The sequence below is a fragment of the Schistosoma haematobium genome, chromosome 1 (genome assembly GCF_000699445.3).
Source record: "Schistosoma haematobium chromosome 1, whole genome shotgun sequence".
Classification (NCBI taxonomy): domain Eukaryota; kingdom Metazoa; phylum Platyhelminthes; class Trematoda; order Strigeidida; family Schistosomatidae; genus Schistosoma; species Schistosoma haematobium.
Genome location: NC_067196.1, coordinates 70449044 through 70593222, shown reverse-complemented (window position 1 = coordinate 70593222; position 144179 = coordinate 70449044). Strand labels below are relative to the sequence as shown.

Sequence of the window (144179 nt, the reverse complement as noted above, 5' to 3'; positions counted from 1 at the left end):
TAAAAACCAAATGAAATGCGAATTAGTTTTACGCTACCTTGATTTGCTCTTTTTTAGATCATAAAGAAGTGCATTCAGGCTAATGACAAAGCAGATAGTTTTATCAGCCGCTTAGCCATTGCATTACTTAAATTACTTACTTTAGATAAACTTCTTATATTCTTTATTAAAGCAAACAAAAAAATGAAATATTGTTAAATCAAGTGGTGAAATCAGTTTCGGATCTAAAATAATGAAAATTCAAGACAATTACACTTATATACCGAAGGCAATGAACACTGGACTAACTGGCATACATAGTCACCCCCAGTTTGATCCACCAGTTAACGTTTACAGCCTAAAGCATTTTTTAGTGACATATACCCTTTACACTTGCTCATTAGTCGACATGACGTTGGTTACTCAGACTAATTTGTTTGAAACACAGTTTATATTTGTGGCATCTTAATGAAATCATCACTGATAAAATATTTTAAATAACTCCGTTTGTACACAAGAATGCTGTTATCAGTTATAAACATCTCTGATTACATCTCGTCAAATAACCTCCTTTTATTTCCTATCTCCTCTTAAATATTAATATACCTAACTGATAAATAATCAACCTTATAAACTGTTTCTAGAGTTCTTCCTCATTTCTCGTTTCATACTAATTTGCATCAATGTCAACTTCAAATTTGACCAAAGCATTCCTGTAAAGGTGTTATAAATCAAGTAAATACTTTCAAGTAATTAAAGCTATCTTCATAGTTGAATTCACGAGTCGATCTAAGCCAGATCATCGTTGAAAACCTGGAGACAATGAATGACCGTTTCGTCTGAGTATGGGACTCCTCAACAGTGCACATCCACGATCCAGCACACGAGATTCAAATCCAGGACCTCCAGTCTCGAGTGTGAGCACTTAACTTCTAGACCACTAACCGGGCATCCAACGATGTTAATGTCTAACTTCAGTCAATCCATCATCTTGAGCAACCTATCGTCCATTGTCTGAAGTGGATAACAGTCTCACACCCAACAAAGACTGGACTCCACTGGTCATAGTTCTTCATTAAGACTAGTATATACATGATTATTATTAGCATGGGACAAGTTGAGTCCGCGTTCTCAACGGTGATCTAGCTTAGATCAATTCATGAATTCAATTATTTAAATTACTACAATATACATAAATTCTTATTTTAAAAATTAAACCTACTTTTCTTCTGATTTAGCAATTATTAAAAAGAAAGAACTTTATGAATATAGTTTCTCAACATGCAATTCGTTTATCATCCAGTTAAGTAGATTTAACTAATATCCAAAATTACTAACTGAAAATCACCAAACATTATTAATCTTCCATTGTTTCATAAAAAACCGATTAATATTATACAGTTAGTTAGCACAAAAATTCATATGTAAGTCTTGGGCTTGTAACAGGTTCGAATATAAAATGAAACAGTGTTTCCTAAAAGAATGATAATATTTCTTTGAAATAAATGATTACAGGATACAAATCTAATGTTTATGACACTGCTTCAGATTACTTTCAGTCTCATAGCATCCAATATTATTAACTGTATAACAATAAATTATTGAAAAATAGACCATGCAATCATTTATTGAATTCTAAATTCATACAACGTGAATTATATAAACAGATAAAGAATTATTTTGTTCCTATGAAAAATCTAATCAATACTATGTTTCCGACATAAGGTACATCTGTAATGTATGACTATAAAGTCGGAATGTAATTTATCAGTATGATTACCATGATTTTTATTTTCATTAATTTACACTATCTTACCTGTGTAAAACACGAGACACCTAGCATTACATAATAGTGAACTATTTAAAGTTTACTTTAGAATACAAATAATTTCTGTATACAGGAAAAAGTTCTTTTATCAAGAAACTTAAACATGATTTGGGTATTCAAAAGGGATTATCACCAAAACTTCGAAAAGATCTGATTCTAGTATTGTTACATACTTTGTCTACATAACATATGAAACATAAATGAAACCCAGGTTAATCTTTATAATCATCAATTTATTACTGATGAAAATGCTATTTCACTAATAAATCAATCAATTTATAATGTCCACCTTCAATCGTCACAATTCATAAATAAAAGTATTAGTTTGTTAGTTATATTAACATTAAGTATCTTTATGTTAATCTATAATGAAATATAAGCTATTTCCTATACCGTATAAATCAAGACCAAAAATGATTCAGAATGGACTGCATTACTTTAAATAATGTTTATGAGATTATGTTAAGTGTTCCAAAGGTTAATTTTATAGTTGTAAATTAATGTCTCAATTTATATGAACAATGACTTGGCGGTAATTTAAAAAGAAAGTAGTTAATTATATATTGATCAATTTGTAATAGTTAGAAAGTTATATAAGTTATTATCAATAATTTATTAAAATATATTTCACTGGCACAATTCAAGGCTACAATTTTCTGTATTCATTGTTTTATGATAATGTTAAGTTAGTTACTAGATAGTACAAAATAACCCATTTGTATTTGTAATTTCTCGTTGTTGGTGTTGTTGTATTTGTATAGCCTCTCTGACATATCGGAGTCTAGAACGCATTATCTTTATATTGATATTTAGTTGAAGACATTAATTATATTGGATCCTGAGTAATAATAAAACCTATCACAAAGGTTTCTTCTTAATCCGGATCTTTAAAATGGATATACATGTACCATAAGTGTAATGTTCACACCGAATTTTAAACCATATCCTGATGATACAAATTCCTCCATATTATTAATATGGTGAGATGAAAAGGCAAAATTATATTTTTAACTCATTGTGGTCTTTGCTCAACATTACTTCCGCTTTTAATTGAATGCGATGGTCGTTATTTTTTTTAATTTTTCGGTGTGTCATTTTACTCAGTATAACATTGATTTACTTTAGTGTAATGTTTATTCAAGATATGGTATTCGTATGTCGGACTAATGTGGAATATGTTCAGCATAACATGCAACGTGAAATTTTGCTATGATTTTATATATGTGACTTTTTATGAATTAATAATCTAATGTGTATACAAATCAATAGAAAAAGAAATGCATTTTCGACTAGAGTCGTCATGTTTTCAAGTTAATAAATCTTCATTTGTACCAGTCTTATTATTCTTACTTCTTGTCGCGGGAATCGCAGACGTTCCTGGGTTTTTTTCAAGTAAAAGAAATAAGCGACACCGATACGACAGTTATCCACTTAGTTAGTTAGTGCAGTTTGCTACTAGTTTGTTAACTAGGTAAAAAAATATATATAACGGTCTATATTTATTTATTTTCCTCAATATTAACAACGGAGTAACATCACACTTACAACTAAATTCATACCAATCTGTTTATCTGTATACACTTTACTATTAGTTAAGTGTGACTGCTCATTCATCTTATTAACACCTATAAAGCAGAACAATATAATGTCAAAAATAATTAAGAGTAAATTTTGGATAAGTTGTTTAAATTACTCATAAGTATTGTCTATCGCAAAAGTGTAATTTCATTATCAACTGTATTATATAGTGTTTCATTAATTACAGATATTTCTGAACCGAGTTTAAAACTATATTTATTCAGACAAAATCTTGGTTTTGATCAAGGGATAGCACAATAATCTGTTCATTTTAGTTGTCATTCATACATACTAATTAGTAACGTTACCAAAATTTAAAGATCCCACAAAACTCACCTGTTTTTATATCTTTTGATTTAGCTATTAATATCTAGTAAACAAAGTGAGATTTTTCTTACAAGAATATTTGAATGTTTAAATTTCTGTTTTATTATGTAATAAGTTGCCCATCAAGTCTACGTCTATGAAGTTTGTGCTTTGTAATTTGCAATTTACCGCCATCTGAATGCATTAACAAAATTATAAAAATTGCGGTTGGATATTACTTGAATTATCATTTTTCAGCAAAAAAATTGTTTATCTGCATAATTTGTATACAAATATAAAAATTTGTAAAGAGGTATTACAATAGTTGAAATCATGAGTCAATTGAAGCTAGACCACCATGTAAAACCTGGAAGCACTGGATGGTCGCTTTGCCATAGTTTGGGACTCCTCAACAGTGTGCATCCATGATACGGCCCCCGTCGAGATTCGAGCGCAGGACCTGTCAGTCTCGCGCGCGAGCGCTTAGCCACTGAGCCGGCATCCAACGGTGTTATTGTCTAACTTCAACCAGTCTATGGTCTAGCTTCAAGTGACTCATGATTTCAACTATTGAAATTACTAAAATCTTCACACAACTCCTGAAAATAAGTATTAAGTCAAATTAATATTTTGAATAGTAATGTCCACACCTATTAGTTAGTGAGTAATAAGTAATACCATATTATATAATACTTAGCCCCTAGCAGATTATAAGACTCGCCGTTTTAGTTCATTATTTTTGGCTTATGGTGATCATAGCCATCTAAAACTATCTGATTATTTGTATTAATACAGTGCTGATTAATGACATTGGTAAAAACTTACGAATGATGTATGAAAACAGTGTATTAAAAGTATACACATTTCTTTTACCTTTGATTTTATTTAATTCTGTTTTTGGTGAAAAATTTTGTTTTTTATCCCGAAAATATTTTTCGGACCCAAAAATGGTGGATTTTAAGAGCTTCTTCATAGTGAATAAGCAGAAATTTTCCATGATTTCCAGAAAGCAGTCATTTGTGTTAGTTAGCAATTACTATGTAACTGTAATCTCAACTTTAAGTTAGAAAACATGCCTTCTCAAAATTTCTGCACTTTATGAATTCTTAATCAGTGTCAGCAACTAATCACCTGCTAGTTTAATTATATACATTAAGAATTACATTCAAATTTGTACTTCACTAGAAAATATAGTTTTCTTGATCTCTCTGGTACTCTTAAGTATGGAGACAACACTTAAGTGTTTTACTACATTCACGTTTATTAGCTATTTACCTCTTTTTCATCCAAAAACATCCTGAGATTTATATAGCATATCAGCCCTATCACTAACATGTAGGTTAGTACTGCCATCTTTTTGTTACGTAATTATGTTTTAAATAAAAACAAAAATAATATATTTTTAATATCCCAATGAGTAGGAGATTTAAATTAACCCAAGTTTAATTTGGTTATTTATTCTCTGTAGAAGTGGATTACACTGAATCACGAAACGTCAGAAAATTTGATTTTTCTACTCATTGGGATACTACAAATATGGTAGTTATATTTATGACAAGCTATCCAATGATCAATTTATTTGAAATTATCAAATCAAAACTTCGTAATGATATCTACATAATCATCATGTTTGCTCACTAATCATACTTCCCTTCACAACTAAAATGTAATGTTATATACACATATATGATGGAATAACATAGCATAAGCAACCTTCACCCTGTGTTTTTTTACGTAGTATGTTCGGATGAACTACAGTCATATGTCTGTGTCAGACAGATATGAACAACTTTTTATGCTTGAAGTGAATCCTCCAGTTTAGATTACACTCCTACATGCAGCAACAACCTGATAAATGAACGAAAAAAATGTCTGAAAATACTGGGTACGACATACTTTCTAAATACCAAAAATAAATGAATGGCCTCATACGAGTTATCAAGTTTCCTTATGTGCTGAGTACTTCCAATGGCTTTCGGTTTATTCCGTTGCGTTCAATTGGATCGTTGACTGCATTTACTCACTTAAATACTATTTTTGCAGATGTTTATACTTCTCTTTACGAAAATGAATAATAAGTTGAATCAGTTACCATTTTAAAAATATCAACAAATATGGGTCTTTGTTTGATGACTGATGATTGTAACCGAAAAGCCGAAACATAAAACGCTATTTTTACTTGGTCCAATAAACACTTTTTGGGCTGAAAGGTCAAATAAAGTGACATTCCACTAGAAAGAGCGGATCCTTGGAATAAAATATCGTAATTATTACCAATTGTCAGCCTAACAGATTTATACTGTTGTATAAATGAAAATTTTTCATAACAGAACTTCAAGTCCCGGTATATATTATTTTGGAAAGTATTCAGTTTTAATTGTCAACTAGGTAAATTATCAGTGTTGTAGATTGAGTGATAAATAAATACAGGTTATTATCTTAAGGAAATAATTGAATACATATACATAAGCATTTCAATCTAAACTATATAAAGAAACCATTAAAAGCTTTTTGTGCCTAATATAGAAAGGAAACTATCAGGAATCTTGACTTTCTAGTCCAGTTACTATAGTAATACTTTTTCATGTCAGACATTCAATCACAGTATGTAAGAAACACTTGCGATGAGATTAAGTAGTTTTGGACTGAAAAAAAGTTAATCTTAATAGCAATTTTTGTTCTTTAATACTTTTTAAATGTGAAATGAAAGTGGTATGTTGATGAATTAGGTATTTCTAAATGCATGTATATATATATATATATATATATATATATATATCTTAATCTAAATGGAATACTTTTGTGCATCAATCAAAAAGTAAATATCAAGTTTTAATGCCTTACTAGAATATACTTATACCCCATCAATAATTATACAGTTATGTGAGATTTAATGATATCAATGTTTATTATCACAATGGAATTCTGTGGGAACTTGAGGAGTCCCATACTAGGACAATACGACCGTCCAGTGCTTCTAGGTTTTTTAATGGACTCATGAATCTGTAGCGCCGGTTACTGTATTAAGCCCATCTACCTTATTCTAGCTTACGGACAGGTCAATTTATCCATTCTTCTTCAGTCACGTTTTGACCTTGTTAATTATTCACCTATCAACCCTGACTGTTTTTATATGAGCATATGTGTGTACATCTTATCCTACTCATCACATGTCTGTAACTTTTTTTTATCTGGCTATAAATATCGATTAACGCTTGATTAAATCGAGTTGGCTTACACGCCTTGTCCACCGCGCGTTCTTTCGCTTCTCTCTATTCTATCCGCTTCATCCGTCTCATTTCCTGTCCAAACCAATGAGTGTACAAAATATATATATTCAAAAATGCATTTTCGTATCCGACTTATTTAAAACCGTTATTCACCAACGAGGATAGCCGACAGATGTATTTCGATGACAATCAGCATACAATACGATCGGTGTCAGATTTCGGGTCACGAAAAATTAAACTGTTACAATATTAGTGTTTGTCAGCACCTGAGTAATAAATACATCCATGTTTACTGACAAGGTTTTAGGTTGGCATTCTTTTAAAGTCAACATGATAAATTGTTCACTTCTTTTTTAAAATTTTAATTACATTCTAGATAACAGATTAAGAACGAGTCATCTTATTTTTGACTGAATGACAGAATAAATAAGACAAATTTAAAATATTCACTAGTTGAAAAATACATGTCACATTATGAAACATTTTTAAGTAATTGTAACTTATGTATGAATAGCTTAACTTAATGGTATAAAATTGCTTCTCTTCAAATAACTATCAAGATATTAACTTAACTAAAATGAGAGTCAGAATATTCAAAAATATTGATAAAAGGTACAAAAAACGAAGTTCTCAGCTTTGTTTTATTGATAATATTGATATATCTGGTCCTTAATAATAAATTAATTTCTTTCGGAGAACTCCTTAGCATTTCAGCTATAGGTGTACTTTGTCAGCTTAACGATTTTTAGTTATAAAGCTATAAATATCATTCTGCAGTCAGAATGTCTTACGGCATAACCAAAATCCTTTTTAAAACATAAAATCACACATCATTAAGGTCATGTGAAGTAATAAAATAAACACTTATAAATATCAATGGTTGAAATCATGAACCAGTTGAAGTTAGACTACTATGGAAAACCTGGAAACACTGAACGGCCGTTTCATTCTATTATGAGACTCCTTATAAATATCATTAAAAGTTCTTGAATAACTGAATTATTCAAAAACTTCAAAATGAAAACAAAAATTAAATCAATTCTATTTAAAAGAACCAAATTTTACTAAAGAAGTCCTTGATCTCCTCTAATCACTAATCTCCTACTCAATCAACAATGTAAACTATTTATTATTTTTTTTAAAGGAAATATTTAATTTCAATGAAATGTATCAATCGATTTAATCAATAAATCAATTACTTATTTGAGATCGAAACATACTTTGTTTCTATCCAATCAAATGAACCAAAAGTTTTAATAAACAGATAGTAGAGAAAAGAAAATGCTTCATTTCACATTTACTTGTTAAATTGAAAAGACAAAAAAACACACAACAAAAACAAAAAAAAATAGGGATACTAATCCGATACCATTTTAGTTTTATGTGTTTTATTGGATTACTACGAGTTTTATTATAACTTTTACTAAACATTTTCATGAGTCTACTATACTTTTTAATATATTCCATTTACTACATTACACAGCTGAAAAGAATTTAATTGTATTAGTCTGTGCATTGAAATTCATCATCAGAAATTAGAATAGAGAGAAAAGTATAACAAAGAAAGGTTTAATAAAAGAATAAAAAAGAAAAGAAAATTTTTGTTTTCCTTTAGCTTATATGTTTTATTTCTTTTTATCGTGTGTATTTATCATTTCAAAACAACAAGAAATGCATGTATACTTAACTTTGGTTCTGTGAATGAAACTATAAAAGAAAATTAGTTTCAGCAGTAATGCAAAAAGAAAAGAAAACAAACCAGTGATCATCATCTCAAATAATAAAGACTTGAATAACAAACAAAAAAACACTGTTCTAGTAGTATGAGCTATGTGTGTATGAGAGAGAGAGAGAGAAATATTCTGAAAGTTTTATGTAACACGGAAACAATTAAACCGGAAATTATGATGGCAATAATAAATAAAGAAAAGAAATGAAATATTGTTTGCGTGTTTATATTTTTACACACAAGTGGGGGTTAAACAGCAATTTGTCTGTTGTGTATGTAGGTGTGTATAGTTGAATAAACTTACCAGTGATAATAAAAGTTAATAAAGCATAGGAATTATAGTATAATAAAAAAAACATTTACTTACTTGTTTACATACGCCTTTAATGCTATTTAACCCTATAATAAAAATTTTTTATCCTTACTTCATATAGTACACTAGGCTATAGACTATTTATAGTTTACAATTTTTTAACAATTTCCTCTTACCGTGTTTATATACCAAATGGATAACTGCTGAGTTAAATAATATTTGATTACTGAACATTATATATAAAAAATATGTACACTCGAATATAAAATGGTATTTACTTACTTACTTACGCCCGTTACCCCTCATGGAGGAGTATAGACAGCCCGTTAGCAATTTCCGTCCAACTCTGTACTGAGCAATCCTTCACAGTTCTTCCCAGTTGCTAGTCATTCTTTTCATGTCTGCTCCCAATTCTCGAAGTGTTGTGTACTTTGGTCTTCCACTCTTCCATTTTCCTTCATAATTCCAAGTAAGCACTCGCCTGATGATGCAGTTTATTGATTTCCTCAATATATGTCCTATCCACCTACAGCGTCTTTCCCTGATTTCCTCTCCATCTGGAACCTGGTTTGTTCTCTTCTATAGTAGGGTGTTGCTTATGGTATCCGGCCAACAAACATTAAGTATCTTGCGTATACACAACTGTTCATAAATACTTGTACAATTTTGATGATGGTAGTAGCAGTTTTCCAAGTTTCAGCTCCGTACAGTAGGACTGTCTTGACGTTCGTACTGAACATTCTTTGATATTGGTTGACAGACAGTTGTTTTGATTTCCAGAATAAACAAATAAAATGATAACCTTATATTATTTTACAGAAAATTCAAACGATAAGATGTAGAACTATGAGGATATTACCATGCAAAAATCTACAAAATCTTTAATTTTTAAACTTCACTGATGTAAATGACTATTTGAATGAACTCAATCTGTACTGAATTTAAGAGTAAGCAACATACTACACGTACAGTACAATAAACTTTGGTTGTCGAAATGATTTTGTGGATTTTTATAGGAATAAATTAGTCGAACTTAAAACCCAAATGTATCTAAAACCGTGGAACACTGAGTGAATTCTTAATTATCATCTTATTTATCACCTACGCATGTTATGAATCACAGAAATTCATAGTTCTTCAGCATAAAATATCAGAATCATTATTAAGTACTTCCGAATCCTATCAGTAGCTAAATGGTAAATCAGTTTCCTTTTAAAGAGATGTTTCTGGGGTATATATATATATATATATATATATATATATATATATCAATTTTGAACTAAATGTTATCTAATGTCGTGTCCACATAAAATATAATCTTTAACCCATTAAGTTTCCTCTCTTTATTATTTGATAAAAGGTGTACTACACAAAATTAGACGTTATTTTACTCTTCATTTTGATATTTCAGATCTCTATCGTGATTTTCTGATCTTTAGTTATAATAATATGATGTGTCGAATAATAACAGGAAGATTATCGATTAAGGATTTGTGAACCAAAAATTTATGAATAGTTATTTTAATTTTACTAGTTGAGATCATGAGTCAATTGAAGCTAGACCACCATGGAGAACCTAGGAGCATTGGACGGCCATTTCATCCTATTGTGCGACTCCTCAGCAGTGCGCATCCGCGATGTTTACTGTTGATTTTGTTGATTATTCACCAATCAAAAATAATTTCAACTTTCTGAAATAACAATACCATTTGTAAAACTTTTGATCTCGGTGAAATTGACTTTATCAACAACAATTAATGATTAGAAAGAAGCAAAACTAATATGACGGTTTTCCATACTGGTCTAGCTTCAATTGACTCATGAATTCAACTATTAAAATAACATACGTTTACACATTGTGATTTTTTATTCAACATTACATCAACTTTTAATTTAATGTGATAATTACTCAGCGTAGTACTTGTGTTTGTCTTCCAGTGTGATATTTTATTCGGTAAAACAATAAGTTATTAGAGTGTGATGCCTTATTCAAGGTACGATATTTTTATATAAAATGAACTATGCCCAGTATGACATGCAGCATGTGATTTTGTTATAACTCTTGGTATAAACCACATATGTGACTTTATTTTAATTAGTATTCAAAATGGATGTACAATCAATAGAAAGCCGGCGTTTTTCTCGACTAGTGATGTCGTCATGTTTTCGATTTAATAAATCTTCACTTGTACCAGTCTTGGTGTTCTTACTTCACGTCGTAGGAGTTTTATTGGTTCCTCGTTTTACAAATATATTAGTAATAAGTGATTCTGACATAAAAAATTAGCCACGACTAGATTTAACAAAAACCTGGTAAAAATTATTTTATGTTCTGAGGTTATTAGTGTTTTAGTAATGAAGTTTCATTTGTACTGCTCCTAATCCTTCAGTATAAATATTAATAAGAGCGTTAACATATGTAGCTAAGTAAAATATTTATAAGATATTCATATTAACAGGTTGTGAATATTATTTTTTTCATTTCATTATAATATCATCAAAAGAGAACCGGTTTCATATTATGAAACTATGCACTGATTTAAAGGATGCATTTAAATTTAGGAATAACTTTAAAAGAAAAAAAAGATATAGAAACTATCTAATAAAACAAATTAAATCATATACAGTTACAGAAAGATTTAACACCAAGTTATTTTAAACAGTTACACAATAGTTCAGTCAGTCAGCTACAACGTAGGACTAGGCACATATATGCATCGGTCCAAGTTGCTATACCTCATTAACACAACAATATGAACACCGGATTCATAAAAGTAGTTAATTCATTGGTGGTAATATATAAAAGAAAGATTGCATATGAGGATATAGTACAGTAAGAAAGAATTAGTTCGTAGAAAGAAAGATATGAAGCTATTTTAATCTTTTAGTTTAAGGGAAGACAGGTCGATTGAAGAGCGGTAAGACTAAAAGCAACAAACCCAAGGTCCAAAAGCGAAGTCATACTGGTGACTGTACAGAGGTGTGACAGCAATAAGGCGTTTCCTTCAGACAACCAGAATAACAGCGATTCTGCCTTCTCACAAGGAGGGGTGTGGTTAGAAAAGGTCGACCCTAAAAATTCACACCTCGCCTTATCCCACGGATATCCGTCTCCGGCGGTAAGGTCTCAACAAGTACGGAGCTAACATAAAAATCACCCATGGTCGTGTGTGACCGACCTCAAGCAGTTGTCCCTTGGGCACTGCGGTCACGCTCCCAGGTCACTAAGACCACCTCTAATCCAATTTCCTTTTCAGGTACCTCCAGAAGAACCCTTCCACGGTGTGGGCAACCGGGAATCGATAACCGCCCTCATACCTCTAACAGCACTCAAGACCACTGTATTCATAATCAACATAATAGTTCATCATAATACAACAACACTTATCAAAGATATATCGAATATACGCATTGATAATATCACTTATGGAATAAATGTCACTTCAATTTTATCAAATATAAAAAATATTCCAGTTAAATATCTAAAAACAAAATTCAGTTAACATGTATGTGAAAGAATTTTACAGTGTTTATTAAATTTGGACTATTTACATTTGAATATGATTGTGTGCTTTTTATATTTAGTCTGATAAAAAGACTGATTACATAACTTTATCAAATATGATAGATTACATTGAAAATTATTTTTGAATTAACCACAAAAAGAAATAGGTTCCAATCTTAGATTTGTATATTGTAGAAGTGCATCACTTTTCTATTTCAAATTTATTAAAACTATATCTATTTTGATTGAATGTTATTATGAAATATATGCATACATTTATGTTAACAACATAAGGCAATACTTTGTTTCAAAGTTTAATAATATCACATTTAAATATCTTATTGTGATACCTTCATTTATCATAACAATTATCGTATGGACGCGATTGATGATGATGATGATGATGATGATGATGATGATGATGATGATGATGATGATGATGATGATGATGATGATGATGATGATGATAATGATCATTTCAACACTATGGTTCCGAATAGTATCCTTGTTTTTGAGCAAAGATGGATAGCGGCTAGCAGTGGAATCCATGACGCGCGTTTCGTCCTATTTGGGACTCGTCAGCTGAATGAACCTGCATCCCAGAGTTGGTGTTTAAAAAGCTTGTGACCTAAGGCTAAATCGAGCCAATCCGCACAGGATGCACATATACCAACATGAGACTGATCAATTGCAGTCCTAAATACCAAGGGAATATACAAGTGAAACAACACCAAGTGGTATCCTTGTTTGTTTTAAGTGACTTATATTCTGAAAAAAAGGATAAAGTCAACTTCATTCGGATTTCGTTGAGAGGACGTATAAAATGTAATGATCATTCTATTTTTAAACATTTTATCAACTGCAAACAGCCTAAGCTACTATAAATACAGTTTTATATCAACTAATAACATTGAGATTCATATACAAAACGACACAGAAAATCGTAAAATATCCCATTAAACTTAGTATAAAAGATCAGTAATTATGTTTAATTTAAAAATAAATTCATTGATACTAGTTAAGAGACAGAATAAAATATATAGTGATTACATATTCACCCCACATAGTTGAGGAAAAATAAGCATCATGAGTTAATGTTAGTGAATAGTTAACAAAGTGATTGTGTTAGGCTATGTTGTTAAAATTGCTTTAACAGGGAGACAAGAGGTTTGTCACACTTTCTTAATGTGCAAATAGATCAGGCTGTACATGTGAATACTTTAGTTAAATTCAAGTATATGTTTCCAGAACTATGTCTACAAAGCATCGCGTATACCATTTTGTTCGTCTTTCGTAAGTACTTCATATCACATGTGAATGTATGAAAGTTATTCAGACTGACGCATTTGCTATAGTTCGATTATATCGTTTGTATTTGATTCAATAAAATACTAAATTTACATTCTAATAAAATTCAAATCAATGTTTTTCTTATAGAAGATAAGATTATTCGTACCAGTGGCAATTATGAAAACGTATTCATTTGAAAACCCAAACATTTTGTCTGTCACTATCGTAGATGATCTCTATCGAATGATTGAGGATCTACTCGAGTTAGACGGGAATGGCATGACCAATAACTAACTTCAAAGTCACACCTAGTGCTCAGCGCCTAACGTTGATTACACGTTCATTGTATCAACGTACTATGGCTGCTTTGAAGACCGTATAACACAAAGGATGTTATTACAGAGATATATTAGTAAGAATGAGTACATAGAAGATAGTGCGACCACCACCGCATGGGCCAGTCCATGGAGTGCCATTAACTGATGAGCGTTGGTTGTCCTTGATCATGACTGGGTATCGACGAACTGTTCCAACTGCTGGATGATTTGGCTAGGGTTGACTGACACTTCCTTGGCCCTACAATTTCTTAATAAAATAGTGTTTAGAAAAAGTAGTTAACCTATAAAGAAACGAAAAAGTTTACATTCTACACTAGTCACTAAACTATTTATTAAGATGAAAAATGAACTAATGATTGACGTATACATCTAGTTCTCTTTTTTGAATACTTTTCTTTAGGTATTCAGAGAAATTGGTTCATATATTATGATAATATAAAACGTATCTTTAGTAAAATAGGACTGTTAATACTGACAAAATGTAATTTGGTATAGTTCATGTTTTCTAGCGAAACAATAACAGCCATCAATTTAAATCAAATCGCTGAAAATAATCTACATAGTTACTTGTCAAAATAACACTATATACAGAATCAATATATCCTATTGTGTTTATTGCCAGCTTAATAAATAACTTTGAAATACCTAAATGACCTATTTTACGAAATAAAAATTGTATTCACCAGAAGATTATTGTTTTTATTTTTAAATTAACAGATTCTTACAAATACCTTAATTGTATTGTAACAAAATTATGCATAAACAATAATTTATGACAAGATGTACCGGCTTAAAAATAAGTAACTATCATAAGGTCAAAATAATAACAGTTTATGATTAGATTGCCATTAGATTTTGTTGTTGTTGGTATACTGTCCATCAACAAGAACGGGGTAATATTATATGATTCGTCAAAAAGAAAACTGTAACAGTTAACCTTGACAACAATATTAGCATAACAAGAAGGTTTAAATATCTATGTTTATTGCTTGGAGACATATTTAGATGATAATTTATACCAATAAAACCATAAAATCTTATGTGTCAAAGCATTACCATTAACTTATATTTATGAAATAATAAAATTCCAATCAAAATTGTTTGTTATCTAAAACAAACTACTATTAAATAATCAAATGTCAGTGGTGTTAAGTGAAGTTTACATAACAGAAAAGGTATAATATCTCATAAGGCTTTAAAATTAGTTTCATATGTAGTCCCAAAAGTTATAGGACCATATGAATCAACTTCTACATGGTTAAATTGGGAAAAAAAGATCTCAAAAAGTGTAACCATTCAATCTGTTTTACAAACAATAGCTTTTTGTTACAAAGAAAAACAAGTATGGATTATAGATTTCCGTAGAATAGCTTTAATTTTCTACTTTTTCTTGGTTTTTCTACTATCTTGGTGTGTGTCGTAATTTAAATGAATGAAAAAGTAATAATAAGTTACATTCTAATACAGTATTAAGTTAATTAGATTGACTAGATTCTACGATATATACCTCATTTTGATGTGATCAAATGGTGCTAATTTATCACCTTATAAAAAGTTACATCTTATGAAAACGTAAGTAGATTTTTATGATTTTTTTCTCAAAGTAATTTTGTTCTAAGGTCATATTATAGAACTGCAAATTTCAAAAAACTTTAGTTAATCAAACTGTAGTGAACAAGAAGACCAGTGGGGACAATCGAATATATTTAGTACAATATTACAGGACTTGTCAATGAAATCTAACAATCATAAAGTAAATTCTTAATTTGCAAAATGTTCACCAACTGTCTCAAAATGACTCAGACTTCATTGTTCTTGCATTTTCGTAGAAAATTGCATTTCGTTTCCATTCTTTACTGTTTGATCCCCTTGTTTCTCTGCTGCCAGACCTTCTGTTCACGACTAACATCATATACTACTTATATCAATATAAGTAGCACACACCACAGAATGAGCTCCTAGGCATTCACAATTCTATTTTCTTTTTTAAATAATATTCCTAATTATCATAGAATCGAAAAGATGATCCCAATTGTTTCATAGTCAAATATAAACCTATTGATTTATGTCTGAGGTTTCCATTGATATATAACTAAACATTATTGTTGTATTGTATATTATGTGTCACTTCGCTGAACAAATGAATGAATGAAGCACTAAGTACAAATAAACCGCTAAATATAAATTTTTTTCATTATTCAAAAATCCTTTCACAGATTGATTTTTTTATCGAACAACTCAATTTAACTTTTTTCTTTCAAACAGTTTCTCATTTTATCATAATGATAATAATTCTACCAATACTGTAGTGAACGAAAACATAAGTGTGGACAATCGAATGTATTTAAATATAAAATTACAGAACATCTCAGTAAAATCTGAGAATCATACAGTAAATACATCAGTTGCAAAAAGCCAATCAATCGTCTCAAACTTCATTGTTCTTTCGTTTCCACACCAACCATTCTCTGTTCTCGTTCTCTTTCTTTCGATCTTCTCAACCATCTGCCGCCAGATATTTCACTTTCAATTGATGAGACATACTACTTATATCGGTTGACATCAGCAGCATACACCATAATACAACCATATTATAAAATTACATTCTTATAGAATCGAGACAATGAATTTATTTTATCTGGTATTAAAAATTAATTTTAAAAAAACTTTTTTTAATGAATTAAAAGTTATTATCAGATCATAAATATTGTCTCCTTGCGTGTGCACAACAGAAACTATCTTTGATAAAAAGTAACATCTAACAATGTATTTTTCTCTAGTATTTAGCCTTCGGAATGTATATATACTTAAACAGATGTAGATAAAGCTATATTTATATCCCATTATAATAGAACATCATGTGATCACAACAAAATATTATTAGAAATAAGGTGGGATATCTATATTCGTCTGATACATCGAATATACATAAAAGAAAAAAGAGATAAGAAAAGTGAATAACAGAAATTAACATTGGAATAAAATTACACAATTGAAATCAATGTTGTAGTGTTATGATATTTATTCATTTCACCAAACTTCTGTAACCTGTTTTTAAATTACATTTTCACAGTAGGCAAGACAATGAAATTTCATTAGTTTATAATAAAAGATTTTTGAAATTGGCAGTTGTTAAGATGAGACTATAATTTTATGAACAAACTTTGAGTGACGCCTAAGTGACCTTGAGAGTGTCCATGTATAAAACGTAAGAAAAATGAAAAACATTCATCCTATTCAAATTATTTGATGTATAGGATTTAGGAATATATACCTAAAATATCTATTCTTATCATAACTACTTTAGTGCGTTAAACTCAGCAAGTGAATAACCAATTTTTGGTTGAAATCATGAGTCAATTGAAGCTAGACCACCATGGAAAACCTGGAAGCACTGGACGGCCGTTTCAATCAAAAACTTAACAATCTTGACAACCCCTAAACTGATAATTACCATGTGCTCACTAGTGACTAGCTTCGTGAGAAAATTATCGGAGTTCTGGTAAGAAGCCATGACCAGTGGAGCTAATCAGTGTCGGGTAGAACCGGTGTCTACCTCAGTACAATCGAAGATAGTCGCTCAATTTCGTGCCGGCTCAGTGGTCTAGTTGGTTAAACGCCCGGCGTGAGACTGATATGTCCTAGGTTTCAATCTCTCAAGGTGCGGGATCTTGGATGCGCTCTGCTGAGGAGTCCAATACTAGGACGAAACGGCCGTCCAGTGCTTCCAGGTTTTCCATGATGGTCTAGCTTCAATTGACTCACGATTTCAATCAAAACTTAACAATCTCCACAACCCCTTAGGTGAATACTCATTGTCGGAATGAGAATTTGTGGAAATTGAAGTAATTTAATTATTTCATTCATTAGTCCATTTGCGCGACCGTCCATCATTGTCACCAGTGACTAACTGTCTCGCAACAGACACGGTTTGACTCTACTGGTCATGTCATCCCAAAGACTAATAAAATGCCGATACTTTAATAAAGACTGACTTTCAAGGTGAGACTATAATTTACGGACGATCGTTGAGAGTTTCCACATAATAACTATGACAAAATGATGTTTATAAACCAGTATGAGGAATTAGAATTGTGATTTAAAGTTGATGGTTAAGATTAGGAACTAGGTTTACGGTTTTCATCACGAACTGACATCGGTTATAATACCAAAACTCTATTTAACGAAATGGAAGGGTGAATTTCGCACCAAAATCCGAGATCTGTTATCTTATACCTGATTGGTTCGTCCATAAGTTATAATGCTGCCGTTATTAAATGGGAATAAGAAATGCATTTTATACAAATACCTTCTACGTTTTCATGATTTAGAGTCATCGATAAATCGAAACGTCAAGCTTTGATCCCCAATTGAATTCTTAATATATAGTGTTGAAGATTACCTTGAAACAAAGAGAAAGTTTCTGACTGCTACTTAGTTCACAAATATTTCTCGGTGTATGACGAAAAATGAATAGATGATCAAATTTCTACCTATCTCTCAATCAAAATATTAGATGATCAATTTATTTAGCAACAACAATTTTCGGTCACTCAATGATCTAAAAAAAAATTTTTTTAATGGTAGTTTTTTAAAAATTCATGTAGAGCGTTTATTTTATACTGTATGATGTAACATAAATAAAATTAATTATAGATTTTAAATCTTATTAATGAACCAGAAGTAGTTACTATGGTTTTATATGTACATAAATAAAAGTTATATTGGTGTAATGTGTCAATTTTTATAAACTTCTCCTCCCTTTTTTTAGCTTATGAGACAATGAATACTCATGTATTTAAAGTAGCAAACACTAGGTAGTACCATTTAGTTGTTTTGTCCTAAATCAGGAACATGCAGATTGAACTTAGTTGGTGATGAAAACTATCCACTAAGTTGAAACATCCCCACGATTCTCTAAGTTCCCTTATTTATATGTTTGTTAGTTTTAAAGAAACTTAGATCACCACCACATACTGATGGAAAGTACATGATTGTTGAGGTATATATAATATAATTGGAAGCCCTTTTACATTATACTATGTTAATTATGCTCATATCATTTGCTTTATCTTTCCTAAGAGTTAAAAATTGGTTTCGAAATTGTAAATGAAACAAACATATTATAATTTAACAACAAATGTGGGGAAAAATTAAGTCTGTCCAATGGAGATAGATGTAGCACAAGAAAATATAAGTCCAATTCTGTTATCCATGCCAATCTGTTGTAACTTGAGTGAAGAAAGTGATTTCTTTTACAAAAAAACAATAGATGTAAAATATGACCACTCTAATTACACACTAAATTCTATTGTAAGAAACGTTGAACAAAGCAACATAATCTGTCAAATTATTAAAATATTCTTCAAGAAGTATTTATCAGGATTTAAGCTTTTTATTAAACTATAATGTGAACTATGTTGTGAAATAGTACAACTAAATCATAACTATACATAAACTAGACATTTCAAACTTTAGTACGTAAAACCAAGATACTTAGTTGCATGACTGGGTCAAGCAGGTTGATATGAGTGCGTACACAAAGTAAAGCTACCTCTCTGTCTGACACTGAGGTGTATGCTACTTATGTTTGCAGATTTAAGCAGTATGTAACACCAGTCGGAAGTATAAGGTTAGGAAGATTGACATGAGAAAACAGAGAAGGAAACTGAAAGCAATCCATATAACGACAAGAATGAAGGAACAATGAAGCTTGTGAGAGACAATTCGAAGATGTGCAAATTATGTATTTGATGTATGATTTTAACAATTTGCTAACCGACTGTGTGATTAGGCACTAAACAATAGATTGGTCTTCCTCATCAAGTCATTGTTCACTGCATTCCTACTAACTATATTCGACTGTTATTGCAGAATGAGTTTCCACTGTATCATCAGGAATGGAATCCTTATAGCGACTCACGTGCAAATGGGTTTATTCTCATTTAACTCAGTTAAGCCCTTTTGCTAACTTATTTAGCGGACAAAGCCATCCGTACTATAACAATTTATTGTACCCTTATTGTTTTGTGCTCGCATGAAATACGCATGCTTGAATATTGATTACTGCCTACGCATTTATTCACTCTGCTAGTCTTACTACTAACCGCTTATTCGATTCGATTACCCATTCATTTCACATGGTATATATATGTCCATGTTATTCATATTGAACACTCACTCACTCACTCGCTTACTCACTCATTCGCTCACACGCTCTCATCTCGCTCTTGCTCTGGCCATCGCTCGCTTGCTTGCCTTTCGGCACAACTCGTCTATGCTTATTTAACGCATTTGTACATTTGGATATATGTGTGTGGTCTCGCAATAAACGTAATCAACACTTCGTATTTGCCTTCTGATTATTATACCGTTGGGGCGTTATACAGAACGGTTAGCAAGACGAATTGTATACGAAGTTAAAGATTATATCGGATACCGACTACCACATCCTCATAATCTACGAAGTAATTCACAAACCTTAACGAATCTTTACACCCACAACTTTATCTCAGTTTATTGGTTTTATGGGTTCCTTGTACACTGATTAAGCGCTAAATTTTGAATGAATTTAACTGGGTAATGATCATCACTGATCAACAAATTACTTATTATGATTGCAAAATTCACAAATACCTTAAATCGAAAAGACGGTAAGTAGCATACATAAATGACCAACTTCGCAACACGCTACCTCACTCTTGATATCTCTAAATAATATCGGGTCTTAGCTTATTTATTAATGTGTAATTATTGATTAAGTTCATAAAGATATTTGGCTTTATGAAATAATAGAAAAGGATGAATAATTCTTAAACATTTTTTGACCTTTTCAATTTCTGATAAACAATGATTTGGCTTGAAAGTTTCGAAATATTTCAACAGATATTCTTTACAAAAATCAATTTGCATTATACTCTATGTAGTGATGTCTAAAATTGTACAGCAATATTAACCTTTTCATTTCATTTTTTTCCTTCAGGATAATCTGTGAGTAAAAGTATTAACATTTATCTTGACAGTAATTCAGTATGTATATAAGATGTTTCATAAGTGAGTAATGTATGTTCGAACCACATGCAGCATACTGTACTTATTTCCTCTTCAACTGAAACCTGGTTTGTTCTCTCTTACAGTAGGCTGCTACTGATGGTATCCGGTCAACGGACAATAATTATCCTGCGTATACAACTGTTTGTAAATACTTATACAATTTTGATGATGGTCGTAGTAGTTCTCCAAGTTTCAGCTCCGTACAGTAGAACAGTCTCGGCGTTTGTATTGAACATTCTGATTTTCATGTTGTTTGACATATAGTTGTCTTTAGCTCTATGTGTTCTTCAATTATAGGAAGGCTGTCCTTGCTTTGCCAATCCGAGCCTTTACGTCTGCATTTGAACCTCCTTGTTCATCGATGGTGCTGAACAGTTACGTGAAAGTTTCCACCGTTTTCAACACTTCTCTATCAAGTGTGTCTGAGATGGTGTACTCAATGTTGTATTTGAGGGTCCCACTTTTTCCGTTGTGTATATTAAGACCTACTGCTCAAGAAGCTGTTTCTAAGATTCTTAGAAAATCACGAAACCGACTCCCTTACTGACAACCACATCAAAAAAAGATCTAGGTACATACAATATCCGGACAATGTTGAAAACCGGGAGGACTAACCAAACGGCTACGGAAATAAGGAGATTCAAAGTAGAAATCAGAATATTTAACGCGTACTCATAATAAGCAATTGCACTCAGTTTAAAACAGTAGATTCAGTGACATACTGTGATGAATATTATTACTTCAAAATTGTCTAAAATACATGACTGAAATTATCTAGTGCTCATTTCGCAGGGTCTAATTAAGTCACTTTCAAGTTATACTTATAAACGTTTAATAATACATTGATATATCTTTACTCAATCAGAAACAAATAATTTTTTTCATGTTTCCATTCATGGTTTATTTACTACTCAACTATACAAGATCATTCATATGATACGGATAAAATTCAAAAGATGGTATTATACTCATTTGCAAGAGAATAAATTTTCCAGAACATTCTACTCCCGTAACATTGAAGCACAAATTAACCTTTATAACCTGATTGTATTGTTGTTGTTTTTTATTCCAGTAATAACAGTTAGTAAAGTTAATTTTCAGTCATTTTAACGAACAATTGAAGACTATATTAATAGATTATTTAAAATAAGACTATGAATAATCTAGATATATAAAACTAATCAGAGAGGGGTTTTGTGGATATTATAGTAATTTAATAGTTAAATTCACGAGTCAATTGAAGCTAGATCACCATGAAAAATCTGGAAGCACCGGACAGCCGTTTCTTTCTACTGTGGAACTCCTCAGCAATGCGTATCCACGATCCCCCCTCGTTAGATGCCGGCTCAATGTTCTAGATGTTAGGCATTCACGCGCGAGACCGATAGGTCCTGTGTCCGAATCTCGAGAGGGGGGATCGTCGATGCGTATTCCTGAGGAGTCCCATATTAAGATATATATATATATATATCTTTGTAATAGATATTGTTGGAATGCAATAATATTGTAAATCAGTAATCTCTTTAACCTATAAGAATATAAATCTTTTTGAGACTAAAAACAAAATTATAGGTTACTGATTGTTGACTTTTATAAAAGAAATAAATCAACAGGCTATACATTGAAATTTACATATATATTTTGTATTATTTTATCATTAGGACAAATCATTTTGAAGATGACATTTATTATCCGTTAAAGTTAATTCATCAAACTATCTATTAACTTTACTAGTTCATTTGTTTGTTTGTTTGTATGTTTTGGTTTTTCTCTATAAAATTTATATAAATTGAATAATCTAGATAATGACAAATATATCTTGTCAACAAGTGAATAGTAATGATTAGTGAAGGATAATTTGTTTTTTGTTTTTCTATCATTTACAAAACTAAATTCGATCAGTTGATCAAATGTTAGGCTAATCTTCAATAATAAATGACTTTCAATAATAATAATAATAATAATAATAATAATAATAATAATAATAATGGAGCATTCAACTGTTTATGAATTCATTAGTTAATCATTTATTTAAACAAAATTTAATTTATCATTGATAATATAGAAACTCGATTAGTTTATTTGATGTAATACATTTTGTTAATTCATTTATTAAATAAATAAACATTTTACATTCTCTTTAACTAAAATATCCGAAGAGATATTTGTATTTAACACTTTTATATGAATCACTACGATCGATTGGATTATTTTCAGAGCATAGCTGTAGTGACTAGTTCTATGTGGAGTATACATATAGGTTATTCTAGACTCTCGACAGATATCAATCTATTAATTCTTCTTAAATCACATTTTAACCTTATAACCTATTTGCTTAACGAAGCAAGCCCTAACTTGGAATCCTGAAGGGAAGCGGAAAAGAGGAAGGCCTAAGAACACGTTACGTTGAGAAATAGAAGCAGAAATAAAAAGGATAAATAATAACCGGAAGGAGCTGGAAAGGATTTCCAAGGACAGGGTTGGATGGAGAATGCTGGTGAGTGGCCTATGCTCCTTCACGAGGAGTAACAGGTGTAAGTAAGTAAGTAACTTAGTCGCTTATTAGCCTTGACTGTTTTTATGTAATAGTATGTGTGTACATTTCTTATCTCATTCATCACATGTCTGTAACTTATTTTTGTTTAACTATAAATATCGATTAACGCTTGATTAAATGGAGTTGGCTCACACGCCTTCTCCAGCGTGTATTATCTGGTTTCGCTCTTTTCCTCTCGCATTGTTTCTACGATCTTCTGCCTGGATCAATGATTGTATGATATATACGTATTCAAAATCCATTCTGGTATTTGACTTATTTAATTCCTTTATTTACTAACGCGATTGAAGTCGATAATTATATACGAGGGTAGCTGGGATGTATATTTCGAGATCACTCATTCGATAACGAGTATTCGTTCGATCTAACTGGAGTTAGATATAAGGCCAATAAAATCTAATTTTTCCAAAAAGACTTCTGTAACATGATTCTAATGAACAATTTAAACAAAGTATGTATTTCTATTAACTGAAACAAAGTATAAGTGTTCTAAATTTAACATTCATCACTATCGAATATAGAAGTTAATAGTTTTCAAAGCCTTTGAAAATGTAGTCGTCACTTTGCAACTTTTTCAAATGACTCTTTCACCGAAAATTAAATTTTCATTAGAACTTCATAACATTTACGCTGGTATTCAACTATTTGATCATTATTTCTTTTGCCTGTCTATTAATTTTCCATTAGAAAATACTGAGCATTTTTACATAAATCTCCAATAAAAGTGTTCTTTCTGATGACTTTTACTTCTTCTTAGAAATATTAGTCTTTCCATACAAATATTCCTACTACGTAAAGGCTACTTAGTTAGCCATATTACCTCTGGTTTTATACATGAAATATCTTTCTTTCTGAGAATAGATGTGAAATGGTGATGATTATTGATGTATGTAGAACACATATTAACATTCTTTCGACTACGAACTCAAAAACATCACGCATTAGCTATTTGTTGCATGGACTGTCATCGTTTGAGTAAAGATATTTTAAGACTGGCGTTATCTAGTAGAAACATCATCTAAATAAACTTGTTCAGTCGCGATAAAAAAGTTACCCAATTTATTTGTAGCTGTCTTTACGAATGAATGGTATTATAGACTAAGATTTTGGAAGCGACCGATAAATACATATTTCTTATGTTAGTGTTGTATAAGGCTAAAGATAAATGAAAAATGCTTCATCCTATTCAAATTATTTGATGTATAGGATTTAGGAATATTCACTTAAAATATCTATTCTTATTATAACTACTCTAGTGGGTTAAACCCCACAAGTGAATAATCATTGTCAGAATGAGAGTTTGTGGAAATGAAGTAATTTAATGGCTTTATTCATTAGTCGATTTGAGATAGACAATCATCAAAAATCCGGAAGCAGTGGACGGCTGTTTTGTCCTAATGTGGGTCTCCTCATCAGTACACATCCACGATCCGGCACAGATTCTTCGGTCTCGCGTATGAACTTTTAACATCTAGACCACTGAGTCGGTATCGAACGGTGTTAATGTCTGACCTCAACCAATCCACGATATTGCGCGACCGTCCATCATTGCCATCAGTGACTAATTGTCTCACAACAGACATGGTTTGACTCTATTGATCACGTCATCTAAAAAACTAATAAAATGTCAAAACTCTAAAAGTGAATGACTTCCAAAATAGAAACAGAAACTTATTTTCTTACAAGACTGATCTTTAACAACATTTTTAGCATATTTTATAGTACCATATCAAAGTTAACGCATGAGATATCGATTTTCTTGATTATTGTTTTTATTATTATTATCGAAATAGGCTTCTAATAAACATGACCAAACGTCATCAGTTATGAATAAACTATCACTATCACATACAATAGTAAGTTGTAAATTTAATCTCAAATTTCTTTATTAAAGTCACTTGGTATTACTTAATTGAATCTTCTCATCGATAATTAGGACGGCAATTTATCAATCTCTTATTAGCTTATGTACATACTGTGTGTATTGCCTCGATATTATCTTAATTCACAAGCATTATAAGCAAACATAAATAATGGCTAACAATTTTGATGGAGTTTTGTTCTCTGAGCTGGATGGTTTGGTCGTGGAGCTTTCATCGTTCTTCTGAACGACATCATCAGCACAAACTTCAGATAGAAGTGAAGTGTTCGAATTTCTCCATATGTGTTTCACAGCTTGTTCTGTGCACCTCGATGTTGATTGGTTCTTGTTGACCTTAAATTTATCATTGTTTACTTCTTTGTTTTGGTTGTGTCTCCCATTGGTTTGATTTTTGTTCCCATATTTATGCATGGTTTTCCTGATTGCTTGATAAATTGGATTGATTTCAATATGTTTGTTGATTGCTGATTGACCTGAGTGCCAGGCTTCTAGAAATTCTCTGGTGTTTTTAGAGTTTCCTCTGTCTAAGATTTCTACATTTTCCCAATCGAATGAATGTCCGTAGTTATCCACGTGTATTGATATAAGTGAAGAGATATCATGGCGTTTGACTGCTAATTGATGTTCATGTAGGCGTAGGTGGAGGGGACGTCCGCTTTGTCCGATGTAGTGTTTGTCGCAGTTGGTACAGTTTATTTTGTAGATAATGTTTGATTTGTTCTCCTTTGTTATTTCATCTTTTGGTTTGCATAAGATTGATTGTAGTGATTTTGTTGGTTTGTATGCCACACCTATCCCGAAGGTTTTCAGCAGTCTCGTTGCAGTTTCTGATATTCCTTGTATGTACGGTAGGGTGATCCTTTTACTGATTTTTGTGCCTGACTTGGGTTCTGATGCTGTGTGCCGTTGGTGCTTTTTGATAAATCAGTAAAAGGATCACCCTACCGTACATACAAGGAATATCAGAAACTGCAACGAGACTGCTGAAAACCTTCGGGATAGGTGTGGCATACAAACCAACAAAATCACTACAATCAATCTTATGCAAACCAAAAGATGAAATAACAAAGGAGAACAAATCAAACATTATCTACAAAATAAACTGTACCAACTGCGACAAACACTACATCGGACAAAGCGGACGTCCCTCCACCTACGCCTACATGAACATCAATTAGCAGTCAAACGCCATGATATCTCTTCACTTATTTCAATACACGCAGATAACTACGGACACTCATTCGATTGGGAAAATGTAGAAATCTTAGACAGAGGAAACTCCAAAAACACCAGAGAATTTCTAGAAGCCTGGCACTCAGGTCAATCAGCAATCAACAAACATATTGAAATCAATCCAATTTATCAAGCAATCAGGAAAACCATGCATAAATATGGGAACAAAAATCAAACCAATGGGAGACACAACCAAAACAAAGAAGTAAACAATGATAAATTTAAGGTCAACAAGAACCAATCAACATCGAGGTGCACAGAACAAGCTGTGAAACACATATGGAGAAATTCGAACACTTCACTTCTATCTGAAGTTTGTGCTGATGATGTCGTTCAGAAGAACGATGAAAGCTCCACGACCAAACCATCCAGCTCAGAGAACAAAACTCCATCAAAATCATCCACCTGAGCTACAAATCTTCTCCACCATCTCAATGGCTAACAATGAAACCGAGGACGCGTGTTTTGTCCTATTTGAGACTCGTCAGCCGAATCTATTTTCATCTTTACCTATATTCTTTTACTAAGTTTAATTTTTTAAAGAATTTTTATACTTATTATCTGATGAATCAGTAGATATCATTCATATAACTATGATTTCATGAGTTTTATTTTATTAAGTTAATGAAATCTAACCTTGTACTAAACTTATCTTCTTAGTAGTTCATTTAATTCTCTAAGATTTTTATCCTTAATTTAATGTCAATATGATTTTATTCACATGAAAATATCAAATAATTTATATTGAAATAAACTATAATTTATGCTCTTTTTTTTTGTTTTAATCAAAACTATCTTACTACTAAACTTGTTTCATTAGAATGTTAACTTGTCGTTCTAGTTTAATCATTCAAAAAAATATATAAGAAACGAAATAGAAAAGAGAAAGTATGACATGGAAGTCTAGACGACAAAGAAATTTTTTATATAAATAAGAAGTTTCATCTACATTTGATCGAAGAGTTTCACAATATTTGGGCATCGAGTTAATGTGAGACAATAAAGAGGAAAAAAATGTATTTGTAATATTTCAGCGAAAGAATTTGAAGTAAATTCAATGTTTCACTTAGCAATCTGGTTCAAGTTTTTTTTCTAAGGAAATATAATCAAACATCAAAATTATCAAATATAAATAGGTACGTGGTTCTCCAGTTTACTGTATACTGAATAATTTATCCAATCAACGTTAACAATGTTTAAAGTAAGTATTTACATTAGCGTGTAAGAGACATGTGGTGTGAAAACAAAAAGTGTTAAGATAACAGATTGTGTGTATACGTAAGTAAGAAGAAAAAATTTCATTCACTGTATATTGTCTTCGGTTGGTGAATATTAAGAAAACATATGACATGAAACAAAAGTGTCACAGCATGCATAAAATGAAGATAAATAAACAAGATAAAATAATGAATTCAAAGAGGAAGAATGTATTTGTAACTGAAAGTTTATGTTATTTTTAATGTTCCAGTCAATTGTTTAACCATATTCAGATAAGATAACTGATTTGAATCGTCGAATGTAATATCTGTTAATTAGTTAATACGATATAGATAGAATGGAATAAGGAGTTCAGGTTTACTTAATTACTGTTAGTTGCCATGGCGAAGCTAGTTGTATTCCATATCTCGTATAAATACTGTTTGGATTAGCTATTAGTCTTTGTGAGAATTAAAGCCTTTTTGAAGGTTTCTTGTGCCATTGAAATCAATTGTATAACCTGATTCTATCGAGTGTAATGCTATCGCTGATTTATTCTCAAGTTTTCTTACCTCAACTGAAGATTTAGGAATGTGCTTTAGGCATAGTTTGTGTTCCTTCACCCTCACATTATGTTACCTTGATGTTTCACCCACATACGTTGCATTACAGTCACTACATTTGATCTCATAAACACAATTCTGTTGTTCTTCCTTGTGTATTGGATCTGTAGTGTCTGTTATTATGTTAAACCCATATATCTTATTCTAGCTTTGGGACAGCTCTATCTATTAATTCTACTCGAGTCACATTCTGACCTTGTTAATTATTCGCTTATCAACCTTGATTGTTTTTTATATGAGCGCGTAGGTGTGTGTACATTTCTTATACCATTACTCATCACATGTCTGTAGCCTATTCTTGTGTAACTATAATTATTGGTTAACGCTTGGTTAAATGGGAGTTGGCTTACCCGCCATCTCCACTCTGTGTCGTTTTTCTTCTCTCTATTCCATTCGCTTTATATACAAAATATATGTATTCAAAAACCCATTCTCATTTGATTTATTTAACTCCGTTATCGACTAACGCGATTCAAGTCGATGATTATATACAAGGATAGGCAACATATATAATTCCATAATAAACGTTCATACGATCTAATTGGAGTCACATCCACTAGCCACTAAAGTGGAGAGCCCGTCAACAAACATAGTCCGATCTAAATGAGGACAAAATTACGAGCCCCACAGATCCTTGATTCTTACTAGTTTTGATCATAGAGTATTGTGTGTTTGAAAGAATACTCTTATATTTTGAAGAGTTAGAATCCTTCTGATCTCTTCGGAAATACCTTTACGATGTGGGATCACCACTGTGTTAATCCATTCTTTTTGCTTAACTCTATTTTTAATAATATCGTTTTGTTCTTCATTCTTAATTATTCTCTTAATAAAATACTTCAGTGCATCCACACTCTACCAAAGTGACAGTAGTGTCATAATTCTTCTAAATGAAGACCTTACAACTCCCAGGGCAGAGTTTAAGTGGTTTGAATTATTTTTTCTGGTTAGCGCTTTTTTTAGCGAGTTAATTTTCTACGGGATGGGTTCACTAACCCAATGCCCAACCCTCCTCCTTTATCCGGGCTTGGGACCGACAGTAACTCTAGAAGAGCTACAGGCGGAGTTAATTTTGATTAGAACCAAGTTTAATGATTGTGGCTTTACTGTTCACTATGAATGTTGGTGTAATAACTTTATTATTAATATATTTAAGGTGGATAATTTGATCCAAGTAAAAACTTTTCAAGTGCATATATGAATAAAATATACCTGAACTATTATAGATAACTTACTAATTCAGTTGACTATTACTATACACTAAAGGAAATTTTAAACTTTGTAAATCACACCACATTCAAATAAAATGTCTAGTTTACTTTTAGCCGTTGACAAAATGATAGGAATAATTATGATTTACCATTTCATTTATTGTTTACAGAATACTTAAACACTAATAAATCTTCATCAGGGAAACAAACAATCAAATTATTTAATTGCTCAATTCCAGGTAAACAATACGATACTTTATTGATCTTAACACATACACTTACGATAAGTTTATAATATGAAAAGGGAATAAATGACAATAAAAGGAGAATGATTGGAATCATTAAACTGTCCGGCAAAAAAGCCGACTTAAACACATATGGCACTTTATTCCTCTTGATTAATTTAAATAATATTTTCCACTAGTGAAGATATAAAGTCAGAACAAAAATTATTGAAATGACTACTAAATAGAAAGTATAAACTCTGTCAAATCGACAAAGAAAGAAATGTGAAACAAGCAGAAATGCAATTTGTCTTTTTGTGTAAAAGGACGTCCAAAGAGTAATACTATAGTGAATGTTTTGTTCATAGTCTAGCTTATGATGGAAACAGGTTATCACTTTGAAAAAACACATTAGGACCCAGAACAACATTACTATTATATATCAATATCCCCAATGGTATATTACCTCAGCTCGTAAAAGGAAACAGTTAGTCGTAAAAAAGATAATATTACAAAAAAATAATATGTTTATGAATAGTTTATTATTTACATCCAGAAGTTCATTCCTTGCAACTGAATTAATAAAAAAGATTAGTCGTCAAATCGAATCCTTTAAAAATATATTTAAATGATGAGTAGTGTGAGGAGAAATAATGACTTTCATTAGCAACAACTTCGAAGGCAAATAAAGTCTGTTTCTTGTCATCTTTATATAGAAATTAAATTAACGTATCATTGGTTAACAGAAATTCCAACCTCCAGTCAATTAGTTTACTTTCCATCTTGTACAATATAAAAGATTTAGATGACACATTTAAAGCATAAAATACTACTTATTAACATGTACTGTTAATCAATAGAGAGCAAAATACTGATAGTTAACCATTAAATTAAGTAACACAAATATCATAGGATTACCGTATTTTCCACCACAAATAATCTGATGAAATCAGGGTACATTTGCAAAAGAGTCAAATATTTTGGAAGATATCATCTAAATCAAAACCTGTATGTAACTATTGTTTATTTTAAACAAATTATGATATTCAACAACAAAAAATAGTAGTGCTCTACTGGATATTAATGAAAATCAATTCAGAAGACTGGAAAAATATAAAAATATCTTGAAAATACCAGATTGTTTATACATTTTGTTTTAAAGATGGTAATGTGATACTATGAAGTGAAGCTCTGATCATTAAAATTTTTTATTAAACATGTAAATTATTATCAGAAGGGATTTTGTGGAAATTGTAGCAACTTCACTAGTTTAGATCATGAGTCGACTGAAGTTAGACCACCATGGAAAACCTGGAAGCACTGGGCGGCTGTCTTGTCCTAGTATGGGACTCCTTGGCAGTGCGCATCCACAATCTCGCTGCAGGGATTCGATCCCAGGGCCTACCAGTCTCGCGTGCGAGCGCTTAACCGCTAGACCACTGAGTCGGCCATCCAGTGCTTCCAGGTTTTCCATGGTGGTCCAGGTTCAACTGACACATAATCTCAACTAGTGAAATGTAAATTATTATTTGTTACTAATGAATTTCATAGATCAACGTTAAGATTCCAAAAGTTAAAACATCTTAAACAAATAATTAGCCAGTAATCATGGTTGTTCTCTGGTTCAAACTTTACAGTCGTCATGCTATTATTACAAATAATAAAACACGTAAAATATTAAAAGCTCCATGAATTTTAGAACATCTGCCCATAACTTAAAGCTGCTTCATTGACAAAATATTTTTTCAAAGAAAAATGTAGATGGAATTCAGTCATTTAGATTTATTTTTTAATGTATTGTTTGAAATGCAAAGATGGATATTGGCTTGAAGTGGAATCAGAACTCAGTAGCTAAGTGGACAATGCTATGACGTTTGAAACGAATTCTAATTCGTTTCAAACTGGGTTTCAGTCCCAGAGTGAACATTAATTCTGAGATGCAGGTATATCCAGCTGACGAGTCTCAAATAGGACGAAACGCGCGTCCTGAATTCCATTGTTAGCCATTATTCATCTTTGCTTATAATGCTTGTGAATTAAGATAATATCGAGGCAATACACACAGTATGTACATATATCAATAAGAGACTGATCAATTACAGTCCTAAACATTAATGGGAAGATTCAAGTAAACAATATCAAGTGGATTTATTGCTTCAAAAGTTTTATATTTTCTCTATAGTATAAAATGAAACTATGAATATTGAATCATTAAAGTAATATTGTTTACAATACTGTCAGTCGTTAGATCTTGTCTGTCATAGATAAAATAGTTTAAGAAGTAAACCAAGAATTCAATTAATATTTCAAGAAATAATAAACATACTATAAGAACTAAATATTCACAGTGAAAAAGATTGTCAGATGATGATTTACATCAAACTACAAAATGTTTAAAAAAAGATTAATTCTGTAAATGAGATTAGTCTCAAAGTGGAACAGAAAATATTCTTTAAAATGAAAACTATTTAACAATCAACTTATCATAAATTATATAATTTGACAAATATTAATTGTTACAGTTGAATTCACGAGTTGATTTAAGCTAGATCATCATTAAAAACCTGGAAACAATCAATGACCGTTTCCTCTGAGTATGGGACTCCTCAACAATGCACATCCACGATCCAGCACACGAGATTCAAATCCAGGACCTCCAGTCTCGATTGTGAGCGCTTAACCTCTAGACCACTAACCCGACATCTAACGATTTTAATGTCTAACTTCAGTCAATCCATCATCTTGAGCAACCCATCTTCCATTGTTTGAAGTGGATAACTGTCTCACACCTAACAAGGAATGGACTCCACTGGTTACTAGAACTCCAAGGAATCCATCTCGAAGCTAGTCACTAGTGGGTACATGATTATTATCAGTATGGAACCAGTGGAGTCCAGGTTTTCAATGGTGGCTTAGCTTAAATAGACTCGTGAATTCAATTGTGAAAATCTACAACTGCCAGATATTCAGTTAGAATATCAAAGAGCTCGATATGTGATTCAGTAGATCACTTTAAATTGTTCTGCTTTGTACATACTCATGTAAGCATGTAAAACACAAAACTACAGCTTACAGTAATTTATAAATAAATCATCGTAAATTATAGAATGAATCATGAAATAAACTATGTGGTTTGGCAAAGAGATCTTCACTAGAGATATCATTCTCATAGCTGTATAATATAACGTTTTTTGTAAAATAAAATGTCTGTAAATATGAAATTTCGTTTCAGAATGATAACTTATCTAAACTGATATCATCCAGAATAAAATGAAGTCACTCCCTTCCGCAACTAGTATTATGTAATATTAAATATAACATTGTTGATACTGTGATAAATAATAATCTGAGAAACGTTTTGAAATTCTTTTCCTTTATAATATATAATCATTAGTTTAGCAGGCTTTGTATGCTATTTAATATATAAAGTAAATGGTAATTTTGTTCACCAATTTTATTTCCTGATGACTTTATCAGTTAATTTTAACTTACTTACTTACTTACGTCTGTTACTCCTCGTGGAGGAGCTTAGGCTGCCCAAGTTAATTTTAACACTAAAAATTATTTGTAAAGATGATTGTAGCTTTCTAAATGCTATTTTTGTTCTAGTCAGAAGTTATTCAGTAATTTATCTTACATCCGTTTCTCAAAGAGTTATTTATCTATTATAAAGTTTTTTGTTTGTTTACTATGACGCAATGTTGTGTTAATGAGAAATCATCGAACTATTAACAAATCATTTCGTCACGCTCCAGTAATCAAATATTGAACCATTCACCCGAATTTGTCAAGTTCGAAAACGAACAACAGAGAGCAGCGTGTATGATAGCTTGGTTGCTATTTGTTTACAATACTCATCATTTCTTATGCTTCATGCAATACAGATTTGTTATTCATTTGCGAATAAGTACTTCTATCAGCTAAAGAACATCTGTCACATAGATCCCTGAAGAAAGGCTTGCGACTGAACTTTTAAAAAGCTTTGCCAACAATAATGTCAAGGTAAATCAAGTTCATAACTCCATCCCAATTTATCAGTAAAATTCATTTGTACAAATCAAACAAAAAGCTACAGTTTTTGTCCTTGTTTTAAAATCAATTTACAACTATACATCTAGGTTACTACATTTGTTTGTTCGTTATCTACAACCATATTACAATCGGTTACAAAAAAAATGAACTCAATCTAGTTTATCTTCAAGACTTATCATAAGAAATAAACATTATGTGCAATGTTTTACTAACACAGATTTAAGCTCTGATACTGATCTTTTTACCAAACAAATATAATTACTTCACCTACCAACTAGTTAGCTGAATGAAAAACTAAGAAATGGTTATTGTTAGTTCAATAAAATCTGAACATTATTTCTGTGCTTTTCTCTATTGAATGTTGATTACTATATGAATTATTTGTATTTTTCAACCAAGAATATTCAGGAAACCAAACTGATATTTATCTGAAAACTTTACCGGATTGAAGTAACTTTATCCTGTAAATACAAATCACTTGGAAATAAATAAACAAAATAAAAGTTGTTAATAGAATATGGAGATATTTTGATCAAGGTTCTTAAGTGTAATAATTATTTCTCTGTTTCTGTAGACTAAATTGTATGTCTTGTAAATCAAATCCAACTGAAATAACATATAATTATGAGCAAGTTAATATAAAATACAAAACAACTGCCAACCAAAACCAAGGTTAGGATTTGCAATACAAAAGTCAAGACAGTTCTACTGTATGGGGTGGAAACTCAGAGAACTAAGAAAGCCATCATCCAGATGATACAAGTATTTATTAACAGCTGTCTACGCAAAATACTTCGAATCAGTTGACCAGACATTATCAGCAACAACCTACTACGAGAGAGAACAAACCAGATCCCAGCGGAAGAAGAAATCAGGAAGAAGCGCTAAAAGTGAATAGGACATACACACATTGAAGAAAGCACCCAACTGTATCACAAGACAAGCCCTCACATGGAATCCTGAAGACCAAAGAACATATTACGACGAGAAATAGAGACAGACATGAGAAGAATGAGCAACAATCGGATAGAATTAGAAAGAAAAGCCGAGGACAGGGTGGGTTGGAAAATGCTGGTCGGCGGCCTATGCTCAATTCGGAGTAAAAGACGTACGTAAGTAAGTAAGTAAAAAAATCCTTTCACCTTTATAAGCAATAGAGAGAGATCTTACAATGTATTTTTACCAATTTCAAGGCTTTCTCTTAGAGTGTCATTGTGTATAACGTATGGTCCTACTGAATCAACACTGAATGATTTGATTTATGTTTCTGTTATAAAAAGTCTGAGTTTTTAAGCTTCAATAAATGTAACAACCGTTTAGAACTAATCTTAGTGAACAAATTATTGTTTTTATGTGTATGACTGAGCATATCTTTCTAATGTATGTTAATTATATATATTATAACTGTCATTTCTAGGTTCATTGGTCTGATGATTAAACACTTGGTTATTAGCCATCAGGTTATGAGTTCAAATTCCACTACAAGTAATTCTATTTAGGGCGCCCGAATAGTATCATTTACCCTTAAAGGTAAATAAGTAAAATCGTATTTGGTTAAAAAATTACACCATCACTGACTAGTAATGAGATGTAAAACAAGAGAAAAAATCAAATATAGACTTATAAAAAAAATATTTGTATTAGAAAACAAAACATAGATCTGCTTTAAACCATTACCTATATTTCATATAATTAGGTATTCCATTCACAGTTTACCATAATCTGTAGAAACAACAGCTCAATAGTTATATAATCTTGTCTTTAATCATAACATCTATAGTTTCAGAATAACTTCAGCTTACTTGACTTGGACAACAAGGCATTTTATAAGTAGTAGAAGAAATTCTTCGTCATAAAACAAAAGATTTAAAAATCATTTTGATTGTACAAGTAAATATGGAGTATAAGACATGTTTTCGTGCAGATATACAGAATCACAGTCAAAATATCTTAATTAAAGAAGGAACAAAGAATAAAAAATAAATGATATAGAAGTTAACCGCCAAAAACAATTTGTCAAGTTTTCTGCTACTTAGAAATAGCTAGTAATAAACACAAGCTTTCCACTCCATTCAACTAAATTAATGTATCCTGATGACAATGGTGAATGCGCCGCTCAACTTCTTGGGTTAGTTGAAGTTAGACATTAACACCACTGGATACTGGCTCAGTGGTTTAGTGGTTAACGGCTCGAGCGCGAGACTGGTAGGTCCTGTGTTCGAATCCCGCTAGGCGGGGATGTGCATTGCTGGGGAGTTCAACAATGGGACGAAACGGCCGTCCAGTGCTTGACATGACAGTCTAGCTTCAATTGACTCATTATCTCAACTAGTGAAATTACTAAAATCTCCACAAAACCCCTACTGATACCAATGTATCCTCATTAAAATACTACTATGGTCTGAATATAATTGCCATTTTCTGTGAAGATTAAAATAGATGAAACAAGATTCCAACCTACAGCTTAATATTTAGAAACAGAATTATTACTTCCATGAGTTATGCACAACTATGCCTGTAATAAATTTCTCTGAATATCTGTTGTTTAATGTAAAAACATAACTCAATCTGTTAAGATTATTCTATTTTTTTTCGTTTATTATTTCCATGGTTTTTAACTTATTTTGAAATTTTATTACAAATTCTATTTTATTTATGTTGGCGCATCACGCATTTAAAGCACAGAAATATTTCACAATCTTTGATTTTAAATTTCTTATTTCTAAGACCAAATTTAAGCATCCTATTGAATTCTATTGACCAATTTACATATACATAGTATATATAGAGAGAAAGACTATAATAAACCGTCTTACTTATTCTTGTAAAGTTTTAATTTATGAATTTTGGCCAACAATTCTAGAAATTATTGTTACAACTGAACACTAACTTTAAACTTCTTTTTAAGACGAAATTCGATTTAATAAAACAAAAGTTAAATGAATGAAATTCTTTTCGAGTTACAAATTCAAGTTTTTCTTATTTAATACAGACTTACTTCAACCGATAGCATGGCATTAAAACGCTTAGATAAAAATCAACATATTCATTAGTTTGACATATTCTAAATAAGCAAATACTACGCTAGTCATGGTAGTAATCTTATTTTTTTTATTTTGAAATCTAAATCATTTGATTTTTAGTGACATTCATTCTACTCTTTTGACTGTCAGATCCTCTATGTTCATCAATGATCCTGCCCAGATATGTAAAGGTTTTTACATCTTCCTAAGCTTTTCCGTCAATTGTGATTCGATTGGTGCATGCTGTATTGTATCGGAGAATCTTCCTTCTGTCCTTGTGTATGTTGAGACCTACTGCTGCTATACTGTTTGTCTTCTCCACCATTTATGGTTGCGTGTGCGATAGAAGAGCCAGATCATCTGCGAAGTCTAGGTTGTCCAGCTACATCCTAGCTGTCCATTGTATCCCATGCTTCCCCTCAGATGTTGACGTCTTCATGATCCAGTCGATCACTAGGAGAAAGAGAGGATGAGAGTAAGCAACCTTGTCTGACACTGGTTTTTACTTCGAACGACTCTATGAGCTGTCCTCCATGCACGATTTTGCAGTTTAATCCATCATGGGAATTCCGTTGAAGTGTTATGGTTTGATTACTTCTAAAGAATGACCATATTTACACAAACATAATTGTATATACCATCTACTAACGTTATGTTAAAACGTTTGTATGCAGTTGTTTAGCTCAAGTAATCCCGTTTTCACTAATCGACTTTGAAGTGTCTTCGATTGATATGATCTCCGTCTCGTGACTAATCAAACAGAATCAGGACAGTATCGGAGTTCCTTTTGCAGCTCGACTAAAGCAATCACAATATATAATTTGAATTTTGTTTTTCACATTTATGATACTGGTTTGCAGTCTATGAAAAAAAATTATATTTCATCTTGCTATCGCAAAAATGAAGTAATAATTCAGTGATATCAGATAATGAACCTGTATAATCTGTCTTTTAGCTAATCCAACTACAGAAAGACTAACAAGTCTTATTTTACTAGTGTAAAAAGATTTATCACAAATCATATAAGGCTAGATACATATACATCAAAGAACGTTGTATCACTTTATTTCATTTCATTGTGGTGAGACGTTTCGCAGTTTCACTTGGTATTGTTTTGCTTGAATGTTCCCATTGAGGTTTAAGACTGCAATTGATCAGTCTGTTATTGGCATATGTGCACACTGTGCGTATGCCTCGATATTGCCTTAATTCACAAGCTTTTATAAGCAAAGATGGATAGTGGCTAGCAGTGGAATGCAGGACGAGCGTTTTGTTTTACTTGGGACTCGTCAGCTGGATGTACCTGTATCTCAGAATTGATGTTCACTCTGGGACTTGAACCCAGTACCACAGTATGTACATGTGCCAATAATAGACTGATCATTTGCGGTCCTAAATAACAATGGGAAGATACAAACAAAACAATACCAGGTGAATTTGAATTCACCCCATTGCACAATCAAGTGTCTAACAGGACTCAATAGCTAAGTGGATGACGCGATGGCGTTTGAGGCGAATGGTACTGGGTTCGAGTGTCAGAGTGTACATCAACTCTGAGATGCAGACACATGCGGCTGGTGAGTCCCAAATGGGACGAAACTCTCGTCCTGGATTCCACTGCTAGCCGCTATCTATCTTTGTTTCTCATTTTTATTATGACATATCGGTTGGATACTCGTATATCTTGTTTTTCATACTCTGTTACCTAGGGTGGTGAAATAAGTTTCAAAAATGGATATTAATTATCTCATTCTTTATCATTTGTAATTATACAAAAGACAAGAGTTTCTCATAACGTACATTTTCAGAACACTCTGATATAAGTTCAATAGTGTGACGTAAATAAGTATATAATTATTTCACTGATTGAAATCATGAGTCAATTGAAGCTAAACCACTATGGAAAACCTGAAAGCACTGGATGGTGTACGCCTCTCATTACTTTATGCGAAAATACGTTATTTAATAATGTAGTAGAGATGTTTAAATATCTTTTGTATGTTAATGTACTAATCGGTTGCTGATACCCAATCACTGGGAATACCCCATTTTAGTTACTGTCTGAGCTATACAGTAAAATAAATATTTTCAACTCGAAAATAAAAATTATACTTTATGTCAAAAGGCGTTATGGATAAAAGTTTTTCTTACTTACATATTTACGCCTGTAACTCCTCGTGGAGAAGCATAGGCTGCCCAACAGCACTCTCCATATAACCCTGTCCTGGGTAATCCTTTCCAGTTCTTTCCAGTTACTATTCATTCTTTTCACGTCTGCTTCCAATTCCCGGTTCAGTGTGTTCTTAAGACTTCCACTTTTCGCCTCCAAGATGGTTCTTGCCTTCTGATCCAGTTTGATGATTTCCGTAATGTATGTCCTATCCACTTCCAACGTCTTTTTTTAAGTTGTCTCCTCAGCTGGAAACTGGTTTGTCAACTCCAACGTTTAGCTCTTGCTGATTGTATCCGGTCAACGGACAGTGAGCATCTTATGTAGACAACTGTTTATAAATACTTGTAACTTACTGATGACGGTCTTAGTGATTCTTCACGTTTCAGCTCCGTACAGTGGGATTGTCTTGACGTTCGTATTGAACTTTCTAATTTTAATGTTGATTGACAGACAGTTGTTTAGTGTTTTATATGTTCTTCAACTGTAGGAATGCATCCCTTGCTTCGCTAATTCCCGCCTTCATTTCTGAGAGTAAACAGCATTACTCGACTCCGGTACTCACATGGAATGCATCTGTCAACTGTCATCCATTCAACACTTTGTACTGTAGTCCGTCGTATGAATTCTGTATGATATTTACAATTTTCTCAGCTACTCACACCATAGTGTCGAAGAAGTTTCCATGCAGAGATGGTAGAGAAGATTTGTAGCTCAGGTGGATGATTTTGGTGGAGTTTCGTTCTCTGAGCTCAGAGAACGAAACTCCACCAAAATCATCCACCTGAGCTACAAATCTTCTCTACCATCTCAAAATCATATGAGCGTAATACGCTTCTCGTTGTTCGAAAATGGGAGAATTTCGCCAAAAGGCAGGCTTCCACTCGAGAACAACTATATTTTCTCCATGAGTGTCTTCGCCAGCATGTTCTACCAACAAGTGTAAGATATAGACCTCCAATCAACTGCCCATTAGGATGGAAAATAGCTGAGCAAAGTGGAAGAAAAATGGTACACCTAATGATAACGGATGCACACTACAGAATCTGCAAATACCAACACGTCATAGAGGACCAAAAGATGAAGCTACACAGGACACTTACGTCAGAACACTTGGAAATCTTGACAACAGCCATCGAGATATCATGCAAACGACACAGAGAACAAAGAAGGAACGCCTTAAAGAAAAAACTGATCAAGATCTCAAAATCACCCATGGAAGAAAACACAAACAACTGCGTGATAAATTTGTCAAAACAACCATTAACAAATACGGAAGAGCACCTACTCCAAAAAGGATTAAACTAAAATACAAGCGACGCCTCAAAGCTGGAATTCTTCGCAGCACTGGAGTCATCACTCAAAACTTCGGGAATCAGTGAAGAAACACAACAAGAAATAAGGCAAACTGTAGTACCGCTAACTCAACGTGCGAAGGAAAACAACCAACTGACTCCACAAGGCACGACCAAACCATCCAGCTCAGAGAACGAAACTCCACCAAAAAGTTTCCATGCAGTTCTTCCATTCACAATGTCGAATGATTTCTCATAATTAAGGAAACTTAGTGAAATATAGTGATGCTTTCGATTCATCTGATTGCTCAACGATGGTCTGTATGTCACGAGTTGGTTTGTGAACAACCGATCCATACGGAATCCAATCTGTTGATCTCGAATTTGGACATCCACTGAATGTTTCATCCGGTTCAGCAACACCCTGTTGAAATGTTTTCCTAGCACTGATAGTAGTGTGATTACTGTGTACTTCTCACACTTACTCAGATCTCCTTCCTTTGATATCTTGATGGGGTGTACTTGTTTCCAGTCTGTCCGCACTTCTTCTTCTTCTCGGATCTTCCTGAAACTCCCTGAATAGAATGTGGAGCATGTTTGCAGTTGTTTGTATGTGTGACTTTATTGCTTCAGGTGATATGTTGTCAGGTCTCACTGCTTTCCCAGTGTTGATTTAGCCGATGTCCATCCTGATTCCGTCGATCGTTTGTGGAGTGACATATACAGGAAGGTGTGTGTGTTTGTGTGTGCTGTTTCGATATCTGGTGGATCCAGTGTAGCTGGTCTATTTAAGAGTTCCTCGAATTATTCTATCCATCTATTCATCCGTTCTTGAACCTCGTTAATTGTCTTGCCTTCTTTGTCTTTGACCGCTCTTTCTGGTTTACCAAATTTCCCTGTCGGTTTCTTCGTTGTGTCATTGCTATTTCATATTTCCTTATGTTGCAGCTTTTTCCATTGTTGTTGTTAGCCCTTCCACGTATTTTTGCTCGTCAGTCCTAATGCTCCTCTTCACTTGCTTGTTTCCTTCAGTGTATTCAACTTGTGCCTTGACTTTCTGTGTTCTTGTTGGGCTGTTTTTGATTGCTGTCTTCCTGTCCTTCCTTTCTTGAATCTTGTCCCTTTCCAGTTGTTCTCCGTAATTGCTTCCTCTTCTCTGAGTAGGTCATGTAAAGTTAGGAATCTTTTGTTGAAAACTATCTTAAATCTGTTGAATTTTTCAGTATCTCGAAGGAAGGCTGCATCGAACATTTGTAATGCTGTTTCATCAAGTGTCCAGTTTTTCTTTAGCCTCAGTTTGATCTTGGCAACCATCAGATGATAATCTGAAGCTATGTCAGCTCCTTATGTTTCACGCTTTAAGTGACAATTAATCATATCTAAATCTGGATTTCAACTACATTGAGATTTTCAACTTGATTAGATACACATCCATGTGAGTTTTCTTTATCAAACAATTAGTCTTAATAACAACACCATTAATAACACAAGTTCTAAGCTACTTTTTAACGTCATAGTTATATGAATAAATGAAAATTCAATGAAGTGAATTTGAAACTTCACAAATGTTGAATCATAACTAACCATTGACATATTTTCTATTAAATAACATTTCTTCTGAACTTACAGTAGAGTAAGGAGAAATGAGAAATAAAACTTGAAGTAAAAGTATAATATCAGAAGGGGTTTTGTGGAGATTTTAGAAATTTCACTGATTGAAATCATGAGTCAGTTGAAGCTAGACCATCATGGAAAATCTGGAAGCACTGGACGGCCGTTTCATCCTAGCATGGGACTCCTCAGCAGTGCGCATCCACGATCACGCAGCCCGCAAGGTTCGAATCCAGGACCCATCAGTCTCGCGCCAGGCGCTTGACCGACTAGACCACTGAGCCGGCATCCAATGGTGTTAATGTATAACTTCAACCAATCCACTGCTGAGAAGTCCCATACTAGGACGGAACAGCCGTCCAGTGCTTCCAGGTTTTTCATGGTGGTCTACTTTCAATTGACTCATGATTTCAATTAGTGAAAAGTATAATTAACAAGCAAAAGTAAGTATACACAACTTATATAAGCGAATAATATTGTTTTGAATAAGATCCCCATCAGGCTTTAGTCTAATATACAGTAATATTTATACGCATATATGAAACTATTAAACCAATCAAAACAGTTTATGAGTCACTGATAATAGTGGAACAGAATACAGAAATAAATGTGTAAAGTAAAAATTGATAGTGTGATGAGAGATGTGCCAATTGTGATAAGAATAATAAAGGCTTAAATCAATGTTTAATGATAAGAAGTAGGTTAGTGATTGGAAAAAAAACTCTGAGATAGCACTCATTAAAAATTATGAGATTGCATAATGAGTGTTCAGACAATTCAGACAATAAAACCTACATTATAAAAAATATTTAAAAAAGGTAAAGGAAAATATACGAACAAATAGTATGGAAAATAATAATAAAATCTTTTATTAAGGCTAATTTAGCCAAGGAAGGCATAAAAGTGTTACAAATCTTTTATGATCACAAAGACTTAGATTGTTAACTCGAACTCCTATAGTTTCTGCTATATGTAAAAGACGTGATCGAACCCCTTAAGAAAAACTGATAGTATTACGATAAATAACTTTAAGTGACTTATTTTTGTCTACTACATGACTGCTATAGATGAAGTGTGATAGAGCAGAACTGTATACCATTAAGGCGGAAGAATTTTTCACATCAACTCGGCATCCAAATACTGTGAAACTATTCGTTCAAATTTAGACAAAAGTTCCTATAGAACTGTGTATCATTTTGACGATAAACTAACCTAACAACAAAGGGGGGATACTCACTAACTTGTTTGCTCAGTTGTCTGGTTGTGCGCCCAGTATAGCTCTTTCCACTGCAGTAGCTGTGTTCGTAGATATATATAGGTATGACAAAACCATGTAGCCTATCCTTTAGTTAAGGAATAACCATAGGTCGGCTGAAGATCGACATTTTAATATATTAATATGGATCTAACTGAAAGCAATATTGTTCGCTTATATATGTTGTCCTAATTCACAATATGGGAATTTTTAAAATGTACACAACAGTAAAATAATTAACTTTTTTTTTCAGTCAATCATTGGATTCATTTACAGCTCAAGAATATTTGGTTATGTTTAGTTTTTTTTCCGAAGAATTTGATCTGTTTTACATTCTCTTCCACTCTGTCCTTTATAATCTTTATTTATGAGATATGTGCATGCAGAAATTTCTACATAACAACTGATAAAACCTCGACAGAGTGTTCGCTTTATTAGAAGATAAACTCGTATACTATGAAGGCGTTTATAAACAATTACGAATGACATTTTAGACTGCAGTAATCTAAATCTGATATTTAAATAACCAGAAATCACCAACTGGTTTGCACTGTAACACACACGTATATAAAAATACATATTTGAGATTGCATATACTTGTAAGTAGACATAGATGTTTGTGTGTGTGTGTGTAAGTGGGAGTAATGAATTTATGTTTATTCAATAAATAATGTTTGAATATTCGACATTCGTGTATGATCTTCAGTTTTTTACACATTACTTCGTACTTTTTCTAAATTAGTCTAGTTAATTAAACAAGAAGCAAACATTTAAACCTGAACATTTTTTAAAATCAGTAGAATGAATATTGTACTAGATCAATATTATGTCGTTAAAATAAAACGAATCCAGCGGGATATTTCTGAACCGAAAGTTAATAAAACAAAGCTCCAAGTGTAGTGAACGAGAACACTAATGAGGATAATCAAATGTATTGTGGTAGAAAAAATTACAGAATCTCCTAGTAAAATCTGAGAACCATATAGTAAATACTTCATTTACAAAATATCAATCAATTGTATTAGACTTTGTTGTTCCTTTGTTTCCATACCAATCGCTCTCTGTCCTCGTTCTCTTCTCTTCGATCTTTTCAACGTTCTGCCGTCAGACATTCCATTTTCGATTGGTGATACGGATTACTTATATCTGTCGACATCAGTAGCACACACAACATAGATAACTGTGAAAAAAACTCATTTCTTATTAAAATATATGCTAATGACGTTGTTGAGAAAGACAATGAAAGTTTTACAATTAAACTATCCAGCTCAAAGAACAAAGTACTTTCAGAATACTTTTAAACTAGACAATGATTATTTAGGACTATTAGTTATTAAAGTACAAATTTATTTTAGACTTAAGTTTTGCGTCTTATTAAAAAAAGTTATTTATCCACTAATCTAGTATATCTGATAGAAGTATGAAACCTATGGAATAAACCAAATTGCAAATGATGCGTTAAAGCATCAATAAAATCAAAAAGCGGCTATGTTTATCGAAAATTAAGTAAGGTTGAAAACATAGGCTGTTTGATCTGAAATATATGTTCCTTTTATATCAGTGGTACTCGCAGATAATGAATATCATTTTACTCATGGCAATAGGTGCATACTTCTGAGAAGTAACAAACTGATTTTTATAATTGTTATCATTATGTTGTAAAAATTACTTTCAAATCATTGAAAATTATTAAACCATATCACTATTAAATTCATTTGGTATTGTTTTGCTGCAATTGATCAGTCTGTTATTGGCATATGTTTATCCTGTGCGGATTGCCTCGATATTGTCTCAAGTCACAAGCTTTATAAGCAAAGATGAATTCCACTGCTAGCCACTATCCTTCTTTGCTTATAATGCTTGTGAATTAAGACAATATCGAGGCAATACGCCCAGTGTGCACACATGCCAATATGAGACTGATCAATTGCAGTCCTAAATAACAATGGGAAGATTTAAGCAAAACAATACCAAGTAAATAAAACTTCACCCCATTGCACGATCAAGAGTCTAACAGGACTCAATAGCTAAGTGGATAACGCGATGGCGTTTGAGGTGAACGGTACTGAGTTTGAGTGCCATAGTGAACATCGACTCTGAGATGCAGTTACATGGGACTGACGAGTCCCAAATAGAACGAAACGCGTGTCCTGAATTCCACTGCTAGCTATTATCCATCTTTGCTCATATCACTATTATTTTCATTCATCATAATCATGAAAATAACATTTTTTAACGATGTATTCAGAATCTAATAAACACTTAATCTTGTACATACACATTCATAATTCTCTTCTATTGATATTAAGAGGTAAATTAATAAAAGGGTGACTAGTTTCTGTTAAAAAAAGAGGAGTTTAACTTTTTTATCACATGAAGATCAAACATTGAAGATGAAATTCTTTTACCATTGAAACGATGTGGAAATTAATAGATTGGTCAACATTACCAAGTCAGTGAGATTTAATGGAAGTTGTAAAATTATCATCACACTTTAATATTAGTTCACTTTTTTACTAGGTGAATAATCTAGTACGAATTGAGTAAACTAAAAATTTCTTCTGACAGTGATTAGACATTAGACAGATCGAGGAACAGATAAAAAGTCTAGTTTGAATAATTTCAACTCAGTTGATTGTGAAGACTAACACGAGTTTCAGACAGTTTCCATTATGAAGTTATCTTAGCTGATAAAACATTTAAAACTAGGGAACACTGGATAGCAATATATCAGTAGGTTAGGACGACTTATCAATATGAACACACTGACCAGCCACAGATCTGAATGAATATCTTTAATGTTTACGGTGAGCGCGTTACTTTTGGGCCACTACAACAGAACCAAAACGCTACAGTTTTATGCTCCGGTCGGCGTCTAAGGAACGAAGATAAAAGAACGTCATTGATGAACAAATTTTATCATCAATGTGGTTTCAATATTTTTATAATACTTACCATACTGCTTTAAGTTCAAATCTTCATTCTGCAGTGACTTCTAATATTGTTTAAACTGACCACCAACAGTTAGGAAACAGGCTATTCGTTGGTCATATACCCCTTTCTGTTTTAGTGGTTTTAAGTATTTAATCGTCCAACAGTAACTGCTTTCATTTTTAAAGAAAGTATTTACCTTAAATGATAGGTTTAAACCTATTATGATTTTGTTATACCAGAAATATTCTGCATTGTTTCCTTTGTACTATCCAAACTTGTGTTAATTTAATTCGGTTATTTATTTACTCTGAAGAAGTGGCTCACACTAAATCACGAAACGCCAGAATCACAATTTTTCTACTCATTGGGATATAACAAAAAATATACTTATTATTAAATGATACGAAAGAATTTCAGTCCAAGTGATGGATATTGGTGTTTTCTCTGAGTTGGTTTACATTGACGTTCTGAACAAACCATCATTGCTTACTAAAAGTAGAGTTAACTCTCCAGTTGCTCCAGAGCTGTTAAATTAGTTCATTCACTTCTCTAACATTCCTACTGACTGTATTTTCGATTGTCCTCTAATATAGATTAGTAATGGGGCTGCATAATATAAAATACAATGTATATGATAATCATTACTGATATAAATCAACGTAAATAACAATGAATATGAATCTCACAGGAGAATTTCGGATAGGGGTGGTTATAAGAATGCTTGAGGAGCATGGCACTTAGATCAATAAACAAACAATAGAAACATCGGCATACATTCATTACATTAATCCATATGGAGGCGGTCACTCTTTTACATAACCAGAGATTAACCAAAAAAATTCAATCAACAGGAATGCAAGGATAAATGAAAACTAGGGAACTTACAAAGTGAACTGACAAACTGAAACAACACTTGTGGAGCCGATTACATTGTCTATAAAGATTTTGAAATCTCTGCGACTACAATATGTAGCTCAAAGAACATAATATCACCAAAAAGTTCATCTAATTGTAATCTTGATATCTTGAAGTTCATTCAAATAGAAGGTAATTTTAAAAAAAACTGACTTTAACTTAATAAACAATGAAACCCAAAAAGCATTGAACAACTTACATGTCTTAATTTGTGACTTTACAGAAAAGGAAGTACAATAATAAAACTGAATAATTAAACAGTTAGAGGAAAGCCAGTACTGTACTCAAAATCCTAGAAAATCAACCAGTTGAAAATCGAATTTTGATCATTTCTCCGGTACTAAAGTAAATAAAGAAAAGTTTAAAGTAATAGCACTAGGTCTAGAATTATGTGATACACGAAACTGCATAAATCATATAGATACAGACATTCATTTCGAAAACATAAGTCGTCAGACATCAGGTCTAGTTCCAACCTCTGATCAAGAACTTGAAAGTTTCGAATCAAATCTGGTTAACTGTTGTGATCAGTTTAAAAACAGTAGAAGGAACAACAGAAGCATTCTAACTAAAAAACACAAGGAACTTATTAACAACGAAAATTTGATTATTACGAAACCTGATAAAAAACAGGAACTATCGTACTTAACAAAAAAGACTATATTAACAAGATGAATAACATCTTGAATAATCATCTAAAATTCCAAAAACTGGATGATCAAATAAACGTTAGAAATAGATAGAGAATGAACTGACCAGATTTTCAAAAAAAGCTCAGAAATCAACAGGTAATTCCATCAGACTTATACAAAACAATTAAACCAATAGGTGCCTATTCACCAATGTTGTATGGACTACCGAGAGTGCATAAACCAGATATCCTATTGAGACCAATTTTGGACACGTACAACTCTTCGAATCATACTGTAGCAAAGCAGTCAGCAGCCATTTCAAAATCACTTCACGAACACTGAGTGAAGCATAGTATTAAGGATGTATTCCATTTCATCGCCAAGATAAAAAAAATAAACACTAAAAAAATTATGATGATCTTAGACGTAACGTCATTTTTTAAAAATGTCCCACTCAATGAGACTGTTGAATATATCCGTGAGCAACTTAACCAACAAGGAATAGGGACTGCAATCCCTGTGGACATCACTAAAGAATTAGTGCTAAGGTGTAATATGAACGTAAGCTTCAAATTCAACGGTGAAATATATAGATAAAGAGATGGCGTCGCGACGCATTCATAATTGGGTCTCATAGTGGCTGACATTTTTCTCACTAGACTACAAAGCAGTCCCTTGACACAGTATATTGACAAGTTTTAATTTTACTGCTGGTATATGGACGATACGTTCATCCTTTGTAACGACCACACAGGTAGAATAAAGACGCTCAAGTGGTTTGTTAAGTTCAGCCGTCTATTGAACTCACATGTGAGGAAGAAAAGCCTTCCTAGATGTGAGGCTTACAAGGAGAATAGATGGGTCACTAGGAAGAAGCTTAAACAAGAAGATTACTTGGACCGGCCATTTAAAAAAAATTTCCTAGCTTTGTTCCTCTACAGCATAAAAAGAACCTAATTAAGACACTTCATCACAGAATCAAAATTACATGCTCCCTAGATGCGGTTGAAGAAGAGACAAAGGCATTGAGTACTACCCTGAAATGAAATGGATATCCGGAGTAATTTACAAATGAACATCTAGACATGAAAAGAAAGCATAAAGAAGGCATAACTGTGAGCAAAATATCTCTATATATACGTTTACAATTTAGAGATGCAGCCAGAGAAATGCTAATACTAATGTTGCATAGCGCAATCCAAAAAACTTTAAATACTGATAAACTATAATTAGTGTTTTCCATACGTCCGATGGCCACTCCGAGAGTTTGGACTAACCACCTCTCTCTGTATCTATCAATTCAAATGCTCTTACGGAGCAAGTTATGCTGACAGCTGTTTTAAGAATTTGTATTTTCATCCACTCAAACACCTCCAAATGTGGTTAAGCGTATTACTGATTTGTAATTACATTATTATCTCTCTCACCCCATTGTTAACCATATTTATTCCAATCATTAATCTCATCTAACATATAAAGTTATTCAAGACAACACTTAATGTTAGTCATTGCCAAGATTGACGATTTTATTTTATTATACAACCCTAAATTCATATGCTGTAATTTTAAACAATGTACTTCCCTTTAGACCTGGCCACCTTTTGGATATGATAATGGTAGTCTTCAAGTGACCACGTTCATACAACTACTGCCAGGAAAGTCCTATTCATTGCCTTTTCGTAGCGAGTTGTTGTTTATGAAATTGAGAGGATGAAAAGCTAATGTCCGGCGCAATAACCGGGTCGGTGCATACGGAGGATCTACTAATGCAGTTGGAAAACCCTGATTCCAAACCAATAGTGCACATGGGCTCCAGGATCCTAAAGAAACAAATGACATATGAAACAATTGTTGGTCACCGGCTACCATGGGACTTCATCTCTTGACGTTGCTCCACTGCTTTGTGGATTAGACATTTAAGTCGAAGGCTCATGTTGTAGTCTCCCAAGAAAACCACCTGCTTCGGTTTGAACACCTGACAAGTATCCCAGCCCTCACACAAATCGAATGATTTATGTGACGCATATCTGTTTGGTGCATCCTTGTACTAATTTTTATGTGTTTAAATAGTGATATATATTCATATATGTTTTGTTCTTCATTCTTAATTATTCTTTTGATAAAAACCTTCGTACATTTATTCATCATTAGAGTGAATATAATTAAATTAATTTCCATTTCTATATCATTTGTTTCAGCGACAAGTTTTTTAACTCTTGTGATCAAATTTTGGGCTACTTTCACTTTGGTAGAGTGTGGATGCACTGAAGGATTTTATTAAAAGAATAACTAAGAATGAAAAACAAAACGATATTATTAAAAATAGAGTTAAGCAAAAAGAATGGATTAACACAGTGGTGATCCCACATCGTAAAGGTATTTCCGAAGAGATCAGAAGGATTCTAACTCTTCAAAATATAAGAGTATTCTTTCAAACACACAATACTCTATGATCAAAACTAGTAAGAATCAGAGATCTGTGGGGCTCGTAATTTTGTCCTCATTTAGATCGGACGATGTTTGTTGACGGGCTCTCCACTTTAATGGCCTGTGGATGTGACTCCAATTAGATCGTATGAACATTTATTATCGAAATATATATGTTGCCTATCCTTGTATATAATCATCGACTTGAATCGCGTTAGTCGATAACGGAATTAAATAAGTCAAATGAGAATGGGTTTTTGAATACATATATTTCGTAGATTATTTTGTGGATTAGACCTTTAAGTCAAAGGCTTGTGATGTAGTTCCCCAAGAAAACCACCTGCTTCGGTTTGGACACCTGGCCAGTATCCAAGCCCTCACATAAATCGAATGATTTATGTGACGCATATCTGTTTGAGGCATCCTTATACTAATGTTTATGTGTTTAAATAATAAATAATAATAATATTCTGGACAGAATCTATTGAGAGAAAAAAGAACAAACTATTTACATGATATTTTTTTTAGTGGTTCTTTGCAAATCCAGAAACATTTGTACAATATCTAATAATAACCAAACATTATTAAGACATTTAACTGTTAACTACAATTCATTATAATTACAATATTTCTATAGTCTTTTTCCTTAGAAAAAAATATATTTCTTAAATTCATTCAAAAAAAGGTAGTAGGATTCTATGCACAGTTATGATCTTACACATTCGAAAAAACTTCACTTGTGTATGTGCATTAACGCGTATAGACATGAATTTGTCTGTACATGATCTTTCGTATTTGAGTGTAATGAGTAGGCGTATCAATATATTCACTTGTTATATATATACAAACATTTATTGTAAAGATAGTTCACACTGTACACACATGTATACGCCTATACTTACCGTCAGTACGTATCATTGTCAGAAGTATTAAGTACAATCAATGTCATGATGTAATGTGATAGATAATACTTTAAATTTCGAAAATGAATTTTGATAAAACACAGTGTGACGATAGTAATAATCTTGAACATGAAATTATTTTTATATGATAATTTAAATGTAATAGGAACAATAATGATATAGTAAGCAGAAGTGCCACTTTACTGATCTTTTTGTAACAACTTTCATCTTTTTATCATCATTTATTGTGTGATAAGTTATTTACAAACACGTTATTGATATGCAGTTGATTTCTTTTTTAATCATTTCACCAGATAGACTAGTGGTTCTGTTCTCTGAAAATTGATTCGTGAGCAGTTTATCCATTTGATCACTTTCGTTATTCTAGTTAGTCAATTCTAGTAAACAAGCAGAGAAATATTGTGGATCACAACAACCAGCTAAGAAAAAGAAGTCAAGAAAATCAACGAGATTCAAGAACAGATGAATAGATGGATAGAATAATTCGAGGAACTCTTAAATAGACCAGCTACACTGGATCCACCAGATATCGAAACAGCACACACAAACACACACACCTTCCTGTATATGTCACTCCACAAACGATCGACGGAATCAGGATGGACATCGACTAAATCAACACTAGGAAAGCAGTGAGACCTGACAACATATCACCTGAAGCAATAAAGTCACACATACAAACAACTGCAAACATGCTCCACATTCTATTCAGGGAGTTTCAGGAAGATCCGAGAAGAAGAAGAAGAAGAAGAAGAAGTGCCGACAAACTGGAAACAAGCACACCCCATCAAGATATCAAAGAAAGGAGATCTGAGTAAGTGTGAGAAGTATACAGTCATCACACTACTATCAGTGCTAGGAAAACATTTCAACAGGGTGTTGCTGAACCGGATGAAACATTCAGTGGATGTCCAAATTCGAGATCAACAGACTGGATTCCGTATGGATCGGTTGTTCACAAACCAACTCGTGACATACAGACCATCGTTGAGCAATCAGATGAATCGAAAGCATCACTACATTTCACTAAGTTTCCTTAATTATGAGAAATCATTCGACATTGTGAATGGAAGAGCTGCATGGAAACTTCTTCGACACTATGGCGTGAGTAGCTGAGAAAATTGTCAACGTCATACAGAATTCATACGACGGACTACAGTACAAAGTGTTGAATGGATGACAGTTGACAGATGCATTCCATGTGAGTACCGGAGTCGAGTAATGCTGTTTACTCTCCTTCTTTCTCTTTGTTCTGGTGGCTGACTGGAGTCTGAAGACTTCGACATGAGAGGAGAAGCATAGAATACGACGGACAGTTTGGGATGAACCAAACGATTTGGACTTTGCAGATAACCTAACTGTTTTATCCCACACACATTTTCATAGGAATTTCTAAAAATGTTACAGATATAAATGTTAATATAAGACCGCAGTATGTTGTATCAAGAATACTGTCATTAACAGAAGATTATTTGTTGCCGTTCCGATATATTTTTATTACTTCAGACGTCATAGCAATAAAAAATTTATATTTGTGTTTTATATTTCAGATATATGTATATAAACAATTTTAGTAGTAAGAAACATATGCTTAGTCGTTTTATCGATCAGGTTTATTACAAAATACAAGGTCAAACCAAGTAATGAATAAATCAACCAAATTTATGTTATAAAGCTTATCCATAGTCTGGAATGAGCAAATATGCCTTCTCAATAAGTAATTTTATAGGATGCAACATAATAAAGTCATACATTGATCATCAAATTTAATATTATTGTTTTAAAATTGCTATCTAATGAACTGAGAAAAAATGACAATTTGATTTCGTTCAACGTTTATTAACATTTTTCTGTTCAAACTGGCTTCCAGCCGAAGAAGAAATTAGAATAAGATGTTGGAAGTGGATAGGATGTACATTACGAAAATCATCTAACTACATCACGAAGCAAGCTCTAACTTGGAGTCCTGAAGGGAAGCTGAAAAGAGGAAGGCCGAAGAACACATTACGTCGAGAATTGGAAGCAGATATGAAAATAATGAATAGCAACTGGAAAGAACTGGAAAGGATCACCCAGGACAGGGTCGGATGGAGAGTGCTGTTGGGCGGCCAACGCTCCACAACGTGGAGTAACAGGCGTAAGTGAGTAAGTAAGTAAGTAATAATAAGACGAAGTTTATCAGAACTATGTTATATACTTGTGCATTACATTTCGAACAATCTAATCATCTGATCATCATCTGATAATCTTCGTCTTCTTATTACACTATTGAAAGTTATCAAAGAGACTAACTGTTTTAAATTTTTTAAAAGAAAACTTCCTGAACATCCAATTTATAAATCGTTAATTAAATAAGAGAAATTTAATCTAAGTGAATAATAATATTTATGTACTTTTATTATTAAAATGCAAATAAATATACCCCTAAGAAACATATTACATTGAGATAGAAGCAAATTATAAGTTTTGCCTTAAATTCTTACCATGCTAACTCCTACTTGACAAATTACTTACTTTTAACTGGTAAATTCAATAAATTATAAGAATATGTTACAAAAGGGCCTATAAGTCCTACATAGTTTAGAATTTTACAATGACAAAAATGAGAAAAAGAGAATTCAGAGAAGAAATTTTTCTTTGCGACGAAATCATTTACTTAAGCTGTACATTCATATATATAGTTATCTAACCCATAAACTATTTTATTCCTTACCCCTTGATTAGTACGTAACTACATTTTTATTTATTTATTTATTTTAACACATAGATATTGGTACAAGGAGGCACCAAATACATATGCGCCACACAAATCTCATTCGATATGTGTAAGGGCTGTGATACTGCTCGGGTGCCCAAACCGAAGCAGGTGATTATCTTAGGGGGCCACACCCCGAGCCTTCGACCTAAAGGTCTAACCCACAAGGCAGTGGAGCATCGTAAGGAGATGCAGTCCCATGGAAGCCGGTGGCCAACAATTGGTTCGTACGCCATTTGTTTCCACAGGATACTGGAGCCCATGTGCACCACTGGTCTGGAATCCGGTTAAAGCGCCAGACATTCGCTTTTCGTCCTCTCATTTTTGTAAACAACACCCCCGCCACGAGAAGGCAGTGAGTAGGACTTTCCTGGCAGAGGCTATATACGCGGGGCCATGTGAGAGCATTTCGAGAGGGAGAGCGGACTCTCCCTACTCTCGGCCGTACCAGGGCATTTGGGGGCACATTTTTATTTAGTCTCGAATCTATTTTATGATGAAATCTTTTCTATCCTCTTATAGACATATATATTTTCCATATAACTATATATACGAATGTACAGTTTAAGTAAATGATTTCGTCAAAAAAGAAACATTTCTTCTTTAAATTCTCTTTTTTCTTATTCAATGACACTATGGGTTATTTTAATAATAAAAATGTTGACTTATAATAATGGAATGATATCTCAATTATAGATTTATGAATCAAAGTGATATTATGAGAGCCAGTGGCCGATCTTCACTGCTCACATAATATTAGCCGCCACTCTTAACCTAGTTTATTTAGTAACTAATGAATTCCCGGATAAGTATAAAACAATTTATATTTCTTACGCTACTGTAAATATACTGTTCCTACTCTATTTATTTCATTGACTAAAAATGTAACTTCAAAATATAACTCTTTTTCATGACATGTCAATTATGTTAAGGCCTTTGAACGTTGATAAATGTGACTAGGATATTTAAGTAATTTTTGAGAATCATAATACAAGCAGAAACTAACTAAAAACCTTTTTCACTTATCTACCGCACTCAGATCACATTATAAGAAAATTTACCTCTTTACATAGATATAAAGCACAATTAGACAATAATCCCTAATTATAAGGTAGGCGTCCTACAGATTTCTGAAAGTCGGATAATAAAACCTAAAATATTTTGATGCACTGATTTCATTCATACATTTTTTTTCAATTAAAGAAATATTCAGACATTGTTTATTTTAATGACCATCATTCATAGTTAATGTATTACAAAGTCTAAGAAGTAGTGCAAATTATCACACAACTATTATTAATCTGGTCCATCTATCACTTTGTAGGTGTACATTTTTTACTTTCAGTAAAAAAGTAAAAATTTAAAAGATTTCAGAAGATAAATTTTTTTCACACATTAAGAACTTTTGTTCAACTACAATAATAAATTGTGTCTTTTATTGAAAATGGTACGGTAGATTTATAATTTATGCTTATCAAATAATCAATGTGGATTTATTAAATCATCAAATGAAATCATATGAATGAAAAGAAAAAAATAAATCAAAGAGTACAATGTAAAGCAAAGGTGGATAGTAGCTAGCAATGAAATGCAGGACACGCGTTTCACCCTATTCGGGACTCGTCAGTCGCATGTATCTGCATCTCATAGTTGATGTTCACTCTGGCACTCGAACCAAGTACCGTTCGCCTCAAACGCCATCGCGTTATCCACTCAGCTACTGAGTCCTGATAGTCACTTGCTTGTGCAGTGTGGTGAATTTTAATTCACTAGATGTTGTTTTACTTGTATCTTCCCATTTTTATTTATGACTGCAATTGATCAGTCTCATATTGGCATATGTGCATCCTGTGCGTATTGCCTCGATATAACCTTAAGTCACAAGCTTTTTAAGCAAAGATGGATAGTGGCTAGCAGTGGAATGCAGGATGCAAGTTTCGCCCTATTCGGAACTTGTCAGTTTGATTCACTTGCATCTCAGAATTCATGTTCACTCTGATTTATTGCAGTCCTAAACAACAACCGGAAGATACAAGTTAAACAACACCTAGTGAGTACAATGTAAAGATTTTAACTTTTTAGATGATCTAAAAGTTATGGGTACTGAAAGCAGTGCAAAAACTGATATCAAACAGTTATTGCATCCTTTCAAGTTTTCAATGTTACTTAACTAATATCGATTCGTGACAAAAACTATTTTAATAAATAAGAATAAATACTCTCACTAAACTATAAATGTCAATAAATATTCTTAAATATCATTAGTATTTTTAGAACATTATAAATTGTAAAATTCCCCTGTTTGAATGCATTATGGAATATTTAAGAATAATACGGGTTATGGAATTCATTTGTCTTACAAAATGAACAGAAGATATTTTAGGATACAAAAATTAATCTAACTACAGTTTTTTTGTAAAAAAAAAAGTATCTAATCCGAATTATATTCATGATATAAGTAAAATGGTCTATAAAAATTAAGTTATAAACAGTGGAACTAATCAAGGTTTTAATAATGAAACACTAATAGAAGTAATTTCAACAGTTGAGGTCATGAGTCAATGGAAGATAAACCACCATAGAAAACCTGGAAGCACTGGACGGCCGTTTTGTCCTATTGTGGGACACCTCAGCAGTATAAAAATAATGATTATTTTTAGTATAGAATTAGGGAGATTGTTGTTTCATTGAGATTATGAACTGATCAATGTTAGGCCACTATTGAAAACTTAGAAGCAGTGGATGACTGTTTCGTCCTAGTATGGGGCTTCTCTGTATTGTACACTAACGATCCCGCATTCGGGATTCGAACCCGGGACTTTCGATCTAGGGTGAGAATGTTCAAATTATGGACCATTGAACGGGCATCCAAGGGTGTTAATGCCTAACTTGAATCAATCCACTATATTGCATGACCATCTCCCATTGTTTTCGGTTGATAACTGCCTTAAAGCAAACACGGTTGAACACCACTGGTCATGGCTTCTCATTAAAACTGGTCACAAGTGAGCAAATGATGACCAGAAGGGTGACCTGCGAAGCGTAAAATTTATCTTCATATATGAGAAAATATCATCTCATTCAACATAATTCATGAGTCAATGATAACAACGAAATAGTTTATGTAACTGATTATAATGAGTAGAAAAAAACAAACTGATGATAAGGTGACATGTTTAGTAGTAATTATAATGGTTATTAGAAGCCCGATAACATAAATAAACACTTCAGCAATCGAAGTAAATCAAAACGTTGAAAAAAAATAGACATTTAAGCTACTAGATATAATGTGATTAATCAGTTTAAATACTTAGATAGTCAAGAAGATATGCCTAAGGAATGAGCAGAAGAAAGCAAAAGCTAAAAACAATTTAGTGAACTTGCTCATATTCCAGTCAGGTTTTTAAGAGTGAGACATTTGAATATGTCGTAATGATGAGAGTCATTTAAATCCAACCGACAACATTGAAACTGGTAAAATAAAATGCGGTTTAAGAGTAGCATATTTCAAAGAAGTTCCACTATTAAATTTAATATGGATTAAACTGTATAAAGGAGATATAAGTCTCTTTAAATTATCTTTATGTGTTTTGTCCATGAATGACAGAAGGTATTAAACTAGGGCCAAATAGTTCTACTAGCCAAATGATGTTTAACCATATAAGTTTAAAATATTGAATCTGTAGCTAGAAAGTTAAACGTACACTTTAGTTATCATGTACAATGTTCATTTTTTAGTTATGCTAAAAAGATTTCACTACAGTAAAACATGACAAGAATCTAAGGTCAATGAAATGAACGAGAAAAATTATAGATTATTGTACACATGATTTTTCATCTGTATTCTTTAGTAAATATATAAATTGGTGACTAGTATTCCGTATGGAAATAATAATATAAAACTTAGTTTATAAACTAGGACTGCGTAGACGCCCAACTTCGTGACCAACAGGCAGGATTCCGTAAGGATAGATCGTGTACAGACCAAATCACAACTCTACGGATCATTGTGGAACAATCAATTGAATGGAATTCATCACTCTACATCAACTTCATTGACTACGAAAAGGCATTTAATAGCGTGGACAGAACAACACTATGGAAACTTCTTCGACACTACGGTGTGCCTCAGAAGATAGTCAATATCATACAGAGTTCATATGATGGATTACACTGCGAAATCGTGCATGGAGGACAGTTGACAAAGTCGTTCGAAGTGAAGGCCGGTGTCAGGCAAGGTTGCTTACTCTCACCCTTTCTCTTTCTCCTGGTGATCGACTGGATCATGAAGACGTCAACATCTGAAGGGAAGCACGGGATACAATGGACATCTAGGATGCAGTTGGACGATCTGGACTTCGCAGATGATCTGGCCCTTCTATCCCAAACGCAACAACAAATGCAGGAGAAGACGAACAGTGTGGCAGCAGCCTCAGCAGCAGTAGGTCTCAATATGCACAAAGGGAAAAGCAGGATTCTCCGATACAACACAGAATGCACCAATCCAATCACAATTGACGGAGAAGATTTGGAAGATGTAAAAACCTTTACATATTTGGGCAGCATCATTGATGGACACGGTGGATCTGATGCAGATGTGAAGGCGCGGATCGGCAAAGCAAGAGCAGCATATTTACAACTGAGGAACATCTGGAACTCAAAGCAACTGTCAACCAACATCAAGGTCAGAATTTTCAATACAAATGTCAAGACAGTTCTACTGTATGGGGCAGAAACCTGGATAACTACAAAAGCCATCATCTAGAAAATACAGGTGTTTATTAACAGTTGTCTACGCAAAATACTTCAGATCCATTGGCCGGACACTATTAGCAACAACGTACTGCGGAAGAGAACGAACCAGATCCCGGCGGATGAAGAAATCAGGAAGAAGCACTGGAAGTGGATAGGACACACATTGAGGAAAGCACCCAACTGCGTCACAAGACAAGCCCTCACATGGAATCCTGAAGGCCGAAGGAAAAGAGGAAGACCAAAGAACACATAACGCCGAGAAATGGAAATAGACATGAGAAAAATGAACAAGAATTGGATGGAACTAGAAAAGAAGGCCCAGGACAGAGTGTGTTGGAGAATGCTGGTCGGCGGCCTATGCTCCATTGGGAGTAACAGGCGTAAGTAAGTAGTTTATAAACTATGGTTGTTTGGTATAATACAGATGAACATTCACTGAACAATGACTGCGATAAATAATAAGACGTTAGCCATGGAAATAAAATGCGAACTGTAAATAAAAATAATAAAAAGCCTTAAAACACAAAAAACAAACAACCAAGTATCTACAAAATAATTGAAATGTGATATAATTATGGAATATCATATACGTAATTCCCTTGATGAATTCATTACAGCATATATTATGTGGTATTCCAGTTTACTATTTGAAGGTTTTGAATTTCAACTAACGAGTAACAGTTTCAAACACCGCTCTACTTATTTTGTTTATATCACCTGGTATTATTTTACTTGAATCTTCCCATTGTTATTTAGGATTGCAATTGATCAGTCTGTAATTGGCATATGTGCATACTGTGCGGATTGCCACGATATAACCTTAATTCAGAAACATTAGATTAACATATACCAATAATAGACTGATCAATTGCAGTCATAAATAGAAATGGGAAGATACAAGTAAAACAACATCTAGTGAATTAAAATTCACCACACTGCACAAGCAAGTGACTATCAGGACTCAGTAGCTGAGTGGATAACGCGATGGCGTTTGAGGCGAACGGTACTTGGTTCGAGTGCCAGAGTGAACATCAACTATGAGATGCAGATACATGCGACTGACGAGTCCCGAATAGGACGAAACGCAAACCCTGAATTCCACTGCTAGCCACTATCCATCTTTGCTTGTTATTTTGTTTATGTTACAAAAATCTCTAAATATACACAAAATAGTGAATGAAAGCTGACTGCATAAATTTTTATTTAATTATCTACAAATATCTACCAATTCTTTATTGTGAATATATATATGCAGCTCACTAGAATAACTCGCAATAATACTCTTTGGAACCGAAAACTTAGTTTCAAAATTGAAATGATTAAAAACTTTGCATAAAATATGATGAATTTCATGATCTACACACAAAGCACATCAATGGCGATAACCAATAATTAACATTTTATTGAAATCAAGCTTCGAAAGGTTAAAAATGATGAAATTAGTATATACATATAAGCAAACTAAAAATATTCAATAAAGTTTATACGAACATTCGTCAAGATTGGAACAAATAATTTGACAGGAATCGGGCGCCAAGTATAAAAAAATTTTATGTGAAAATTATATTTGAAATAATCTCAGCGAATAAAATTTAAGTAATTCCAACGTTTCGTCCAGCTAACTTGTCTAGACTTCTTCAGGGTAATAATCAAAATCAAAATCAATAAAGAAATATATAACGTTTTAACAATCAAATCAAATCTATACTGTGTTAATCCAATCATATTTGGATGTTGATTTTAGTAAATAGGATAACATGAGTCAGTTACATGGGAAACATGTGAAACCTTTACGATGTGAAAATAAATTTATTCACATCCCTTATAATCTGAATTAACTTGTTTCACTTGCAAATGTATGATCTTCAATTAAAATCATAAGTGTTCCCTCCACTTTACTAGAGTCATCATCAATTCCAGTCACACTTCACTGAATATATTACTCTCAAGTAAATGGTAATTTAAAACACTCAATATATAATATCAGATATCCTAATTAGGTACCGATAAATATTCAAAAATATAATGATTTATCATAATTACAATCAATTTTTCTGATTCCTTTCTGTTTTAGCATATTCAGTTATAGCTGATAGCAATAATCAGATAAATTAAATGTTAGAAATATTCGACTTCAAATAATCATATGTAAACATTTTTCTTAAGAAAATAAAAGGCCGTTCTAAGTTTTATAGTTCAAAAGTTTATACTAAACATATAATTATATGTACATATCAGCAAAGCAGTATTGTTTTCTATACTGATGATTGAATACTAGTTTTAATAATAATTTGACATATACAATAGACCACATACACTAACGAACCATTGCAACAAAAGAAAAACATGTTAATAATTATATAAAGAAAAATTAGTTGGACAGTTTCATAGAAATGAACTAGAGAAAAAGTGGTTTGTCAAAACCAAAAAAACAGCAATGTATCCTGTAACAACTGTCTATATTTGTCAAAATTCACACTAGGAATTTTTATTACCAAATAAGTTGAAATGAATTAATAATAGTTACTATGCATGTATATCTTAAGGTAGGGACAATTTTTTTTGTAATGAAACTTTCCATTTTTAGTAAGAAATTCACATTTAAACAATGTATCATTGTTTCGTCTCACTATCTATAGTTTCTTTAAATAAATGTTTGTAATCTTTGTTCAAAGCAAAAAAATGTACTGAGGAAGTTGATGAACATTGAATGTTAATTTATGTCATTTTAGAAGATGGCTGACATGATTGTAACTAGAAAATGTTGTTTTTTTAAAATGAAGTTGCAAAGTAATGAAAAATTAGTCAAAGGTTTTCTAAAGCTTTACATACATTGTGATTGTCATTAAAATTGTTTACAGAACTTTGAATTCTGATAATCTTAACTGTTTCAACTATTTTGACATGTTTAGTTACTAAATTAAAGTTTTGATAGAAAGAGATAAATAAATAATTAAAATTACATACTGTTTCCTTTGTAAATACAATACATTTTGATTAGAATATATTCTATAACATATATATTGTACATATCATCTAAGATTTTACTATTTTGACATTCACTATGTAAGGAGATACAAATCTATATAACATAAAACTATAATTATAAAAATACAATTTTTATTAGATGTGTCAATTTACAGAGTTATGATATCAGTTTTAAACATTAATAATAATAATGACTAGACTCTAATTTATGGACGAGCCAATCAGAGGCGTTTTAGAGATTTCAAGGTTATGGCGCCAACCTCAGTGCTTAATGCTAACGTACGATCGGTTCACAGGGAATTTTGTACAAAATGTGATAATTGAGCAGCTATAACAAATAAAACGGCGGGACTATAATTTGTAGACGAAACAATCAGGTATAAGATAATAGATCTCGGATTTTAACGCGAAAGCCTTTCATCCATTTGGCTAAATAAATTTCTGGCATTATATTTGATGTCAGTTCGTGATATGAACCCCATATATAATTCCTAGCTAAGGCAAATTATGACAATTACTGCGAACTGGATAATAAAAGCACCAGTAACACTGGCTGCAACCAGGTACTACAATATATACGGATGTTTGGAGAGCGTAGACTCCTACGTAGGCTTGGTTATGTGCATCGTGTCGTTATCCACAATTAGCATTTTGTGCACTCGACAACCGGAGTGCAAACAATATTGAAGCTATGTGGTCGAGGCTGAAAGAGTTTTTGAGACTTTATCATGACTCCAGAGGCCGACTATTCTGTAGCCGTATGGATGATTTCCTCTACTGCATGCCTTATGATTTTAGAACCTCTGAACCTCTTTCTAACCTTGACAAGTTTTTGAACCACGTATAAGAAGTGTATGCACTTTATTTCCTTGGTTTTGTATAACATATTTTTACTCTATACTGACTGTTTGCTGATTGGCTAATATTTCTCAAGGTCGCTTAAGATTCGTCCAAAGGTCACCCATAAATTAGTCTCGCCACAAAAATTACAACGAAAACGTGTTTACCTACTTCATTATTAAAATGGTAAAAATAATGTCGTAACATGATTGATTTTCATATAAAAGCTTTCGTTTAAATCTGATCGAACAGTTTCATAGTATTTGGGAGCTGAGTTGATGTGAGACATTAAGAAGGAAGAATGTATTTATAAAATCTCAATGAATGAATTTAAAGTAAGTCCAACATTTCACCTGGCTATCTAGTTCAAGACTTTTCAAGGAAATATAATCAAACATCAAAATTATGGAATATTTGATAATATTAGATTTACTTCAAATTCATTCGCTAAGATTTTACAAATACATTCTTCCTCTTTAATGACTGATTTTCATTTTAGGTATCATTTTTCAAATAACGAAGATTTACAGTTTCAATAAAGGAAAGTACTTTTTTATCTTCTATTTATATGAGTTGAACAAAATCAAAAGAAACTCATACTTCATGCACACAAAACTAAGCGATTAAAATATACACATTATTTAGTTACTCCTACTTACTGTAACCCACATAACTGAGTATAAAAGCATTAGATAGTTATCAAACCAAATTACAAGAATTTGACAAATGGAAAAGTATCGAGAATAAAAGTATTACGAGAATCATTAGAGTTATTAAATAGAAAAACTTTTTTGTATTATTCGAGACAAAAAGACAGTAAGCTAATTGACCTGTTAAATCTAAACCATTAAATCTCAAACTATCAATAGGAATCATTACCAAGTTATTAGTTAGCAATCTTTAAGAGAGCAATTTATTTAATGTTCCATAGTCTAAAATAAACAACCCTTGGAGATAAAGTAGTTCAGTAGCATTATTTAAGGGTTTTATAAATTCAAAACAATTAGGCTTTCTTGTATATATTATCAAGAGTAAAAATTTAGAAAAATATATCTTGTTGATCTGCTTATTTTATTAAAGGTTAAATTAAAACTTAAAAATAATGCCATTAATTTTGAAGGAATCCAAAATTGAAAAATGATAACTGAGTTGAAAATTAAAACATTATAAAAATAAAATCAACAAATTGAAACTTGTCAGTATGGGTTTGTGGAGTTTGTTAAATTTCTTTGAAATCACGAACCTATCAAATTAGAAAACGATTGAAAACCTTGAAGCATTGCACGACTATTTCGTCTTAATATTGGTGTCTTACTAAGAGCCAGAGTACAGCCGGTACTAATTAATTGGGCCCCCACTAACAGTCTTTCATGTACTATTTGATGAAGGTAAATTTGTTTGATGAATGATATTTTTTGTTGTCTACAGAAGCTCAAACAGATAGCAACCCGAATGAAACCAAGGGTGAGTTCTGCCAACAGTTACGTATTCTTCTATTAAAAAAATTCATTTGACAGATATTGTAGCACTAGCCGATATGTTGTCTGCCCTCTCTCTCTCTCTGCACCACAAGCCTAGATTCAGATTGATCACACTGTGATCAGCTACCGCTGGCGTAGTTGTATACAAGAATGTAGCTGCTTCTGAGGTATTGATCTAGACTATAATCATGCTCGCATCTGCACTGATTAGTGGCCAGCCAATTCGACGTCATAAACCAATCAATGTAAGCAGAGTGGTTGCATATTCCGTTGCAACTAAATATTAAAATGAGCTAGGTTCACGTCTAACTATCAGCCCACGGAAAAGTATAGATGAACAGTCACTACATTAACATGATGCCATGAAAATGGACATTAGAGTCACTCGCGGATTCGCGAACCGTATCGCTTATAAGCATTGGGTTTGTCCAGCCTCCTTACGACTAGTCAAGTTACGTCGGAGTGCTACGGATAACCGCATGTTTGACTATAAACATAGACCCAAACGTAATCAAATTATGTAAGAGCTCCGTAAGGACCGAAAAGTCAGAACGGAAGCAACAGCTACACCTGTCAACTGCCGGACGTTCTGTCAACTCATCCGAGTCACTGGCAGCAAGATGTATGGTGTGCTAAATAGTCTGCGAAGATAATAGCACCCCATTCAGTAACACTTGGAAGATGGACAATGTTCCTCGAGTAACATTTCAGCTGGTCTGCTGCACCGGCGACATCGACCAGACTGTTCTGTCCTCCATAGCTAGTGTCCACTGATCCACATGACGAAATGGAATTCCCCAAAGAACTCCAGTCCCAGAAAATCCATAAATTACTGAGCCCAGATGATCTGTCTCTATTCCATAGGATTGTTCTGTGGGTTTGTTTGTTAACTGAGGGGGTTCCTAAAAAAGCTCATTGATATTTTGAAGTTCCTATATACAAACACTGAAGGCATAATGAAGACGTAAAACAATCTATATTCATTGTTTTATTCAAGTAGTGGGGTCATCAATGACATTCTGAAAAAAAGGTGGTCAATTTATGACTTGGTGCCGGGGTTCTCTGTTGTGCTAGATTTTATGTGCTTAGATAAATATAACTTAACACCTTAAAACTCAGTTGGAAATAAATTTGGCATTTCCAGTCATAGCATACACTAGTATAACTGCTGTGACTGAAAAACTTCATGTTTAAGGATACTACTAAATCATATACAAATCAATCGCTAACTCCTACACTTGTCGATCACACTTGATATTATTATTATGCGACAGTAATTGCTTTCCAATGTCAAATTTCTCAAAACTGTCACAATATTAAAAAAAATTAAACAACTATTTCCATTTTAAATACTACATAAACACATTTGAATGAAACAACATCAGAGTAAAACTACTACACGCACAACAACAATAAACATAGTAGGAAAATGACAAGCTAAACTCTTGTATCTCTATGTTTTATTTTTCCTGTGCTATTCAAATAGGTAAAAGCATTTATTTCCAGTTAAACATACAACGGAAATTTTTAAACATCAATTTACAATTAAACCTTAAAACAATAAAAATGATAATAGTAGTGATGTACTAAATCGTTTGAAATTACAAATCTCAAGTGATTTTTATAGCTCGTAAATGAAACTAAAACGATAACGAGAATATTTACTTGAACAAAATACAAAAGTGTAGATATACGCAGGAATAACTAGAATGGTTGAATGTATGTTACCAACAATAACTGAATGTGGAATTCGATTTAAAAAGGGAACATGAAAACCATGAAACAGCCTTAAATCAAATGATGCTATCATTTGTACGACGAATATCGAAGGGAATAGACTTAGCGATGTAGTCGCCTTACCAATTGGCATTTAAATTCAGGAGCATTAAAACAGAATGGTAGGAAGATTATTGTGATGAATGTATCCTTATATAAATTAATGTTGATTTCCATGTGCGATTTCAATTATACACTAGATTGGGAGTTTAGGTAAATGAAATGAAATAAGCCTTTTACATCAACTCAGTATATTCATTGAGTTTGTATACTTTGAAGCAATCAAAAAGTTTACTAACACTTTGAACACAAACTAAATTTACAGAATCTCACATTTAATAAGCTGTTAGCAAAAAAATTCGACTTTTGGATGCAAAAGGAGAACATTATAAACAGAATATTTTCTAGACAACAGTACTCTAAGAGGCGTTACCGTGCTTCTACTCTTAAAATTATTTTATGCCATTTTTTTCTTACTCACTTATACAAACTGTTTGGCATTTATCCTATTTTACTTTCACGTGCTTCATATAGTTTCACAAACTAATATTTAGTCGAACATAAGGTTGACTAGTATTGACATTATTATTTATTCCGAATTTTGATTCGACAAATCTAATTGATCTACAAACAAATTAAGATATAAACATTACGTACGATTTCTTTTAACATGTACAAAATTTATCAAACTAATTTCCTCAATAACCTTAAACCCAGTTGTGTTTTGCTATTAGGGTTCGGAACGGCTTACGATGTTACGAATTTAGAAACGAAAACAAGTGAGTTTCTCTAATACGACAGGTTCTCTTCGTAACTGCCAACAGTCAATTATACTCAACACATCAAACTTCAACGGCTAAGACAGGAAAAAAAAACAAAATTGCAGGTAACTTCATATATGTGGTAGAACAAGCAACCCGAACGAAATTGGTACAAATGTTGTTACTATGGTAGCAGAATATGACCAAGCACGTAGCAATTTAGAGAACGAAAAAAACATGATAACCAATTAGAGGGCAATGGTCATACGGAAAATCGAATTGGTAGAAGGTATGCGAGCGATTATCGTTCGAGAAGAGATCTTAGCCCATCTAATAAGACCTGACAATTCTTGCGACCACCTTGGCAAACCTATAGTCGTTGTTATTAAAAATGTATTTACCTAAAATGTCATTATTAAATTTGAGTTTGTAGTTGTAGAGTATGATAAGAATTTACCTAAACAAATATTGGTCATTTAAATACCCATGTTTAGAAGTTTGGTTTTTTTATTAGGTGTTTCCATTGTTATATATTCTCCAACAATTACCATTATCAATGTATCATTTTCTTTACATTTGAATTTCCCGTTACAATATAACATCAGTTAAAGAGAGATGGACTATGAATAGTATGAAAAGAAATGAAATGTAAGACAGTCATTTTGCCCTAGTTTTCGACTTCACAGTGGTAACCAATGGAACAAAATGTCGGTTGATAGTTGGAAAATCTTTAGTTTCTTTTTAAGAAAAACCTTAATTGCTTAGAAATGCTGCCAGTTATTGACAATACCTTACATGAGTTTTTTTTCCAAATTCTGCAGTAAAAAGAAAACAAATTCCCTATGCATAGCAGGAGATTTAAAATAATAATGTAGAAAGCTGTTTTTTTATACTACCATAAATCATTTAAAATGTCGAATTTGTAGTGCATATAATAACACCATATAACATAATTCTATGTGTAAGACAAACAGGTAGATAGAATGAATGACAATAATTATTGATCACTAGTTGATGTGATCTTATAGAAGTTGATTAGCGTATTAAATGAAATACAAATACACACTCTTAGACAAAAGATATGATTTCAATGATAATGATAATCACTACGCTCTTACTCGTAAACAGTCAATCTTTCATACTATAAATCACTCATTGGAACTTTTTTTGCGAAAAGTCTGAATTCTTGCAAGTATTTTTCTGCTTATTAAGTTAAAATTGTGAAACACTCAAGATACACGTTTAACCATAGCATATCGTCAGCTTACTACTATCTTAAATATGGAAGATGGCTTTAGTAAAACTAACTAGTAATTCAAAAGTTTATTTATTACTTTGGTTTCTTTTCCTAATCTATGATATCTGCATCACACTCAAACCAGGAATCGTTTGGTTTCTATAAGCATAACAATTGTATAAAGTCATAAGTATACATTTCTGACGAGCCCTAGACGAAAAATAGACAGGTATTCAATGCTACACTGAGTCAAACTATACAAATCACTGAAAAGCGTAAGCAATACTGTTGAAACCGAATATGGATACATTTATTTGTTGACTTAATCGCTAAAATTTTGATTAAAAATAATTTGCACATTAAATCAATACTAACCTCACTTCTACTAAAACTAATATAACAAGGGACCACTAGTTGACCTGACATTTGATCCGTTATCGGCAAGTAACATGATAAAACAAATGGTTAGAAATGTCAAATAATTTTAGTGAAGTTTTATTCGCTAAGCTGGATGGTTTAGTCTTGGAGCTGTCGTCGTTCTTCCGGACATCATCAGCACAAACTTCAGGTAGGAGTGAAGTGTCTTGTAGACCTCGATCTTAGTTGATCATTACTGATCTTTAACTTATCACTTCCTTATTTTGGTTGTATCTCTCTTTCATTTGATTCTTGGTCCTATATTTGCCCATAGTTTTTTCGATTGATTGATAAATTGGATCGACTTCAGTGTGTTTGTTGACTGACCTGAGTGCCAAGCCTCTAAAAATTCCCTGGTGCTTTTGGTATGCCCTCGATCTAAGATCTCAACATTTCCCCAGTTCAACGTATGTCCACATCGATTGATATAAGCGAAAATGTCATGGCGTTTAACCGCTAATTGATGTTCATGCAGGCGTAGATGAAGAGGCTGTCCGCTTTGTCTGATGTAGAGATTTTCATAGTTAAAACAATTTATTTTGTAGATGTTCAACTTTCCTTAATTTGTCATTACGACCTTTAATTTGCATGGGATCGATTGAAGTGATTTTAATTTGTGTGTTAACCTATTTCAAAAAGCTTCAACAATCTCTTAATTTCTGATATGCCTTTTATATATGGTAAGATGATCCGTTTGTTGGTTTCTGTACCTGATTTTGTTTCTGCTAATGCTTTTGTTTGATTTTTTTGATGAACTTGATTGGGTAGCCGTTCTTTTGAAAGATAGTCTTTATATTTTTTCTTCATTTTTCCGCGGCAGCAACAACCCAAGAACATATAATAAAATCAACTTCGTACAATCTGTATTCGAGAGGGCGAGGACACAGTGCAGCACGGAACGGTCATTTGCAACTAGATCATATCAATATTGGCTCGATTAATAACGACTAATGGCAATCATGAATTTCCGATGAAAGAAACTTTTGTATGACGTGCTAACAGGTATAAAATTAATAATTATTACGACAGTCGAAATTCAGAAGTCTATTCATCCCCGATAGGTAGTGAGTCAGAGATAACTCATGGCCTGGCATAAGTGCATTACCGCCCAAGTTACCACACATTGCAAATAAATTGAAGCGATGAAAAGTAAGGAAACTAAAATAATAACTGTGGTGGAGTGCCAAACATAGAAGATATAATCCGGAAGATAAACATAATATTGAATTAAACGTATGGAATTACACTAAACTAGAAATTTAGAAAACGAAAGGTAAAACACTGACGCAAACCAGTCCTGAAGCAACATTTCTAACTTAGAGGAACAGAACTGAATCCCAAATAAACTTGCGTTGCTACTGAAGACCCAAAACAACCCGAATTATTTCAAAATCCTCGTCAAAAAGAACTACGTCATCTCAGCACTTAACGTTGATGGGATCACTCTCCAAAAAGCAGAGATTCTGACAAAACAACCATTTGACTACACCATTAGGAACTTGCTTGAATATCTAAACTGTTGCTGAAAATTTTAATTCTTATTTATTCTACAAACGTTCTCTGAATATGTTGATTTTAATCCCAAGGCTTTTTTTTCTCCACTCATGAACATTTTAATAGATCATCGTTTGAACACAAACTAAACAACTCACATCAATACAGTAGTATTCGATGGAATTTAGGGTTTTTTTTAAAAAAACAATCAGCTAAATGAATTTCATCACCGACCCATCAACTGATAATGATACAAAAAGTAATCCATATAACATAAACTGAAATTCACAGTTTTATCTACCTCCAAAGGTCATATACAGAAAAATTCTTAATTTGGTTGACAAAAAGAAAGCTAGTTAACTGAAATAGCAAATGTTATTAAGGAATTTAAACATTTAGAGAAGGATATTTATTGATTTAAAAACCACCTAGTAGGAATTAAACTTTTCATTCATTTCCAATATTGTTGAAAACAAATGACACGTCAATCATTTTCCATCAAAATGTTATGTACAAACCAATGTATATTTAGTTCAGATTTACCATAAAAATGCAATAATGTTATCCAGTTTAGAGTCTATCAGTACAAAAATTGTAGCATATATATATATATATATTTTAAAAACTAGACAATAAGGAAAAATTACATTCCTTTTAACAGAAAAGTAATAATAATAAAGATTTACAAAAATATCCGAAGCGTTTAAGTACACTTATACAAACAATAAGAGATGAGTGGAAAACAATCTATAGATATTATTAACGATGAACAAATGCACCCGGTGAAGGTAAGTAACGAAGAGGACGACTTCTTGTTGGATACCTATTAGAAGAAAAAAAGTTGTTTTTTTTTTTAATAGTTACAACACAGAAGAACATGTTATCTATGAAGCATTAAAACTGAATTCAATTCAATAAATAGAATATAGGTCATACATATACACAAATAAAACTGACATAGTAAACTATCAACCTAAAATGTGGAGAAAAAAAACTATTTGTTAAAAAGAGATTTCTGTCCATGTATGATTAATTTAAATAAAAGATTTTTTTAAATAAATAATTCTAAACCATAAAACCTACCATAGATAAAAAGGACATTAACTGGAAGAGTACACTATATAAGATTGTTTATTAAGATATAAATAGAGTAGGGTTTTTTTACACCCGATATACAATCATAAAAATAAGTTCACAACTTTAACGTTCAAACACTGAAACACAAAATATTTAGACAAAAGTATAGATTTAACCTCGTAGGTTGTTCTGTTGATCCTAGGCTTCTTACTGTCATTAGTTCATAAGAAAGGGAATATTGTTTAGCAGTAACTAGATGTTGTGTCTCTGCCTTCAACTCAAAAAGTGAATTCTGACTACTAGATTCTAAGGTATATTTACACTTAGTGAAATTTTGAAATCGTTTAAGGAACACTGAAGTAAAATTCTGAACTTAGATGTTAACACAGGGAAACTGATTGGTTAGAAGGAGAATACTCTGTGAATCAACGAGCGAATCTACTCGCTATTTTTAAAGCTGCTTGTAAATGTAACGAATATATACCAACTTTTTCCAACAGACTGATAACTGTCCTTGAAATTTGCTCCATTTAACATATTTTGGGAACGAATTTATTTGGAAAGTTACTAACAGCTGATTTTGATTTAATTAATACAGTATATATATTGTACAAATGAACAGTTAAATGAAATAAAATCAACTAATCATGTTCCATAAACGTGTTAGATTGTACCCAACAGATTAAAATACAAGATCCGAAGTTTGTATACAATTCTTTAGTGTGAGAACCAAGAGATTTCATGAAGAAAAATATTTATCACAACCTTTTACGATTGTACTTATTAGTATAGTTTTAAATCTAGTAAGCTACTGCTTTATTTTGTACAGAAAATGTTGACGAACATAATAAATGTTTAAGTGTATAACTTTCATCCAATAGGCTAAGGGTTCGAAATTAAAACTACCAATGAAATTTTGAATAACTGGACAGTATTATCAGTCCTAAGACAAAATGTAAGACTAATAATTTCATTATTTAATCATACTCAACATGATATATTTAAAGTAATCTCAGACTTGACCAATAAGTATTTAGGCTCGAGGAGTGATTAAACAATATGAAAATTTCAAAGTTTATTCCTATATCACCAAGAAGATATGCAAAAAACCAAACAGCATAGAAAAAATGTTTACTTACCTAACAGAACGAACACATGAACTGTTTGTTGATTTCAACGAATTTTTCCAAATTATTTGATCACGACATAATGCATCGATACAAGCAGCACATCTAGCTAACTGACAAGATAATATATTTCGATTCCATTTACTTAATCCGACACACTGATTACCATTATAAAACGACTTATCGGAATTTATAATATTATTAGAAGTAATATCATTAGTATTATCAACATCGTTTACAACCGTATGACTATTATTTTGATATATAGATGAAGTGAAAAATTCTTGCCAATAACAGTTGACTTCAGTTTCTAATTCCTGAGGTAGGGGGATTTTTTACAACAACAACAACAACAACAAAAAGTTAACTGAATTATTTTAACAACTTGAAAGTATTAACTGGTTTTCATAAAAGAAAATCACAGAATAAATTTACGATGTGAATTCGTTCATTTCTAAATATTTACAGATTATATGAAATCACTTAATAAAAGCATATAATCGGTAATAATTTCGTTGAATAATCATTGGTTACTTTATAAGTCTTACTTTAAACTATTCATTTTTTACGTGATAGATCATATTATCTTGACTGAATACTTCATACAAAAATGAAAACGCATATATGTGGATATATACAGAAATTATGTAATAATAATTTTCCCACAACTTTTAGACAAATCGATCTATACTACTTGGATATACATAACAAACATTTACTTAGATTTATGATAACATTTTTTGTAATGCATAATGTTATTACAAAGAGATTATTTATAAATGGTAATATTAATTTAATCATTGGGGTAGCGTGACTACTGACAAATGTCATCTAAAACCACACAAAAAATATAAACAATTAACTTTATGAAAAAAGTATGCAACTGTTATTTGTCATTAACTGGAACTTTGAGACTTTGTTAACAATCTTAAGTATGTTTAAAAACGTCGTGAATTTCTGTTTAACTCATATGTAATTAGTATGAAAGATTTGTGGACCAACATCAGCTCGTGATTTCAACTGTAAAAATACTACAATCTCCATAAATCCCTAATACTAATAATAGCCATGTGCTCACTAGTGACTACGTTCAAGATGTTATCCTTAGGGTTCTAGTGAGAAGCTGTGATCAGTTGAGTTCAATCCGTGTCGAGTGTGAGACAGTTATTCACCGAAGACAATGGATTAAGGGTTGTAAAAGATCATGGATTCGTTGGAATTAGATATGAACACCGTCGGATGCCGGCTCAGTGGTCTAGAGGTCGAGCGTTCGCATCCACGAGCACTGCTAAGGAGTCTCACATAATTTCTCAGATAGGTATTAATGTGATAAATATACAATCTTAGATTTCTTTTTGAGTATGGTAAGCCACATAAATAAGTAATACATGTACGATATTGATGTAACAACATAATAAAGCATGTGTCAAATACATAGGTAGGAATTATTTACCATCCCGGTGACTAAGTATATAGAAATACAAATTTTAGTGTTCTGTTGTTGGGTCGTTTTGTAAAACATATATTTTAAAAAATGGACCTCAACTGAAATGATAGTCAGTTAGATTTAACAATAATTAATAAATAACTAGAAATTACCTGTATATGAAGATCAGATAAGTCAGTGACAACATCCTCCGTATTATGTGTACCACTGGGACTGACAAAATTGATTAGACCGTCCATAATTAGTAATGGCGCTTTATGTGGATACTGAGGTGGGATACAGACCCATACAGTGACAAAATCTGAAAAAGTAAGCCAAAACATACATGAGCTATGAATTAAGAATAAATTCTACGAATAAATTGAAGAGTCATACAGGAGGATCAGTTAGAATGAAGTTCAATAACAACCATGTAATACTCAGCAACAAGACATACTTATGTGAGAAAAAAGCGGTAATACTTTGCTTAACCTAATCAAAGTTAGGTTTCAACCGAAAAGACGAGTGTTTAAAGTCTTACGTTATCTAGTCAGATGTTCAATGTATAATTCTATCCGTTTCAATTCAATTAGTGAACTACGAATGTTAGCAGACACACAGAACTGTGACCTACACACTAGCGCAGGATTTGGATTATATGATTAAAATTCCTTAGTAATGAAAAATTTAGAAAAATATCACAGAAAATATAAAGTAAAATCATGTTAACCTACAGTTTTCATCTCTTCCAATGTGACACTGGAATACTGAGTCTTCAGAACGAATTACATTTAAAGCTATCATAACCTGAGCACGAGGAACGGACTATAAACAAAAAAATAAAAATAGAGCCTTAAAAGACGATAAATGTAGATAGACATTAACAAGAATGACGAATAACAAGTTAAACACACTTAACATTTACATATTGGACAGTCAGTCCCATCAAAATAATTCATGACAATTAATGCTAGTATGTATGTATTTCAAGTTGCTAATCATATGAATGTGTTTAAAAGTATAACCAAGTGACCGTAAACTGTACTTTGAACAGTTAGTTGAAGTCACTTAACAATAATGAAAGTAACCGTTAGGATACTACTAAACATGATAATAAACGAAAATGTTTTAATTGTTGTAATTGGAGTTAAATATATGATCATCAATACTATCAAAACCAACACACAATACAATACTATAGATTGAAACAAAACATTTTTTCACATAAAGTAAACAATATTTGGTTAACAGGCGACTACTAAACCTAATATACAACAACTTCATAAAAATAAATCACCTGTAAAGTTTCGAAATCAGAATTCTTCCACCGAATAATGTGAAGTTCAACATCAGAGGGGATTAACTGTTGTTGCTCGGGTGATAACAACAAGTTGCAGCGTTCAATTTCTGAAAGCTAATTTTGCAAACAGTAAAAGCAGTAACAATAAAGGATTGAGGGAACACGACGAAAAAATTATTATTCGAGTGTAGTGAAAGTAATTACAAAAGTCTAGATTTATCAGGATTAGTTCCTATTTGAACTCGATTGTTAAGTTTACATTTATAATGTATTCTCAATACATAGATTCTGTCTCCTGGTTTAATACTTCGAACTACTTATGAAACCATCCTATTTTAATGAAAATTTACGAAAAGTATTATCCTGAACCTAGTGTATTTAAAATAACTCCACCCTTTAAAAAATGATGTTACAAAATTAATTTAACAAGCCCGATAATATGTCTCATTAAGTAAATTACTTTAATTCGTACATTCAATATGAAATACGATACTCCAACGTACTCAACGTACTTGAGGTCCTTTCTTACCGTTTTTTTATATTTTAATTACTACTGTTAATGATTCCCTGTTAGGTTTAAGAACACCTTTGGACAGATAGAAACTACGTCCTGACAGTTATAATAAACGTAAATTTTAGCCATTAGTGAATAAATGACTTCATAATGTACATAGTTTGATATGATACACTTCCGTACTACTTACCGCTTGACAGTAGTCTATACTTCATGACGAAAAATAGGTTTAGCAGACTAAGAAATCCCTGACTCCGTCTGTGGCTCTTCTAGGTTTACTGCCGATTCCAAGCCCGCGTAAAGGAGGAGGGTTAGGCATGGGGTCAGCAACCCCATCCCGTAGAAAAAAAATCCTTCTAGAAAAAGGCCAACCAGAAAAAACAATTTAAACCATTTAAACTCTGTCTTGGGAGTTGAAGGAAGAATTATGACGCCTCGGGAAAAAAGCCCAGATTTTTCAGAAGTCACGAGGCTGATGCCCCTTTTAACAACCACAGCAACAACTAGTATAGGTACATGAGATGTTCGAACAATGTGGGAGACCGGGAGGACTAATCAAACAGCTACGGAAATGAAGAGATACAACTTGACGGTGCTCGGAAAACGTGAAACCTGTTGGACACAAGCTAGACAGAAAAGGTTAGATGTGGCTGTACTCTGGTCACGAAGAGGAAGATGCTCCACACATTCAGGGAGTTTTTTCTGATGCTGTCCAACGAAACACGTAAAGCACTTGTAGGGTGGGAATCTCATGAATCCAGGAACATCAAAACATTCTTCAAAATAAAGGAGTCACGATGTTATCTAACGTTATGCACCCACCAATCATAGCAACGACGAGGATAAAGATCAGTTCTACTAGAGGCCACAATCAATCATAGCGAAGTGCCCAAGAAAGGATCTCACTATCCTAATGGGAGACCTAAACATCAAAGTCGGAATGGACAACACCGAGTATGAAGATATTATGGGAGATGGACTGGGAGAAAGAAACGAAAATGGGGAGAGATTCTCAAACCTATGTGCATTCAATAAAATGGTTAGAGGTAGCACAAAATCCCCACACAAACGCATACACAAAGTTACATGGGTCTTACTGGATCACACCACAGAGAACCATAAAGATCATATATGTATCAATATAAAATTCAGAAGAACGCCCGATTGTGATCAAGATGAAACTGAAGCTAAAGAGGCATTGAACAACTGGGGAAACAGCATTACAAAAGTTCAATACAGCCTTCCTATGAGGTACTAACAAACTCAACTAATTCAAGATAACTCTCAACAACAGGTTCCCAGACTTACAAGATCAACTCAAAGAAGAAACTACTATCAAGGACAGCTGGAAAGGGATCAAAGAAGCGTTCACTTTAATGTGTCAGGAGGTGCTGAGCCGCAAGTAACATCATCATGCGAAATGGATCTCTATCGAAACTCTGAACACGATTGAGGAAAGGAAGAACAAGAAGATGGCAATCAAAAACAGCCCAACAAGAACACAGAGTCAAGGCACAAGTTGAATACACTGAAGCAAACAAGCAAGTGGAGAGGAGCATTAGGACTGACGAGCAAAAATACGTGGAAGGGCTAACAACAACAATGGAAAAAGCTGCAACATAAGGAAATATGAAATAGCAATGACACAACGAAGAAACCGACAGGGAAATTCAGTAAACCAGAAAGAGCGGTCAAAGACAAAGAAGGCAAGACAATTAACGAGGTTCAAGAACGGATGAATAGATGGATAGAATAATTCGAGGAACTCTTAAATAGACCAGCTACACTGGATCCACCAGATATCGAAACAGCACACACAAACACACACACACACCTTCCTATACATGTCACTCCACAAATGATGGACATCGACTAAATCAACACTAGGAAAGCAGTGAGACCTGACAACATATCACCTGAAGCAATAAAGTCACACATACAAACAACTGCAAACATGCTCCACATTCTATTCAGGGAGTTTCAGGAAGATCCGAGAAGAAGAAGAAGTGCCGACAAACTGGAAACAAGCACACCCCATCAAGATATCAAAGGAAGGAGATCTGAGTAAGTGTGAGAAGTACACAGTAATCACACTACTATCAGTGCTAGGAAAACATTTCAACAGAGTGTTACTGAACCGGATGAAACATTCAGTGGATGTCCAAATTCAAGATCAACAGACTGGATTCCGTATGGATCGGTTGTTCACAGACCAAATCGTGACATACAGACCATCATTGAGCAATCAGATGAATCGAAAGTATCACTACATTTCACTAAGTTTCCTTAATTATGAGAAATCATTCGACATTGTGAATGGAAGAGCTGCATGGAAACTTCTTCGACACTATGGTGTGAGTAGCTGAGAAAATTGTCAACATCATACAGAATTCATATGACGGATTACAGTACAAAGTGTTGAATGGATGACAGTTGACAGATGCATTTCATGTGAGTACCGGAGTCGAGTAATGCTGTTTACTCTCCCTCTTTCTCTTTGTTCTGGTGGCTGACTGGAGTCTGAAAACTTCAACATGAGAGGAGAAGCATAGAATACGACGGACAGTTTGGAATGAACTAAATGATTTGGACTTCGCAGATGACCTATCCTTTCTATTTCATACAAACCAACAATGCAGATAAAGACAACTAGTGAAGCAGCAGCCTCGGTATCAGTAGGCCTCGATATATAAAAAAGAAGAAGCGAGATCCTCAAATACATCACAAAGAACACCAATCCAATCACCCATGATGGAGAAGCTCTGGAAGATGTGAAAACTTTCACGTAACTGGGATGCATCATCGATGAACAAGAAAGATCCAATGTGAAGGCGGGGATCGGGAAAGTAAGGATTGCATTCCTACAGTTGAAGAACATATGGAACTCAAAATAACCAATCAAATTGATAATCTTCAATACGAAAGTCGAAACAGTCCTACTATACGGAGCTGAAACTTCGAAAACTACCACAACCACCATCAAGAAGGTACAAGTATTTATAAACAATTGTCTACGCAAGATACTCAATATCCATTGACCGGGTACCATTATCAATAGCCTGCTGTAAGAGAAGATAAACCAGCTTTCAGCTGAGGAGGAAATTAAGAGAAGACGTTGAAAGTGGATAGGACATACATTACGGAAATCATCAAATTGTATCACAAGGCAAGCGCTAACTTGAAATTCTGCAGAAAAATGGAAAAGAGAAAGGCTGAAGAACACACTGAGTCGGGAATCGGAAGAAGACATAAAAAGAATGAATGGCAAGTGGAATCAACGGAAAGGTATTGTCCAGGAAAGATTTGGATGGAGAATGTTGGTGGGCGGCCTATGCTCCTCCACGAGGGGTAACAGGCGTAAATAAATAAATCCCAAAAAATAAGTTGGGATCCGTAGGAGTTATTTAGTACAATACATCTTTAGCAATTAATAAAAGAGTTAATTTTGCTCAAACCTTAACATGGTACTTGCTTCTTGGAATTCAAATCTAAAAATAACATAGCTCTTTAATGTGTTAATAAAAAGTTGGTTGTAGTACAAAGATAAGAACCCAAGTAGTTTGACATTATTTTTATTATTAATTCGTTGCTAAAGATAGCCTGTCAATGAACTTGTACACAGAAGCTAACATTCGTCTATCAAAAGATTAAATAGGATTTATGAGCTTTAGTGCCAATTTATACTTATTTCTCAAAAGTATCATTAAGATTGAATCAAGGTAATGTTAACTTGAATGCATCTTTCTGTTCGATTAACTTGTTTACACTGGATCATTGTCATGTACTGCATCTCGACAGTTATTTACAAAGCGAGTAATAAACTATTCCAAATGTGATACATAGAGTTTTCTACGTTTAATATTCACTTATGAAACAGCTCAATAAGATCGTTTCCCAGTAACAAAATAACTAGCTGATAACGTTAACGAGACAAATATAAGTTTACTGTTTGAATGGAGCAACTAGACTGGTTTGAATAATTTTATATTACTGAGAAACAAAATGCCAGTATCAAATATTCAAATTAGCTCTATAATAAACCCATAAATCGGAACGGATTAACGAAGCTTTCAATTCTAGACGAAATCATGTAAAAACTACATAATAATTAAAAGAAACAAGATTGTAAACAAAAATTCTTCATATAGTTAATGCTATGTTTGAAGCGATTAAGAGTTCACTTAGTCTGAGAACGGTACAAGATTTGTGACCAAAGACCAATAAACTAGCTATTGTGATAGGTCCCAGCCCCGCTAACTAGAGAGAGAAGTCGAAGTCCGTACGGGGAAGTATATTCCGCAAAAAGCCAGAAGTACAAGTGATAACAACAGACACAAATCAAAACGCATATATACAGCACAAAACCGTCCTTGAGAAGCGTTACAAAATAGCATACTAAAAGACACAACGGACCAATAGCGTTTAAGATTCTCCCAAGTGGGAAATATGGCATGAAGGTGAAAAGGGCGCTTTTGGCGAGAAAATAAAGAAATTCAAATTTTCAAAATAGACCCACAAAATTAGGACCTTTTGCAAGTGAGTTCTGGGGATCTAACGTCCCCAACAGTTAAACTATTGAGAAAAAGGTGATATCCATAAAATGAAGATGACAACAAAAACACCAGGGATGCAATTAAGTGTGAAAATATTTAAAATTTTATAGATTCACTTCAATTAATTACTGTTATACAAACGGTCTTAGTGAGAGTAATGAACTAAATAGACAACTTCCTGGTCCATATGACAATACTAAAGTAATCATTTGTGGGAACCAACTAATGTGGGCAGTGGACCATGATGAAAGTTAATAATTATGTTTTGAAAAGAGTTCCAGATTACATATATTTGACTTTCACCAATATTGTAATAAGGTTGAATTTCAGTCACTGATCAACCTGAATAGCATTATTAGTTATCACAAAAATCCAACTTATAGACAGTATATACAATCACTTAATACTTAAACCACTATCAAGACTAATATCATCGCTAAGTAGTTGCTGAAAGCCGATTCGAAGATCAGTACTTTCTTGCTTATAATGCTCAGATTTTTTCCGAAACCCCAACAGAAAGCAGTGACTCGTAATATAAATGAAATTGGGATGAATGAGAAGTGTTATGTGGTAGATCTGCAAAAGTGTACACTCACCTCTTCAATAAGATATAGTCTGTCAATAATTCGCGATTGAAGAGATTTTAACCAAGATTCAATTTCCCCAAAATGTTCTGAATCGGCAGATTTTGGTGATCGTTCACATAATTTATTATCAGATAACCTATCTGGAAAGCAGTTAATGCCTGATAGTTGTTGAGCCCACGAATATGGTCGTCCGACGAATTCGCATGCATTCCATGTAATCGATTTTTGTGAATTAGGAAGAAATAAAATAGGTATATCTGAACTACAACCACCGAAGCGAAGTTGATCACAAGACCATTGTAAACTGGACAAAAGCTGTTCAGAATTAAGCAAGCTACTATAAAAATACAATATAAAAAAGTGAATTTCAAAAAAGAATGGAACTAAATCTAACTTTACTTTAAATTAAACATACGAGGTACACATAAAAATCGTAACACTGTAGGCATGGTTAAAAGAGATCGGTTAAACGTTACAGTTCTTTCGAATTCATACCTGGACACTAATTGTTGAAGAGGGAACATTGTCAGAAGATTCTACCAATCTCAATTCATTTTTGAATTTCATCTGTGTAAGGAACAGGATGAGGGCTTCCCGGAAGTGACAAATACACTTAATTTTGATATGATCTAGAGTTAACACATGGAAAGCTCAGAAACATACACCCAATAATAAACCACGTTATCTCGTATCCAACAAACAATCTTAACTGGTTTCAGACGTGTTCGCAAAATTTTACTTAGACTTTGTTATCAACTTGATTTATATCGATTTCACATTAAGGGGTGATTTGGCCGAAAATTACAGTAAAGGATACAGCAGTGTTTCTAGTATTACTTAAAATGGAAAATGAAGAAATATTTGGGAAACATTAGTCTAATTTTTCTGTTAGTGTGAAAAAATATAAACTTTAAAAAATGCACTTTTAGTAAGGTTTTTCACTGTTTCGTTTACCCTTGCGAGTCTATCGATCCTAACTACTTTAGGGCTGTGAAACATGGCCGGTAAGAGTAGAGGATATTCGTAAATAATTAGTATTCGATCATAGGTATCTTCGAAGCATCGCTCGTATATCCTGGGACCACCAAGTAATACAGTTGTTAGGAAGCAGGTACTAGGTAAGGACGGCAAATCAATTGATGAAGTAGTGAAACCTCATCAGTTGAGATGGCTGGGACACGTGTTACGTATGCCTAACCACCAACTGCCCCGACGTGCGATGTTTTCTGGTGTAAGAGTGGGTTGGAAGAAAGCTAGGAGAGGCCAGACCAAAACATGATACAAATCCATGAAGTCACTGACAAGTGGACTGAGCTATGTTGGTAGGTGTAGACTATCTGGTTGGGGTCCGCGAGATGATAGCAACCGAAGGTTAGAGACCTTGGATGACATGGCTTAAAATCGTTTGCAATGGCGCAAGTGCATCCATTCTTTGTGTTCTCCCAAATTCTAATCTTCTGAATTCTTCGTGTCCCTTTTTTCTCTTTCCAAATTTATTTCACTGGAATATGCTCGTTGAATAACATCTTCAAAACCTAATCTTTCCGACCACTGCATACACTTTTACTACCTCTATCACTATGGGATTTGAATCGACAATTGTATCTCTGTGCTAATGTGGTATGGCAACTCGAACTGATGTATGTACGTACGAAGTTCTACGTTGTTACTGACTGACTGACTATCGACCCTAATATTTATTAAAATCTTGCAAACACAGAAGTTTCAACTAAGATTTGCCAGCCAACTCCTTAAATAACATTTATGGGATATTCAAGAGTACAGAACAACTGGGCACTGTGTTTTATCATACAACCATGAAACATGGACAAAGTTGATGATGTGTCAACTGATGTCACTGATAATAGCACAAACAATATTAACTGTGAGGTTTAGGTGGGTTCATGAAAACTTATGCATCGAGATATCTTGGAGTTTGCATTAAAAATGATAAATCAGTGAGTAATCAAACGCCCAATGGTGCTTAAGCAAGATAAACATGAAGGAAATCTCAAAATGACGATATCGAAACATGGTAGTAAGTTATGAAGTCTTGACAGTATCTTAAACAGAATCCATAAAATACTATAATCCTGACGAAAATCAAACTCATTCACGTAAAAGTATCCAACCTTTATCATGCTCTGTCGTATATCTGTCTTAAAACTAACAGCATAAGGTGTGTGATTGTTTCTCTCTTGTTAACAGCTAGAAATTACAGTTATATTCGTCTAACTAAATAATCACTCATACAAAATATGACTTTTATACACAATCAAAAATGATAACATGAAATAGAAAAGTTTACTGTCCAAAGATTACATGCTGTCAGCTACTCACTTTCCAGTTTTTGATCGGGGAAGTGAAGCAGTTTTGTCTGCTGAAAACTGTAATCTCACCGTTACCAGATGTAAATCTAACATCCAAGCGAATGATAATTTGATACTAAAACCACGTTCACTCAATGGTATATCTACAGAAAGAAGGGAATTAATTACTTTTATAGGATGCTTGTCAATATATTTGTGTGAAATAAAACTTAGTTCGAATGAAATTGCAGATTTTTATTTTTTTTTCTAATTGAAGATAAGAGCGCAGTGTTCATATAGACGTTTCTCACGTTTGAAATGTAAACTTGCGTTAACCATATAATTTGACCCTATAGTAAAGAAGTACTGTTTTTCATAGTTGTTACGATTGGTGCAAGTTCTATAAGTTTATAGTCAATGAAAAGGTGTATTTTTACAACCTGATTTTGTCAAAATATCTTCCAACTGGGTTATAATAACAGGGTAGTTTGAACACTAAAATTATCTTTCCCTATCAGACTTACTGGTATGAGAAGGGAACGGTAGGAGCATATAACTAAATAATAGGTCATATTGATTGATACTTACACAAACAAACATTTTATTTTATCAGTTAAAAAAATCTCATTTATCTGTTTATTGCACAAACTTCTAGTGTACAACGATATCCTTAAATATGAATTGAGTTGCATTTTAACTGTAAAGTAAATTATATCAAATTTATACAATTTGCCAATCACAATAATTCAAGTTGTAATCCCTACTTCTTGGAAAAAAAACTATCTACGGGTATAATTTCATCGACAACAAAAAACATGAAGGAATATGAAATAAATCTCACCTGAATTTTTAGGGACAGAAACCGTTAACGAAACAGTTAATGGATGGAATTTAATAGTCTTTTCATTGATAAACTCTTTATCTGTATCATCGATGCATTCTGTCGCATAACGTTTCTTCTTCTAATAAAAAGCAGAATCAGAGTTTTTGTATTTAAAAAAACGATTAGTTAACTAGTAAGATTTACATTTCCAAATGATTTACGCGTATGACTACCATTAGTATAAAGAATTATCTTTATAAAAAAAAGTAAGAAATTCGGCGTACAACACAATGGCTAATGACATTTTATTCAGTTCATTAAAGTTATATCGGTCAATTTCTGCATATCGATGAAAAATCATAGAAATAATAGTTTCTATTAACTGTTAGTAATACATTATTATGGTTGTATAAACCCTTAACTAATCTACTGTGATAGTACACGTAAAATACAAACAAAAACAAAATCATTCCTTACCTTAAACTCAAATTCTGAATAACTTGATAACATACAATTATTAATTTTATGGTCCTGTGTTTACTTCTCCTTTTAGCTTTGCTTCAGTATTTTATTTGCCTTGTCGGATCAATGTACTAATTTCTCGTAACATATTGTATTCAAATCAGTAAGTCAGTTACCTCAGCACTCATAAATAATAAGTTTATTTAGGTAACAAGAACCTCAAAACATGTTGCCACTTACACATATTAGACTAACAATCGGTGACTTCATGAACTAATTCTATAATGTTCCATTTTAATTTGAATATCGCATATAAAAAATAAAACTAGAACTAACGCGTTTTTTATTCCCCTCTCCATCATCTACATCAGAATCATCAGCTTCCTGTGGTGAAGACTGGGATTCCGTTTGTTCTGTTGTTTGATTAACAGCTTTGGCCAATTCCGAATCACCTTCGATTGATACAGAAAATTCTGATTTTTTTCCTACAACAAGAAGAACAACTCAACAAAATAGTTTAATTAACAATATATTATCTGCATTCAAGTAACTAATAACGGCACTATAAAAAATATAGTAAAGAAACTCCAACTCATGTTAGGACGAAAATCAGAACCCATTATATTTTAGCCGAACACATCAAAGAAATGAAATTGTAGTCGATGAGTTTTAGAAATACTAGGCTGTGTCACATTTTTTTATTAGTTAATACATCGATCGGTTAAATTCACAACAAATAACTTGCTTCATTGATCATACAACAATGTTCAAATATATTTATTAAAACAAAAATTACATATAAAATTACATTTCTCTTATTACAAGACTAAAAAACCTACCAAGAAAATACAGAAAAAGTGGGTGAGCAATCGTAATTTCAAAACAGTGAAAGTCAATAATAACTGTTCATATCCAATTTCTTTTTTGCCCAGAAATTTAGCTCGACAAGTGTTTAAACACTTTAGCTTTATTGTTACACACATGTATATTACATATGTTAGCGTTGTAAAAGAAGTGACTCTATAAAAGCTTAATATTCAGTGGGAACTTGTGGTGTCACAGTCACTATAGTCGGTCCCAACGAGAGCATAATTTATGGCAGAAAACATACAAAGTAAGAAGTACTCAATCGAATAGGATAACAAATAAAAAATGGTGTATCAGAGTAAATGCATAAGGAGTCTGGTGATCAAAAACGCGACTAGTGGGAAATTAACTCGGTAGTATAATAACGCCTTCATGTTTAACCTTATAAATAGTGCGTTCAAGTTTTAGTATTAGTACGCAGGTAAAAAGCCTTAAACGGAATGAAAATCACGTCTAAAGTTTCATTAGCTACCGAACGACGAGTTGTTAGCCACTAGCAAAACCAAAATAAACCCATATTACATACGAGGAAGAACAGTGGACACTCACTGACAAATACAGATGAAGCTGACTTAACAAACAATGGTAGAAGTATACTACACTGACGGCCCCATATGAACCAACTAAAACTAAGAGATTGCTTTCATGATTTTTTCGTTAAATTCAATGCGCAGTGAGTGATAACATGTATCTTATTATAAACTAAGTAAAAATTGTTAGTACTTAATGTGATTTAATTCACAGTCAAAACTCTGCCTGGAGTCCCTCCGGGGGCTACTGCCGGTCCAAAGCCCGGATAAAGGAGGAGGGTTGGGCATGGGGTTAGCGTCCCCATCCCGTAGAAAACTAACTCGCTAAAAAAACGCTAACCAGAAAAATTATTCAAACCTTTTAAACTCTGCCCTGGGAGTCAGAAGGTCTTCATTTAGAAGAACTATGATGCCTCATGATGAAAGCCGAATTCCTTCGGAAGTTACGAGGCCGATGCCCCTTCTGACAACCAGAGCGACCATTTATTTAGGTACATGGAATGTTCGTACAATGTGGGACACCGGAAGAGCCTTCCAAATTGCTGCAGAAATGAGAAGATACAACCTAGAGGTGATTGGGATCAGTGAAACACATTGGACGCAAGTTGGACAACAACGACTAACTTCAGGAGAGCTCCTGTTATACTCCGGCAATGAAGAAGAAAATGCCCCACATACACAAGGAGTTGCATTGATGCTGTCCAAACAAGCACAAAATGCGCTTATAGGATGGGAATCTCATGGACCAAGGATCATCAAAGCCTCCTTCAAAACAAAGAAAGAGGGCATTTCAATGAAAATCATCCAATGCTATGCGCCCGCCAACGACTACAATGAAGACGCTAAAGATCAATTCTACAATAGGCCGCAGTCAATCATCGAGAAATGCCCAACAAAGGACCTGACCATTCTGATGGGAGACTTCAATGCCAAGGTTGGAACGGACAACACTGGATATGAAGACATCATGGGACGACACGGATTGGGAGAAAGGAACGAAAATGGTGAAAGATTTGCAAACCTATGTGCCTTCAATAAACTGGTCATAGGCGGAACTGTATTCCCACATAAACGCATACACAAAACCACATGAACTTCTCCGGATCACACCACGCAAAACCAAATCGACCATATTTGCATCAACAAAACGTTCAGGAGGACTATGGAGTACGTGAGAACCAAGAGAGGAGCTGATATAGCATCAGATCATCACTTGCTGGTTGCCAAGATGAAATTGAAACTCAAGAAGCACTGGACAACGGGGCGGACAATATCACAAAAGTTCAATACGGCCTTTCTTCAGGATACTAACAAACTCAACAAATTCAAGATAGACCTCAGCAACAAGTTCCAGGCCTTTCATGATCTACTCAATGGAGAAGGAACTACTGTGGAGAGCAACTGGAAGGGGATCAAAGAGGGAATCACTTCAACATGTCATGAGGTCCTGGGTCACAAGAAGCACCATCACAAGGAATGGATTACTGTTAATACACTGGATAAGATTCAATAAAGGATGAACAGGAAGGCAGCAATCAATACCAGTCGAACAAGAGCAGAAAAAGCCAAGGCACAAGCTGAATACACAGAAGTAAACAAACAAGTGAAGAGGAGCATCAGAACCGACAAACGTAAATATGTGGAAGATTTAGCAACGACGGCGGAAAAGGCTGCAAGCGAAGGAAACATGAGACAATTGTATGACACGACAAAGAAACTCTCTGGAAATCGCCGCAAACCAGAACGACCAGTGAAAAGCAAGGAAGGCGAGGTAATCACCAACATTGAAGAGCAACAAAATAGGTGGGTAGAACACTTCAAAGAACTCTTGAATCGACCAGCTCCACTGAACCCACCCAGCAACGAAGCAGCACCCACGGACCTCCCAATCAATGTTGGCCCACCAACAATTGAAGAAATCAGCATGGCCATCAGACAAATCAAGAGTGGCAAAGCAGCAGGACCGGACAACATTCCAGCAGAGGCACTAAAAGCAGACGTAGCGACAACTGCAAGGATACTCCACATTCTCTTCAATAAGATTTGGGATGAGGAACAAGTACTATAAGACTGGAAAGAAGGACATCTGATCAAAATACCAAAGAAAGGTGATCTCAGCAAGTGTGATAACTACAGGGGCATCACTCTCCTCTCAATACCGGGAAAAGTCTTCAACAGGGTATTGTTAAACAGGATGAAGGACTGCGTAGATGCCCAACTTCGTGACCAACAGGCAGGATTCCGTAAGGATAGATCGTGTACAGACCAAATCACAACTCTACGGATCATTGTGGAACAATCAATTGAATGGAATTCATCACTCTACATCAACTTCATTGACTACGAAAAGGCATTTAATAGCGTGGACAGAACAACACTATGGAAACTTCTTCGACACTACGGTGTGCCTCAGAAGATAGTCAATATCATACAGAGTTCATATGATGGATTACACTGCGAAATCGTGCATGGAGGACAGTTGACAAAGTCGTTCGAAGTGAAGGCCGGTGTCAGGCAAGGTTGCTTACTCTCACCCTTTCTCTTTCTCCTGGTGATCGACTGGATCATGAAGACGTCAACATCTGAAGGGAAGCACGGGATACAATGGACATCTAGGATGCAGTTGGACGATCTGGACTTCGCAGATGATCTGGCCCTTCTATCCCAAACGCAACAACAAATGCAGGAGAAGACGAACAGTGTGGCAGCAGCCTCAGCAGCAGTAGGTCTCAATATGCACAAAGGGAAAAGCAGGATTCTCCGATACAACACAGAATGCACCAATCCAATCACAATTGACGGAGAAGATTTGGAAGATGTAAAAACCTTTACATATTTGGGCAGCATCATTGATGGACACGGTGGATCTGATGCAGATGTGAAGGCGCGGATCGGCAAAGCAAGAGCAGCATATTTACAACTGAGGAACATCTGGAACTCAAAGCAACTGTCAACCAACATCAAGGTCAGAATTTTCAATACAAATGTCAAGACAGTTCTACTGTATGGGGCAGAAACCTGGATAACTATGAATGCCATCATCTAGAAAATACAGGTGTTTATTAACAGTTGTCTACGCAAAATACTTCAGATCCATTGGCCGGACACTATTAGCAACAACGTACTGCGGAAGAGAACGAACCAGATCCCGGCGGATGAAGAAATCAGGAAGAAGCACTGGAAGTGGATAGGACACACATTGAGGAAATGACTCAACTGCGTCACAAGACAAGCCCTCACATGGAATCCTGAAGGCCGAAGGAAAAGAGGAAGACCAAAGAACACATAACGCCGAGAAATGGAAATAGACATGAGAAAAATGAACAAGAATTGGATGGAACTAGAAAAGAAGGCCCAGGACAGAGTGTGTTGGAGAATGCTGGTCGGCGGCCTATGCTCCATTGGGAGTAACAGGCGTAAGTAAGTAAGTAAGTAAGTAAGTAAGTAAGTAAGTAAGTAAGTAAGTAAGTAAGTAAGTAAGTAAGTAAGTAAAGTAAGTAAGTAAGTAAGTAAGTAAGTAAGTAAGTAAGTAAGTAAGTAAGTAAGTAAGTAAGTAAGTAAGTAGAGTAAGTAAGTAAGTAAGTAAGTAAGTAAGTAAGTAAGTAAGTAAGTAAGTAAGTAAGTAAGTAAGTAAGTAAGTAAGTAAGTAAGTAAGTAAGTAAGTAAGTAAGTAAGTAAGTAAGAAGTAAGTAAGTAAGTAAGTAAGTAAGTAAGTAAGTAAGTAAGTAAGTAAGTAAGTAAGTAAGTAAGTAAGTAAGTAAGTAAGTAAGTAAGTAAGTAAGTAAGTAAGTAAGTAAGTAAGTAAGTAAGTAAGTAAGTAAGTAAGTAAGTAAGTAAGTAAGTAAGTAAGTAAGTAAGTAAGTAAGTAAGTAAGTAAGTAAGTAAGTAAGTAAGTAAGTAAGTAAGTAAGTAAGTAAGTAAGTGAGTAAGTAAGTGAGTAAGTAAGTGAGTGAGTAAGTAGTGAGTAAGTAAGAGTAAGTGAGTAAGTAGTGAGTAGTAAGTAAGTAAGTAAGTAAGTAAGTAAGTAAGTAAGTAAGTAAGTAAGTAAGTAAGTAAGTAAGTAAGTAAGTAAGTAAGTAAGTGAAGTGAGTAAGTAAGTAAGTAAGTAAGTAAGTAAGTAAGTAAGTAAGTAAGTAAGTAAGTAAGTAAGTAAGTAAGTAAGTAAGTAAGTAAGTAAGTAAGTAAGTAAGTAAGTAAGTAAGTAAGTGTTGAAGTGAGTAAGTAAGTGAGTAATTAAGTAGGTGAGTTAGTAAGTAAGTAAGTAAGTAAGTAAGTAAGTAAGTAAGTAAGTAAGTAAGTAAGTAAGTAAAGTAAGTAAAGTAAGTAAGTAAGTAAGTAAGTAAGTAAGTAAGTAAGTAAGTAAGTAAGTAGTAAGTAAGTAAGTAAGTAAGTAAGTAAGTAAGTAAGTAAGTAAGTAGTAAGTAGTAAGTAAGTAAGTAAGTAAGTAAGTAAGTAAGTAAGTAAGTAAGTAAGTAAGTAAGTAGTAAGTAAGTAAGTAAGTAAGTAAGTAAGTAAGTAAGTAAGTAAGTAAGTAAGTAAGTAAGTAAGTAAGTAAGTAAGTAAGTAATTCACAGTCAAGGATGTTTGTGTAGCTAAAAAGTATTTTCCCACTCGAACTCCCAGCTCCAAATCTCCAGCCTAGCTTTTATAAGTTTAGAAACAAAAGTTTGGCAGAATATCATTGGATTATACCTGAGTTCAGTTCGTGATGAAAACCTTAATCTTTATCCACAACCACAACCCAATTACTAATACTTAAATTTCCTCCGCTTTTTATTATAAATCATGTAACATGTAAGGGTTCATTAATCATATAAAAGCTATTTAGCCACTTTAATTTAGTGTTAAATCTAAAAACTTTTTAGATTGGCTAACAAGTAGCCCATAGTCATTATTATAGTATACTTCTAAGTCGATAATTGAACAAGGTATGTAATATTACCAGTTCGAACCCCGTCTTACCTACTACTGTTTAAACAATCAAATAGTATTACTAATCGTCACCATTACATCTCAAAGTCGAAAGCACAAACAAATGTATGGTTACTAAATTATATCCAAATAACTGAATATGCTACCCTCTTTTTGGTTCCGGAATGACTAAAATTCATCCAACTCAAAAAAGTTTTCTGAACTACCTGACATAGATATGTATGACTTTAAGAGAGAATACAGAATGTACAGTGGTGAAGGTAGAAGAAACGCCAAATTATACTGTTCATTCTCGTTGGTAAATGGTAAGTCCATTAGTTCCTGGATAATTAAAGTACTCTAAAAATAGTTGATAAACTCCAATATGGTAAATAAACAACTTACTTCAGCAACATCCTTCAACTTTGGACCAAAACTAGCTAAATAATTCCGTTTCTTTTTAATTGTTTGTGAAGTAGATTCAACAGCACTTTTTAGTTTATCACAAGAGTCAGATAAACTGAAATACATTAAACTATTCAATAAAAAGAAAATTACGCCTTTCGTTGTTCAAGCTCCCAATGAAGACGCTCCAAAGTCTCCTGATGTTCTGATAAGCTTCCAACCTATAAATTTGTAAAATGCAAAGCAAAAACTACTTTGCGCCCAGTTTTCTCATAGAACTCTTCTACCGGAATTAATTTTATATCTTCATGTAGAGACCTATTGTAGTAGATAAGCAAACACTAATATAGAACTCACCTAAATTCTAAACATGTTTGAATTTCATTTTCAAGGTGAGCGACTTCATATAAAAGATTCTGCAAACCTAAGTGCAACTGATCCACTTTATTCTTATTCTGTTAGAATTAAAATATGAAGTAATCTTAGCACAACTTCAAGTTACCTCTGCAGTTATTTCTCGAGATTTTCGAATCCTAAACTGAGTTCTTCTGTTCAACTCCTTGATAGATATCATCAGAAAGGCAAACTGCGAAGCATTAATCTGAAAACATTATCCAGGTAAGTGTATTCAATATACCTTCTCCTGTGATTTTTTACGCTGCCATGTATTTTTTATGAACTCGCGTAATGATTCACAACAATCTCGGAATTGTAAAAGATCGTGAGCACTTCCATCCAATTTCACAGAATTCTCTTCATGATAGAATGAATTTGTTGACTTTGAATTCTGAATTAAGTGACTGAAATACTGATAACTGAATGCATACTTCATTATTGAGAGCCTCATCTTGTGATTTGCCTTTATTAGACATTATCCTGCAATGCGGCGTACAACGGATTATCCAAAGTTATGAGTATTATGTAATGAGTCACTAATGTTAAAAAATAAATTTAGAACCTATAAACAGAATCCAAAGCATCTTGTTATGGAAAATTATTTTTCAAGTACAGATTTAAGTAGTCAACTATGAGTCACACTGTTTATAAGAATCAGTGAAAGTCCCAGTGCGCTCAAATCGAAGTAGATGGACACTGATTCAAACCTGAGACTTGCTTGTTGGAAGCTGATCACTTTAACTACTAAGTCATCACAATAAAATACAAGAAAACGTGATAAAACCTGATTAGATGATTCCATTAAATTCACGTCAGCTAGAAAGTATATATAAATAAAATAAAACATGTAGAAACAAAACTAAAATATGACAATAGCACACATGATTTGCTCTTAAGTCTTCTTATACACTGAAATAAGATCAGTAGTTTCAGAACTGCAACAAATGAGTCTGGTATTTTTGACGAATTTAACTAAGATGTTACTTATATGTGGTAAGTTTTGATGTATATTTTATGACTCATTATCATTAAGAAGTACCATTAGACTTTGATTACATTTTCCTCTTTAGCTTCATAAATAAAGTTCAAATTAGCAGAAGATTAACTGAATACAACAACTTAATTGTGAAATAACATTTTGGAATGAGGCGGTCACTGTCCTTATCTTTGACGGAGACCTACATACTTTGAGCAACAATTGCTAAGGCATTAATCTCCCTCTCATTCCCCTAAAACTGTTGCACCCGTTATACTCCGCAAGTTATGCAAAGCTCATGAAAAAACTCGTGATGGGCAGGCCCGTTTTCCACGTATGTAGTATATGTATTGACTACGTTTCCATCCCCTGATAATTGCTAGAACACTACCACGCTTATTATAAGCCAATAACCGGCAAATCTTGACGTCCATTCTGTCTTAAACTCAGTAGAAAAAGTCGTAATCTAGGATTCAGTGCCAAAGAATGTTTGAAGGTTTTATCAAAACACTAAAAACTCTGCACGCGAAAACCGGCCTAAAACCAACTCTCTGTTACCATGAGTGGAGATCGGTAGTTAGCATGCAATACTCAGTCTTTTAGGTTTACCAGTATTTGTCATGAGTTTATAAAATATAATCCACGATAAACTAACTGGTCCTACAAGCAAACAATTAGCTAATACCGAAGCAACGGCGTTTACATAAAGACTGGTCTCGTTTGAAAAATCTCTTAAATGAGATGGAGGAGTGGGTGTAAGCTTAAAATAACAATCCATTTAGTTGAAAAGTCCTTGGTGGATTTACATTCTGAGTTGCAAATTACTCCGCCAAAGTCCGAATGTAAGATAGTATTTAACCCTATCGTAGATGGGAAAAGTTTGACCTCATCAAACATTGTCATGAGTCATTCGCTCGACTCCCACAACTATGTTACAAGAAAAACTAACGGTAGCTACTTCTATGAATCCGGTGTTCGTCTCGTTGTGCTAATGAGGTGTGGCAACTTGGACCGATGCATATATGTACCAGGTCCTACATTGTAGCCGACTGACTGACGAAGCTGCCAGAAGTTAACAGGTAGGATTTGACATCACAGTCGAAAGCCATGAACACCTGCAGAGAAGTTAAACCCATTCCTAGTTTAATTATTTGGAACCCAGAGGTTCCAGAACACAATGACCCTGATAAAAAACATGTACACGATCTGGAGTTAGTGGAATCTGCCATCAGAAATGTACTGTCAGAAGAGGTTTCAGGGGTACATATCACGAAAGTAATAAAATTCGGTAAATGGGTTGGAGGACAGACCCAACCAAGAAGGGTCTTGAAGTTGGTACTCGGGAATTTCAATGAAAGAGACGTAATATTGAATAACACATACAAAACTCGTAATTCGAATATTCGTATCCGACCAGATTGGTCGCTTGAGGATCGAATCAAGTGAAAAAATGCCTTTACGAAGCTAAAAACTCAAAAACTAAATGGCCAAAAGAACCTGACGATTCAGGGTTTTCGGGTGGTCAGGTCTTGGAAGCCAAAGCTTTCGAGATTTGTATGGGTAAAAGGAATGATTCCCAAAACACCTTAAATGTGTGATACACGAACACCCGTGGTCTTCGAAACAAAACGTCCGAGCTAAGTTTGATGGTGGATGAATTAAGTTCTGATATAATTGTTAACACAGAAACTTGACTTACCGTAGATATAGACTGTTCTCCCACCATTGCAGGCTACATCTGTATTAGAAGTGATAGAGTTATAAGTCGCAAGGGAGGAGGCATAATGTTATGTTAGGGGTCACTCGTATACAATCAATTCTATTGGAGGCTCATGTTAGTGGTATATGTGAGGTAGCATGTTGTACAATTAATTCTAGACACGCGTTAGTGACTATAGGAGGAATATACCGTAGTCCATGTTGTCTTGTGACGACTTTATCTTAAGATACATCTACTCTTGGAGTAAGGTAGAATGTTGTTTCATCATTGGAGACTTCAACGCACCATATATCAACTGGATAGAGCTTACAGCTCCAGGTGAGGGGTTTCGATAGCGACCTTCTGTCAACCATTATTCAGTGTACACTCCTACAATGTATCGCAAAACTCAGTCAGTTAGTCAGCTACAACGTAGGACCAGGCACATATATGCATCGGTCCAAGTTGCCATACCTCATTAACACAACAAGATGGACATCGCAAAACTGACACATATTGGCTTGGAACATGACCCGTCATTGCTGGACCTTGTCCTCACACACCACTGTGAGGATGTCATCGACATTCAGCACCTTCCCCCCCCCACTGGTGAATAGTGATCACGTTATATTTTAAGTCTCGGACATATGATATACAATTCGTGTTTGCTTCACCCCGTCCCAATATCTGGCTAGATAATATTCCGGCAATTAGAGACTGGGTTATCTCGACTGACTGGTCGGTCGATGCGGATAAATCGATCGAAGACGAATGGAATAAGTTTAAGGCTACATTCTAGTTCGCAACATCACCGTTTATGCCATGGTCAACATGTAAGCTATCACATTGCCCTCCATGGATTAATAAGGAAACCCGGAAACTGTTGAAGCGTAAGAAACACTTCTGGGACTTATTCTTGTTAACAAAACACGAATCATTTAAGTGTGAATATAAAAATACCCGGAATATATGTAGAAAGACCATAGCTAAATCCCGTACTAATTGCGAACGATAGTTGGCATATGATAGCCGTACTTGTCCGAAACGATTCTTTTCGTACGTTAAACGGCGAACAAAACATAGTGACGGTATTCTCCCATTACTATTACATGAAAATTTAGATTTACTAGCTGAATCAGATCTGGCAAAAGCTGAGACATTCTCAAACTATTTTAGCGAAGTCTACTCCACGTGTATTGTTACAAATACTTGTCCCAATTACACCGAGATACCAGCAATAGAATCTGAACATGTGATTGAGGAAACCGTTCTTCCATTGACCGCTAGCTTCAAACCTTGTAGAATACCAAGTCCTGATGTTTTAAATCCACGAGTGCTGTCATCTCTTGCGGACATTAATTCAAGACCACTCGCGACGCTCTTCAACATATCCGTCTCACTCGCTTAACTCTCTAGAGATTGGGAAGATGCTATAGTCAGTCCTATATTTAAGGACGGTCAGAGACAGATCGTATCCAACTACCGGCCTGTCAGTCTAACCAGCATAGTCGTTAAGCTTCTTGAAAAGATAATTCGGTTTAAGTTACTAAGTCACATAGATTCACACAATCTGTTAACTCCTGAGCAACACGGGTTTCGTAACAAGCATTCATGCTTGACTAACTTACTTACTGCGAGAGAAGATTGGACAGAAGCCCTATATAACGTTCCGTCTGTCGATGTGATATTTACAGACTTTAGAAAAGCGTTTGACACACCGACTTCGGTGGCTTGGACATGTTCTCCGAATGTCGTCCCAGAGAATTCCACGTCGTGCATTATTTGCCGACTCTGGGACTGGTTGGAAGAGGCGGAGAGGTGGTCAGTGCATGACATGGTGTCGTGGTATGAAAGAAAGCTGCAAAGGACTGGCTTGTGTTGGTCCTTCACGACTCCTTGGTTGGGGTCCGAGAGATGGTGCTACACAGTGGCTAGAGACGTTATCAGATATGGCTCAGAATAGAAGCCAGTGGCGATCCTGCTGTAACCTTCTTTTACTTTCTTTCTAAAAAGTGGTTGTGTCTCCTTTACCTGAAAGATTTCTTCTGATTGTACCTTTTCGTTCCGTCGTTACTACCACACTACCTTACTCCAATCTCTTCGTCATTGTTCTCCTTTTCTTTTGCGTTCCTTAGTTTTTTTTTTCTTTCTATTTCTCTTCGAATTTTCATTGTTTTGTGTGGCGCATATATATTGGCGCTCTCTTGTACCAATATTTATGTGTTCAAATAAATAATAAATTTGACAAAGTTTCACAATTAGGTCTTATGCAAAAGCTTCCGAGCTTCGGAATAACAGGTGCTGTATATGAATGAATAGGAAACTTCTTATGTGATCGCAGACAGTGAGGGTCAGTGGAACGCTATACGAATGCAAGCCGGTCAAAAGTGGTGTACACGAAGGTACCATCTTAGGTCCCCGACTTTTCCTTCTTTACGTTAATGAATTACCGCTATTGCTTAAGTTGCCGACATTGCGGATGATGTCAAACTCTGGAGAACAATAAGAAGTGAGGCTAATCATTTTGATCTTCAAGCTGACTTAGACGAATTAGTTAGATGGGCTCGGGGTTGGTGCTTAGAAGTTAATTCTGGGAAGAGTGTGCCCATGCACATCGGATACTGTAATAGTTACTATTATACTATTGATAGTACATCTCTTTCATGCGTTCAAGAACATAAAGACTTAAGAGTAATAATAAGTCATGACTTGAAAACAACTAAGCATTTCAACGCAGCTTGTGCCAAAGGTTATCGTGCGTTATGGTCACTTCGCCGAGCATTCAAATGCTTTGACGAGATGTTTCGAACTTCATATCTCACCTATGTAAGACCACATTTAGAGTACTGTATCCAAGCAGCTAGCCCATATCTGATAAAGGATACTAACTCACTTGAGCGTGTTCAGTGTGTGAGAGTAAAATTAGTGAACGGCCTTTCTAAACTCCCTTACGATCAGCGCTTAACAAGCCTAAACCTTTTCCCCTTATGGTATCGTACTTGGAGCTCGTTCCAAAAAGGGCAGTGATTCTTGTACTTGTTGTGATTATCCTTGCTTTGTGTACTTGTTGCACCAAAAAGCATTCTTGGTCTACTTTAACTAAGAGTACTTTGGTTAAGGTTTGAAATTTTCGCTAAACTTTGTCCTGTGGTACCTTTTTTACCCATTGACTGACACTCGTGTTCACGTTGTGATCATATTGTGTTTTAAACCTTTTTAATCAAATTACAGTGGTTAGTAAGACTTATAAATGTGGACAACCAAACTGCTTGTTCCCCGTTGAGGAAGGAATGCAGTGCGATGAATGTAAAAAGTGGTACCATAAGATGTGTACACGTCTAAGTCCTACGGCGTACAAAAAATGCTCGAAACCTTTTTTTATTTTATTTCAACACATAAATATTGGTACAAGAGGGCACCAAATATATATGCGCCACACCATATTTGTGTGTGTGTGTGTGGGCTGTGATACTGCCCGGGTGCCCAAACCGAAGCAAGTGGTTTCCTTAGGAGGGCACACCCGAAGCCTTTGACCTAAAGGTCTGATCCACAAGGCAGTGGAGCATCGTGAGGAGATGCAGTCCCATGGTAGCCGGTGACCAACAATTGGTTCATACGCCATTTGTTCCCACAGGATACTGGAGCCCATGTGCACCATTGGTCTGGAATCCGGTTAAAGCGCCGAACGTTCGTTTTTCGTCCTCTCATTTTTGTAAACAACACCCCCGCCACGAGAAGGCAGTGAGTAGGACTTCCCTGGCAGAAGCTGTATACGCGTGGCCGTGTGAGAGCATTTCGAGAGGGAGGGCGGGCCCACCCCACTCTCGGCCATACCAGGGCATTGGGGGCTGGAAGCCTAACTCGCATTGGCTTTGTATGTTTTGCTGTACAAATAAGAAGTTACTAATCCAGGAGGCTATGAGCCTATTGGCTTTGGCCTGTAAGAAAAATGATGGCGGTTGCGCTGATAGCAAGAGCACTGACGGTGAAGAATGTGTCAGTGTAGTACGTGCTGCTACCGAACCCGCTAAACACCCGACTGTGATTGACGGGAAAGTGAAACCTCCGTTAACACTAACGAGGAGTGAAGTGCTGGTTGATATTGACATTGGTAATCATACACCTTAAGTGGAAATTGAAGACCCGGATGAAACTGTCACCGTTCCAAATAGTCCCGGTGTGGCTGTCCTGAGTGATGATAGATGGACTTCAGTACAGAGAAAAAGAAACGAGAAGAAAAGAGCTGTAGACAAAACGCAGCTGGTTAGCAAGTCACTGGAAGAGACGGTATCAGAAACAAAAATTCCACTGCATGTCAAGACAGACCTCTCTGAAAGGTCAGTCATTCTTCATAAGTTAAGAGAATCTTCAGATAAAGAACCAAAGGAGAGATTTGAACACGATCTCAATCATATTAAGACATCATTAAGTAAACTACTCCCAGATACAATTTCAGGAGTCAGTATTTGTAAGCTTTATAGAATAGGAAAAAAGGTGGATTCCGAAAGTCCTCCGAAAAACCGCCTCCTGAAGGTTACATTCAACACGATGGAAAAAAGGAACCTGATTCTAAGTAATTCACGTAAACTGATTGGATCCGGAATATATGTCCATGAGGATCTCAGCCTAGCTGATCGTATTAAGAGACGAGCTGCAGAAGTGGAAATAAATGAGCGTCGCTGAAACGGTGAAAGAAACCTCGTTCTTAAGGGTTTTCAAATTGTAAAAGTTCGGAGAAAAACGATCCCAAAACTACTCTGGGTGGTAAGGGAAAGTTCTCCACAGACTTAAAGGTATGCTACACAAATGCTCGCAGCCTACTATATAAAATGGCGGAGCTCAAGTCAATGTTGGATAAAGAAAAATAAGATATTATTGCTGTCTCAGAAACTTGGTTAACGTCAGAAGTATTAGATAATGAAATTAAGTTGACTGGTTTTTTATCCAGTAGGGCTGATAGATTAAACCACAGGGGATATTGAATTAGTTGTAGTATGTCGCAGTCCAGAATGTGTAGTAGATGATTTTCTCCTTAGTAAACATAAGTCCTGGTGTAACAAGGGTAAAAGCCTTGTAGTAAGCAACTTTAATGCACCGTATGTAAACTGGGTTAACTTAGAAGTAGGGTCATCTATTACGTCATTCGGTTGCAAACTGTTAGGAACCTCAATTGGACTAGCTTTATTCGGACACATTAGAAACCCCACAATATATGACTAAAGAAACTCTTCTTCTCTTTTAGATTTAGTCTTCACACACGGTGATGACGTTGGTCAAATGACTTTCCTCCCATCACTAGGGAGAAGTAACAATGCAGTCATATTATTCAAATTCATGGCTGAGATTGCCTATCAAACAGTTGCGCCGGCCCGTCCTAATATATGGAAGGCAGATATGGAGGCAATCAACTCCAAAGCATCGGCTGAAAACTAGAGAATTGACTCAAGGGCATCAGTACAAGAGGCATGGACTCATTTCAGGCAGTTATACAATCGGGTAACTCAACCATACATACCCTGGACAGTCCCAAAGAAGAAGAAGCACGGCCATCCCTGGATAGGCCGGGATGTTCGACGTTTACTCAGATAAAAGAAAAAATGTCGGAGTGTTGCTATCAGTCTTGGCACAGCAGGTACGATGGAACTAAAATTTGGGAAGCTCAAAGAGAGTATGAAATGCAGTTGGCACAATCAGCACCCAAGCAGTCTAAGAGAATATTCTCGTACATAAACTACAGAACAAAGATGCACCATTGGATTTTCAACCCAATTAAAGAAGGGAATGAATCTGAAATGATAGAGGAAGATCAGGAAGAAGCAGAGGCTATGGCTGACTATTTTGGGGAAGTTTTCACTCAGGAACCTCCTCTATACAAAGAAACAGACCAAAATAAAGAGTCAACAAACCACCTGCTCACCGTGGACTTCGATCAAGACGATGCGCTTAAGGCTCTTAGCACCTTAAACATGGAAAAGTCAACAGGACCAGATGGACTATACCCCAAAATCTTGAGACATATTGCACAATATATCGCAGCCCCACTGACTGTGATATTCAATATGTCACTTGACCAAGGTGTGTTACCTATGGACTGGAAGGACGCAGTCGTCACTCCCATACATAAAACAAGACCAAGACAACTTCCATCGAAATACAGACCTGTAAGCCTCACCAGTGTTGTAGTTAAGATATTTGAAAGAATAGTCAAACAGACCATAATGACATTTATGGAAACCAATAACTTGCTAAACACAGAACATGGTTTTAGAAAGGGTTTATCTTGTACAACGAACCTCCTTATAGCAAGGGAATCTTGGATAAAGGCGCTAGACAACGGGAACTCAGTGGATGTTGTCTACATATACTTCAGTAATGATTTTGACAAGGTGCCAACTAACAGACTGCTCCTGAAGTTGGAAAACCTTGGTATTGCCGGACCTCTTTTAAAATGGATTAAGGATTTCCTAGTAGGTCGTAGACAGAAAGTAAGAATAAATTCCAAGTGCTCCATCTCGAGACCAGTACTTAGCGGAGTACCTCAAGGTTACGTCCTAGGTCCTTTACTTTTTATAATGTATGTTGATGATCTTCCAAGTATAGTACAGTCTCCAATGTTATTATACGCTGACGATATAAAGATCTGGCGAGTAATAACTGGAGACACAGACGCATGTGCTCTTCAGGCAGACTTAAATAATATAATTAACTAGTCTAAAGAGTGGCTGATACCTATCAACGCGGTAAAGTGTGTCTACATGCATTTTGGGGATTCAAAGGTTCCCCGTCAGTCAGTTAGTCAGTAACAACGTAGAACTTCGTACGTACGTACATCAGTTCGAGTTGCCACACCACATTAGCACAGAGATGCAGATGTCGATTCAAATCCCGTAGTGGTAGAGGCGGTAAGAGTATAAGCAGTAATCGGAAAGATTAGGTTTTGAAGATGCTATTCAAGGAGTATAATACAATGAAATATATTTGGAAAGAGGAAAAAAGATACAAGGAGAATCCAGAAGATTAGAATTTGGGAGAACACAAAGAATGGATGCACTTGCGCTATTGCAAGCGATTTCGAACCATGTCATTCAGGGTCTCTAACCATCGGTTGCTATGATGGCATTCTCATTTTAAAAAATCATGGTTCCATGAATGATCAGATGGGATAGTATTATCAATACTTCACATGCACTTTGGGGATTCAAAGGTTAATAGGTACAACATATGGGAAGTGCCATTACCCGTAGTCCGGTCTCATAAGGATCTAGGGGTGACAGTGAGTCATGATCTTAAGACCACGGCCCATTGCCGGGAGGTCGAACTCTCTAGGCTTTAAAACGGACATTCAATAAGTTGGATACTACCATGTTCACCCCAGTATACACATCCTTAGTGAGAACTAAGCTTCAGAACTATGTTCAGGCTGCAAGCTCCTGTTTAAAAGGTGACTCGGATATCCTAGAGAAAGTACAGAGGGCAGCTACCCGTACAATTCCAGAACTCCGGGGTTTGCCATACAAAGAGCGGCTTGAAAAGCTGAACCTCATTACTCTGTCCTATCGCAGATTAAGGGGAGATCTAATATTGATGTACAGAATACTGAGAAATGATTTTGGACCTAACTTATTCTAACTTTTTCTTCCTACTAGATCGGGACATTTCAGAGGACATAGCAGGCGAGTAGAAAAGCCAAGAACGAACAAAATACCCGTGACATACAGGTTTTCACACCGAGTCATCAATACTTGGGACCTGCTGCCCGAAGCACTGGTGTCCGCACCTTCAATTGACTCTTTCAAGAGAAGACTGGACACTCACAGAAGCATACTAGAAAAGGAATAACATAGGTCGTAGGCCTTCTGTCCTTACTACACAAATCTGAATCTGAATCGTAGGATACGAAGTGACCTTTTATTGGTATTTTGTATCTTTATATACGATCTGGGTGTTAGTCTTATCTTTTTGCTCCATCCAGCACTGATAATTTCCGAGGTCATGGCAAGAAGGTTCACAAACAGGGATCTAATAAACTTAAAGTGGTATTCCGTTTTTTTCATCGAGTGGTCAATGAATGGAACTCCCTACCTGAACAAGTGGTATCAGTCCCATCAATGAACGTTTTCAAGTCTGAACCTTCACTGGAAGGCAAACTGCTAGGATTAACACAGGTTCATTAACCTAATATCCTTATTACTGAAGACTGGAAATTATGTGGTAGCTACTGACCTCAACGAAGTATTTTCGAGGTACTTCATGCGGAAATCAAATACCTGTTAGTCCGACGACTAAATACGATGAAGTGCCATATATTGAAACAAGAAAGTGATGAAGTTTTACCAGTGCTTGTCAATGAAACTATTACATATGTACATACGGACATATGTCCTCCATTTACGAGACATGAATCATGAGACGAGTACAAATTTAGTCTATTCGAGTCGAAGTACGAAAAAAATAGGCCACATACATTAATAAAAATTGGGAAAATATTAGGAAATGCAACGTACCCGAAGCAGACTAAGTTTGTTATTAGATTACTCAGTGACGCCGTAACGCTTTATACAAACTTGACGCTTCAAAACTCGAACGTCCAAATACTGCTGGATTGTTTGTTCTTTGAACTCTGCATCTTAATGAAGGAGACACACTCCCGGCTACAGAAAGGCATATTTCTCATTGTGTTTCGTCTGAAAATCAATGTTAGAAGCATTAGCTAACAGTAAGAGATGTGATCATGGAATTACATCTAGTATGATTGGAAGATGAAGACAGAAATGATATAGCTCAAATTCTCAGAACATTTTGACGGAGATAACCATATACGTCCCATCAACAAGCTCTGGCTGTGTGATATCAAGTTGCCAATTATAGACCGTTTTATATCTGTAAAAGGCGAACATAGCTGCCCGTTATATGTCACTGATGGGGTTACGAAAGTTCGCTACCACGTCGAAGTTATCGTTCTTCCAGCGATTTCTAACGACCGACTGCACAAACCAGTCTTAAGCTTATAGGCGGCAAACGGAAAACCGATCGCCGCGTATGGTAAACGGTACGTCTATCTTAACGTGGGCTTACGCAAACCCATGCACTGGATTTTCGTTGTTCCAGACGTTTCTATGCCAACCATTGGTATAGACCTGCTACAACTTCATGATTTACTCATCAATACGCTCAAACGGAGGTTAGTAGACGGAAACACTAATATGTCTGTTTCTGTCACTTCTTTTTCTGGTTGTAGATAACACCCAGTCACAGTAAGGCATACCATCCATACTACCAACAAATGCCCGGTAAGTACCCCGAGATATACCGAACGCAACCGGAATTCCCATGTGTGACCATCAATGTTGCACATCACATCACGACTATAGGACCACCCGCATTCTCGAAAGCGCGCCGACTAGCTCCTGAAAAGATGGGGTTGGCTAAAAACGAGTTCAACCATATGATAGACTTAGGAATCATTCGGCCATCAAACAGCCCATGAGCACCTCCCTTATACATGGTCCTGTAGTGGCATTGGACAATAGCCACACAATCCACAAAGCTGTGAACACGAGACTACTCAGAAAATAGATATTCAATATTTAACTCGGGGAATTACCTAACAATGGAGAAGGCGCGAACAATGAGTTGAGTGAATTAGAGTTGATCGAACGGCATGGCTCGGCCGTGCAGGCGTGGTCCATCTGAATATTACCTTATATCTTCTATTCATATTAAATATATTGTTCCTTCTCTAGCCTAACCTTGCTCTACATCATGTATTGGTAATTGGTACGATACAGTGAGTTGGCGTAGTCGATGGTGTGACTTCCACGTAAGATCTTATAGATTAGGTAGTTATATCATGACAAATCTACAAATTTAGGATTAGGTCTATTATTAGAGCAGCACTAATATCATAGTAGACCATAATTCTACATTGGTGAGCCCAACTAAAGAAACGCAACCTATTATTGTTAATCTTATTTCCATTCTAAATTTCTTGATCTATTTTGTATTTATGTTAACCCAATATTCTAACAGTCCTGATTAATGCTCACATGTATTATCGTAATGTTATATTGATTAGTTCTCATGACATACTAGCTCAATCGATAATAAAAACTGGTCGTCTATATTAACTAATTAGCTTTGATGATTCGTTAAGAAGCTTTGATAGCATTTACATGCTTCAGCGACATAGACTTGTTTAAACATCAAGCTCTAGCAAATATGACCTGTAAATAGCGTAAATATACATTGACTAACAATACAATCAAGGATTGAATAGTTAACCGGATCTAATTCTTAGTGTTCCTTCACTTAACACCTCAGCCTGTTTTAAACTATGCACTATCCTGTAATATCTTTTCTTCCGACCACTGCCTGCCTAATTTCATATTCTCGAGTTCCATTGCCAAACAACAAGGATGACACTTCTCCAAAAACATACGGTGAGTTCCAGCTATAAGTTTTCTGCAATCATAAGTTCATTTTAGATGGCTCATTCAATGGCACACACAGTTATCTGGATTCATTCGGTTGTTCTGATCCTATCGAGTGGCAAAAACGTCAACAGCATCAAGCACCATGGAATTAATTGCCATACTGCATGTTTTATTCTGGATACTTTTGGATCATTACTACTCCTCACGAATGGCTTTATATATGTCGTCCACTGAATAATCTAACTTTCAAAAATAACCCAGGCGAGTTCAACTATTTTACTTAGTGATTTTTTTTTACTTAACATGTATATGTTTTCCGGTTCCTTTTGCTATATATTTGTAAGTGTCCCTAGGCTAAATGCAGTAACTTCTTATGGAATGTTTATAACGCATCATATTCCTGCCCGAAGTTTCACAAGCAGTCTAAACTTTAAAATTATTTTCTGGTCATGTTCATTATTTTTAAATCGTCATATACGTCAAGAACCTGCATGTTAACCTGGCCCATACATACGTTACACTATATCTCCATGTCTTCTAAATTTAGAAATCATCTGGATCGCCTTTAACATTTATCAATAAACCCATCATAGTCGTTGTTGCTAATCGTATTCGGGTTTATGGATTGATTTATCATATTAGCAGCCTAAAATGCGAACATAGTTTAGATAATAAGATTAAAAATTTAGGTACTATCAACTGCACTAGTAAAATAACTAAATCCCCAAGTAGCTGTTGGCTAAACAAACGTTTAAAATCAAGACTCCGTAGCCTACTAGAATTAACACTAAACGAATATTTCTGAATTGAAATTTATAATTAAATTAGGCGTCTCGGATTCTTTAACGTTGTAAATTTCTGATGATTTCAAATCACCTAAAGCAACAATACCTATTTTTCCACTGACTAATCCTCAATCAACACTATAACTAGTTAAATTTAATAGTTTCAGGATATCGTCATAAAGCATTATCATAACTTGACAATCACGTAATATGACTGATAAAATTAATGAAACTATTAACGAAATCGGTCAACAAATTGACTTATAATTACCATTAAATGTTGTTTTCTTGGTATCTTCATCCATCACAGATGATTACAGTATGTTTCTCTATCAGTTGCTCATTCAGTAAATATCTCAAAACCTTGTCAGTCTAATTGATGGTTTAGCGACACAGCCATGCATGCAAATAATCAGTATAAGCAGTCGAGCAAATCTCCTGCAAACTGAAAACATCAATGTCCCTAAAAAAGATAGTAACAATTGGTGTCCAACTGGTGACTATAGGCGAGTGAATGAGAACACCATTCCTGACCGCTACCCGGTACCTCACATTCACGATTTGACAGCTATCTTGAAAAGTACAACTTTTTTCGAAAACGCACTTTGTTAAAGCATATAACCAAATTTCCATGACTGTCGACAACATTCTTAAAACAGCTATCATCACACCATTTGGTCTCTACGAATTTTCAAACATGCCTTTCGGCTTAAGAAATGCTGCACAAACTTTCGAGAGATTCATCGATGACGTTTTTTGAGGTCTTAACTTCGTACATGCATATGTTGATGACTGCTTTGTTTCAAGTTCGAAGAAAGAATATCATCTCATGCATCTTGATCTGTTCTTTGAACGGATGCAAAAGCACGGCATTACTGTAAACATTCAGAAATGTCAAACTGACACCGACTCTCGACATTTTCTCGGACATGCTATTCATGATCAAGGCATCCAACCTCTAAAAAGCAAAGCGGTGGCAATTCTTAATTACCCATAACCGACCACAATCAAGCAACTACGCACGTTTAACCACCTATTAAGTTTTTATAGATGGTTCATACCGAATTGCATGTCTCTTATGAGACCTTTAGCCGACCAACTTCTTGCAAATTCAAAACCCATCGATTTAGACGACGTCGCGGGAAGTATTCGTCACAGTTAAGGAACTTATCGCCAGAGCAACATTGCTTGCACACCAGGACATCTAAGCATCCATTAGTGTCGCACTAGACGCATCAAACTCGACGATCGGGGGAATCTTGGAACAATGGATTAACCAATCCTGGCAACCTTTGACATTCTTCTGAAGACGGTTGCTAGACTCCGAATCGAGATATAGCATTTTCACTAGGGAACTCCAAGCTATGTATTGGGCTGTATGGGACTTTCAGCACTCTGTTTAAAGTCAAGAATTCACCCTTTTCACTGATCAAAAACCTCTTGTATTCTCTTTGAGCTCAGCTTCATACAAGTACTCCACTCTAGGGTCTGAATGACTGGACTACATTTCGCAGTTCACTTCAGTCATTCAACACATTTCTGGGGCAAACAATGTATTTGCAGACGCTTTGTTTCATATAACTTCCTTGAACAGTTTCCGAGGAATCGACATTCTTGAACTCACCAAGCTCCAAAAGGAAGACACTATTCTTCAGAGCGAGTTATCCTCAGCAACCATTAAACTTCGTGTTGAACAGTTGGGGAGAGGTAATAAGTCCTTATTATGCGACTCATCTACAGGTAGGGATCGTCCAGTCGTGCCGAAACATCATCGACGCAACGTCTTCAATACGTTGCACAAAATTTCTAATTCAGGCGTTCTTGCAACCATAAAGCTCATAGCATAACGATTTTTCTGGCCTGGTATGGATAAAGACGTAAGGGAGTGGGCACGCTCCTGTATAAGCTGCCAGAAATCTAATGTGATTAGACACAATGAATATCCCATGGGTTCTTTCACAACTCTCGATGCTCGCTTCGATTATGATCATCTGGAGTTGGTTGGACCTTTACCAGATTCAAATGGATACTATTATCTCTAATCTTGAGTAGACCGTTTCACTCGATGGCCAGAAGCAGTACCTATCAAGGACACTACTGCTGAAACAATGGCCCGCGCCTTCTTCGAGTGATGGGTAGCCAACTCCGGTTGCCCTTCGACCATCACTACAAGTCGAGAACGCCAGTTCGAACCTAGACTGTTCCGTTGTCTGACTACACTATTAGGAATAACATGATTACTAATGACAGCCTACCACTCACAAGCAAACGGGTTGGTAGAACGCTTTTACGGACAGCTGAAAGCCTCTCTATCAGCTCCAAACGTCTGACTGTGGACCGGTGCTCTTTCACTCGTCTTATTTGGTATTCGCAATGCAGCGAAAGCTGACATTGGATACACTGCAACTCAACTCGCGGATGGAACGACACTCCGACTTCCAGGAGAATTCGTGTATCCTACACCTTCAACGAATATGGATCTAAACTCCTACAAGAGCATGCTTACAAAGGCAACGCGTTCAGCCAAACCTGTTTCCACTCGACCTCAGTCAACTAATGTTTTCGTTCAACCAGTCTTACGATATAGTATTCACGTCTTTGTAGGTAGGAAATCAGTTCGACGACCACTCAAAACAACATACTAAGGACCCTTCAAAGTTCTTCACCGCGAATCGAAGTACTATATAATCGATAAGAAAGGGACTAACGATAGCATCAGCATCGATAGCATCAAAGCAGCGTATTTAAAAGAAAACCCTATCCAAGTCGGTTTTCTTTCGGTACAATCGATAGACACGAATCTTGCATTTACGATACCTCACCCGATAATACTTCGACGGTATCTGACAACAGATTCAAAACAACGAGTCCCGAAAGAAGAATAAGGTTTCCATAACAGCTAAACGATTACTGCACGTAAAGCACTGAATAACATTTTGTTTCGTCGCGATTTTTCGTCATATTATGTTAAAAAATAAAAACAAACAAACAAATTTCAATATGCTTATATATATTTATTTATTCCAAAAACTGTTTTTTTGTTGTTAATATTCTCGCTCATATGTGTATATTTGTATTTTTTCAAAATGCCCTTCTGTATAAATCGCTTTTACGCAATCGCATGTCTACGAAGCGCATGTACATTAGTTTTTTCTTTTTTTCGCCCGTTTTGTACAAGTATAATTCGACATAGACTTACATATCCTTTTTTTCTTTTTCCGAACGGCCGGAAAAGACGAACTTTACGATGAACCGAAATTTTCAATGTATCCGTTCCTTCATTATTATATTTTACCACATGGCCTCTTATAGTAAGGAAAGCCAACCAGACGCTGATGTACATAGCAAGCTATCAGAAGAGTGTCTACCAAGGACAAACTCGTTGGTTTTAAACTTTTGGCTGGCCATGTTTTAGTATTATCACCACCCCACTAGGAGAGGAGTGATCTGTGGTGGTAAATAAGTCGCTGAAATTGATACCTCCTAGATATACTGCTAGCCTATCAACTGTATCTTTGAACCTCGTCGCTTCTGATTTTGATTCCACTGAGTGGTCACGATTCAATTATGGGTGTTACTGGGTAAAGCGCTGTCAAACTACAATTACTTGTGGTATCTTTAGTTCAAATGACGTTTAAATAACTCGCCTTTTTAGATCACTTTCAGCCTTAGTTCGGAAAGAACAAGAGCTAGGTGGCGTAAGATAGTCCTGAAAATAGTAGCATATTAGCTGGCTCAAATTCAATGATATGACAGACAGAGCTTTTATCACGTGTTGGAGTAACGCGTTCTAGCAGTGAATGAATCTATGGAAAAATTAATGGTCATCAGACAAGTAATTTCTTCTGGGCTTGTGAACTATTTTAAGGTGTCATCGTAAATTATGTTTTAAGAGGAAAGAAAAGCAGAGGCAAATCAGAGGCAAATTTTTGCTTGGGCAGTCTAAAAACTGTGGTCAAGTTTTATATGGTACTTCTATGTAACGAGTAGTATATGTACGGTTTATCCGGTCTGTTGTTACCCATGCATCTACTGCTACCACCCTAACATATCTATATAAGCCCTGCATTGTGGGTGGACTTACCCTTTGCGCATATTCGAATCCTGGAACTCACTGGCGGCAGTTGATCAAGCGACTTCCATATAGGGCGCTTGATATATACTTGAGGACTCCAAACAGTAATTTACTGTAATTTGTTATTATTGCTTTTTTCCTGCCAAATATACCTGGATCCCTGGATGAGAGCATCAGTCGTCCCCAGCTATTAGGCACGAAAAGATGATACTTGAGCTCAGGCTCCTGTTTCTTTCTTTACCACTTAAACCGTCCGATCTTTCTCAATACTTGAAGGACGGAAATAAACATCAAAGCTTTCCAGAGGAGTGGGGCAATACAATCGCTTCCAGGAAGAGATTATACAGATAACTAGTTCTTTTTCAGAAGATATTTGCCTGAATTTTCATTCCGAGATCGTACATCTATTTTGAATAGATAACATTGTAAGTGTAGTTATGAAATGAAGTATATCAGCATCTCGTTCATGTGTAAAAAGTGATAAGCAGTGTGGTGCACACTTATCACTTTCACTCTAATCCTTTTTGTATCTCATAGGTTGCGGACTGAAAGCTGACGCCGACTCTTACTTCTAGGTGGTTGTCTAGATTACCAACGACACCAAATAAATGCCATTCTGTCCTTTCTGGATAGATCACATACAGATTCGTTAGAAGAATAATATTTGGTTGTTTTTAATTCTGGATGAGCTCTTCAGTTCACAATCAAAAATGCACAACCCCAGTCAATACAAGCAACATAAGCAGAGGATGAACAAACAAATATGGCTGCCGCCAAGACTAAGTATAAACTAGAACAACATAAATGCAGTTTAGGAAGAAACAGGGAAGCTCAGTAAAAGCGTAAGGAAAATAAAACTATGATAAAATGCGAACGTAACCATCCCAAACAGAATCAAACATACTAGCAAAACGTACAACTGAAGGAACCAATAGGAATAAATTACAAGTTTCACACACAAAACGTTCGAAATGGATCTTGCAATCACTGTCTCAGATCTAACAAAATATTTTGATACACTCCCAAAACAACTAATCATTGATATCCTAGTTAAAGCCTGTTCATCAAATAACCTACCAACATCCAAAGCCTAATTTCCAGGGGCTACCTCAAAGACACCAATCATTACTTCACCGTTCCGAGCAGAGTCAGGTAAAGCAACAGAGGGATCTACTCTCCCCAATTTAGTCTTTCAGCAAATCGGAAATTAAACGATAGACCGTATTACGATGGGAATATCCCTAAAGGACGGACATACTGTAACCTGGAAGATCTCACACATAGAATATGCTGATCATCTATGCTTGATAACCTCCAGTAGAGAAGAGGCTACGGATCCCTTGAGCACATAACAAAGATGTCTAGGACCCAAAAGTATGGAGACATCTTCAAAATCCAAAATGTTAATATAAAAAAGCCAAACGACTATCCAAACATCACCAATTAGAAGAATCCAACACATTCAACAATTTCGGTCCAACAGTTAACAAAAACAGTAACCTATTGATGCAATAACAACCAACACTGTTAGATCTAACGTGGTTCTAATCATAATTCGCCCAATACTAAAACGCACAACGGTAAAACTTAGTACTAAAATTATACTGGTGGCTTTTTTGGCAATCCCTAGCTTAATATATAGACATGAATCAATAGAGCCAAGAAGGAAGGACTAGCAACGGCTGAAAACAGTCTTAAACACCATATGATGTACGATACTTGACATTTACGGTCGCCGAACACTAACCAAAGAACAACCACACACCGAAATCTCTCTTCCAATCACAGCAGAAAAGATAATATGAAACAGGTTCAAGATGCGCTGCATCGCGCACAAAAGACCTAATGACATAATGGTGTTGTCTCTAAGCAGTCACATAAAAGACCCAAGCAACAATTGTAAAGCGCACATGAAACATCGGTCAACAAAACTCAACCTAGACATAGAAGAAAAAGAGAAACCACCAACTAAATTGATGAACAATGAAACCAAAACACCAGACCAACTGAAGAATACTACACAAGAATAATAGAAACGCGACAACTCATTCATAAGCCTTCAAATGAAAACGACAACCGATTAGCCACTATAAAAATAATGAAGAGATATTCTTAAAACTGTTAATAGTGAAATACTTCAGTCGCTACTCACCTGATCAATGCGAATGTTTTATATAGGGTTGTGACTGAACGTACAAAGCTGCTGGCTGGTTAAAGCAACGTACTCAGTCTTGTCACCCAGAACATAAACAACCTAATTCCATCACACAGAGTACAAACCATACAAGTAACAACCAACAAAAGACACAAAATCACATGAGAGACGAAACAAGCAGTTAACGTGAGTACCTCCTTAAAAGAGCCTGGGGAATACGCTACCAATACGCAAATACATGACTAATCAATACTATGCGGTACACTGTTGATCAGCAATCACAAGACAGGAAGTAAAGCCAATGGTTAACGTCTACCGTAGAAACAACTATTGAGCCGCCGTATCTGTGCCATGCTTCCATGTACTTCATATCTCCAGAAGGCACCACCTGCTTCACCAAATGTGCTTGATTGGGAGGAGCACTACAGTAATCTGTTAGAAATTCCCGATAGATGTTATACTGAAAACTTGTACTCTTCAGGTTTAACAGGATTGGTTGCCAAGATTTCATTAGCGATCATCCCCAATTAACTAGTTAAGTGACTAGATATTAATATGGTACTAGTCAGTCATTAGTAGGAGTGACTGTAGAATGACATTTAGAGTAACCACCCTTGGTATCCATAAAACAAGAGCCACCTCCAATCCCTTCCTGAAAGCTTGTTCGTGTCCTGTTATAAGCAGGTGTATTTTTATGTAATTTGCCACTAAAACGAACAAATGATCTGTTAAGACGAAGAGGAATACGGGCGGTACGATAAATAAGAAGCATGTTCTACTAACCCCCTAAGCACTGTATACGTTGCGAATCTAGAGATCCCAGGAAATTCAAGTACAATTGACTGTTAGACTTAACACTTTTAGGATTTCTCTCCTTTAGTCAGATCCAATGTTACACATGAAGTCTTAAGCAGGGACTGAAGAAATTTGAGAATAGTTTGGAATTCAGCCTGCCAAATATTTACAAAAAAACACCGGGAGACGAGATATGCTTGCTTTTGCGGAGTCTTAAGTGGAAGAAATACACAGAGAATCACATAATGTGATGGCCAGGTTTTTTCAGTGGTCAAGAGTATGACACAAGTCTTCTAAAGAAGTCACAGATATTCAGTGTTTGACAACGCTTCTACCAGTAACACCTAATATATTTCGTTCCCACCCAGAGAAATCAAAAGATAGAGTCGAGGAGATCGGAAGAGTATATTTGGCGACGACCAATATATCGGAATTCTCTGATCTAATCTGGATAGCGATTGCGGTTGATGTTGAGCAGGGCGTTACCACACGTGATCTGGTGCGGATGCCTGACCGAGCGCCTTCAGCTAGATGAGTCCACTAAAACATATGGTCAGCATCCAATGTCGAAAACCTAGTGCTACTTATTTTGGGGATTTATCTACCGCTGCAGATCACTCCCCCCCTAGTGGGGCAGTGACGACCCTAAGACGTGGCCAGCCAGAAGTTTAAACCCAACGAGTTTGTCGTTGGTAAACACTCTTCTGATAGCTTACTAAGTGTAGCAACGTCTGGTCGTCTTTCCTCACTATATGGGACCGAGGTACAACATATTAACAAAAGAAAAAGTTACAACGAAAATTTCGACTCCTCGTAAACTGCATCGTTCTTTTCCAGCCGTCCTGGAAAAGAAAAAAGAAAGTGTAAGTGCATGTCGAAATACACTCGTATGTGCGTAAAAACACAATGTCGGCGAAAAAAATGGAAAATAAACTCGAGCACACGTAATAGCGTTAAAAAAAATAATTTTTCGTTTTTTTTGTTTTTTTTTAAATAAAAATATAAATATATAGGAATATTAAAATTGTTTTTTAAAGAAAAAATTTTATATCGTAAAAAGAAAAATCGAGATAATATAAAATGTCGAGTAGTGCCCTACGTGCAGTAGTCGTTTAAATGTTCTGGAAATCTTACTCTTCTTCCAGAACGCGTCGTCTTAAGTTTATTTTCAGACACATTCGGAGTATCATCGCTAGTGTTGGTTGAGGAATTATGAGTGTAGGAGTCGCGTTGTGCGATTGTACCGAAGGAAAGTCGACGTGAATAGGATTTCCTTCTAAATACGCTGCTTTTAAGCGATCGATGCTGATGCTATCGTTGGTTCCGTTCTTATCGACCATATAGTACTTAGATTCACGTTGAAGAACTTTGAAGGGTCCTTCGTATGCTGATTCGAATGGTCGTCGATGCGAGTCTCGACGAACGAAAACGTGTGTACTATATCGTAAGTCAGGTTGAAGGAATACATCAGTTGATTGAGGTCGAGAGGAAGCAGGTTTAACTGAACGCATTGCGTTTGAAAGCCTGTTCGTGTAGGAGGTTAGATCCATGTTCATTGAAAAGGACGAAGGATCCACAAATTCTCCTGGAAGTCTAAGTGTCGTTCCATAAACGAGTTGAGCCGCAGTGTATCCAATGTCAGCTTTCACTGCATTGCGGATACCTAGTAAGACGAGTGGAAGAGCGTCGGTCCACTGTGAAACGTTTGCAGCTGATAGTGAAGCTTTTAGTTGTCGGTGAAAACGTTCTACCAACCCGTTTGCTTGTGGGTGGTAGGCAGTCGTTCGGAAGCGAGTGGTTCCTAAAAGTGTGGTCAGACGACGGAAAAGATCAGATTCAAACTGACGTCCGCGGTCTGCAGTGATGGTTGAAGGGCGGCCGAAGTTTGCTACCCATCGTTCGACGAAGGCGCGAGCCACTGTTTCAGCAGTGATGTCCTTGATAGGTACTGCTTCTGGCCATCGAGTGAAACGGTCTACGCAGGTTAAGAGGTAAGAGTATCCATTTGAATCTGGTAAAGGTCCTACCAAATCCAGATGAACATGGTCGAAACGAGCATCGGAAGTTTCAAATGAGCCTAAGGGACATTTATTGTGTCTGATAACCTTAGATTTTTGGCAGCTTACACAGGAGCGTGCCCACTCCCTCACGTCTTTATTCATTCCAGGCCAGCAAAACCGTTCTGCTATAAGCTTGATGGTTGCACGGACACCTGGATGAGAAAGTTTGTGCAATGTATTGAAGACATTGCGTCGATAATGTTTCGGCACGATTAAGCGATCCCTTCCTGTAGATGTGTCACACAGTAAGGTTTCCTTACCTGGTCCCATCTGTTTGATGCTTAGTTTAAGGGTTGTGGACGATAACTCGTGCTGAAGACCAGTGTCTTCTTTTTGAAGCTCGGCGAGTTTAAGAAGGTCGATTCCTTGGAAACTGTTCAAGGAAGTTATGCGAGATAAGGCGTCTGCAACTACATTGTTTGCTCCAGAGATGTGTTGAATATCTGAAGTAAACTGCGAAATGTTGTCGAGACTCACGGGGAGAGTACTTGTCTGAAGGCGAGCTTAACGAGAAAGTGAGCGGTTTATGGTCCGTGAAAAGGGTGAATTCACGGCCTTCGATATAGTGTTGGAAATGCCGTACAGCACAATACATAGCTAGGAGTTCCCTACCGAATGTGCTGTACCTCGATTCGGTGTCTAGCAACCGTCTAGAGAAAAATGCCAAGGGTTGCCAGGAGTTGTTAACCCATTGTTGTAAGACTCCTCCGATTGCCGAGTCGGATGCGTCTACTGCGATACTAATGGGTGCTTCGGTGTCCTGATGTGCGAGCATTGTCGCTTTAGCAATCAGTTCCTTAACTGTGGAGAATGCTTTTCGTGCTGTGTCGTCTAAATTAATGGATTTCGCATTTCCACGAAGTTGGTCGGTCAGAGGTTTCATAAGTAATGCGCATTTGGGTATGAAACGTCTATAGAAACTTACGAGGCCGTTGAACGTGCGTAATTGCTTGACGGTGGTCGGTTCTGGGTAATCCAGAATGGCCGCCACTTTGGTTCTAAGGGGTCGGATACCTTGAGCATCGATAGTGTGTCCCAGAAAGTCGAATGAGTCGGTTCCAATTTGGCATTTCTGAACGTTTACAGTAATGCCATGTTTTTGTAATCGTTCGAAAACAAGATCCAGATGCTTGAGATGTGTTTCTCTGTCCGGACTTGCGATTAGACAGTCATCAACATACGCATGTACGAAGTTGAGATCTCGAAAAACGTCGTCTATGAATCTTTGGAATATTTGAGCAGCATTTCTTAGACCGAAAGGCATTCGCAAAAATTCATAGAATCCGAAAGGAGTTATGATAGCTGTTTTCGGTATGTCGTCAGTAGCCATAGGGATTTGGTTATACGCTTTAACCAAGTCGATTTTCGAAAAGACAGTTGTACCTTTCAAGGTAGCTGTCAAATCGTGAATGTGAGGCAATGGGTAACGATCGGGAATGGTTTTCGTATTCAATCGCCGATAGTCACCAGTTGGACGCCAATCGTTGCTGTCCTTTTTAGGGACCATGTGCAACGGAGATGCATATGGGCTACTTGACGGTCGTATGATTCCTAAGTCTATCATATGGTCAAACTCGTTTTCCGCTAACCTTAGTTTTTCGGGAGCTAGTCGTCGTGCTTTAGAAAATGCAAGTGGTCCTGTAGTCGTGATGTGATGTGTAACGTTGCTGGTTACACACGGTAATCTCGGTTGACTTTGTTGTATCCCAGGATACTTATCGAGAAGTGGCTGATAGAGTGGGTCTATCATGTGCTTAATTGTGACTGGGGATAATTTGCAACCAGTAAAAGAAGTTACGCAAACGGATAAATTAGTGTTTCCGTCTACTAGCCTCCGTTTGCGCGTATCGATGATCAGATTATGGTGTTGTAGAAGATCCATACCAATGATTGGCATAGAAACATCTGCAACAACGAAGATTCAGTGAATGGGTTTGCGTAAACCCACGTTAAGGTAAACGTACCTTTTGCCATACGTAGCGATCGGTTTTCCGTTTGCCGCCTGTAAGTTTAGGGTCGATTCGTGAAGTCGGTCGTTAGGATTTGCTGGGAGAACGCTAACTTCTGCGCCAGTGTCGACGAGGTAGCGAACTCTCGTTGTCACATCTGTGACGAATAACAGACGGCTATGTTCGCCGGCTACGGTTGCCGTTAACGCGTGCCGGCTTGGAAGTTTCCCGAGTTGTTTTTCGAGTCACTCGGTTTCGTGTTGGGAAAATTGCAGGGTTTTCTGCAATTTCTGGAAAGCTTTCCATACTGGTTATGATACCAGCACCAGTCGGGGTTATCTGTCTCTCGTGGTCTAGAGACAGATCGCTTACGTGAAATGCTTCTACGTGGTGTGCGCGATCTCTTACGGTCGGTACGAAGATTGAGACAACGCGTGAGTGTATGACATAACTTGGTTATGTCATTCTGAGTCGTTTGAGGTTTTTCTTTGACTGAAAATACCTCGGTAGTAGAAGGTTTCGTAATTTCTAAAATGCGGTCGGCAGATGCAGCTAGTTCGTCTAAGGCGTTGTTCTGAAACGAGACCAGAACTGCTTGCACCTGTTGGGGAAGTTTTGACAAGAAGAGTTGTTTGAATAGACCTTCGTCGAAAGTTTTTGGGCCTATTACCTCTCTCATCCGTTGCAACATGTCCGTCGCAGAACCGTGTTGCAGGTCGATGTTATTGAAGAGTTGATCTAACCTTTGTCGATCGGTTAGGTCTCCTCGTTTAAGAATTGAACGTTTCAAGATTTCGTAAGGTTCAGAAACATCACTAGTAAACATACTAGGTGTTACGTACCTGTTGAATTCGCGTGGTAGTGCCTTGACTACTGCGGGGAATTGTGCACGTGTGTCGATCACGCCGTGCTCGGAGAAGTCGGCTTCTGCGTAGCAAAACCAGGCTTCGATGTTGCCGGGCCAGAAAGGCATCAGTTGAAACGAAGGCGGGGACAAAGTCTTAAGCTTGAGTACTTTGGGTGTCTGTTCAGTCATGATGAAGTATGAAGTACGATAATGAACGAGGGGAAAAAATATATATATTCAAGAAAAAACACGAAAAAAATCACAATGTTTAAAAAAAATAAAAAATAAGGCAATGATATATAAAAATCCCAAAAAGGAACAGACTCACAGTTGCAATAAGGTGTACCAGATCACGTCGGTCTCACCAATGATTATGTTACAGGTATTCAGTGTTTGACAACGCTTCTACCAGTAACACCTAATATATTTCGTTCCCACCCAGAGAAATCAAAAGATAGAGTCGAGGAGATCGGAAGAGTATATTTGGCGATGACCAATATATCGGAATTCTCTGATCTAATCTGGATAGCGATTGCGGTTGATGTTGAGCAGGGCGTTACCACACGTGATCTGGTGCGGATGCCTGACCGAGCGCCTTCAGCTAGATGAGTCCACTAAAACATATGGTCAGCATCCAATGTCGAAAACTTAGTGCTATTTATTTTAGGGATTTATTTACCGCTACACACATGAAGTCTTAAGCAGGGACTGAAGAAATTTGAGAATAGTTTGGAATTCAGCCTGCCAAATATTTACAAAAAACACCAGGAGACGAGATATGCTTGCTTTTGCGGAGTCTTAAGTGGAAGAAATACACAGAGAATCACATAATGTGATGGCCAGGTTTTTTCAGTGGTCAAGAGTATGACACAAGTCTTCTAAAGAAGTACCAGGTGGACAGAGCATCAATACCCTTCTCCATTATCACTCTGCATTTACCAATATTCAAAGGAACCGAATGGACAATAGGGAAACCATGATGGTTTACAATTTCTGGTTTGGGTAGGTGAGAGCCATATCTCCAAATACTTAATTATACGTCTGGAAATCGGTTTTCTAAACACACAATGCGATGACCAGCACTATCAGTTGACTTGGGAAGGTCCAAGTGGTCAATATGCACTTAAAGTGGGATCCCGTTTTTCTCATCGAGTAGTCAATCATTGGAACGCCTTACCCGAACAAGTGGTATCAGCCACATCAGTGAATACTTTCAAGGAAAAGCTGGACCTTCACTGGAAAGCAGTGTGTCAGGATTAACACAGGTTCATCAACCTACTGTCCTTATTACTGAAGACTGAAGACTGGATGGTCACGTCACAGTGAGATAGTCCAGGTATTCTAGGCCGGGACCAATCAAGTACTTGAAAAGAGTAGCAAGAATCAAGCAAAGTAAATATGGACATTGTCTGAAAGTTCTGTGTTAAATTTTGTTCAGGTATGCAAGTCTATATGGGATCAAGTGTCTGAAAATCTATTTGCGGCTACATTTGTTTTTCTATGTCAGATATTATTGAAGGAGTTAGCAGCGCGCCACCTAACTCTATGGAGGTCGATGAAATTGCGGACGAGTTGCAAGTTTTTGGGCTTGTCGTTGATGATAAGGTCGTCCTTGAGAAATGTAAATTGCGTACAAAAAGTGACCGTTCTATCTAGTAAGCTTTTTGAGCGAAAGGTGGGGCTTAAATGCTAGTACACTCGTGGAAAAATATGTCGCTTTTCAACGGAATACCGATCTACCTGATCGTATTTCACTAAAAAATGTTGAACTTTTTGACAGAGAGGTAAATCTGATCTCTAAATCTCACATTGAAGACGTCGGCAAAACTCGATACCGCTAAAACTCGGACCCCTAGATCACATGTTCCAAAATCCGCAATGAGCTTGTTGACAAAAAATATGTTACAAGAGCTGTATGGTCCTCTGTTTAATGCTCATTTTCTAGGATGGTTGCGGAAGCCTGCAGCGATCAAAGAGATCTGTTGAGTTCCTACGGTGTTTCGAAGCCATTGATTCATGTACCAAATGGACTATTAATCCCATCAGACAAAGGTACTTATAAAGACTACAAAAATGTAGCCTTGTTTTACTCATAGAAAATGAACCTGAACTTGAGTCCCATGAAACTCAGCTGATAGCGTCTTATCCTTCAGACACTGTTGAGTCGCTTATCTGTAATGGTATAACCGATTTCATTGACTGGACTCCAATTCTGCTGACTACCGGAGCCTATGGAAATCGATACATGAACCAACACACCTTAGAAAATGCAGAGAGTAGGTTTGATTTTTACAGTGTGGTCCTAGTGTTATACACATGCAATTTTGTCCGTAACAACTAATTCTTTTCGCATCATCTTTCCAAGTTTATTGCATGACCAATTATTATTATTATTATTATTATTATTATTATTATTATTATTATTATTATTATTACGATACTAACTTGCTTCAGCATTCCAGAAATGTGGGTCAAGGATGCTGTTGTTAGAATTACGAGTATTTGGATTTAATTAACCTATTTACCAAGTACACGTTTACGTATTTGCGCTATACTTTGAGTTTGTGATACTACTACTACTACCTGACCGCTCAGACCGAAGTTGGTAGATCCGTGATTGAACGTGTAGTTTAGTAGTGCTGGGTATTTTCCACACGAATATTTTCGATGTGCTCTTAATTGAATCTCCAGGAATATCTGTTAACAAGTATCACAGCAACTGCCTTAATTTTCTGACCATCATTTCTTATATATTACATGGCTCAAGATCGTTTGCAATGGCGCAGGTGCATACACTCTTTGTGTTCTCCCAAATTTTGATCTCCTTGTCTCTTTTTTTCTCTTCCCAAATTTCACTGTATTATACTCTTTAAATAACATCTCCAAACACTAGTTTTCCCGATTACTGCTTATACTCTTATTACCTCTACCACTACGGGATTTGAATCGACCACTACATCTGTGTGCTAATGTGGTGTGGCAACTGAACTGATGTACGTACGTACGAAGTTCTACGTTGTTACTGACTGATTTCTTATATTGTCTCATTTAATACTAGTTTCCGATTAAATAACTTGAAGTTATTGGTTGCCCTTAGTTGATGTGTAATGAGGAGTTTTGTTATAAAAATGGGTTTTTCTCCACTTCTGACTTAGCTAATAATCTGGTACGCAGATTTCTTAAGAATTTTACGGGAACCAATAAACAAATCTGCAAGTGACTTTTGATCTCTTGGGTCATATAAGCTCTCCTGCCTGATAAGTTCATAAGACAAACTCTAAAACGTATCACTTTCCAGTAAACTATGTGGTTCCACCTAATTTTTTCGCTCACAGCATCGACGATTAAATACTTTTAACAGGATAGTTTTTTAGGATAGTGTGGATTGTCCTCTGTAAAGAGCACGTCTTGAGCACTTTAAGTTGTGTGTTACTCTCCATCAAGCTTGTCATACATTAAAACACCTGACCTAACCATCTCGGTCGATGAAGATTTACAACCTCACCAACTGATTTACCATCATTCCCTAATACCCCGCGTCTATCCTCACTATTACTTACCCGGTAATCCCAGCAGATGATGGCAGTATTTCTAAGACATCTGTGATCAAACACTAGTAGCTTACGGGTATCTTCTACTCTTAACGGCCACGTTTCGCAGCCGTAAAGTAGGGTAGAACGAACTGTCGTGCAGTATACTCGTCCTTCAATTGATAAACGGATATCTCACTTTCGCCATAGGTGACGTAAGTTGGCAAAAGCCGAATAAGCTTTTCGAATCCATGCTGGGATCTCGTCACTACTATCTAAATACGAAGCCAATCCAGTTTTCGCTCTTGTAATTGTCTCATCTGTGCGAGTCATTCGGAACACTACGTTATAATAGTTTATTCAGCAGATTTCAGAAGTATTTCCCCCCGTAAATCCACTATTGTATTGTCTGATTTTAGGATGATTTTAGACCTTTTTTCGTCGTGTAAATGGTCGGTGTGTGACATGTCTTTACAAGCGTAATCTCCGTCTTCGTCACTTCCAAGAAACCTCACTTGTTTGTATTGGCCTATCATACTATCGGTTTTAGATTTATTTTACGGAGATAGGACATCTCGAGCGTCAAGTAAATTCTCATTTAATATCCTGATATTTACTTGTTTTCCCGATTGTAACTCTTGAGGTCAAAACTATTATGTTTAGCTCATTCGCTTATGCCTTTAAAGCATCAGTCATGTACATTATCTTGCTTTTCGGGCTACATTTTGTCAATCTTTCTGTTGAGAACTAAGCTTTTTTTCAACCGGGTGTTGCTGATGCAACACAATACAGTACCCCGAGTATAAATATGTAACACCACTCGGCTTTTTATCCGTTGGTTTTTCTTTTAAAGAGGTGGGCTGAATTTTCTCAAGATTTTTCCATAGGGTAGCTGTTTAGCAGTTTAGGTGTCAACGAGTTTGACTTTACTTCAACCAACGCATTCACCAAAATTAACAATGACTCTAATTGTCACGTTCACTTTAAGAACATCAAAGCCCACAGCACCGAAATCCTCGTTTCAGGGTTGCATTGTTGGAAGTCAGTGGTCTCAGCTTACTAAACCTGCAAATGGTAGACGTAAGATTCTTGCTAACATTGTAGTATCAGCTTCTATCAGTCAGTCAGCTACAACGTAGGACCAGGCACATATATGCATTAGCCTCTATACTCTACACTGCATGTTGTTTCCTACCCTTTCGCCTACTTCGGTATGAGAAACCGGGTACTGGTACAAGCTTTGTCACAGAATGAGTGAGTCAGAGCTAAGTACACAGATTTTTACTTAGCAAATATCTAAAATTATTATTTCTAGTGATTTAGGTAAGCAGGAAGTTGTGATTAAAAACTGTCTAGATAGCTGGCCACTCACTTCTCCATGTGTTATATTACTATTAATTAACTCATCCTTCCGGTAATTCGATATGAGCCACAGTCTATGTGAAGGCTAATAATAACTGGTTGCCTAAATCAAAGTAGATGAATCGGGTTGTCTAACTTGGAACTTAGTGGTTGAAAGTCAAACGCTTTAACCACTAACCCACGGCCTCCAAAATAGTTTGAAGTTGCCACACAGTCGTATTCTTAAACTGGTCATTTAAGAACGGTAACTGTCTAGACTTGTCTTAATTATTTCCACCTTAATGAAAACCAAACAAAGACTCAGCAGCCTTGGTAATGATTTGTTTTCCATTTCAGAGTCTTATATTCATGACTAGCGCTATAATACAAAATTATTCGTTATCGATGAATTTTATGCTTCACGTGCCTAACCAATAGTTAGAAACTTTGGGCGATGTGGCTCAATCGTTTGCACTGGCGAAGGTATATTCACTCTTTGTTTTCATTCAGACTGTGGCTTTATAAAATTTTCTTTCATTCCACCAATCTTGTTATAACTTGTGATGATGATGTGCTTACTGGGGTTTCCCCGCATGGGTTCGAACCCCATCCCCGTCGCCAGTTGTTATAACTTGTGAGCCTGTGTGCCCTGTATATTGGATAACGCAACGATACCGCCAGACAGCAGCGAAATTATCGATCAAACCAGTGACGCATAAAACATAAGCGAGCAGCCTAGAACCCTGATTGGTCTCGCTTCCCGCCTAGCCCAGCCAGTTGAGTCCAGAACACCAATCTCAGCCTCTGTAATATGAATCATTTACTTCAAACATACGGGGTTTATATACTAATCAAACCGACCACAACGTACCATAAAATATGAAACAACATTTGTACAATATTTAGCCAAAAGTGGCTGTGAATGAGGGAGATAGTAATTAATAGAAAGGTCATAATAATAGTTCATAGGTCAAAATAAAACTCATAATAAGAGGGACGTGAATATGAACAGCTTAGTTACATAACAATTACACGATAAAAATATACTCATAACACTGGCCCATAAATGCATCCCAAGAATTACCATTCATTATTCTTATCGGGACATAACAAATCTATATTTCCTCGAATCACATCTTCTATGCCCAGTCTTTTCTATTACCACTAATAATGTTACTACCTTTATTAATCTAGGATTTACTTTTTACCTCTTTGTGTTAATGGAGAGTAGCAACACACATTTGCCAGGTTCTGCGCTGCATATAACTGGATGTTTCATGTTAATAAATCCAGTTACTCTGACATGCGCTCGGCCTGATCAACCAGCACAAATTGTTGTAATCTTCATTGTAGTGTCCTATGTATCGCTAAGTTAGATAAATAACACGTAACAAATACACATTTTAACAGGTCATAGCCCAACTGAAAACAGGGATCGGTTCTACTCCTGACCAAACACAATTAATTGATATCTTAATGCCAGTTAGTTACTTCAGTTTGGGCGTTTAGGGACAAGTGTGAGTCGCTAGTGTGTCTTCATTTACAGGTCGGATAATAAGAATAGTCTGCAAGTCCGTGATGTTGTAAATATTCATTTATTTAAATGGTTAAGAACGTTACTTATATTCAGTCACCTCCTACTCCCCCCTCTACTGATTAACGTAAGAATACGTTTGTAAATTTCTTGGTAGCCGATTGTACCAACCATTTTTGTTACAAACAGAAGTTTGGCTAAAGCTAAGTATTAGCATTTTACAACATCGAATCAACTAATGAAACTACTGACTTTTGGTTTCACCTGTGCAAAATGGTAAAGACTTCTTGGTTTAATTGCCCAATGTGCCCATAACTTAAGGTTAAAATTTGGGATGATAACTAGCTCATGTACGGATATCCTTAACATAATAATATCCTATGCTTCTCTTTCAGTGAAACTACTTGTTTTCATTGTCATTTCTCAGTTTTTATGATATTCAGCGTGCCACTGAGCTTTCTCTTCTATTATTTTTTCGTTTGTGTTGGTAACTCGCATAGATGACTGCTTTGATCAAGATTTATGCTATGATGTTTCGGACCTTTAACGTGAATATATTTGTAACTGCCACTCCTTTGTATCACCTCTTTAAATTTTGATTATGATATAGTGTACGCTAAACTCATCCTTACTTTTTCGGTATTCATCAAAGTAGTCATCCTTAACTGGTCAATGTAAATGGATAAACTGGAGTTCCAACCAAATATCAAACGGAGCTTAATTTTAAAGATATCTATCAACTCACTGGAGGGCATAGATAAATTTATTTATTTATTTGAACACATGAATATTGGTACAAAGGGCACTGAGTACATATGCACCACACAAGTCACTTGATTTGTGTGTTGGCTGTGATACTGCCCGGGTGCACAGACCGAAGAAGATGGTTTTCTTAGGGGGCCATACCCGGATAAACCATGAAAATAACGATTAAAGTCGCTTGTAGCTTAGCAAAATATCCTAGCCAATACTAGGTTTCAAAAGGCATTTTATAACTCGATATCTGTTCATATATACTGGGGAATGGTGAGTAAAGCGATTTCCCTTCTTCAAATAAGGACAGGTCGAAAGTAGGTAGACGAAAAAATACGATGGTTGGTTTTATCCAGAGTAAGATCGATTGCTTTTGTGGACACGTAGACAACTGATACTATTTTGAAACCGATATCGTAGGAAATTATCGCGTCTTTGATCTTCTGAAAGGTCAAATGGATAAGTAGAAGTTATCTTGTAGGCATAATGCTACTGGTAACATACGAATTTTTTCGTACAGATTCGTAGCATCATACGGGCAAACTTTGTGTTGTCTTAAATTTAGTCTTTTTTTGATCACTTTAGCAACAGTGAAATCTCCGTTTTATCGGAGAGTTTTCAGACATTGATCTCCCATCAGGAGGTGCACTTATTGACTTAGAATACTCTGATGACATAGTTCTGTTTGGTAAAGACGCTGATAAAATACAGTCTTTTGGTGGCACTGAGCAACAATCAACAGGATGTTTGGGACGCGTTTGTCCCTTTCTAAATGTAAATTTTTGCTTTAGAACTGACGTGTGTCGACAGCTGAACCAAGGATAGGGAGTGAAGCAGTCGAAGGCGTCGACAAATTCACTTATCTTGGAAGTCTGACCAGCCCTAATGAGTTGGTGTCTGACGAAATCTCAGCATGGATTCGAAAAGCTTATTCGGCTTTTGCCAACTTACGTCACCTATGGCGAAAGTGAGATATCCGTTTATCAATTGAAGGACGAGTATACTGCACGGCAGTTCGTTCTACCCTACTTTACGGCTGCGAAACGTGGCCGTTAAGAGTAGAAGATACCCGTAAGCTACTAGTGTTTGATCACAGATGTCTTAGAAATACTGCCATCATCTGCTGGGATTACCGGGTAAGTAATAGTGAGGATAGACGCGGGGTATTAGGGAATGATGGTAAATCAGTTGGTGAGGTTGTAAATCTTCATCGACCGAGATGGTTGGGCCATGTGTTACGCAAGCCCAACTATCGATTACCACGACATGCAATGCTGACAAGTTTTGTGGATGGTTGGAAGTAAGTTGAGGGCGACTAAACCAAAACGTGGCATCAGCCCTTAAAATCACCAACTTCTGGTGTGAGCCATTTTAGCTGATGCAAACTAGTTGGTTGAGGTCCGCGAGACTATCGTAACCAATGTTGGGAGACCCTGGGTGACATGGCTCAGAATCGATCACAATGGTATAGGTGTATACACTCTTTGTCTTCCCTTAAACTGTGAGATTAAAATTGCTTTCTACATTCCTTTCCACCAACTAGTTCTTTCTTCCTGTGGTATATCCTTATGCACAATCTTTCTTTTATATATTACTACCATTGAAGTGACAACTATGAATTCGGTATTCATCTTGTTGTGCTAATGAGCTGTGGCAACTTGGACCGATGTATATATGTGCCTGGTCCTACGTTGTAGATGGCTGACTTTGATGTCAGTGTAGCCATCAATGTTAGAATATGACCTGAAATCGTAATCTTGTGTCATAATGTGGCGGTTAAAAAGTGGATTGGTGTCTGTATGCATTTCTAAACCTCCTATAACATTTATTTATTTATTTATTTAAACACATAAATATTGGTACAAGAGAGCGCCAACATATATGCGCCACACAAAACAATGAGAATTCGAAGAGAAATAGAAAAAAAGAACAATAACGAAGAGATTGGTGTAAGGTAGTGTGGTAGTAATGAGGGAACGCAAAGGTACAATCGGAAGAAATCTTTCAGGTAAGGGAGACACAACCACTTTTTATGAAGAAAGTAAAAGAAGGTTACAGCAGGATCGCCACTGGCTTCTATTCTGAGCCATATCTGATAACGTCTCTAGCCACTGTGTTGCACCATCTCTCAGACCCCAACCAGGGAGTAGTGAAGGACCAACAGAAGCCAGTCCTTTGCAGCTTTCTTTCATACCACGACACCATGTCATGCACTGACCACCTCTCCGCTTCTTCCAACCGGTCCCAGAGTCGGCAAATAATGCACGACGTGGAATTCTCTGGGACGACATTCGTAGAACATGTCCAAGCCACCGAAGTCGGTGTTTCAAGATGGTGACACCAATTGAATTATCATCTCTGTGCGCGAACACACGATGCCGAACCTCTGCATTACTGACATGGTGTTGCCACTGAATGTCAGCAATCCTTCGGAGACAGCGATGATCGAACACAGAGAGTCGTCTAACGTCCTCAACTCGGAGAGGCCAGGTTTCACAAGCATAGAGCAAAACTGCTCTCACCGACGCGTTGTAGATCCGACCTTTTACAGCCAGACTAACATCACGAAGGCGCCAAAGGTGGCCCAGATTGGCCTAAGCCGCTCTGGCTTTCACTATACGTGCATTGATCTCATCACTCACACCCCCACCAACACTCATACAGCTACCCAGATACACGAACTTCTCGACTACTTCTATCTGCTCACCATCCAGGGTGAGTACAGGATTAGAATCCTGCCAGTCTTGTAGAATTACTTTGCACTTCGAAGGTGCAAAGCACATACCATACCTACGGACACTGATTGCCAACTGATTAAGTGCGGATTTCATGCCTTGGGCATTATCGCACAGTAAGACAATATCGTCCGCATACTCAAGGTCGAGAAGTCTTTCTCCAGGCAACAGATCCACACCACCATTACCTACATCCATCAGAGCTGTTTCCAGAATGTCATCGATGGCAAAGTTGAAGAGGAATGGTGAGATTGGGCAACCCTGCCTAACCACACTGCTCGAATGGAACAATGGAGAGAGGTGGTTGTATGCCCTCACTCTGCCTGAGGTGTTTTTATATAGGGCTTTTAGGATGTTAATAAACTTCTCAGGCACACCCTTCTTCAATAGACAATCCCAGAGAACAGCCCTGTCCAACGAATCGAAGGCAGCCCTGATGTCAAGAAACACTACGATTGTTGGCCTTTGAAAAGTATGGCGGTGTTCTAACATTTGGCGAAGGGTGAAGATATGATCAATACATCCTCGACCAGAACGAAACCCAGCCTGCTCCTCGCGAGTCAATCTTTCTCGGGTTTTGAACAACCTAAGAAGTATGACGGAAGCCAATAGCTTGGACGCAATCGGAAGTAAACTTATCCCCCGATAGTTGTTACAGGAACGACGTGAACCCTTTTTAAAGATAGGGATAACTATCGACTCATTCCATGACGTTGGTACACTCTCTAGTTCCCAAACCTTTGTAAACAACGTCGTCAGTTCCTTAGTCAAAAAGTCACCACCATCTTTAAAAAGAGCCGGTGGTAAGTCATCTGGGCCAGGTGATTTGTAACGCTTCAACAGTTGGAGTTTCTTGCGGACTTCCTCCTCGTTTGATGGATCAGTCGTCACCGGCCATGGAGGGCAGGACAGTCTGACCGATGTTGCCGGAGCAACAGGCCAGTTGAACTGCCCTTCGAAAAATTCTGCCCATCGTCCAAGACGTCGATGGATGTTAGTGATTGGCATCCCATCATCCCCGCAGATTGTTTCACTCACACCAGACTTCTTGCTGCCAGTGGCTCGGATGAGTTGGAAGAGCTTCCGGTAGTTACCAGATGCAGCTGCTGCTTCCAGCTCATTAGCACGCTCCGACCACCAGGCTTCTCGGTCCTTACGCAAGCTTTGCCCAATTTCCTTACGTAACATCCTTCGTTTATGGTCAAACTCACGGTCACCCGGAGTAGACCGACGGGCTTCAATGAGTTGTAAGGAACCTGCAGAAACCCAGTGCTTATAAGCGGGACGTTTCGCGAACCCACAACTGACTGTACCCGCCATTTTCATGGCGTCATGCAATTGCAACCAATGCTCATCTATACTTTTCGGTGGAGTGGTAGCTAGCCTAGAGGCTAGCTCGGTTCGATACTTATTTGCAACAGAGGTTGCAACCAGCTTGCTAACATCAATCCCTTGGTGGTGGTCACTTCGTTGTCCACTGAAAAGTAAGGCAAGATTGGCGCAGACCAAGGCATGGTCAGAGTCCAGATAGGTACTCCAAAAGGAGCGGCAGTCTTGTACACAACCACGCCAGCGGTAGCTGATCGCAATGTGATCAATCTGAGTCCAGGCTTGAGATGCAGAGGGAGGACGCCAGGTGGTACATCGGCGATGACTGTGCCGAAAGTTAGTGCTAGCCAGAAACAGGTTGTGGTCTGTGCACAGTTGCAGTAGACGGTCCCCGTTATCTGACCTGCAACCAACGAGTCCCCATCGGCCACCTAAACGACTCTCTTCTGTGCCTAGGCGCCCGACCTGAGCATTCAAGTCTCCGGCTAGTACCACAATATCTGTCGAACGCACTTTGTGGAGAAGGACAGATAACTGGTGGTAAAACTCATCCTTGATTGCATCCGGGCTGCAATCTGTCGGGGCATAGGCGGAGATGACGAAGAGACATCGTTTCTCACGCCGATTTCTTCTCACTTTGATGGAACTTTCTAATCTAACAGCACATAACCGACTGTTAATGGGGATCCAATCGACTAGTGCTGCCTCAGCTCTAGCACTTAGTGCGACACCAACGCCAGCAAGACTAGACGAAGATGCCACAGGGTCCCCGGATAAGCGCACGTAAAACAAGCTTTTCGAAGCGACAGATGGAGATCGAATTTGTAGTACTTCTCCAGAGTCTTGAATACGGGTCTCGGATAGACAACAAACATCAATATTAAGACTTTCCAAATACATAGCCAGCCCTATCTGTTGTCTGACCTGCATAAATGTGCGAACGTTGAAGGCAGCCAGTTTGAATGGTGCACGTGGTTTCAGAAAAACTGCTTCAGTCCTCGTATTCGGTGGTAACACACAATTTTCAACCGGACAGTGACTCGAGAACGTTTAGATACAGTCGGATTTCCACCAAAGACGAGCCGCTGTATAAGCATAAAAGAGGGTGAATAATGTGGAAAATAATAATAATAATAATAATAATAATAATAATAGTATTAATAATGACAATAATTGTAATGATAATAATTTGAATCACTTGATTGTTTTTCGAAGCGAGAAAAGTAATTTCCATAGGCATAGAGAGTTCATCATTTGTGTGTGGGCTGTGATACTGCCCGGGTGCCCAAACCGAAGCAAGTGGTTATCTTAGGGGGCCACTCCCCGAGCCTTTGACCTAAAGGTCTAACCCACAAGGCAGTGGAGCATCGTAAGGAGATGCAATCCCATGGTAGCCGGTGACCAACGATTGGTTCATACGCCATTTGTTCCCGCAGGATACTGGAGCCCGTGTGCACCATTGGTTTGTGATCCGGTTAAAGCGCCGGACATTCGCTTTTCGTCCTCTCATTTTCGTAAACAACACCCCCGCCACGAGAAGGCAATGAGTAGGACTTCCCTGGCAGAAGCTGTATACGCGCGGCCGTGTGAGAGTATTTCGAGAGGGAGAGCGGACTCTCCCCACTCTCGGCCGTACCAGGGCATTCGGGGGCCCTATAACATTAACGGAGATATTTCTCTGACCACGAATAAAATAATCTACAAAATTGCACATTAAACAATCATAATGTCGGTCAATACTGTACCTTTTAAAAGATTGCTATTCACAAAGGTATTTTTGTGATCAGACCTACTTATATGTTAATTACTTTCTTAGATTGTCTACTTTTAATTTTTCCCATGTATAAATATATCATGCGTTGTTTTTTTCTTATACAGTTATTGACAACTGGACATGGGAAACTATCAAACGTGTTTTGAGTAACATACCTGAAGGATCATTGGTTGAAGGCGATCAGAATATTCAACAATCTTCTCAACCTACAAGTCGGCAAGTTTCCCATCTATTATAGTAATATTTTTAAAAACATGGGACGAAATCTCAATCCTTATCTGTTTCTCCCCAAATATTGAACCGTTAGTCATAGACACTTAATAAGCCAAATGAATTAACTAAATATTTTGATCGAAAGTTGTCTTGCTTAATCTGTGATGCACTATCGGGGATCCGTCTTCGAAAAGTATGATCATTAACTACTAAATTTCTGCCCACTGTTGTATGGGTTAAACTTGGTGAAAAGCTTAAGTAAGAAAAGTATTTCCCCCATAAGTTATTGAATGTATTGATCAATGTTTTAGGTTTATTTTGGCATCTAACTGTGTCTTTAAATGTGAAATATGTTGGCGAGTGTTTATATTTCATTGGAGTAAGAAAAGTACTTTATCATTTAACCAACTATCAACTAACTTAGAGACGAATTCCTATATGTGTTGACAAATCCATTGGCACCTAAAAGAGATTATGGACATAATCAAATGACGGTTCTTTGAAATGGATTTCGAGAGTGAAAATCGAGTGGTCTTTTAATTAGTCAATTGTTAATAAAACCTCACGAAATAACCATGTTACAATAGTAACAGTAGTATTGGCAGTGTTGTATCCGTAATTTCCTTCAGAGTAAATTCTCAGTTAACTGTTACTAAAGCAAACCATCCTAGTTCTATGTCTAACACTTTGATATTTGAACGATTTTGAGGCAATAATGTTTTATATGTTAGCATTTTAACGAACTCTACTTTCTAGTTTCAATTCCTAGTCCAACATATCTACTAAAATTTAAAAGATATATCTTTTGATTTTGGTGAAAATAAATGTGCATAAAGGACATAATCTGAATTTTCCTAGTAGTAATTATGAACATATTTCCAGAATTATATTTCTTTATGCAAATGCTGATTTTGTACACCTTTTAATTGATACATTCTATTACCAAGCAATGGTAAATTAATATTCACTGAATAAAAATTCCTTGACTTTATTCATACTTATGCTGTAAAATCGTATCATTTTTTAAAATCCAACTATCAATCTAGCGACTCGTTATCGTCATTAATCAATAAAAATGAATGCTGTCAACCAACGAGAACTGAAACTTCTACACTGGAACGTACAACGTTGTTGAGACCAGTTTTTTCGCGTGTCCTAGCTTCATCTCTCATTCCTGGAAGAGTTTCTGCAAAATTATCAGTACCTATCAAAGGATCTAGTGAATCTTCTCAAATCGCTGAGAACAGTAAACCTATTACTGAAACCAAAACTCGTCTACACGTATCAAATGTTGCACTAGTTGGACTTCGCCGAGTCGAACGTTCAGGATCCGAAACTGATGCCGTACCTTTGGACTTGGGATTTTCGAAAGATTTATCTTGTTATTCTGTTTATTCAGGTCAACCACTTTTGATCCGTGGTGTCAACCCTACAGGTCATTCGCTGGGTGTAATGGAAATTTTCCAGGTTTGTCATAAATGTTTACTACAGTTTGTTTCCTTTCTTTTTACCCTATGAAGGAGTTCTTGAGAATGATAGTCTATGCTTATTCGTTCAACATAATAAAGCATTAATTATACTGTAATTGGTTTCGACCACTTATCATTCAAGTTTATGAAAGTTATGGAGCCCTCTTCTATGATAACTTGAGAAAAATTAACATATCTAGGATTTGAAACATACTCATTATAAGTGTTAGGAATACCATTCACAATCACATTATCTACTTTAAATGAAGCGTAGTTAAGAACTACAACTTTAAAAATCTTTGTGTCAATCAGAGATAAGGACTTGTGAAAAAAGACCTGTTTGGGAGCATATATGAGATTGTAAACCCATAATTACATCTTAATAACAAAACGATTACTGCTAGTTTATTTGGTTTGTTTCAGAATAATACCAATCCCTGACGCACACCTTTCTAAAATTTCCATGCTAAATCATGTATAGCTACCATCATAAAAATTATATGAGGACAAATAGGTGTAAAAATAATAAAATTACATTAATTAGAGATATATGAGGAAACAAGGGACTTGGTACAACATGCCGTTAATTTTTTCCGATGTGTTTCAAATCATCCCAGCGAACAAACTAAAGCGAATCTAATAAACGTAAGATCAGACACAAGTAGATTTACAATATATTTGCTGTTTGGAGAAATTTGGATGACAAATCCATGATCCCTTCTGTAAATAATTCCTAAGCCACGTAACCTAAGCTGCTCAGTCATCAATTTCCACTGTTCTATGAGCTTTATTCAGATGTTTATCTATTCAAATTCATGTTTCACACATCAGGAGAACTCGATTATCTTTCTTTCACCTTAACTGTGATAATTATACCTTAGTCCTTACCACTGGGACTTCTGTCACTATTACAGTCAGTGTTAGAACTGGCTTATGGTTTACAAGCGATGTTTCTGTTAATACAGGTTCACAATCTCATTACTTCACTTACCTGCCTGAACTGAGGATTACTGATCTTTTGTTTTTACCATACATGTTCACTACTTTGAAAACACCTGTAATGTTGTATTTCTAATGGTTCATGCTTTCGAACCGTATAATAGAACAATATACCACTGTGCTGTATGCAGTTCGACTTTATATTGATGAATGTTTGGTAAGTCTTTGTATATTGATCACTACTATCTATTTCTAAGTTGTTTGATGTCAAAGTTGTATTCACAAATTTTTTTAAATCTTTTAGATACCTATTTCAAAACCCCCTTTTATCAATCCAGATAAATGCTGTAAGTTTATCTTTATAATCATAAAGTTTTTCATGTGCGGTACTTAACGTGTCAGGCGGTAGCTGTCCTCGGACATCAGTATATATATGGTTATTGTCACCGACAAAGCTCAGTCTTGTTGATACCACTGAAAACCAGTGATCATTAAATAGCTGTTTTTTCCAATATGGGAATTCTCAGCAGCCGTCACCATCTCCACTAGATGATCGTTTCTCCACACCGTGAATTGATTGAGATTTGAAATTAATACCACTAGATTGACATCAAATGATCTAATAGTCAAAGTCACCGCGAGGCCTGAAGCTCTTCGGCTCGATCTCTGATTTCAGATGCTATTTCTTCTTTCGCTGTTTGAGCAGCTAGAAATTCTCTGTTCCTCACATCAAAAGTACGGCTCAAAGTCAAGTACGAGATCTTTATTGAGTTATATTTACTTTTGTGTCCGATATTGAAAAACCTAATCAATATTTGGTTCATCGTACACTAAGGATGATAAGCGAACAAATCTGTGATGACTATAATGAGTCAACACATGACCTTGATGATTATGTGACACTTGTTTCGATCATAATAACTATAATCTAACTACAACTTCACTTCATTGTACATTGCAACCTCATGTTTTTCACATTCGCTAAACTTACTTTTGTAGTGGGAAACCTGCATATTATGGTGGCCTGTGGCCCTTATACTCTTTCAAATTCACATGATCCTACAGGCCTTTTTAATTTATTGCGTTCCGTCAAACAATCTAAACCCCATGTTCTCATCCTGCTTGGACCGTTTGTTGATTCGGAGCATCCTGGTATTCAGGTATATTACAAGTACTACTTTTGGAAACTTTTTATATTGTTGTGTGGAAGTAACTGGGATATAATAATAATGACAATAATAATAATAATAACAGTAATAATAATAATGATAGTAACAATAATAATAATCTAAAATTAGTATCTATTTAATTACATGGATCGGAAGGCAGTGAATAAGTACTGCGTAATTATCGGACGAGTTTATTTTGCACTGTCAAGTTAGTCTATGATGATAGCTGTTTTAAATTACCGTATCATCGGTACTTTAAATCCACATCATCCTCTCCTAACTGTTTTTTCTATCGAACTGGTCAATTCATGAGAGATTCGTTCTGAATGCATCTTTATATATACTGACTTCTTATTTACGAAAAGATCAAGTCAATCTTATTTATCCTATGCTTTATTATGAATAATTCAATAGCAATATTTGGCCATGTTTAGCTATACAAACAAATTTGAGCGATCGATATGATCATCTTGAAAAAAGGGAATGTTTCAGCAGAGAGTGTTCTATAGAATAGACGTTTGCTGCGAAACCGAAGTTTCTAGGCTCAACCCTCAATAGGGTCGTGGATGCACACGGCTGAGGATAGGACGAGACATCTGTCTAGTGCTTCCTAGTTTTCAATGGATGTCTAACTTAGGTCGGCTCGTGATACCACTAAAAATCATAAATTCATCTATTTATAGTACACCATGGTTTATAAGACATAGAAATAAAAGTTTTGATTGTTTCCAGTGTATGACACTGGCTAATTTGAACAAAATGTTTGTATTTATCCCCTCGTACTGATTATTAAAATACTTTTCTCATGAATTTATCTCTGTAGATCATGAAAATGAGGTTAGTGCAAACCATTCACTCGAATATATATCCAATTATTAATTCAGACGTATTATTCATGTAAATCAAATGACCAGTAAAATTATTCCTTCCCATTTTAGTTCTCTGAGCTAGTCAGTCGGCGGTTTCTTTCCAGTTTCATTTATCTCCTTATGGTCGCCAAGTTTTTGGAACCAAGCCAAAACACTTTAAATCATATCCAGTTCGTTAAAGCAATCTATTAAGACTACACCTTCTTGCTTACCTGATATATTTGTGACTAAGCTGTTTCATTTTTTACCTTCTGTAAAGCTATACTGTTTGGTTATCAAATCTTCTGCAGCGTACTCAAAAATAAATAAGATCCATAAAGTACTGTCGTTACGTATTGTTTTAAGTCGTTTCAGGGACTACAGCCTAAACTTAAATTTCATTTATCCTTGCATGTTTCATTGAACATTTTCCGGATAACTGTAAATTCTAGTGAATATTTGATAAAACTAAATCTATTATTTCAATAGTTGAAATCATGAGTCAATTGAAGCTAGACCACCATGGAACTCAGGACCTATCAGTCTCGCATGTGAACGCTTAGCCTCTAGACCACTGAGCAGGCATCCAACGGTGTTAATGCGTTCGACATTAACACCGTTCACATGCGAGACTGACAGGTCCTGGGCTCGAATCTCGCGGGGGGCGGGATCGTGGATGCGCACTGCTGAGGAGTCCTATACTATAACTAAACCGCCGTCCAGTGTTTCCAGGTTTCCCATGGTGGTCTAGTTTCAATTGACTCATGATTTCAACTACTGAAATTTCTAAAAAATCTCCACAAAATTCCTGGTAAATCCATTATTGTTAAGCGTACGCTTTGAGAACTGCTCATGTGACTGTTTTTGACATTATCATGATCGAATTATGTAAACTGTAAAAGATTCCTATCTCGATTATCGTAAGAGCTTTCTCTATTAAAAAAAGTTTTTTTTTAAAAATTCGAATAAATAGTGCTTAAATATTCAATCGAATATATTTTTCCTACTAATCGTTATATTTATATTCCAAACCATTATTAGTCTTATTCTGAAACTACTTACGAGGAATTATTTCAATCTAGAGTGAATAGTGTCAGTGAATGGTGCAGTCATTTATCTATAAGGTTGATAATTGTTTCCTCCTGGAGAGAATTACATCATGATCCAGTGTATCCGACTCCACCTATCGACAAGTCGTGGATAGAAAAAACACCACATCTGGTCAGTACTGTAAATGTGTTTATTTCTATGATTTGTTATCTGATATGATTTTTTAAAATCAACTTGTTATGTAGGTATTTATGCTTTAATGTGAACTTTATCGACTAATTTAACATAACGCTAGATAAATTTCTTGACAGATGCAGAGGAGTCTCAAACTATTAAGAATCATTTCTTAAGCGTTCCCTCATTTACTAGTGGACTGAATTTGGTCGCGATAGACTAGTTAATTAATAAAATGTGAAACCTCTCCTTAGTGATAAAGTTTTAGGATGGAAAAATAATAGTTTTAAACTCTATTTAATTTTTAGTCAAAATTTTTATAGCTCTATCAATTTTGTCTAACTTCCCAATATGAGTGGAAGTGTAGGTTTGAATGCTTTATTTTTTTTTGCATCAGTTAGTCATCTTTATCATCCTGCACATTGTTAGTTGAAACTGGATGTGTTTGACTGTGGTTTATCTATTTCCATTTTCGTTGTTCTGTATTCTTGAGAATACTGTCAATATTTTGCTTATTGCAAAAAGTATAACATTGTCTAATTTACTCTGTTAGCTTAAAAATAATAATGTGTATTTCTATCGTAAATTATAATTACTAAGGTTAATATTGGCATTAATGTGAATAATACTATAAGCATTCCATTAGTCTAAATTAAATCCTCCTTGATTATTTAGTATAGTTTCTTTTTCATATTCAATATAATTTATTGTTTCTAGTCATCATCATACGAAAAAGTTCAATTCGCTCCCGATCCATGTCTTTTCCAAATTGGGGAATATGTTTTTGGTCTAACTTCGGTTGATATACTTAAAGATCTTAGTTGTGAAGAAATCAGTGCTGGGTAACCCTTGTGTGTCGTATAAAGTTTTTTTCTTCAAATCATTTGTACTGTATTTGTTACAGCGTGTCCATAACATTTAACCACCGTACAAATTTATTACTTAGTTTTTAGTTGTTTTTTGATTGTAAAAAGTTTCAATGTAAATGTTTTTTTTATAAAGCATAAATCTAAGAGAAGATAATGTTTCAAAGGTAAAATATGACTTTTATGTTCGACTAATTTTAGCCAGTTATAAACAAAAATAATGGGACACAAATGTGTATCTATCCAAGTCGTCACACTACATCAGCACAACTAGATGAAATCGAGAAAGTGAATATCAAATGAATCAAAGTATTAGTAATGTACTAGATAGCAAAAAACCTAGAATGGAAAATATTACTCGTAAAACAGGTAGGAAATAGAAGTATAGGATTTACCGCATTATACTAAAACGCCTTGAAAATCAGTTTCAATGTCTGGTCCATAAGATCTCCAGCCATATATCGATCTTCAGTATAGGGTTGTAGAGATTATTGAATTGTAATTGAGATCATGAACCAATTAATGTTAGACTACTATTAAAAACCTGGAAGCACTGTGTTTCGTCCTAGTATAGGGCTCCTCAGCAGCGCGCATGCGGGACCCGAACTTGGAAACTTTGGTCTCGCGCACTACTGCTTAACCTCTAGACCACTGAGCCGCGATCAGTGGAGTTCAACCGTGCCGAGTGTGAGGCAGTTATCCACCGAAGTCAATGAGAGATGACCGCGCAATATCGTGGATTAGTTGTAGTTAGACATTAAAACCATCGGATGCCGGCTCAGTGGTTTAGAGGTCAAGTATTCACGTACGAGACTGTAGGACCTTGGTTTTGTTATATCCGAACCAAGAACAAATGTATGGTATCTTCTAAGAGTTATTATGGACTATTATTTTATACATTCTTATTGGATAATTATTAAGTATATATATTCATACGCCTTTGACCATAAGCCTTTATTGACATATTGGCTACTGAAATACGATTTATCCTTCTTAACTTGTTCTCAATTTATCAGTTACAGTATCCCACACACTTAGCCACTTTTGGCTTGATCTTATGTAATTATTGTTTTTCATTTTATGGTGTAATGCAGTCTGGTTTGCTTGTATATAAACTACGTATGTCTGAAATATAGGATTCATACAGCGGAGGTTTATGCATGTGTTCTGGACTGAATGGCCTGGGTTAGGCGAGAAATTAATATACGGCGGACCATTAACGGCTCAGAGTTGACTCAAAGCTGGTCGTGCTGGTTAATGCATCATTGGTTTCGCACAAAGACGATGTCATATAATTCGGTGTTCTGGTTGGCGATTTTGTCACGTGATATTTGACATGCCCACAGGCAACAGGTTCAAGTCCTACGTGCGGAACCGCAGGTGCGCGCTGTTGAGGAGTCCTATACTAGGATGAAACGGCCATCCGGTGCTTCCAGATTTTCAGCGGTGATCTAACATTAATTGGTTAGTGATCTCAATATGTCGATTTTGTTGAGTGGACCCCAACCTCCAAGTCTGTGCTTTACTATAGGGCTCAAACCAGCATTTATGGTTATACCTACTAAAGGTTTTCCAGTCTATGCCACTTGTCATAAGATTAGTCAGATAGTTGTTTTGTTTGTTCTGTCTGTTTTAAAACAACACAACATTTTTGTAAGAGATTAGTAGTTGTTGGACTCAGTAGTAGTAGATTCATATTACGTAAGCACCTTGACATTTTAAAGTATGAACGAATTGAGCGAAGAAATTTCTTCGCTCAATTCGTTCCTTCTTTATTTACCGAATGGCAAAATGAGAATTTTAAAGTATGTTTACTATCCTTCATTTAGACAAATACCTCACTGTTGTAGCTGTATTTGTTAGATGGTTCCTACCGAAATTTGTTATGAAAACCTTAGATTAATTTATTTTTATTAATAAATGTTAGTTTTGTCTTTTAAGAGAAATCGCGTTAAGATTTTTCCGATTCACATTTGCACAATGACATTGATCTTGTGTGATTGATTGTTTCCGCTTTAGTTTGCTAATTTTGTCGTCAACTAAAAGCACTGTTGCTTGTTTAATCTAAAAAGTTGTTCTTTCACAGTTCTGACTTCGTTGACTATCAGGCTGTTTCGTAAACTCCTAACTTCATGTGTTCCATCTCACTAGGGATAATCGTCAAGGTATTGTGGGCCTGTTGCTCAACTTATTGATTTCAAATTTGATTACATTCGTACTAGAAGTCATATCGACCTTTTGTAATTAGAAATTACGGTAGTCGCAATCGTTTACAAGAACTTAATCAAACTCTGTAGTCGGTTTTACGTTTTTCATAATAAATGCAACTGAAAGCTGGGTATTATGTAGTCAAATTATACAATGTTTCAGACCATCTGGTTGAAATGAGCCTTAATTAAGTTTGATGACGTACACTAACTAAGCATTTTTATAGGGTAAAACGTAATAAATTGAGGAAAATATTAAAATTTTCATTCATTGGTGTTTATTCCAAAATTGTATACTAACTTGTTAGTGTTAAAATTACTTCACTGTTTCAAGAAATCTATTACAGCTGATACACTAGATGGAATTTCTGTTCAATTTTTTCTTGTAATTTCATAGTTGCTCGGGCAGTGATAGAATTACTCGTTTATGTCGGCATATTCTCGCCTCATCATCGTTTTACCCTGTACACCCCCCTGACGATGGTTTACCACTTGATTACCCTTTATGGAGTCAGTATGCACAGTTTTCAGTCACACCACACTGTTTGATTTTACCGTCGAAATTGCGTCAATTTGTAAAGGTACGATCTCAATTACTGTTTATTTAATCATCGCTATTTCTGGTAGTTTTCAAGTTTGATGCTTAGATTGTGAACACAGTGAAAGTAAACATTGATTTATCTTCTTTTGCCTGAAGTTTCCTTCCAGCATTAATGCATTCAGCTACCAGTCCGTGACACTTAAGTGATTTTGAGGCGATTTCGAGATATATGGCTGTAGGTACACTTCTCAACACAATCTCACTTGACAGTCGTCCATGGACTGGTTAATTGATATTTTCAGAATTAGGAACCATCGAAATGATACCAAGTGAAGTGGACTTTTTAATAACTGAAAGGTTCATGTAATGGATATATTAGCTGACACTACAGATTGAACTAGTTATTTTTCAGTAGTCACTTTCAAAATATTACCGAGTCTACCAATCAGTCCTATTCCAGCTAGTGCAGTTAGTAATTTGTGGTAAATACACTAGTTACTTGCCGTTTCGCAACATCTTATCTTGGATTCATACGAAGTCTGACGGCAGTTACATAAAAGAATATGATGGCTATAATAAAATCACATCGAAAGTATATATATATATATACCCCTTCTGATAATAATCATCTCACTAGTGACTGGCTTCAAGAGGCATTTCCTGGAGTTATAGTGAGAAGCCGTTACCAGTGGAGTTCAACCAGGTCTGTTGTGAGATATAAACTCACTGTACGGTGGCGCAACTTCGTGGATTGATTGAAGTCAGACATTAACACCGTTGGATGCCGGCTCACTGATCTAGTGGTTAAGTACTCGCGCGCGAGACTGATAGGTCCTGGGCTCGAATCTCGCGGGGGGCGGGATCGTGGATGCGCACTGCTGAGGAGTCCTATACTATAACTAAACGGCCATCCAATGTTTCCAGGTTTTCCATGGTGGTCTAGTTTCAATTGACTCATGATTTCAATCAGTGAAAATTCTGTATACGTTTATTTCAGCTAACCAATGAGTCCTGTCCATTGTAACAAACAAAGCTTTCGCTGAAGGTTTTTGATTTATTAGTTTTAATAGTAAGGAAAAGAAGTCGGTTTTTTGGTATTCCCATAATATATTATCTTGGTGACTAAATCATTTAAGTTTGGTTTTTTCCATTCCCTACTCCGTGCTGAAACATTTTTAAAATTAATTTTTAGAATGTAGATGGTGTGTTGTGCATCAATCCTGGATATGTATCAAAAGGAGAGGCTTTCGGTAGCTATGCTGAAATTGTTGTCAATGTGAATGAATTTTCAAGTTTAAATGGAAATAGCAACGAAATTAACTCAAATATACCGGATAACTTATCATCGGAACATTCTAGTTTCAGTATATGTGGTCGTACATCTGTTTCAATCAAACGCCTTTAATTCAACTTAATTTTAGAGAACATATTTCTTTTTAATGCAAACTTGGGATCTGTTCTGACTTTGTATTTTTTTATATGCTCAGTGTAAGATGGTTTCCTTAATAGAATATATTTCAGTCAGTCGTTTTACATCATCACCTCAATCGATTAAATTATCCTTATCAACTCGTTTGTAAAAAGTGTCCTGTCATTTCCATATGTTTAAGATAACTACAGATAAATCGACAGTCCTTTAAATATTTCCAGTTGTTTGAATACCCTCAAAAACAGCTCTTTATTATTTAATTTAATTCATGATGCTGACAATTTGATATCGGATATAGGGTGACTTATTGCAACTATATGATCTGGTTTTTAAGTTAACTATAAAATCTGACTTATTTCCCTCTAGCTTTGTTTTCATAAGGAAGTTGTTAATTAGTCTCTAATATTGTTAGCTATTGCGCTAACCCATAGCACCAACAAACATTACTGTCCGTACTTGCTTTCACCAATGCTCTCATTACAGACAGTAGCATATAGCTTTTTTAAACATTTGCTTCGTTCTTTCTTATTGAGTGTATTTTAGTAATATTTTATTCTTATTTTCAAAATCGTAAATACGTAGTACAGTTTAATAAATATATACGTATTGTTGGAAAATATTTTTCACTCTCCAAATGAATACTGCAATAAAGCACTATGTTTATCAGTATACAAATATATATATCAGTCAATAACGTAGAACTTCGTACGTACATACATCAGTTCGAGTTGCCATACCACATTAGCAGAGATACAATTGTCGATTCAAATCCTATAGTGGTAGAGGTAGTAAAAGTGTAAGCAGTAATCAGGAAAATTAGTGTTTGGAGATGTTATTTAAAGAGAACAATACATTTCGAGGGGGAGAATCACATCCCGAACATGATTGCCTTGTTGCTTATAATGGTCAGAAAACTGCATTTTATCAGCGTCTTCACCAAACAGAACTATGTCATCGGCATATTCTAAGTCAACAAGTGAATCTCCCAGTAGAAGTTCAACCCCTGTAAAGTCAGATGAGGAAAGTGTTATCTCTAAAAGTACGTCGACGACAAAAACAAGAATTGAGCGAGTGGACAGCCCTGACGAACACCACTTGAGGTAATCAATTCTGATGGTAGTTCGCCATAAGCTCTCACTCGACCAGTTGTGTTCGAGTAGAGAGAGCCTTTACAGGGTTGATGTACTTCTTTGGTACTTCTTTCAGTGACAAACATTGCCATAGAACCTCACTATCAACAGAGTCAAATGCCGCCTTAAGGTCGAGAAATACTACGATTGTGGGGCGTCTGAATGTGTGTCTATGTTCTAGAACCTGATGTAGTGTGAACATCTGGTCTATACAGCCACGTCCAGGTCGAAAACCAGCCTGGTTTTCTCTAGTCTGCTCTTCGCGAGGTTTGGTTAGGTGTCGAAGTATTATTGGAGTTAATATTTTAGACACTATATTAGTCAGACTGATTTCTCTGTCATTGTCACAAAAGGAATTTCGTCCTTTCTTATAGACTGGCACAATTAGTGATTGAGACCATTCAGATAGAATTACGTCCATTTCGCAGATTCTATCTAAGACCTCAGTTAATCTCACTGCCAATACTGGACCACCATCCTTAAAAATCTCAGGAGTAAACCTGTCAGGGCCTGCTGCTCTCCCTGGCTTCAGATTTCCTATAGCTTTTTCAACTTCATAAAGAGTTGGAGGACTTACATTAACTTGCCATTCGGGTTGACTGGAGATCGTGGGAGACCGAAGTGTAGCTGAAGGCCAGTTGAACTGATCCCTAAAGTGTTCTGCCCATCGATCCAATCTCCTGGATTGAGAATGAATAATATGTCCATCTTTCTCTGAGATTGTTTCGCTAACGGTCGGGTTCCTAATTCCGGTTTCCTTAACGAGTCTGAACAATTGTCTGCTATTACCTATTGCCGCTGCCTTTTCCATCTCTCTTGCTTTCGCTACCCACCACTGTTCACGATCATTGCGTAGGCTTCTTGTCAGCTTGCACTTAAGCTGACTCCGCTCTTCGTCATGTTCAGGGCCAGATGGAATGAGTTTTCGAGCATCTATCAGTGCAGTAGATGCTGCTGAGACCCAGTGTTTCACCCTAACCTTGTGGTTTATCGTACTAGCTGATATCATTGCTGTTTCCACAGCTTTTCGGATATCATTCCATGCTGCCTCGGGGTGGGCATCACATACATGGCTGCCTAACTGTTTTTCTAGCTGTTCCTGAAAAATATTCTTAGTTTAGCTATCATTAAGTAGGACTAAGAGCTTTTCTTGCAGCGTCTTTCCTACGTCCGGTAAGACGCGGGCGAATACGCGCTCACAGTAGAGCATGATCTGAATCTAAGCATGTGCTCCAGAATGAACGAAGGTCTTCTACGGAGCCTCTCCATCGGTGGCTGATAGCGATGTGGTCTATTTGGGTTCAACGTTGGGACGAATTAGGGGATCACCATGTCAAAAGATGTTTTTGCTTATGCTTAAAGTTAGTATTTGCAAGAAAGAGGCGATTATCTGAGCATAGCTGCAACGGACGGTCGCTATTATCTGTTCTTTGAGCCACAACGCCATAAGATCTACCCAGGTGTCTTTCCCTTTTGCTTGGTTTACCTACTTGAGCATCAAAGTCACCAACCACTATTACTACATCAGAGCGCCTAAAGTCTTGGAGATCAGAAAGCCTTCTGTAAAACTCATCTTTTACATCATCAGAGCTGCAGTCAGTGGGAGAGTAGGCAGAGACGACCAAGAGGCAACGACGAGTGTCCCTATCTTTCCGGATTCTTACTGTTCCGTTTAGTCGGACAACGGACAAACGACTGTCTACTGGGCTTCAGTCTTAGAGAGCTAGTTCTGCCCTAGGACTCAATGTTATTCCCACACCAGCGAGGCCACGGGAAGCAGCATCAGGGCTTCCAGATACAAGAAGCGTGAATTGAGATGGTCCTTTATTTTGATATGGTGAGGTCAAATGAATGACGCTACTCGGATCCTGTATGCGTGTTTCGGAGACGCAGCACACATCGATGGCGCGAGATTCTAAAGTCCTGGCTAAGGAAGCCTGTTGTCCTATTTGGCACAGTGTACGGACGTTAAAAGCTCCTACGTGTGGTTTAGAGCGTGGTTTCAAGAGACCAGGAATAACGTTCCGCGTATTCGAATCGTTCGCCCCAGCGGTGCGAGGTGATAAAGGGACTTGAGAAGGGTTGGTCGTGGAGATAAGAGAGGTATTATGGGGTGTAGGAAAGATGTGAATGTGATCAACTTGGTCTCGTATCCTGTTATGGGTATGAGGGCTGATACCACTTCCCGGCTGCCCACACCGTGGAAGGGTATTTCTTGAGGAACCCGAAAAGGAAGTCGGATTGGTGTTGGTCTTAACGACCTGGGAGCGTGACCGCAGAGCCCAAAGGA

The 144179-nt window shown here is 35.5% G+C and overlaps 2 protein-coding genes across 3 annotated transcripts; one reads left to right on the top strand and one right to left on the bottom strand.

The window, feature by feature from the left end:
* Positions 1-68103: 68103 nt before the first annotated feature.
* On the bottom strand, positions 68104-102429 carry THOC5_1 (THO complex subunit 5). Of its 2 annotated transcripts, XM_012939398.3 has the most exons (18): positions 102264-102429; positions 91516-91620; positions 91326-91475; positions 91191-91289; positions 91046-91143; positions 90943-91006; positions 90842-90909; positions 90689-90803; positions 90511-90643; positions 84312-84460; positions 83532-83652; positions 82722-82854; positions 80391-80718; positions 74725-74841; positions 74162-74252; positions 73601-73749; positions 72014-72318; positions 68104-70620 (listed from the first exon to the last, which is right to left on the bottom strand). In XM_012939398.3, the coding sequence occupies exons 2-18, from the start codon at positions 91558-91560 to the stop codon at positions 70557-70559; spliced, it is 2229 nt and encodes a 742-aa protein (XP_012794852.1). In that variant the 5' UTR covers positions 91561-91620; positions 102264-102429; the 3' UTR covers positions 68104-70556. The 2 variants fall into 2 exon arrangements, with proteins under 2 accessions (XP_012794852.1, XP_051075028.1); XM_051209571.1 differs by having other exon boundaries at positions 68104-72318; positions 84312-84478; positions 91516-91564.
* A 15947-nt stretch (positions 102430-118376) lies between these two features.
* On the top strand, positions 118377-140854 carry POLA2 (DNA polymerase alpha subunit B). Its single transcript, XM_051218569.1, has 12 exons — positions 118377-118479; positions 118515-118771; positions 118804-118910; positions 118955-119134; positions 129959-130070; positions 131114-131534; positions 132780-132822; positions 133475-133635; positions 135534-135713; positions 136434-136558; positions 139187-139370; positions 140523-140854. Exons 2-12 carry the CDS (start codon positions 118737-118739, stop codon positions 140733-140735), a joined length of 1761 nt encoding a protein of 586 aa, XP_051075027.1. The 5' UTR covers positions 118377-118479; positions 118515-118736; the 3' UTR covers positions 140736-140854.
* The last annotated feature ends 3325 nt before the right edge of the window (positions 140855-144179 follow it).

Excerpts from the sequence above, each read along its gene's own strand:
- THOC5_1 (XM_012939398.3), bottom strand. The coding sequence starts at position 91,560 with ATGTCTAATAAAGGCAAATCACAAGATGAGGCTCTCAATAATGAA. Across the intron at positions 91,290-91,325 it reads GTAAAAAATCACAGGAGAAG|ATTAATGCTTCGCAGTTTGC; the intron begins GTATATTGAATA and ends TAATGTTTTCAG. Across the intron at positions 72,319-73,600 it reads TATCTGATCTTCATATACAG|GAATTAGAAACTGAAGTCAA; the intron begins GTAATTTCTAGT and ends CCCCTACCTCAG.
- POLA2 (XM_051218569.1), top strand. The coding sequence starts at position 118,737 with ATGAGCTTGTTGACAAAAAATATGTTACAAGAGCT. Across the intron at positions 118,911-118,954 it reads ATTAATCCCATCAGACAAAG|AAAATGAACCTGAACTTGAG; the intron begins GTACTTATAAAG and ends TTTTACTCATAG. Across the intron at positions 139,371-140,522 it reads AATTGCGTCAATTTGTAAAG|AATGTAGATGGTGTGTTGTG; the intron begins GTACGATCTCAA and ends ATTAATTTTTAG.